The sequence below is a fragment of the Gigantopelta aegis genome, chromosome 9, assembly GCF_016097555.1.
Source record: "Gigantopelta aegis isolate Gae_Host chromosome 9, Gae_host_genome, whole genome shotgun sequence".
NCBI lineage: Eukaryota > Metazoa > Mollusca > Gastropoda > Neomphalida > Peltospiridae > Gigantopelta > Gigantopelta aegis.
In genome coordinates this window covers 56,704,632-56,848,810 of record NC_054707.1, presented here as the reverse complement: position 1 = coordinate 56,848,810, position 144,179 = coordinate 56,704,632, and the positions used below count along the sequence as shown (strand labels likewise).

At 37.1% G+C, this 144,179-nt stretch overlaps 4 protein-coding genes across 5 annotated transcripts in view; 3 read left to right on the top strand and 1 right to left on the bottom strand.

The window, feature by feature from the left end:
* The first annotated feature begins 3,668 nt into the window (after positions 1-3,668).
* Positions 3,669-24,414, top strand: LOC121380611 (SAP domain-containing ribonucleoprotein-like). Its single transcript, XM_041509510.1, has 10 exons — positions 3,669-3,719; positions 8,876-9,002; positions 11,901-11,956; positions 13,325-13,407; positions 16,250-16,307; positions 17,618-17,688; positions 19,065-19,137; positions 20,487-20,558; positions 21,135-21,224; positions 23,468-24,414. Exons 1-10 carry the CDS (start codon positions 3,675-3,677, stop codon positions 23,510-23,512), a joined length of 720 nt encoding a protein of 239 aa, XP_041365444.1. The 5' UTR covers positions 3,669-3,674; the 3' UTR covers positions 23,513-24,414.
* A 15,863-nt stretch (positions 24,415-40,277) lies between these two features.
* On the top strand, positions 40,278-93,307 carry LOC121381658 (NACHT and WD repeat domain-containing protein 2-like). The gene is made up of 9 exons (XM_041510997.1): positions 40,278-40,422; positions 51,897-52,066; positions 71,736-71,852; positions 74,474-74,677; positions 75,269-75,413; positions 76,544-77,100; positions 78,318-79,501; positions 81,830-84,349; positions 90,727-93,307. Exons 1-9 carry the CDS (start codon positions 40,278-40,280, stop codon positions 90,749-90,751), a joined length of 5,067 nt encoding a protein of 1,688 aa, XP_041366931.1. The 3' UTR covers positions 90,752-93,307.
* A 2,494-nt stretch (positions 93,308-95,801) lies between these two features.
* Positions 95,802-115,085, bottom strand: LOC121381657 (phospholipase B1, membrane-associated-like). Its single transcript, XM_041510996.1, has 13 exons — positions 115,025-115,085; positions 113,679-113,800; positions 110,894-110,993; positions 108,947-109,005; positions 107,400-107,467; positions 106,581-106,627; positions 105,364-105,472; positions 104,367-104,499; positions 101,932-102,089; positions 101,140-101,308; positions 99,118-99,222; positions 97,895-97,963; positions 95,802-95,884 (listed from the first exon to the last, which is right to left on the bottom strand). The coding sequence occupies exons 1-13, from the start codon at positions 115,083-115,085 to the stop codon at positions 95,843-95,845; spliced, it is 1,242 nt and encodes a 413-aa protein (XP_041366930.1). The 3' UTR covers positions 95,802-95,842.
* A 24,048-nt stretch (positions 115,086-139,133) lies between these two features.
* LOC121381165 (sorting nexin lst-4-like) overlaps positions 139,134-144,179 on the top strand; it is an 82,989-nt gene continuing 77,943 nt past the window's right edge. For both annotated transcript variants that reach the window (XM_041510340.1, XM_041510339.1), the window contains exon 1: positions 139,134-139,149. In XM_041510340.1, the coding sequence (XP_041366274.1) occupies positions 139,135-139,149 (15 nt within the window). In that variant the 5' untranslated portion in view covers position 139,134. The remainder of the gene's footprint in view (positions 139,150-144,179) is intronic.

Sequence of the window (144,179 nt, the reverse complement as noted above, 5' to 3'; positions counted from 1 at the left end):
AACACTTATTTTTTTTTTATTTTTTTTTATTTATTTTTTTTTTTAAATTTAGGCCTAACTGCAGACCCTCAATATAACTCGTGTGTTTCCGCTATCAACGGAAATCGTCGACGGTCTACGTTGTGTCTAGATGCAACATTACATGTCTTATCGTCATTTTTAGTGCATTTTATTACCGGACACTTGAAAATGCTCCGCCTACTGAGTGTTAATATAGTGAATGCTTAATTCTTCTTACGTGACGCACGTCAGCAATTGTAGCTAACAGAAAAAAAAAAGTGGTACGTTACATCAAAGCAAAGTTGGCTTCTTTTTTTTTAAGCTGTTGTCTCCAGAATGTTTTAAATATTTAAGCATTTCTAGAACATATTGTCCAATTCTGTTTCACAGCTATCATATATAAGTCTCTGTGAGTTACTAAGCAAACACTAACCATGAATGAATAGAGGGCAAAGACGAGAAACTAGTATTCTACTTGCCTTATCTATATATGGCAAAATATGCTCAATAGAAATATTTCCCCCGATATTATTCCAATTGGCAGCTAGACAATGTTCTAGTGTTCACAGGTTGTAAGAGTTTATACATCTCAGTCATTCTCCATGTCATATGTAGAAATGTATGCGTGTGTTATTCCGGCCCAAATTATAAACATTTACGTGTTTTTGGCACTTTCCAACTTAGTATAGATTGCCCTCTAAACTAGGCTAGCCCAAAACAATCAATTTTGTTTAATTTTATGGCAAGTTTGTACGGCAGTAAGGATTACCTTTGACACAACATCCACCTTTTAACATCTTTGATATATTGCACCTTTTGTTGATGTGCTGGCCATGTGTGTCTATCAAAACCTTGGATAACTCGAACAACATATAGAGAAATTCAAAACTACTTGAAAATAATAAATAAATAAAAGTTTGTTTGTTTGTGGACTTGTGTATGTGTGTGTGTATGTGTGTGTGTGTATGTGTGTGTATTTGTGTGTGTGTGTGTGTGTATGTGTGTGTGTGTGTGTGTTTGTGTGTGTGTGTGTGTGTTTGTATGTGTGTGTGTGTGTTTGTGTGTGTGTGTGTTTGTATGTGTGTGTATGTGTGTGTGTGTGTGTTTGTATGTGTGTGTGTGTTTGTATGTGTGTGTGTGTGTGTGTGTGTGTGTGTGTGTGTGAGTGTGTGGTTGTGTGTGTCTCATTTTATTTCAACCTATTTTCGTGCTTATATACAATTAAGTTTCAAATACGCTGTCCTGGGCACACACCCTCAGCTATCTTGACTGTCTATTCAGGACAGAGAGATAGTGGTTAGTGAGAGTGATTTGAGAGATAGTGGTTAGTGAGAAGTAGTAATCTTACACCTGCATTGCGTCGTTAAAACTCGCTGTAGGTGGGAGCCGGTAACGGACGGCGAACCCAGTACCTACCAGCCTTATGTCCGATGGCTTAATCACGACACCACAGAGGCAGGTATATATTGTATTACATTAGATGGAAATCGTTGACATTATCTTGGACATTCACTTTCCTCGGAGACAATACAGCTGAATCTGACAATATTTTTTATTATCCTGATTGCCACTTTGTAATATCATATCATTAGGCCTAAGGAGTTTGTATTATTAGATTCAATTCACAGTGTAAATGTATGGGTGGACTATTGTGTCTGCTGATAACCACTTTTATATCTTAAATATAAGCCATTTCTGAGTCCTGATGACGTTATGTTACTTCATATTCTTTGGTATCATATTTATATCTACTTGGAAATATAAATAAATAAATAATTAAATAAAGTCTGTTTGTTTGTTTGTTTGTTTGTAGACTTAAAATGTGTTTCAAGTTTCAGTCTTTGTATGTGTGTGTGTGTGTGGGGGGGGGGGGGGTCTCAAATAACTAGTCTGCGTATCATTGAGTATAAGCAGACACATTGGCAGTCCTATTCATAATTTGAGTACATTGCGTACATGCAGTGGCGGATCCATAAAATCCATTCAGGAGGGCCCCAATGACATGTAAGCGTTCTCGAATGGATACCTATGATTCTCCAACGTAAAAATTTTTATAAGAAAATATAACTGTCGCAAAATTGGGGTGGGGGTGGAGGCATGGGACTCCCCCTTAGTTCCTCCACTGACATGCATGTAGTTATGCCCATAAAATAATTGTTTTCATTTGATTTAATATATTTGGCCTAGTGCACCGAGTACGGCAGTATTTGCCACTATATTTCATTGTCAAAATGGGGGTTGTGTGTGGGAGGAGAAGAAAAAAGATAATAAAATCCATGACATATTTAAATTAGTGTTGCATAGAGGACGTAGTCTAGATGTATTTGACCGTCTTGCAGTTTTGATATGTAAAACGTTGTCCTCTGGCGTTCACCCAATTAATCATACCTCTTCTTTTTTTTTAATATCACACCACCTTTTCTCCCCCATAGAACGACTCCCAGACAGGGTAGATGGTCATCAAGTGCGAGTTTTCAATACACTGCTAGTATTGGTCTTTTTACATTTGTGACTTTCTATAATTATATCCCCTGCGTGTGCTGTAACCTCACCGTGGTGCAGGGGTGTAACATTCTCTTTGAGAATGGCCAATACAGCACAAAATTGAAGTTTTGAGTAAAATTCAGTATCCATAAAATTCTGTGATATTTGTGTTTTTGCACAGTTCTTTACACTATTTTTGTTTAAGTCTTGAATTTTTATATCGATGTTGATCATCACTTTATTTATTTGCATTACCATAGTTTGACACCCAATAGCCGATGTATTTTTCGTGCTGGGGTGTCGTTAAACATTCATTCATTCATTCATTCATTCATTCATTCATTCTATAATTATATAACCAATAACTACCCAATCCAAATGTGTTCAGAGTTTTATTAATGAAAGTCAACCATTTGAATTTTGGGGTTAAAGTTGTTAGCACCTACGAGACAGGCTGGCAACTACCCCCCCCCCCCCCCCCCCCGTCCAGTGCTGGAGCAAAACCTAAAAATAGGGCAGAAAATATGCTTACCCGAGACCTTTTTACCATGTATTTCGTCATTCTACACTTAAAATTACTTGTATTCCATGTACAAATGCGTAGTGATTCGTTTGCAACCTATATAGTTGTTTGGTAGTAATGCAAATATGAATAAATGTTGTAATCAAGATTTGGGCATTTTCGTTTAATTGGGGCAAAATATAATATAGTTGATACTGTACCTGACGTTCCTGCTATCAATGCATTCCAAAAACTTAGCATTCTAAGGGTGGATACCAAATTCGCCATAAGTCATGTGAAAATATGGGCGCATGGTTCGACCATAGGGTTTCAAAGTGAACAATTCAAAAATGTCCTACAAGTGTATGTAACACATCTGCCCACATAATAAACCCACCCATCGGTGGATGTAGCACGTGAAAATGTTTATCTCAAGTTTAGATATCCTGCTTCATTAATTTCAAACTCCGTAAGAAGAAGACATAATTTAAATATTGCACGTGCATTATAGAACGTTTTTTCTTTTGTTTCCAAAGCACCTTTTCTTTTCTTTTTACCCCAAGCCAAACTGAAATTATTGATTTTTTTTTTAAAAACCCTTCTTTTTTGTTTCTTTTACACCGTGACAAGCGTAATAAAGAGCGCACCGCACTCGTGAAATAGGAAATTACAAAACGAAATCTTCAAAATGGATGACACATCACTGAATTCGGAAAGTGTAGCTAAACTAAAAGTAATTTTGTTGTTATAATAATGTTATTAATGTTTAATTCACGGTACATATATGGTTAATATATGTAGCGATAAATTAATGTCCATTATATGTTAGTGGCATCAGACGATTTGTGTAATAACAAACTGTGACTCGGAAACCGGCATGTATGATGTATCATAATCATTGACAGTCACATTGTTACGATTCTGTGATCTGGGATTGGGAAAACTTACGAAAAGTGTAGCCCGAATAATCTTGCCCCTTGCAATGGTTACTGTAGTTTTAGGTATAGAGTTAGGGTTAGTCATTAGAGCCTTTGATATAGAGGGGTACGGGTCGAACTCTTTCCCCCATAATGTCCACCATGTCCATGCTACGGGCCGTGGCCCATATTTTCGAAGCTATCTTAGCCTACGAAATTGTAAAATCATTGTAAGCTATGACGTCACTATGGCGTGTGTTGTAGTGACGTCACAACCTACGATGGTTTTACGATTTCGTAACGCTAAGATGGCTTCGAAAATATGGGCCCTGGAGAGTAGCTGAAGAATGTAAGTTTACATTAGACTATGACATGCATTTAATCTCTTCACAACACAAAAATGACATGAATATTAACATGTGTTGATTGATTTTGACAATAAAGTCAACATGGTCAAACATTATTTCATCAAATCGATTGTACATTACAATGCTTGTGTGCCTGGAGAGTAGCTGAAGAATGTAAGTTTACATTAGACTATGACATGCATTTAATCTCTTCACAACAGAAAATGACATGAATATTAACATGTGTTGATTGATTTTGACAATAAAGTCAACATGGTCAAACATTATTTCATCAAATCGATTGTACATTACAATGCTTGTGTGCAAAAACCATATCCCATTAACAGGCTGGTTCATGGTTACTCTAAGAAATATAGTTTATAGGAGATGACTGAAAATAGGTTAGCTCCCTTGAAAAGCGAACTCTTTGGCTTATTAGTATATTACTGCGCAAGCGTAGTGCCAAATTCTACTTCCAATGTCTATTGTTAGGCATAACCCGTGCAGGGCTCGAAATGCAGTGTTACACTGTTAGTACATGCACCGGTGCATGCTGATTTTTGCGTGTGCATGTAACTTTTAAAACTGGGTGCACGCGGTGCATGCTAATATTTTTCAAGTACTGTGTATTGCGTAAAAAAGTTGATAACTTGCTTAATACAAAACACAAATATTCGTATGTTTTTGTAATAGGCCTGTTATAGATTCTGTAAGGCGTTTACGTTGGGTGAAATTTTCAAATTTGATCAAGAATCTGTAATAAACGCAGTTGTATAACGTTCCGGTACTGTTAATAAATAAATATCTAGGTATTGCCGAATAATTCCGAATAGCTTCGTATAAAAAAAAAACACGAAGTTGCCTTATTTTTAGTGCATGCAGAATTTTAATAGTGCATGTAGATTTTTTTTTTCATTTCTAGCCCTGCCGTGTCGTTAACATGCCACATTGAACATTTAATGATTTAGCTTTAGTGCGCACCATGTATTTCGGTCGTATAAATTTTCTGAACATAATATATGCAAAAATGCCAGAATTATTCTGAATGCAAAAAAATCACGTGTGCACCGTCAAATGTGAAAAAATCCCCCAACAACTTTCGAATTCTACAAAAAACTTCAGGGCCTACCCATTTCACTCAATGTTGCTCAATTAGTGGATGATAAAAAAAAATCCCCAAATTTGTTTGAAATTGTCTATAAAACTAAAAGTCATCAATTAATCGAAATACAACCAAACTAATGCATATTTGTCGGTGTTTTGATATCGGCTATTGTGAATAGTTATTATTTCACTCATAGCTACATGTATGTGACGGCCGATATCAAAACACTGTTAGTTCGATAATAATTCCTTATTAGTTGACGACTAGAGCTTTTACTTGTTTTATTGACACATTTCAATTTTTTTTTTTTTTTTTTTTTTTTTATCATCCGCTAATCTAGCAACTGATTTTTCGGCATCCCATGTTACAAAACTGCTACCAAACTTGATTTCAGAACAAAAGTATAACATTTGAAACATGAGTACGCTACATATTTAAAGTTTGTTTTGTTTAATAGTACCTCTAGAGCACATTGATTTAATAATCATCGACTATTGGATGTCAAACATTTGGTAATTTTTATATAAATCTTAGAGGAAACGTGCTACATTTTTTACATTAGCAGCAAGGGATCTTTTATATGCACCATCCCACAGACAGGATAGCACATACTACAGCCTTTGATATACCAGTCGTGTTGCACTGGCTGGGACTAGAAATAGCCCAATTGGCTCACCGACAGGGATCAAAGCTAGACCGACTGTGCAATAGGGGAGTGCTTTACCCGCCCTGTACGTTACATGCATATGTTTGTGTGTCAGGCGTGAGGGATTTATGCAAGCAGTGGGGGATGGGTTACACTGTGGCATATGAAGTATTGCGTGTGTGTGGGGATCATACTATTTTTAGAACAAAAATTTACTACATGTATACACAAATAGAGTACGAGACACATTTTCAACTATCCTGCGCCTTATATAATCCTCAAAGAAATTATTTACTTCAAACATCATGTAAAATATTTGCAGATCAGTTACAATTACTGGCCCGTATGAATGATTTCTGGATTACGGGGGCATAATCTCTTGTGGGATCACAGCCTGTTGTGGGGGCGGGGCACAAGCCATATTTTTATCTTTATTTATATAGAGTAAAAAAGAGAAAAACCCCCATACATTTTCATCCTATGGAGGGGGCACATCCCCTCCCCCAAGTCCCTACAGTGAATTACATAATACATCAACTCTTCATTCCTCTGGATTGACCCACCTATATTGTAGCTCTCACTATTTATAGATAATTGTTTTATAATAAGGGTAAGTGAGAATGTTCTAAAATGAATAAGTAAATATATATATTCATATAAAATAGGAATAACTTCATTTTAGTGTACTGTTACAAAAATCCCACAAAAGTAGTATATTATATTTGTATGTTTATTATTATTTGTGTTAATTTTACAGACTTTATTCATATGATTATACATAAAATGATCTCCAACAAATGACATGTAATGCCTAAATGAAATATGGTCGTCTACTTATTTATAGTCCTTCCCACGGAGAATGCCTGTTTTCATAGGGCCTACTATGTAATTCAGTACAAGTTATTTATTTCTTAGCAGATTGTTTTCTAAATTGTTCACACAAATAGTTGGGTTTTTTTTGTTATTTCCAAAACAGTTTTTCTTTTCTTCTTAGGTCAAACCAAACTGAAAGTTATTTACCAAAAACATTTTTGTAAGAAGATGGGATGGACTAGGGTTGCGGCTAAGGGCTTATATATATATTTTGATGAACCATTTCAAGTACACTATTATTTTACAGCGAAATCAGCACTTTATGAACACATTTTCAATCAGAAAATTAAAACATAATTCTAATATTTATTTGATTATATTTTGCACTAGACTATCATGCTGGTGTGGTCAGGGTTAGGCTTATGTGCATGTGTTTATTTTATTGTTTTGAATAGTGTAGTGATGGTCCACGGAAGTAGAATTCACGCAGAAGAGTTCCATTCAACCTATTTTCGGTCATCTCCTATAGTCTGTGAATGTAGCTCGCCGTTCTGTGTAGCTTGAGTGTCCCCTAGCCCTGCCTTGTTTATATATTGGGTTGGAGCTAGCTCTGGGTTAACAGAAAATTTCGCCAGTTATTTTCTAATAAATTATCATTTATTTCATGAAATTATTTCGCCAAATTAAAATTAAATTCACCAAGTGAGTACCAGAGCTAGCCCTACTATGTAATAGATACGCTAAAGTGGACAACCAAATGGTTGCCAGTTACTGTGTCTAAAATTAAAATTATTTTCCTAAATCTGATGCCACAGACCTTTAGTTTGATTATTTTTGAGTCAAATCATGACATTAAACTTACATTGTTAACCAGTACCAACGCTACACGAACACACCCGAAACCCCTATGCGAAACAAAACCGAAATGTACTTTCTTGTGATGACATTTATTATGAAATTGTGTGAACACATGACATGATCAACATGCGTACATGTAGCAATATCATTCATATGGTCACACTGGCCTTGGTGGCGTAGTGGTTAGGCCATCGGTCTACAGGCTGGTAGGTACTGGGTTTGGATCCCAGTCGAGGCATGGGATTTTTAATCCAGATACCGACTCCAAACCCTGAGTGAGTGCTCCGCAAGGCTCAATGGGTAGGTGTAAACCACTTGTACTGACCAGTGATCCATAACTGGTTCAACAAAGGCCATGGTTTGTGCTATCCTGCATGTGGGAAGCGCGAATAAAAGATCCTGTGCTGCTAATCGGAAAGAGTAGCCCATGTAGTGGCGACAGTGGGTTTCCTCTTAAAATCTGTGTGGTCCTTAACCATGTGTTTGACGCCATATAACCATAAATAAAATGTGTTGAGTGTGTCGTTAAATAAAACATTTCTTTCTTTTTTCATATATTCACATGGCGAACTCGATTTGACTCCAGAATAATCAAACTAAAGGTCTGTGTCATCAGATTAAATAGGAAATCTTTTAAAACTTTATATACAGTAGCTGGCAACCATTTGGATCTATTGCATATGTTATGATGTAGAGTCATCTCTAGCCCTGACATATGAACAAGACAGAGCTAGAGGACACTCAAGCTAGATTCCGTGCTTCTGCAAATCACAAATTTTGAGTCAGAAGCTTAAGATTATGAGACTGAATCCCCAAATATTTATACTAAATCATGTTTATGATTGTGGTGTAATTCTAAGGGAAAAAAAAGTCCTGTATGATTATAATATAAACATGCAGATGAATATATATTTTTATTTTCTTTATTGTATTACCAGAACCAGTAGTATTTGATTAATAACAAAATGTGATTTCAACCAAGTGTATAATTCAGAATGTGTCTGAATGAAGGTGCAACATGAATCATTACAAAATATATTGATAAATGTTTAGTTTGCCTAATATCAAACATCTCCCGTTTTATCTTGGAAGTGCGTTCAGAGTTACTTCTTCAATTTTTTAATTCTAGAATTAGTGTCTGCAGCTTAGTGACAGTGTTTCTTATCTGGATTTAATTGATATTAAATTTGTATTGGCTATCAGGTTACTGATCTGAAGAAAGCTCTGAAGGAAAGGGGACTGCATGTAGCGGGAACGAAGCCTCAACTTGTAGAACGTCTACAGCAGTTCCTCACTGGATCAGGGGCAGCACCAGGCACACTAGGTGCAGGTAACTGTTGGCAAAATCATACGTTCTTCTATATAGTATATACATACGCTCTTATTAGTCCTCTACCGGTCCAACCAGTGGAAACTATAGCTTTCATCTCTGTTCTCCTGACTGTCTGTTTTAAATGTCTGTTTTAAATTTTGTGTACAGCATTACCATCTATTGTTCCACAGCAAGTTTTACTTACAATGTTTCATAGCAAATTACCCATTTGTGACAGAGTTATGGCCCTTTAACTTAGGATATACTAAAACGAAATTCTGTACATTTTGTTTGTTTTGCAATGTCTGCTATTGACCTTAAATTTTGTGTATAGCTTTACCATCTGCTGATACAGATCAAGTTTGACTTTTCGTGGTGAATTACACTTTGTGACAGAGTTATGGCCCTTGAATATAGGAGATCTATGATAATTTATTTTCTGGACTTTTTTTTTTTTGTAATACCTCAAAATATTGTGCTGAAATTTTGTGTATAGCTTTGCAGAGTTCCTTGAAAGTCTTAGAATTTGAATTTTTTTTTTTTAGGTCATTGAAAGTTTTTGAATTGTAATAAAAGTCTTGAAAAGTCGTTAAATTCCCACAAATCAGAGCCAAAGCAATGATGATATTTTTTTACAGCTGCATGCATTTGATATTTTCCAGTTACAAAGTTTAATCTGTCATGATGCATGGACAGCAACGTAAATGAACTTTTTTAGTATTTTTATCGCATTCTATTGTCTTTGACCGCTGTGTAAAAGTCATTGAAAGTCTTTGAATTTGCTTGGTCTTTCAACCTATGACCCCTGCTTTATCACGTACTGTTACAGATCAAGTTTGACTTTCATGGCCATTTACTTATTTTTCACAGTTACGGCCCTTGAACTTAGGAGATAAGAAATGTTTTTGAGCCAGGTAGGGAACATATATATTGCAGGAATGCGGCCACGCTGGGCAATTAAAAAAATTGGACTTTTTGCCCGGCACTAATATTTTGTCAGAAAAATAACCCTAAACTTAGTTATTTAAATAATATGCAAAAATTTCTATGAATATTTTACTAAACATTTGTTTCTCTTCTTTAGCCTTTTTATTGACGCACGGTCACAATTACACTATTACTATTAGCATTACAACTGTATTAATATAATTTTAACTGCAGACAGAAAATCAGTCTAGCAAGCTTAGTACAGTCGAAAAACAAAAAAGCTCGCTAGACTGTTTTTTTGCGCTACATGATAAACCAAACGGCCACTTCAGGAACCAGTCCAATAGTTTGCCAACGTTAGCACACATATCTCGGCACCGAAGACATTCGTAATCATTCGGCCATTCTCGTCAGCGGTGGAAAAACACTCCAACGGAGAATAGCGACTGATATGTCTTATGCTTCATCTGTCTTATTTATTCATTGGCTACTATAGAATATATCATCCAATCAAACGCTAAATACATTTTCTCTTTGCGACATGACTAATACTACTAGCAGACGACACAGTGAAAAATATCAACCATGTCTTTACTAAAATACTTCTAGAAAAGTGGCAAATAAAATTATAATAGTGAATGTGAAAAGATAGCTGAGCCTACAAGGTCTATTGTCGGCAATGAAACTACGTCATCCGTTTTGAGGGAAAGTGTCCAATATACCTGTATCGATATGTCACCGGTTAGTGTTACGGGAACTGTCAAAGATGTTGATAAATGGAAAAATACATTCGATGGAAATGCAGATGACTATGCAATTAGTCACATAAAAACACTAATCCAGAGATCTTGTGGTTATGAAGAGGCAAATGCAGTTCAGGAGTGGGGTGATTTTAAACAATACATAGTGACCACATGCATTCAAAAACTGCTTCAGATGTTCATGATCTAGTTGCCAACAAAGGCTTAAAACTTGTCTATCCAATTATGGCATTTCTTGCAGAGATTTACATGGTTCTACCACCACATACAGCAGACTGTGAAAGAGATTTCTCCCAAATGAAACTGATAAAAACAATTCTTCGCAACAGAATGACAGAAACGACTTTAGACTCAATTATGAGAATTGTAATTGAGGGTCCTAAATTGGAAGATTTTCCATTTGGTCAGAAAAGAAAAACAGACACCTTAAAGTTTAATACACTTTATTCAACTGTTAACTGATTGGCACCAAGTAGTAAGTTATTGCCTTTCAGCCTTTGTAAATACCAACACAGTACTTTCTGCTTTTTCTGGGATGTTATATCTTTTCATTTAGCAGCTCATATATTTGCTAAATAATCTAAACCTGAGATATAAATATAAATTAGAAAAGCTAATTAAAAATAACCCAAAAGACGGACAAGAGCATCTGCAATGTAAAAAAAACGTCAATGGGGTGCATGCATTTAGCCCTCCTAAATTTATTGGACGGACCTTCGAATTTTGCCAGGCACCTAAATTTTTCTAGGCACATCCCTGTATTGCTTTAGGAGTACTCTCATTATTCTTGTTTAAACTACATGTACTGTACATATGATACTTACAGCGCTGTGTACATCTCTTGTTTTCAGTTTCTGACAAGCTACATCTCCTCAGACCTACAAGATGTGATAGTATCATACCTGTACATTTAATTTGAAATAACCAGTACTGAACGTTGTACTTTTCTTGATACATACATGGATAAATATTTTGTTCTGTGCAATCCCACTTTTATATATACACTTCATGGACATTTCTCAAGATAATTTATTTTTGTCTGCCAGTCATTATTTTCAGTGTTTGTTTTATTACTAATTTATCAATATTATAAATGTACAGTATATATATTATGTATGTGAATATTTAGTTGAATAATGAAGGATGTTTAAGCTGTTTCTAGTGGTAATGATTTAGATTTTTAGTACAAACAGTTATTAATAGTTATATTTGATTTTTCTTCGTACAGATTTGTCCATTACAGAGGACATTAATTTGGACGACACTCTGGATGCAAGTCTTGAGGTAACTTGTTCAACCAAAGCTTCTGGATTATGGTAGCCACACTACCATAGCTAGTGATATTCAATGTTGGGCTAGTAAATAACTAATATTGCCATGCCTGACAGCTAGTGAAAAAAGTCAAATGTTGCAGTAAAGTCTTATTTTGTAAATATGAATATCCTGACCCCAAGTCAATCCCCAATGTTAGTGTTTTAAGCTCTATCTCCCTCTTTAGGTGACATATCTGATTATTACTATTATTTAGTAATATTGTATTAACTTAAAGTAAAGTAGTGCTAGTGAATTTTTAATCGTGGCTGTCAATTTATAAAATCACTGATCCCATTGCTAGTGGATTTTATAAAAATTCTAGAAGCCAGCATTGTAACTTTTTGTTTTATTAGTCCACTACCGATCCAACTGTAGGGGACTATAGGTTTCGTCTGTGTCCTCCTTTCTGTCTGTCTGTCTATCTGTCTGTCCCATCCACATATAGTTTTCCAAACTTTCTTTTTCACAATGCCTCAATATATTAAGCTGAAATAGTTTGTGTATAGCTTTATCATATACTGTTACAGATTAAGTTTGACTTTCATGGCAATTTACCTACTTTTAATATTTATGGCTAAATCAAGTTCACTTTCATGGGAATTTATTCAAGAGCCATAACTGTCACAAAAATGGAATTTATCCATTTGTGAAAAAGTTATGGCCCTTGAACTTAGGTGCCAAATAGAGGACATGTATTGCTTTAGTACCAGTTGTGGTTAAGCCATCGGATATAAGGCTGGTAGGTACAAGGTTTGCAGCCCGGTACCGGCTCCCACCCAGTTTTAACGACTCGGTAGGTGTAAGGCCACTACACCCTCTTCTCTCTCACTAACAATTAAAAACTAACCCACTGTCCTGGACAGACAGTCCACATAGGTGAGGTATGCACCCAGGACAGCGTGCTTAAACCTTATTTGGATATAAGCGCGAAAATAAGTTGAAATGAAATTAAATTGCTTTAGCAGTATCCATTGAATGCTTGTTTTGTTAGCTTGCTTTTGTCAACTGAGCTTTTCAACCTTCTATCTGGTTTTCAGTTTACATGTAGTCTATGTCAGAAAAACTGTGTTTGTTCATAGAAGCTTTTCAACATTCTTGCAAGCTTTTAGCCAGTTTACATCAGAAAAACTGTATTTGTTTAACAGTACTCTCACTGTCATGCTCTGTAGCATTTTGTTTCAATTTGTTGTTGTGCAGTAGTTGCTGAAAATTGTCATACTGCCTACCAATTAAAAGATGTTTCAACTTTCGATATTTTTTCAGTGTATCGGTTGCAAATTTATGTACATGTATGCAGGATCCTTTCTATTTATTGTTTATTTATTTTATTTTTTTCAGGATGATCTTATAAAAGATGACAAGAAACCTGCTATTCAAGAATCTGCTGAACCTCCTATTAAAAAAATTTGCTTTAGTGAAAGGTAATCACCGTCAGATTAAACTTTAAAGGCGCAGTACTTATCAAAGCTGCATAATTCTTGAAAGTATTGTTAATTTTTCTTTTGAAATTAAAAGGTTATATCTCAATTTACATGCTCATAAAACATTATAACCAAATGATTTTATTTCATTAAAGAAAAGCTCAATAATATTTTATTATCACAGTTGAATTTTAATTATGTCTCCACATTAACAAAGCCTTGTGTGTGGTTTTGATGGATATGTCATGTATATTCTGTATACTTTCCATTTTTAGCCTAGTGTAGTTACAGAAGCCACAGTTTATGCTATTCTTGTATTTTTTAGTTAATTATGGAATAGTTATGTGTGGGATTGATTAATTTGTACATGTTGCTTGTCACAAATACATATAAAAACAGAAGTATATCACTTGCAACTATACTACCCACAAAATATTAATCAAATTAATGTGGGGGGGGTTGGGGGGGGGGGGTTGCTGTAGCTTTTTTTGTTATAAATTATCTTTCCAACCATATATGTAGACTTATTTTATCAATAACACATCTATAAGTACATTAAATTGAACAAGAACATAGTTAATTTGGCCCAAACACAGCCATCCAAGACACCTGTGTCACACAATGCACATGCAGATGTTTTATATATCACATGATGGTACAATCTGTCACTGGTCCATACCCGTACACTGGGAAGCTGTTTACAGACTGTAGAGATGGTTAGGTGTCTTTTAACCATAAATAAGGTGGCTGTAGCCATAGGAGTGGTGAATCGGGGTATGACCCAACAGGACTAGCTCTGGGTCAGAAGAACATTTTGCCAAATTATCTATTAAGCTTAAAAAATTGTAGAAACCCAGTAATATTGTAACAAAATATAAATTATTACATGAAATTATTTCTCCAAATTAAAATGAAATTTGCCAATTTTTGAAATTCATGATTGACGAATATGGAGAGTGCCAGAGCTAACCCTGCCCAAAGGTGTGCATCTGCACATCGCCATGTGAACATTTCCATGATGATTATGAAGTGCAATAAGACGGGCCAGACTAGCCTGTTGAGCTAGAGGTCACACATCTCCTTGTGATAGCCATTACTTAATCACTTCGTTGTAGTACAGTGGAACCTCGTTAGTCCGGACTCCAATAGTTCGGAATCCTCACCTTACGGACGTTTTTTTTGCAAAACGAAACGACCACTCAGTAAAGTTATTCATTAATCCAGATATTCAGCTTCCGGAACCGGACGGTCATAATTCTGAACCAAATGTAAAAAGTAAAGGCAAATTGCTTTGTTTGACCGGTCGCCGCTGATTGAACATAAAAGTAATCCACCAATTAAGGCAATTAACGCTCAAGGAATCGACAGAGATAAAATGGCTGCACGGGGTTTCACACCGCAGTTTATTTAACTATTCACCTGTTTATTTAGTGTTAGTCGGATAGAGCACAAGTGTTTGTTGTTTTTTAAAATATAATTTCTTTGATCTATGACCAGACTGGCTGTTTTATTTTATGGAAAAAAGAAGAATATTTTATTTTTAAAAGTGGGTAACTATTGATCATACTCTACGGTACCCCATGACCTCGTTTTGTAACTACCCTCCTAACTTACCTGTATGATTTATTACTGAATACTGTTCATAATTGTTTTGGTGTCCAACTCAAGAGTATTGCCAGTCACCCAAAATAAAGACAAAGGAAACGTCTTTATATGTTATTGCTATCAAAACACTGGCTTGCGACTCTTTCACAAGTGGAACATTGCTCATTCAGTTTCACGCTGGTTTTGAGGAAGTTGTATTTCTGTGCTAGGGACGGAGGGATGTAACATGTTGACGTTTATATTATATCAGTAGATATAGCAGAAATGAACTATAATTTTGCCATTTAATATGTTTAAAATATAATCTGTAAACGTAGAAACTTTAAACTAATAATGATTGTACATGTATACAAGTGAGAAACAATGTGCATTCCTCAACAACGTACCCACTTCGTGGAAGTGAACTCGACCACGTGGCCTAGATTTACAACATTAACCGGTACGACAAAACACGACTAATAAAATTGAAAACTTGTTGTCGCTAGTAATCAAACATTTAGTATCAACAATGCAACATGTCTTAAACAGTATTCATTTTATTTAATCGCATTTTCTAACTTTAAGACAAGCACCTGGCAGTACACTACTGAATAGTAGACTGGCCTCACGGACATGCAAATAGCACTTATTCACACCACGAGGCGGATCAACAGAACAAAACTGGTTGAAGAATTGTTTGGTTCTAAAATTCAAAAGTGTAGTTTTTTGTTTGTTTTTGAATCAAGGGAGGTTACTCATCACATACATTTCAGTAATCCGGAAATTTTTTAATCCGGACGTTTTTTTTTTAATAACCATACTGTCCAGACTAACGAGGTTCCACTGTATATAATACACTGTTCTGCTGATGGTAAAGTGCTACATCAGAGGCCATGGTATGTGCTATCCTGTCTGTGGGAAAGTGGAGGATATGTACTTTTCTACCTATTACAAACTGTAGGTCATGGTATGTACCGTCCTTCCTCGGGGAAGGTGGTGCAGCAGAGACCATGGTATGTACTTTCTTGTCTGTGGGGAAGTGCTGCATAAAAGAGCATGGTATGTACCATCCCACTATAAAATAGTGGTACATCATATGATTAAGATTTACATTTGTGTAATAATTGGTTTAATGATTAATGTGTTATATGATTAATATTTACATTTGTGTAATACTGATAATTGGTTTTATATTTAATATTTACATTAGTATGATAATTGGTGTTGTGATCACTATGTTTGTGTTTTGTTCTAACAGTACATCCGTTGAGTCAGGTGCGAAAAAGGTGGTGATTTCAGCTGTTCCAGAATCCGAGGTAAACTTTGGTTCCTGTCACGTGGTAGTTTTATTTATTTTACTAATAAAAACTAGAACATTTTGAAATATAAGACATTATATTGATATATATATATATTGATATTTCTTTTCAAGGCGCGACATTCATTTTGTGGAAAGGGAAGCAATCTCTACTTCTAGTGTTTTAATCTTGAAGTAACTAGAAAAAAAGAAAAAAACAGTTTTAGTCTGCTTATACTGATATAAATTTTACTCTAATTTTATGTAAATTTAAACTAATTATCTTGTTTAAAAAAAAAAATTTTTTATGATATCTAATATTTACTATAATTTTATGTAAATTTAAACTAATTATCTTGTTCTTTAATTATTATTTTTATGATATCTAATTTCATAGTCATATAGGCTCCCATTTTTTGTAGGTGATGGGGGGAGGGGGCACATGCAAATTTTTGCCTGAATAAACGAAAATGCATGAATCTGGATAACTATATTTATTCAATATTAGCATTACAACCAAACAGCTACAAAAATCTATTATAGGTTGCAAACGAATCACTGTGTATTTTTACATGGATTACAATTAATATTGTTGGTAGACTACTCATTTTGCCAGAATAGCGCTATTGTTTTTTGTCAGAATTTGAGGATTTGCTGCAGTACTAGAGGAACAGTTGCACCCACCTCCCCCACACGTTTCATATGCTTATGTCTAATGTAGTATTGGTCTTCCTAATGTTGACATGGTTGTCACTAATGACTTAATTTGAACAATTGTACAATGCTTTATGATGGAAATCAAAATCTGCTTGTGCCATTGATTATCAGAAAGCATATTGTGTAGTTAGAATGGCAGTTGTCTCTTACTTCCAGCCAATTTTATGCCTTGTCTTTGACCCAATTGTTTTTAATATTGTTTGGTGTTTTAAAACAATAAATTGTGACATACAAAATGAGTTTGGGCAAAAATCCTTATTATCCTACTACAAAGATTAGGATGACCAGAAATCAATGGAATATTTCCCGGTCTGTGGGAATTTAAACTCTGCATGGACCATTTATGAGTTACGCAAAAGCAAATTCAGGTAACCCTTCTGTTTTTTTTTGCATAGCACATCATGTCAATGTAAACAATGACCTAAATTTAAAGCATGACTGTAAAATGGATTAGACATGTAAAACTAGACTTGTGCGAGTGATGCTCAAATGGAACTATAGTTGTCACAATTGTCAGAGACCTGATTTATACATGTGTATCAGTAGATTCTCTGATTGTTTGCTGGTTTAGAACAAGGAACTGAGTTTTGGTTTTGTTTGTTTCTCCCACAGAGACTGAAGAAACGTGCTGAAAGATTTGGTATGATGTCCGAGGATGCGAGGAAGAAAGCCAGGGCGGAGAGGTTATTTGTTTTTACACTATCTCATCAAGTTGTCTCTTACAAGAAAATATTTTTTTTACATCAATATGTCGACTGCTGGGATTTCAAAATGACCTAGTCACTGGCTGTTGTTTCAAATAATAGAGCAAAATAATAATTTTGTCATAATAATTTTCACAACTTGTTATGACAAAAGCTCAAAAATGGTACCTCCAATATGTATTATAAAGATCGATTGATCTCTCTGTATATATATTTCTGTATTATAAAGATCTGTGTATATTTATATATATATATATATTTCTTCACTGAGAAAAGTGAGTGGTCAGTCTAGCTTCCCTGCACACTTAGTTTTAGGAGAGTGGCAAATTGATCGCCTTGCAATAAACATTTTAATATATTTCATTTGAAACTTCATGTGACTGCTCGCCTAGCAGCATTTAAGGAGAGTGACCTTCAGCTTGCCTTGATTTTGCTCATGGCAGAGACTGAAATAGTTCATCAGTACCACTAACAACTCATATTAAAAGAAAGTATCGACTGATATACATTTTCTACTTCTCTATGAAACTTAAATGTATTTTAAAAGTTGATTTGTAGGTACATATGGAGCTGTGTTATGTTTGAGTTTACTTCATTTTATGTAGGGGCGGGACGTAGTCTAGTGGTACAGTGCTCGCTCGAGGTTCGGTCGGTCTGGGATTGATCCCCGTCGGTGGGCCCATTTGGCTATTTATCATTCCAGCCAGTGCACCACGACTGGTATATCAAAGGCCGTGGTATGTACTACCCTGTCTGTGGGATAGTGCATATAAAAGATCCCTTGCTGCTAATTGAAAAGAGTAGCCCATGAAGTGGTGACAGCGGGTTTCCTCTCTCATTATCTATGTGGTCCATAACCATATGTTTGACGCCATATAACCGTAAATAAAATGTGTTGAGTGCGTCGTTAAATAAAACAATTCTTTATTTTTTCATTTTATGTATTTGTCCACTGGTAAAATATTAGGTCATCGTTGTGGTAATCTGTCATACTATTTGGTATAGGATTAGTAAGCATTTCATTTGATAAAATATGTTTTGGAAAAACAAAACAAACAAAATTATTGTTAGGAAAACAGTAATTTGGTCATGGTTATGCAATATAATATTTTATCATATATTTTGTACACATATGAGAACCAGATATCCTTGATATGGTTGGGAATTCCAGTCTTTGACTGATGGAATAATCAGAACCAGTAGATTGTTTGGGGGAGTTACACAATTAATTAAAGTGAGAGGTCATATTAAGTATTTTTGAAAAGAGAAGATGCTCACAGTTTACCTTATTATTTTATGTAGTATATAACATTATGTGATGTATACAAACCCAGTACTTATGATTGTTATTCCAGGTTTGGAATACCAGCCACAACAACCACAACTAAAACAAGTACCACCAAGTTGTCTTCACCTCCAGAAAAGAGTGTAAGTTGTTTCAGATATGGTTCGATTACACTGTCAACAATATTAATGATCATTTTGCTTTTTAGTCCTCTACTCGTGGAACCTGAGGGGATATAGGTTTCATCTCCATTCTTCTGTCTTTCTCTCTTTCTGTCCTACATATATCAGGACTTTTTATTCACCATGCCTCAAGATATTGAAATTTTATATATAGCTTTATCATGTTACAGATCAAGTTTGACTTTCATAATGATTTACACATTTTTGATCTTGGATTAAAGGATTTTTTTTTTTTACTAGGATCGATCCCCGTAAGTGGGCCCATTGGACCATTTCTCTTTCCAGCCAGTGCACCACGAGTGGTATATCAAAGGCCGTGGTATGTACTATCCTGTTGGTGGGATGGTGCATATAAAAGATCCCTTGCTGCTAATGGAAAAATGTAGCGGGTTTCCTCTCTAAGACTGTGTCAAAATGACCATATGTTTGACACCCAATAGCCTATGATTAATAAATCAATGTGCTCTAGTGGTGTTGTTAAACAAAACAAACCTTGGACTTTTTTCACAATGCCTCAAGATATTGAGCTAAAATATTGTGTATAGCTTTATCATGTTCTGTTACAGATGATATTTGACTTATATAGAATAAACAAGGGAGTTATAGCCCTTGAACTTGGGAGATATGAAAATATGTTGCGACTGGTAGGGGACATGTATTACAATAGCAGTATTTTCATAATGCTTGTTTTATTAAGTCTTCGTGACAAGTAATCAAATTCGTATTTTCTGTTGTCCTTTGTGAATAAAACTATTCAGCTTCGTACATCTTGTATATGTATTCTGATATACATACATTGTACATGTATATATTCTACTCATTAATTAAGAGAACCTCCTGAGTTATTCCAAGAATGTTTTGGTTTTTTTTCGTATATTTATGTGCATTGCTTCATTTATCTTTGTTTGGTACCCAATAGAGTTACACAAGTTAATGACCCATACAACTTTTAACTTGTGCAGAGTTACTTCCCCTTACAATTCTCCTCTGATGCAATGAATAGAAAACTGATAGTAATTTTGTAAAGTTTAACAAATACATGATTTGCAATTTAGTAATAATCAGTTTTAAGACTATTAATTTACATGTTAAGTTGATAAAAATGTATACTATTTCAGGGAAAGATGGAAAGACCGTTAGTTTATATAAGCTATGTCTCTTGATTAATTCCAACTTAAATACAGGGACAGAAGTAAATTGTTGAAACCAAGTGGGTAGTTATCTGAATGCTTAAACCGTATAATACATTGGAGTGTTGTTTTGGTATATTTCATGAATCTTGAAAGTCTTAATTTTTATTTACTTTCCAGTCAGCAGAGATTGAGAGATTGAAGAAGCGAGCGGAACGGTTTGGCACAACAGTCGCACCAGCCCTTTCTAAGGTTGGTTTTCTTTTAGCTTTTTTCTGAAATGTTTACTATGGTCTTCTCTGTCTACTTTAACATTCTCTTAATGACTCGCAAATGTTCCTTCAGTTGGTCTAGGATAGATCACCATCAGTGGGACTATTTCTCGTTCCAGCCAGTACACCACGACTGGTATATCAATGATTGTGGTATGAGCTATCCTGTCTGTGGGATGGTGCATATAAAAGATCCCCTGCTACTAATTGGAAAACGTAGCAGGTTTTCTCTCTAAGACTATATGTCAGACTTACCAAATGTTTGTCATCTATAGCCGATAGTAAATAAATCAATGTGGTCTAGTAGTGTTGTTAAACAAAAACAAACTTTAACTCCAGACTTCTAATTTAAAGGACAAATCACTTCTCCTTTTTAATATTTAATAATAAATGTGGATTTGAGTTTGAGAATATGACGTTTTGTCTCTCAAAGAATGTGAAGAACCTGTAAAAATCATCATGTTCTTTTATGACACCAGTGACAATTGTTTTCACGTCTTGTCAAATATCAGCTCCCTGATATATGTTGTGCTTAACTTGGCCATATTTATCATAGGTTGAGGAACAAACGAAGTTAAGCAAAAGACAAGAGAGGTTTGGTGTACTAACATCTGCATCGGTGAACACCATGAAGACATCAACTGAAGTAAGTTTAACCATTTCCTCTATTAGGGGATGGGTCTATCATAGTGCTGACTCAATGAAGTAAGTTTAACCAGTTTCTCTATTGGGGGATGTGTCTATCATTGTGCTGACTCAATGAAGTAAGTTTAACCAGTTCCTCTATTAGGGATGGGTCTATCATAGTGCTGACTCAGTGAAGTAAGTTTAACCAGTTCCTCTATTAGGGATGGGTCTATCATAGTGCTGACTCAGTGAAGTAAGTTTAACCAGTTTCTCTATTGGGGGATTGGTCTATCATGCTGACTCAATGAAGTAAGTTTAACCAGTTCCTCTGTTAGGGATGTGTCTATCATAGTGCTGACTTAATGAAGTAAGTTTAACCAGTTCCTCTACTGGGGGATGGGTCTATCATCCAATGGCCAATGATTAATAAATCATTGTGCTCTAGTGGTGGTGTTAAACAAAACAACAACTTCTTCTATTATAGTGCTGACTTAATGAAGTAAGTTTAACCGGTTCCTCTATTTGGGGATTGGTTTTATCATGGGAGTAAGGGTTTAGCTGAAAAAGAATTGTAGCCAAAAAAAGAGGAAATGGTAACTTTGATGAGTTAGTCATGTTACAACAGACACATGTTGAAACGAGTTGATTGATGAGCAATTTTTGTGTGTGCATGTTTTTCAGCACAGTAATGTCATTGTAACATAATACGTTGTATTACTAGCAGCTTAAACACAAACTTTGATGATGTCAATTTTTGTTTTAGTAACCTATTTTGAAAGTGCAGATATGAAAAAGCACATTTGTTCACATGGAAACCCACATCATAGATTGCAAGTGGAATTGTGTTCATTTAAAAGTGGGCCTTAAAGCTGCATGCCCTAGTTTCAGCCCACGGAAATTAATTCTAATTTTGGTTAATCTACAAACCTGTAACACACATAGATTATGTTTTTATAAAATAGAGTGAAAAAGCAGGTTTTATATCGATAAATACCATGGGAATCCCAGTGACCCAATTACTTGAAATAATTTTGAAAGTTAGTATTCTGATGTCACCGGTAGATGTCACTCGAAGCACAGAAATGCCTATGTCATGACAAATTTCCCAGAGTGCACACAGACTTGGGGTGCGTTCCTGTCACCTCTCCTGGGCATGTTGCAACTGTTCTGTCCTGGACAGCAAAAGGAATGAGTTTGGAACAGGAAGTTACTTTACCAACATGGGTGCTTCTGTTGAGGAAGTGGCTGCTGCAGCAATCATGATACTTGAATCGGAATAAGACGACAATGATAGTCCGTCACTGACCATGTTGACTATACTACAGTGTTTGAAATAATAAATTTTATATATAAACCGCAATTAGCCTACATTTGCTATTCGGCACTGGGTACTAGTGGCTAACCTATTGTTATTAGCAATTAGATGCACCGTTTATTATTGTTAGTAGTGGTAGTGGTAGTAGTTGTTGTTGTTGTTGTTGTAGTAGTGGTAGTGGTAGTGGTAGTAGCGGTAGTAGTAGTAGTAGTACAGTCTGTAGGAACCAGAGGTGGGGAGGCACTTCCCCTCTCCAGGACGAAAATGTAAGGTTTTTTTTGTCTTACTCTATTTAAATAAAGGTAACAATATAGCTTGTGCCCCCCACCCCCACCCCCCAAGGTTGTATCCCCTCTCCAGATATCGTAAGACTTAGCAAAATTATTGGTTTTAAGGGTTTGTAATGTTTTGTATTGAGATACTTACTTGTCTGAACTTTATTGTTAATGAAAATGTTCACGAACTGTGAAGAAAAACCTCACAAATGAACGACAAGCAAACGACAACAAATCGGATGTTGATTGTGTGAACCGTGCACGAGAAAACAAACCGAACCAAAATGGTAACGGTCACGTGGTATACCAACATCTGTGACGTTGAAACGGGAAGATCCCCTCTAAAAATAGATTAGACCTTGTCTGCTCAATGTTTTTTTCTCAGACACGTGTGTGTTTTTAAGAAATACGAAAAATGCATTTTGTGGTATTACAAACACCAGGATTACCAAAAAAACACTTCAGGTGAATGGAAATGTATATTCTAAATAATAAAAGTAAGTAAAGTGCAATTTTATTTGTGAGAAAATGGGTTTAATAGCGAAAAACAACGGTGTAATGGTCAACAACTAGGGCGTGTCCCTTTAAGGAGTTGTTAACCATGCTTGTCCTTTCCAGTAGCTGAATAATAGTATTATAAAATTAATGTATGTTTTTTGTGTGTATTTTCAGGATCTAAAACAAAAACGGGCAGAACGATTTGGGATGGCTAAATGATTTGACCACTTGCTGTATCATGTGTATCATAATGTACTCCATCATGTGTATGAGTGAAGGGCATGAAAACACTGAAATGTTATATCACTGGTGTGAAGGGCATGAAAACACTGAAATGTTATAGCACTGGTGTGAAGGGCATGAAAACACTGAAATGTTTTATCACTGGTGTGAAGGGCATGAAAACATTGAAATGTGTTATCATTGGAAGTGTGTTTCTGATGTCTGAAAGGTGTATTTCATTTGAATTTGAATTTTTAGATATTCACTCTTTTACATGTGAGCAACTATCTGGTAATATGGTACATCATGGATGTTTTTTTTGGTTTTATCTCAGATATTGTGACGTGATCTTAACAAAGTCAATATATTTACCAGTGATGAAACGTACTGTGTTTTGTATTTATTCTATCTACAGAAATATTTAACATTAAGGGATTTAGGCTAGCTCTAGCACTTGCTAAATGTGCCAGTTGCAAATTTTAAACACATCTGGCGAATTTTATTTTAATTTCACGAAATAATTTCATGCAATCTATTTTTCGAAAATAATGGTAGGTTTCTGTAGATTTTGGAGTTTAATAGATAATATGGCAAAGTTTTCTACACATCCAGAGCTAGCGCTGGGACTGTCCTGAGTTTGCTGTCATTGTCACGTGTTTGTGAGCAGTAAAGTCTAGTGGTGTTATTAAACAAAACAAACGTTTAAAGTATCAGTACCGTTTAAAGTATCAGTACCGGCATCTGTATCTGTTGTTCTGGTCTTCCTAATGCTTTTAGTACACACACACACATTTATATTAAAAAACAAAATGATAAAAAGGTTGTTTGTTTTGTTTAACGACACCACTAAAGTACATTGATTAATCATCAGCTATTGGATGTCAAACATTTGATAATTCTGACATACAGTCTTAGAGAGGAAACCTACATTTTTTCATTAGTATGCACCATCCCACAGACACGATAGCAAATACCACAGCCTTTGATATACCAGTCGTGGTGTACTGGCTGGATCGAGAAATAGCATAATGGCAGATCTCCACATTGGATATGCTGACACTGATATTTTAAACAAGAAATATCTTTTAATCAGAAACAGCTTAACCATAACTGCTTGTTAGAAAACTGGTTTTAAATGAGTTAACATTGTTTTAGGCTTTGTAAACCTTTTCTCTGCAAAATTACCAACATTAATAGTCTGCTGATAAATAGAGATTATTTTATGAGCTTGTGTGTGGTACTGATTTTACGAAAAACGAGTGTTAGGATTCATGTATTGCCAGAGCAAGAGTGAGAGTAATGCATGAACCATACAAGTTTAGTAAAATCAGTACGACTGACATGTAAGTGTAATAATTTCTTTATTGTCCATATTATTATGATTATTTTTTATGAATAACAAGAACTGTGTGAAAATGTTTCAAAGGTATCTAGAAGACAACAAAATGACGTCATTTTCTGAAATGGTGTCATTTTGGTTAGCAATGTTATCTTCCTTAAATTATAGATCTTCCCTTTATTGAAAATTACATCTAATGACCAACCAATGACAAAGTGAAATACAGTTATAATGAACGTTACTTTATTAATGAAATATAAAATGTTACAAAATTTCACATACACAGAGCTACAAGTAGGGGAGCAACATTATGATGTCACTTCCTAAAATTACATCATTGGTTGATCACATGATTTAGTATTATTACACATGTGCTTCGTATGGTTTTTATTAACTCAGTTATGTTAAACCATGTGGATAATAATATGAATTGTTTAAACCAAATGCATCTTATTAATTTTTCATTCATAGATAGGAAATAATATGCTTCCAAATTTGTTTTATATTAAAAAAAAAAAAATTGATGAGTTGTGTTTGTAATGCCTTTCCATATGGTTACTCATATGGGTTATTATATTAATTATCACTGGAATCATGTTTCTGAGATTTGTAAGCTGTGTATCATTTGAACGTTAATTTTTAACTTTAGCCTTTCAGATAGGGATTACATGTATCAGATTCATCTGTCATTGCATTTGTTTCAGATTCACGAATATAGCATTTAGTTTGTTGAGAAAATCTTGTATTTATCACAAAGTATTGACAGGATGTTATCAAAGATCATAACCAGAAATTACCAGTACAGTGGAACTTTGTCAATCTGGGTACTGTTTTACGAAGCGGTCTTAGCGTTATGGTCACCTTAAGTGCATTACTAATTATGCACTAAGGTGATCTTGGTGCTAAGTTTGCTTTGTGGAACGGGGCCAGGACCCATATTTCTGAAGTAATCTTAGCACACACAATTGTAAAACCATCGTAAGCTATGACGTCACTATGGCATGTGCTGTAATGACATCACAACCAAAATAGCAATACAATTTCATAGCGCTAACACAGCTTCGAAAATATGGGTCCGGGACTGTAAGATTTATCTTAAAAGTGTCCAGATTTAAAAATTTCCATAGTGCTGAATCATACCTGAAAAATTACTTCCCTTGAATAAAAAGATATTCATTGTTTAACATGTATGAGCCAGTTGTATAGTAATTGTTAATAAATGGGGTTTTTTAATCAACAAAAATGAATGTCAATAGTCGATGCTGAGCAACTTGTTCAGTCAATAAAATTCTACCCAACGTACAGTGTAGTGTCATCAGGGGCCTTTTAGCATTGCACTGTGAGATTGCAAAGTTGCGAGAGTTTAGTGAATTAGGCCCCTGCCCTATATCCTAGGAATTATTGCCAACTGACTGTCCATTGCTCTGTTTGATAGCAAAGCCTCTTTGGGCTGTGACTGTGATAAGTGATTTGAATTGTGACATGACAATATAGCAGGCAGCACTAATTGTTCCAAGTAACTGGACCCATGATATATCCTAGGGTGAAAGAGGGATATATTTTTACAAAAGAAACTAACTGATAATGATAAGTGTGATATTTTAATGCTTGACACCATCAACCAACTTTTGCATACTTTCTTTGTCTACAGACATATCATAATAAGAGATAACTATCCTTGTACTACCTATAGAGGTAAGTATTCAGTTTAGCTTTCATGCCATAATTATAATATTCCCCCTTGACTACAATGAAAAAGTTATGTCTTTGATAACAGGATTTATGGAATAACCATAAATCACATGTTTTTGTTGGGGTTTTTTTATTGTGTGTTTGTTTTTTGTAATGAAAGAGTTCCTCAGCATGGGCTGGGTATGAAGGGATGGCAGTTGTCCCTATCCTGATCCTGATAAGCTCCACTAATTGTTTATGTAATTACTGTTTAAAATCTCCCACTTGTGATTAGTGGTTTTGTACAAGGATGTTCACCAGCTTAGAACAAATATTTGTACAGTTACTGTAAGCAAAGCATTTTGTTTTTCATAGTATACATTTGTTAAAACATTTTCAAAAATATTTACGTGGGCAATTGATACTGTAAACTACATAATATAATGAAACAAAGATGCCCCACCTCCCAATCTTGACATGAAACAAACTGAGTTAAGTTATTAATTATTTCCCTAACAGATAATAGGGAGTCAGTAAAGATATTACCATATTAATATTGAGATATTATATTGATACCATGTACATTAACATGCTAATGGGAGCTAAAAAGTAATTTCCGTGAACTAGTCTCAGGGGAGTTGTGGGGAGTGATAGCTCCCCTTAAACAGGGAGGTCTGAAAACTCATACATTTACCTGCAGTGTGAGGTTTTAGTGTATAGAAAAACGTTTCTCTTCCTGTGCTTTGATAAAAACTTCACAGTAACCCTGTATTTTTTCGACACCTTGCCAAGGTTTCTGGATTTTTGTTTTGTCTACAGTCATTTTTGCCCCTGAATACTGTTTGAATGCAATGTTTCTTTTTTTTTCTTTTTTTTAAATGGTGCATTATTTTTTTTTGGGGGGGGGGGGGGGGGGGGGGGCAATTGAACGAGGTATTTTGAATTGAGGTAATTTATAGGTTTGGGCACATGATTTAAGGGTTGTTTGCCCGTTACTGTAACTATCGCTGTTAATCTCGATCCAGTAGTCTCGCTACAACTTTTACATTGTCCAGTGTAACGGTTATCAAAAAAAAAAATAATAATAATAATTGGGGTTGCCCAGGCACCCCTGGCCACCCCCCTGCTACAAGCCTGTATTTGTGTAGTATTAGTCCTAGTTTGTAGACTAAAATGTAACATTGTCATACCAGTTTAAATGTCATTCATCCCTGATAGTTAAGAAATAATTATGTACATTGTGTATGTGTGACACATTTTCATTTTTATTCAACATACGTTTCATAAATATGTACATTTGAATACAGATGTTTGTTTGTTGTTGTTTTTTCTTTAAGGATTCATATAATAATTAACTGTAAGTCCTAAAATGCTGAATCCAGTAGTAAATTTTCTGATGTGATTTTATTAATTTAATTTTTTATTCATCAGAATGGAAGAAGTTTGTTTTGTTTAACGACACCACTGTAGCACATTGATTACTAATCATTGGCTAGTGGATGTCAAACATTTGGTAATTCTGACTCGTAGCCATCAGAGGAAACCCACTACATTGTTCCTAATGCAGCAAGGGATCTTTTATATGCACCATCCCACAGACAGAATAGCACATACCATGGCCTTTGATATACAAATCGTGGTCCAGACTTTTACTTTTTGTCTTCACATGGCTCAAGATATTGAATTCAAATTTTGTGTATAATTTTATCATGTACTGTTGCAGATCAGATTTGACTTTTATAGTGATTTACTATTTTTGACAAAGCTATGACCCTTGAACTCAGGAGATAAGAAAATTTGGTAGGCCCAGTAAGAGACATGTATTGCTTTAGAAGTACTCTCAGAATGCTTTGGGGTTTTTTGTTTGTTATAAACATACAATACATGAACATAAAATACTGGTATGTACAGTCCTGTCTGGGAAAGTACATGTAACATAATTAATTGATCCCTTACTGCAGTAGGAAAATGTAGCGGGTTTCTTCTGTTGACTACGAGTCAGAATTAACAAATGTTTGACATCTAGTAGTCGATGATTAATTAATCAATCTGCTTTAGTGGTGTCGTTAAACAACCCCCCCCCCCCATCTTTGTTTTAACTCTTGCTGCTTATCAAAAGGAGTAGCCTGTGAATACATGGTTCTGTGTGTCAATCTTTCGTTTTTTCTCTCCTCGCACTGCCTCCTCTACCTCCCTTCTCTTTCCGTCTGTCTCTCTCTCTCTCTGTCTCTCTCTCTCTCTCTCTCTCTGTCTGTCTGCCTCTCTCTCTCTTTCTCTCCCAACCAATTGTCGAAATAACAATATAATGGGGGGGGGGGGGTTGGTATGAGACTATAAATAAATAATGTCATTCATTACTTCACGGATACAACTTAATTGTTTGTTTTTTTACAGCAGTCGTTTTGTTTTCACCTTTCTTGGTACCAGCTGAGACCAGGCAGTCTGAGATAAGAGTGTCTGCATTGTTGTGTGTCACCAGGAGTGACGCACTGAGTCTATCTAGTTGTTAATTGTTAAATACCAATTCTCCAGTCTGTAAGAGTCCCGGCACTACCTCATCCCACCGTACAGCATCCCCTACTGCCCCTGCAGCTTGCTGAATCCCCCATCACATTTTAACCCATTGGCAGTTTATCGGATGTGCGACCAGAACAGCGTGCTTATATATAACAAAATGTTATGTATATTACTCCTATGTCGTTGTGCAACGGCCCGAGTGTAAATAAAGTCTTGTCTTGTAACTTTGTTGGATGTTTACGCACAAAAATTAGTGCTGATCCACAAGTAATCATATAGCGGGAGGCAGTGCCGGATTTATAAGTGGGGGGGGGGGGGGGGGGGGGGGGGGGGGAGGGCAATTGTCCCACAGACTAAGAACTTCCTTCATAAAACAAAGTGTAATAATTATAAAATTAGATACATTTTTTTATTTGTCATATAATTTAATTTCTATGTTGAGGGGTCTCCGAACCTGAAGTGCCCCGGGCCCCCAAGGTCTAAATCCTGCCCTGGCCGGTAGGGGATGGTCACAAATATCATTTTATATCTGATAGGTGTGCTTCAATGAATATATTTTTAACAAAGTGTATTTTCTACTAGGCAAATATTAAAATTCATCCCTCGGGTTCCGCCCACCCTATCCATATGATCAGTTCTGGAACCGCCCTAAATTAGAGCAGTGACAACCGTTACACGCCCACTGCTAATCGTTTTCGTGAGACAAACGATTTCACTTCGCATGTTTTCTTTGTAGGCGCAAATGTGCTTGTAAAAGAAATTGCGTGTAGTGCATGTTTAATAAACGCAATTGAAAATAATGTATTATGCAACAGCACAAATGAATTTCGAGCTGAATCAACCCGCTTTAATGGGTCCTTGTCGTAATCCAAGGAAATAACGCCCGAGCTGGCACGACTGTTTAAGAAGTTAAGTGTTGGTCTTAATACGAAACCGTAAATTGATTCCCTGTCTCATCGGAACTTTACGGTGCGTGGCTTTATTTCCCTTTTCTCTCTATCACGTATTATTAATTTGATAATTAGAACAATTGTGCATTTTTCGTTCAACGTGACATGGCGGTTGGTGATATGTGTCATATGATAGAAAATCAATCGCTGGAAATTAAGATTCGATCTCGAAGTGTTTTTATTTGGCATGTGTCACACGGAATGCACTTGTGGGGGTTTTGTCCGCTTTAGGAAACCGTTTTGTCAGTAACACGATTTTGTCGGTCCGTTCTGTACAAAATTGGCTTTTATTGACAGGTAATTGAATGTCTGTTTTTAATTATTTACGTTTGCTTGATTACCTGGTCTTTCTGAAAGGTGAACTTATTATATATATATTTATTACATACCCATTAAATCTTACTATATAAATACAGCCCTGAATACAAAAATGAAATACACTTTTCCGTATTCAACTCGACTGCCGGAAATATACCGTATTCAACGCTACTATTTATAGCACATGGTTACCGGGAATGCCCTTCGCGATATGTAAACAAAGTTTGTGCTTGGTTTGTTTAAAATGCTATTTTGTGGAAAATTTGAACTGAAAACAGACGAAAACGGTGACAAATATTTACAATTTAATGAGCGCGATACCAAAACTTGAGACGGGAACACTACTAACCAACGAGCTTTTAATTTACGAAAGTTAAGGTCGACGACAGTCACTTTTTGGACCCTTGTTTTGGCTTCGTACACAATTCTTATTCTTATTCAATAAATAAAACATCTCCAACCGTAATTTTGTGATATGATATATTTGACAAAAAGTACCTTTTATTTATTTCATCTTTCAAAACTTCAAATTAATATTTTGTCCAGAATTATGAAAAAAAGAAAAAAGTACTGACCTGTAAACAGCGTTGTCTGCTTGTTATAGGAATTTGACGGGGGTCAAGGTTAGTAGACTAGTTTTTATTTTAATGTGGCGCAGCATTGTAATAATACAGCTAATTTTGAATTTAAATGACGTCAGTATTCCAATGACGTCACTTTGCATCTCCTTACAATAACCATAAACTGGGTACAGGACGTTTCCTTTTTGGAAAAATTCCAATGTAAAATTGCTATTGAATTTATTTTTTAACATTACTAATGCACCTGGGTGTGTTTGAACAAAATCTTGTGATTAAAAAATTGTACGTTTTACGAAATATGGATTTTTAGATATGCTATATTTATTGTGTACGAAGCCAAAACAAGGGTGCGAAAAGTGACTGTCGTCGAATTTAGCAACAATGCCGTCGCATGCACCGTCTCCTCACGTAGAAAACTTGAATGAACTGTCAACCGGATTATTCAGTGGAGCGATGATTTATGGAGGCACATTTAATATAAACTTAAACTTTTAAAAAACGAATAATTCCATGAACATCAATAAAAGAAAACACACCGATGACGACTAATACACTGAGTGAACAATTCTTGACATTTTTCTTCGTTGATAAAACTTACAGGCTGAAGGTTTTTTGTATTACGAGCAAATTAAATATTATATTGTTCGTGAATTTTAGCTATTACATTATCTTTAAAAGGCATTTCAAACAATATCATTAAAATTATAGGTAACTTTTCACTTGTTCTTTCTTATTTCTGTTTTAATATATTGTTTAAATAGAACTATATTCCTATGTGTAATAATTGGTGGTTCTTCGGTCCGCGTTGTAACACAGTTGACCTAGTTGTGTAAATTTAGAAATCCCCGTCATTAGCTAACAGTGTTACAATTTTTGAATTATTATTTGGAATTTTTTTTTCCAATTTCGGGTATGTAATAAAAACAAAACTACATATATGTGTTTTTCTGATTTATGTATTCCACGAGTGTATTTCCTGCGGCATCGGGCTTTCCTGCATATATATATGTATGTATGTATGTATATATATTCTGAAAAAAGCCGTGGTATATGCTATCCTGTGTATGGTGGTGCATATAAAAGACCCATTGCTACTAATGGGTAAAATGTAGCGGGTTGTCTCTCAAAGACTATTTATCAAAATTACCAAATGTTTGACATTCAATGATCGATAATTAATAAATCAATGTGATCTTGTGGTATATTTAAACAAAACGAACCAACTTTCTAAAATAAAAGGTCTGTTCTGCAGGCTTTTAAAATGTTTCCGACGAATAAAGTCTTTCTTTAAGTATTGAACTTATTCAGGGGTCGACATACTGCAGTCCCGACCGGGTTTTTCTGGTCAGTATCACCTCGAACGGGCATTTATTTGACATACATATTCACATATTAGTTTGAGTCAGTCCGGTTTGGTTAGACACGTTTTGATTCGAGCTGGCAGAATGTATAGGTAGCACTAAACCAAATAACATCCTGTTGTGTCAAAGTTCGAGGTGCACCTTACTTTTGATAGAGTAGTCAATACCGCAAGTTCCGCCATTAGTGATAAATGTGACAGTGCTTGTTGTGATAAAATGTTGGTTCACCTGGCCAGTAAATTCCTGTACTTTAATTGAAACTAGTGTCAATGTCCCAGCTACTATTCTGCTTGAAGCATGTGTTGAAAATAGCATGACACTTTTTATGCGGAACTAGGGTAGTCATAGACGCTACCAGCTATCTCTGAAATGAGCAGCTTAATCCCCAATTAAAAAAACCCCGTTTAAACGTGAGGGGTGGTATATAATATTTATATCCATGGTGTATATGTTGATTGATACGCTGTATGTAGGAGGTTTAGCCACATATGTTACTGTTGTCGCCTATGGGATTTGCTTTGGTGGTATACATCCTGTAGCTTGCCGGACCTAATATATGGCAGGAATTTCAGCCAGTTTCGACCCCTCTTATTATATGCAAAGTTTGACTAGCGTAACCTTTTCGCTTGCTAATTAGACCGACAACTTTTCAGTGACCCCTCGTACTTCAGCTTTAATAACTGGATTTTGACGTTTTTATGACAAACATGAATTTACAGAACAATTTGCTATTCCATGGATACCGAACAATATCGGCACGTGGTATATTGATTAACTAGAAGTGTTCGTTAAAGTATTGGCGAATGTCAGATTGATAGCGTAAAATACTAACTTAAAACTGAAAATTAAATACCACGTAACAGTGTATGTCTAATAACTGAATAACTATCACTACACTACTAATAATAGCACATCGTTTAGTAGTTTAGTGATATTACAGATACGTGTCCGGGGGATGGGGGTTGGGGTGGAGTTTCGGGAATTTTCTTCTCTTTTTTTTTAGCTCCGCTATATCGTTCGTCAGCATAGGTTGTCTATACCGATTTGTCCGGCGTCCGTCTGCCCATCAACTTTTCCTTTGAAGTGGATTTTCTTCAGTTTTGATTGAATTGTTCTGAAACTTGGTATAATGATCATGAATGGCTATCTTCTCGTAGAGTTTTGGTCGCACACTTTTGAAACTTGGTACTATGACATAACATAAATAGTGCTATATTTCATATAAAAAAATTCCTTTATGGGAATGTATACCACTAAGAAACTAAGACTGTGTAGCACTTCAAGCTGATGTACAAAGACATTTAGACAACTGTATTCCCAAATGGTAGAAATCAGGATGTAAACAGGATCAAATGATCCGTATTTATCCGTCGTCATCCGTCGTCATCCGTCGTGCGTAAACTTCAAATTTTCGTCTTTTTCTCCAAAATTAGTTGATCAATTCCGGCAACATTTTGTGAAAAGCTTACCTGGTACATGGAAAAACAAGGTCTGATGAAGGAAATGTTTTATTTAACGACGCACTCAACACATTTTATTTACGGTTATATGTCGTAAGACATATGGTTAAGGACCACACAGATATGGAGAGAGGAAACCTGCTGTCACCACTTCATGGTCTACTCTTTTCGATTAGCAGCAAGGGATCTTTTATATGCATCATCCCACAGACAGGATAGTACATACCACCCCAGCACAAATAATACATCGGCTATTGGGTGTCATACAATGGTAAAAATAAAAGGTTAGGTTAAAAACAGTGTATAGAGCTGTGTAGTGGTACATGAAATTTGAAATGTTAAGTCAAAGACAGTGTAAAGAGCTGTACAAAATAATACATATCACATTTGTTATAAAGGTAGAATTCATGTTACAAATCAAATATTACACAAAAGTAAATATAAATTTGGAATAAAATCCAGTTTCTTTTAAAAACTTTAGTACAAGTTCAGGGTGGAATCTAAAGGATTCCACCACATCCCTTGCTTCGAATATATCGTTTCTAGTCTGGATCAGATGATTACACTCCACCAAAATATGGTGCACCGTCAGTGTACACTGACAATGCTCACACTGAGGTGGAGGATCCTTCTTGAGAATAAATGAATGGGTAATGTAAGTATGTCCGATGCGAGCACGACACAAAACTATTTCATCCCTACTGCACCGCCTATAGGAGGACTGCCACTCTCTCGGGACTGGCTTAACAGAATGAAGCTTGTTCGCAACCGCACCGTTCCAATCATCTTGCCAAGTAGAAAAGATATAATTATTTATGTGATGTTTGAGATCACTATAGGGAATACCAGCATTGGCACGTGGCAAAGTCAAAGCAGACTTGGCAGCACAATTTGCCCTTTCATTGCCTCTAATGCCAACATGGCTGGGTACCCAACAAAACACAATATTCTTATTGTTAATAGATAAAAAGACACACTTTCGTATCAGCATCCCAATTAAGGGATGTTCCAGCTTCATATATTGTAAAGACTGGAGACACGAAAGTGAGTCGGTATAGATTATAAATTTAGAGGAGCTAGAGTTTTTGATTTTCTCTAGGGCTTTAATAATTGCCCAAGTTTCGGCACTAAATATAGATGCCAAATCAGGCAATCTCATAGAGAAAAAATGAATGAATGTTCAACGACACCCCAGCACGAAAAATACATCGGCTATTGGGTATCAAACTATGGTAATGCAAATAAATAAAGTGATGATCAACATCAATATAAAAATTCAAAGACTTAAACAAAAACAGTGTAAAGAACTGTGCAAAAACACAAATATCACAGAATTTTACGGATACTGAATTTTACTCAAAACTTAAATTTTGTGCTGTATTGGCCATTCTCAAAGAGAATGTTACACCCCTGCACCACGGTGAGGTTACAGCACACGCAGGGGCTATTTAGAGAAATGTATTTCTTTGACTTATTCTCCAAAACTACTTGTCAATTCCAACTTTTGTTGAAAGCTTCCATGTCACACGGAGAAAGAAATTTGTGAATTTAGTCATTCTGCCACCTCCTCCAGTGGGGGTGGGTGGGGGTGGTAGTGGTGGGGGGGGGGGGTTAAACCAATTTAAAAACATCTTCTCTACTTTCAGAAATAGTCTTCATATATGTAAAGGGAAATACATGTATATATTTTATCTAATTTGTGGTTGTCATTAATGTCGAGTCAAAGTTTGTCCCCAGGGAGGTAGCGAAGTTTAATATAGTTATAATATATAACAATTATATACCACTTATATAATTTATTCAAATATACATCTTCATTAAATGACAAGTCTGCACTTTTAGAAGTAATTTTGTTAATTTGATGATTCTACCCCCACCTTCTCGGAGTCTGAGGGGCAGTTAAAATACGAAAATTAAGCCAATTAAAAAAAAGAGCATTTTAAACTATTTGACCATTTCCAGTCATATTTTGTTGGAAGCTTCCAGACAACTCTTCTCATATGATACAAATCATTATGTAAACAAACTCGTCATCCGTTTTCGTCCGTCATGCGTAAGCCTATCAGATTTTCGACTTCTTCAAAATTATTTGACCAATTCCAACACAGTTTTGTAAAAAGCTTCCGTAGTAAATGGAGAAACAAATTTGTGAATGTGTTCATTCTATCACCCTCTACAGTGGCCTGATGGGCGGAACCCAAAGTGTGTGGGGGGGGGGGGGGGGGGGGGGGGAATCTATACTTCCAAAAATTATATAATGAAGTCTTTATATAATATGTAAGGACAATAGATGGTTTATCAAATTTATGAATATCCCGGAGGTTGGGGTGGGATGTGAAGACTAGCGTTTATTTACCATATTTTCAACAAAGTAGCATCGGACATAACGTCCGTATATGCTCTAATAGTAGCCTTCTCAGATTCGTGTTCGGATCATACTTAGACTAGATACTTATAGGTTTTTCAAAACTTTGATGTCCAGAAGCATGTAAATGTATTTTCCGGGGGAGCATGGCCCGACCCCCAGTGTTCCCGTTGCACAATTTCTTTCGTCTGAGAAGAGTCCCCTTTTTTTTTTCATTCGAGTACCCTTTTGTCATTGGTCCCCTCCATTTAGACTATTTCCTGGATCCGCCCTTGTATAGACACAATAGAAATATAGATTTATAATGCCTGCGTAAAGCAGTTGTATTACATGTAGCAAAGTTGCATCAGATATGACACGGTTATACATGTTGTAAAATGTCCTACAGCTAATTAATGACTGTAACGTGTGTTATCGCCACACAGAGACTGACAGCCACAAACAGGAACACTGTGTCGGCGCTGTCCAGCCTCACGTAGCTCTCTCACTGGAGCACCAGTTCACGCTATTGGTGTGCCAAAGAAATTTTATTGTAGGTAAAAGGAAAGGAAAGGAATGCTTATTTAATGGGTTTTTAGTTGTTTGTTCAATAAAAATGCTGTATATCATATGATTATTGCAATACTTCAACTGGTCCACTGAAGGCAATCGATCATACGCCTCAACACATCTTAGGCCCATGCTCTTTCCCTGTGTGGGTAAAACGAAAGGAATATTTAATAACACAACACATTGTTTAAAGGGACACACCCTAGTTACGTTTATTTGTTAACCATTACGGCGTTGTTTTTCGCTATTAAACCCCATTTTTCAAAAATAAAATTGCACTTTACTTACATTTTATTATTTAGAATACACATTTCCATTCACCTGAAGTGCTTTTTGGTAATCCTGATGTTTGTAAAACCACGAAATACATTTTTTGCATTTTTTCACAAGACGTGTTGTCGAGAAAAAACCGTTCAGCAAGCGAGGTCCAATCTATTTTTAGATGGAATATTTCCATTTCAATGTCACAGATGTTGGTATATCACGTGACCGTTATCATTTTGGTTCGGTTTGTTTTCTCGTGCACGGTTCGCGCAATCAACATCCGATTTGTTGTTGTTCATTTGTGAGATTTTTCTTCACAGTTCGTGAACATTTTCAGTAACAATAAAGTTCAGACAAGTACGTGTACGTTACAAACCCTTAAAACCAATAATTGTGCTAAGTCTTACGATATCTGGAGAGGGGATACAACCAGGACAGAACAGTTGGAACATGTCCAGGAGAGGTGAAACGAACGCACCCCAGGTCTGTGAAATTTGTCGTGACGTAGGCATTGTTGTGCTTCGAGCGACATCTACCGGTGACATCAGAATACTAACTTTCAAAATTATTTCAAGCAATTGAGACATGGGGATTCCCATGGTATTTATCGATATAAAACCTGCTTTTTCACTCCATTTGATAAAAACGTGATCTAAGTGTGTTACAGGTTTGTAGATTAACCAAATTAGAATTTATTTTCGCTGGATGGAACTAGGGTGTGCGGCTTTAATCAGCAGTTATACAATGTCAGAAGTATGTGATACGCTACCTAGAGTCAAATTGCGAGCGTTCAGCACAGCACAGAAATAGAAAGGTTTCCCTCTACTAATAAGAGAAACAGACATACAGACAGACAGACAAAACAAAAGAGGCAGTGGGGAAGGGAGCACACAGACATACAGATAGATTCACCTTCCCAACAGAAAGGGAGAGAGAGAGACAGAGACAGAGCATGAGAGTGAGGCAAGTAGATAATTTTCTCTACTAAGAGAGAGAGAGAGAGAGAGAGAGAGAGAGAGAGAGAGAGAGAGAGAGAGAGAGAGAGAGAGAGAGAGAGAGAGAGAAAGAGTGAGAGATAGAGAGAGGGGTGGGGGAGAAAGAGAGGGGCAGAAACGGAAAGGTTTCTCTCTACTAAATTAAATGTATATATAAATACATATGGAAATTTTTTTTTTTTTTAATAAACTACTTAATTTAACATTTGAGAAGAAACCAGAATTACAGCACAATATAACAAGACGTGCAAACAATTTCTTACTTAAAGATCAATGGCATTCGCCGGGCACAGACAATGGTTATCATGAACGTAAAAGAAGGAAAATGGAGAAAAATTATCAGCGCTGTAAAGGGTCATTTCATGTTGTTGGTAATAGCTCATTTGGCCAATTACAGCCCATTCACTGGCCTGTTAGTAAAGCGGCTGTGCTGTATTATGATTGGTTATTGATCTGTTAACTGTTCGCCTCTACCTGGTTACTTCGATACCCGTGTTCACTTGACGGGTCGACCACAATCAAACCCAACAACACTCGTTTAGATCGTGGGTCGCTTTATTTACATCGATGGAATATTAATTTTAGTTGTTGGATTTTTTTTCTGTGTGGTTTCGGTTTTTTTTCTCTTATTTATTATTATCATTATTAATGAACATTTTACAAATAATCAAATATTTCAAATAATCTAAATCACTTCGAAAATAATAAGTATATAATTATATTATAGTCTAGCCGAATCAAGAAAAAAGTAGGAAACGGAAAAAACTGCTTGAAATGACTAAACGTTATCGCAGCCGTCACAGGAAGATAATAAATTAAACACAATCTTTATTTTAAATTAATGTGTAACATACTATAATAATAATTAATATGAAACAGTAAAACCAGAAATAATATTAATTTTAATTTTGGTATATTGGAAATCGTGTCTCTTAATAAAGTTAAATGGCTGTAACAGTTTTCATTTGATGTTGAGATTTCATTTAATGTTGGTAATCATACTCTAAAGTATTTACCATCTAACATATCAAGTAGTGTTTGTCATTATTAACGGTATTCTAAAACTCAACGTCATATTAATTATCATCAAATTGTTGTCTATATATACAAATGTCACCATTAGCATTGTCTTTGGTACACCCCTTTTGTAGCGCGATTGGTCTCTTTCTGTAGCCAACTTTGTCTTGGGCTGGTAATCACACGCACTTGATTTGAGATATAACGGGACTTGCAGGTATTGTGTCTGGCCTGGCCGATCAGACGGCCACACAATCAGTGAATAACCGCGCGATAAGAGGGTTAGTAAGGTAACGTGGTTAAATACTCGAGGCTCCAGTCCATTAAACGTTTTCTCCGAGGACCAATTCTTGTCTTAGCCGTGTTTTGTTGGATCACGTGACTTTACTAAGGTGACGTTAATATCAGAATTAACTTGTTTTTAATTGCACAGGTTATAGGATTGCGCGGTTCATGGCCCATGCGTATTTTGATTAGAGGGGGAGATGTTGTAACTCGGTCTGTGTTTGGGTAACTTTTCATTACGACATGCAGTCAAGTGATGCTACCTGTTATGCCTGTCTAATGAATGGAAGCAGACCAAATATCCTTGGACGAAGAAACAACATACTGGTAAAGGACACCATCTTCTTGAAGAGACAGACAATTGACTCGGATTTAAAAGAATTCTATATGGATGCAGAACATTAATTTGGACAATGAAGTAACCTTAAGCAAAAACTATGTTCTATGTGGATACTGAGGCAACCTGCACAAACAGAGAAATAGTTTATTTGGACACTGGATCAATCTATAAGGATACAAAAATTTATTTACTGAGATATTGAAACTGTTACAAGAACAAAACCCTCAGTTAATATGGACATTGAAAATATACTAAAATAAAGGAATATTCATTTGGATAACGAAACAATTCCTTAGGACAATTGAACAAATCTATTTGGAAAAAGGATAGTGGAATTGAACATTGAAACAATCTTCTGAGACACAGGGACAGTTTACTTCAACGGAGACGCAATGAACCAAACTGAAACGATCTACATTAACAACGAGCGAGTCTACTCCAGTATAGAGGCAATCGTCTAAACGAGTTCTTTACTAGAACCAAATCAGACGACCTTGTTGGGACACAGTCCGCGAAATCCTCTATTCCATCTAGCAAGTGTTAAAGAACATACTACAAGTTTCAATGTCTAAGTAAATACTGTTCTACTTAAAATGTTCTGAGTACTTCGTGTCCGTGAATGTTAAAATTTTGGCCGACATGATGCGAAAAAAAGGATGCAATAAGGATGGGTCTAAGTACTAAGACTTTGCTTCTGACAATGTGAATTCATTGTTGTAAAAACTTAGTCGAAGGTAAATATCAAGCACGATGGAAGGAGTGGATCCGAATGCGGTAGCGGAGTTGCACCCAGATGAACTGGAGAAGAAACAGAGAGTTCTGTTCGGAAGACTAGATAACTTACCCGCTCTTAGTTCGAAAATTGTGAGGATATTTATAAGCTCGACTTTCACAGGTAAGTGACAAATGTAGTAAAGTATTTTTTATTTTTTTATATTTTATAATTTATTCTTAGCATAATAGGTTGATGATAATTTCCATAATTTCCGAATTTAAAGAATAATTAGAGTTTTTTCTCATGCCACACACATATCACATGGCGCCCCACTTTTAAAATTGTTTGGATCCGGCCCTGACAATAACAGTTTCAGTTAAGATATCAGGTTTCCCTTTTTCAATCAAGTAGGCACATTTCCATCGAAGGTGTAAATTTCATAATAACTCGACAAACAAAGCAGACAATGATCGACTGGTCTAGAATTGTTCCATCAGCAGTATCTCTGTTTGAAGGGGCTGTATCAAAGTTTCATAATGTCGGTTTCCAGCCCAAAGTGTTTACTGATTCTCGTTTTGAAATGTACTGGTTATACCTTCACCTATATACCCATGAAAAATTACAGCCAAGTGATGTCAGTTAATAGTAGAAAACGAACAATGCTACTGATATGATAAATGTGTTTGGGGATAACCGATATATTGAACCTGTTATGTAGCGTTAAAATGTACATTATCATTGAATTGTTTAGATTGGTTTTTTTCAGGTATGTTTTTAAAAACCCTCGACATGTATGTGCATTAATTACGTGATGTTGGAATACACACAGACATGGGGGTGGGAGGGCGTGTGTGTTGGACTTATCCTACTTAATTTAAAGCAACGGCTTAATGTCATACAGAAATATAGGGTATCAATAATGACTTTATGTACACCTTTTCAAAACTGAGATTGGCAAATTAATTAGAGTATATTGTTTATGAGTTACACATTGTATTATTTACAGTAATTATTATAAACTAGTCACCTTTGATGTCCAAAGCAAAACGTTAAAATGTGTTTTGTTTAACGACACCACTAGAGCATATTGATTTATTAATTATTGGCTATTGGATGTCAAAAATTTGGTAATTTTGACATAGTCTTAGAGAGGAAACCCGTTTCATTTTTTTTATTAGTAGCGAGGGATCTTTTATATGCACTATCAAGGCCTTTGATATACCAGTCGTGATGCACTGGCTGGAACGAGAAATAGCCCAATGGGCCCACCGACGGAGATCGATTCTAGACCGACTGCGCATCAAGCAAGCGCTTTACCACTGGGCAAAAACACCCCTTGTTGGTGTTCGGCAGGGCAAGTGACCAAGTAACCATGTGGCACAAAATACTCGTGATTGAGATGACGTCAAACAAATATCCTCTAAAGTCATAGACCCTAGTTTCAACCCCTTAAAACAGACACTAACTTTGGTTAATCTACAAACCTGTAACACATTTTGATAAAGTTACAACAGTCTGTGACGTTAAAACGGGGAAATATCCTCTAAAAGTAGACTACAGCTCATCTCCATAACCGTTACTCGGAACTTACGCCTCAAAAAGATGTGCTTTAAAAAATGCATTCCGTATTATTAGAAACACCAAGATAACGCTTCGGATATACAAAAATTAATAATCTAAACAACAAAATCTAAGTAATATTTGACAGTTATAAAAAAACTGCTCTAATAGTGAAAAATACGTCGTAGTAAAACCTAGGGTCTCTCACTTTAACTTTCTTGTTGTGTTATGTTTCTAAAGTATGTGTCTCGTTCTAAAATTATCATATGGGGGAGATCATGTATATATTCACTGACAACGACTTACACAATTAAAATTAAATCAGTTATTTTATTTATATTAAAATAATTTCTAAACCAAGTACTAGACCTACACTTAAAATAATGATTCGGTTGTTCAAGTTACTTAGCAATAATTATGTTTTCTTCGTTACTTAACAATAATTCAGTTAACAACAATTAAGTTGTTTATGTCACTTAACAATACATCAGTTGTTTGTGTAATGACTTTACAATAATCCGTTTATTTAAGTTATATCCGTTATTTAACAATAATTCACTTGTTTGTGTAACTTAAACAACAATACAGTTGTTTTTGTTACTTAACAATAATTCAGTTGTTTGTTATTTAACAATAAGTAGTTTCTCTCAACAATAATTCGGTTGTTTGGGTTGTTTCTGTTCTTTATTAATAATTCGGTTGTTTCTGTTACAGTTACTTAACAATAATCCACGTGTTTCTGGTAATTAACAATAATTAGGTTATCTACGTTACTTAACACTAATTAATATAGTTGTTTTTGTTACTGAACAATAATTCGACTGTTGTCTCATTTTTCCATTTAAATAATTCTAAAATATTTCCTACTAATTTTTCTAGATTTTAACATTATTTCGCATTACAGTTAAAAACCATTCATTATTTCTCAGCCCATTTCAAATTCTTCATCATATCTGGTTGAACAAGACGAATGAACGTTTTCTTGGATAACATTACAATACAAACGCCAGCTTATATTATCAGATTGTGAAGAATAGACAGAATAAATAGTGATTGTTCTGAAAGACCATATCTTAAGCATTTTTCCTATGACGATATCTTTATTATCTTTTCAAGACTCATTAATTACATGAAATACAATTATTCCTCCAACACAATACGAAACGGTATTCAACTTTAAAATACGCCCGGACGTGGGACAACCGTTTCCATAATACACCCATACGCTTTTTTTTTGTAGTGGTGTATCAATACATAGTTCATATATACGTGTATTCAACACAGAACAATCAAATAACGTAAAGATTTAATGAAATTATTTGTGAAATAATACGACACACGCCATTTCACACACAACCTGCGTTAACACAACAGGCGGCTGATAAATGACGTGTCGGGCTGGTTATTACAAGGTTGAACCAAATATTTGAACTGGGTTAACGAAGATAAAGAATCCCGCTGTGCTTCACAAACGCAATGTACTCGGCCTGGGTTTTTCAAAAGTGGTATTCGATTGTGGGGCCAAGGGATTTGAATGTTTGACGTGTGCAACACGTATTGAAGATTTAGGAGTGGCTATACATGCCTTCTTGAAATGTGAACGATTTGCCACAGTGAAGTAGTCCAGGCGTGATGATACACAGTGTCAAGAATAATAACTAAACAATTTGTATTACAGTGTTAAGAATAATAACTAAAACAGTCTGCAATACAGTGTCAAGAATAATAACTAAACAATTTGTAATACGGTGTTAAGAATAATAACTAAACAGTTTGTAATACAGTGTCAAGAATAATAACTAAACAATTTGTAATACAGTGTTAAGAATAACAACTAAAACAGTCTGCAATACAGTGTCAAGAATAATAACTAAACAATTTGTAATACGGTGTTAAGAATAATAACTAAACAGTTTGTAATACAGTGTCAAGAATAATAACTAAACAATTTGTATTACAGTGTTAAGAATAACAACTAAAACAGTCTGCAATACAGTGTCAAGAATAATAACTAAACAATTTGTAATACGGTGTTAAGAATAATAACTAAACAGTTTGTAATACAGTGTCAAGAATAATAACTAAACAATTTGTATTACAGTGTTAAGAATAACAACTAAAACAGTCTGCAATACAGTGTCAAGAATACTAACTAAACAATTTGTAATACGGTGTTAAGAATAATAACTAAACAGTTTGTAATACAGTGTCAATAATAATAACTAAACAATTTGTAATACAGTGTTAAGAATAACAACTAAAACAGTCTGCAATACAGTGTCAAGAATAATAACTAAACAGTTTGTAATACAGTGTCAAGAATAATAACTAAACAGTTTGTAATACAGTGTTAAGAATAATAACTAAAGAGTTTGTAATACAGTGTTAAGAATAATAACTAAAGAGTAATACAGTGTCAAGAATAATAACTAAACAGTCTGTAATACAGTGTTAAGAATAATAACTAAACAGTCTGTAATACAGTGTCAAGAATAATAACTAAACAGTCTGTAATGCAGTGTCAAGAACAATAACTAAACAGGCTGTAATGCAGTGTCAAGAACAATAACTAAACAGTCTGTAATGCAGTGTCAAGAACAATAACTAAACTGTCTGTAATGCAGTGTCAAGAACAATAACTAAACAGTCTGTAATGCAGTGTCCAGAACAATAACTAAACAGTCTGTAATACAGTGTCCAGAACAATAACTAAACAGTCTGTAATACAGTGTCAAGAATAATAACTAAAACAGTCTGTAATACAGTGTCAAGAACAATAACAAAACAGTTTGTAATACGTTGTCAAGAATAATAATAAACAGTTTGTAATACAGTGTCAAAAATAATAACTAAACAGTTTGTAATATTATCAACAATAATTACAAAACAGTTTGTACTACAGTATCCAAAATAACAGCAAAACACTTTGTAATAAAATGTAAAAAATAATAATTAAACAGTGATTAATACAATATCAAGAATAATAACAAAACAAATTTTAATAAAGTGTCATAAATAATTAAAAAAACATTTTGTAATACAGTGTCAAGAATAATAACTAATCATTTTGTAATACAATGTCAAGACTAATAACTAAACAGGTTGTATTATTTTCAAGAATAATAACTAAGTATGTTGTAATACATATCAATAACAATAATTAAACAATTTGTAATACAGTATCGATAATGATGATGATGATGATGATGATGATGATAATAATAATAATGATAAATACATTTTGACTAGATCATTTTACAATACGTAATACATTTTAACAAGATGGTTTAGAATTACATATATATTTTGACTAGATTGTTTTTCAACAATCAATACATTTTAACAAGGTGGTTTTACAATATTCAATGAATTTGGGCAAGGCAGTTATACAGTAATGACACATTTGACAAGATGGTTTTACAATAATCAATATTTTGTTAAGATAGTTTATGATAATTAATACATTTTCGCACTGATGGTTTACAATAATCAGTCCTTTTTACTATATGATTTTTAGAATAAATATACTAGTATATATTTTGACAATCGATATATTTTGTCAAAATTGTTTTACAATAATCAACGTATTTTAACAACATGTTTTTACAATAATCAACATATACTGACAAGATTGTTTTACAACAATCAATTCATTTTGATAAAACGGTTTACGATAATTAATACATTTTGACAAGATGCTTTACAATAATCAATACTTTTTGACTGTTTGATTTTAGAATGATAAAATATGTTCTGACAATCAATACATTTTGATAAAATAGTTTTACATTAATTAACATATTTTGACAAGATGATTTTACGATAATCACACATTCTGACAAAATTGCTTTACAATAATCAATACATATTAACAAGATGATTATACAAAACATTTTAGATAAAGTAGTGAAATTATGAAATAATATAAATAGTTCCACATGCTTTCCATACGGTTATTCAGTGACAATGACTTGCAAGTCTACAAAGGGCAGTCGGTGCATTCGTTAAACTTATTGTGTGCGGAAATTTAAAACGGATTTTCCGTATTTACAGTTATATATTATGTACATAAGGTGAGACATTAATAAAACATCTATCTGTTGGACTGACTTAATGCTGTCTTTAACATAACACCAACACAATGTTTATACATTAAACAAACATTAAATAGACGTCTACGAGTGCCGGATCACGGTGAGTATATTTAACCAGTACTGAACTTCTTGACTTTGTATTGAAGTCGTTAAGTATCGGGTACTAAGTGTGGTATACACTCCGTGTTGATGGTGTCATTAGTGGCGATCGTTTCAAGCGCTAGCCGAGTCTCCGACACTATACATCAACGTGTCTACTGCTCGCCTACTGAACACAGCACGTCACAGGTTTGATGGATGACAGCAAATGCTGGTGTCGAGGGATGAGGCTTAGTGTTGGTGTCTTACACAACGCGACAAGAAACCAATAAACCTTTAAAAAGCTGGTGCAAAATTACTTGTAATCAATTGTGGACGAGGGTCGAGTGGCAGTTATTATTATTATTATTATTATTATTATAGAGCAAAGGATAGTAATCTGCAAACACTTAAACAGACACAAACACGCACTCAGGCACACACATACACGCGTGCACACATACATACACGCACGCACGAAACGACTCACAAATACAGAACACAAGACATTCATACACTATGAATCTGCATGTATGTGTTTCTGTATGTTTATGTGTAAGTGTGCTTGCGTCGGTGCATATCTATATTCTATTTGTTTGAGTATTACACATCAATACACAACTACATTATATCTGTTTCATTATTACATATCAGTACACAATCATATTATATCTGTTTCATTATTACACATCAGTAAACAACCATATTATATCTGTTTAATTATTACATATCAGTACACAACCATATTATATCTGTATCATTATTACACATCAATACACAACCATATTATATCTGTATCATTATTACATATCAGTACATAACCATATTATATCTGTTTCATTATTACACATCAATACACAACCATATTATATCTGTATCATTATTTACATATCAGTACACAACCATATTATATCTGTATAGTTATTACACATCAATACACAACCATATTATATCTGTATCATTATTACATATCAGTACACAACCATATTATATCTGTTTCATTATTACACATCGATACACAACCATATTATATCTGTATCATTATTACACATCAATACACAACCATATTATATCTGTATCATTATTACATATCAGTACACAACTACATTATATCTGTTTCATTATTACACATCAATACACAACCATATTATATTTGTATCATTATTATACATCAATACACAACCATATTATATCTGTATCATTATTACATATCAGTACACAACTACATTGTATATGTGTTATTGTTACACATCAATACACAATCATAATGTATCTGTTTCAGTATTACATATCAATACACAACAACACTGTATCTGTTTCGGTATTACACATCAATACACAACCATAATGTATCTGTTTGAGTATTACACACTAATGCACGACTATGATGTATCTGTTTCAATATTGCACATTAATACACAACTACACTGTATCTGATTCAGTATTTTATACATCAATACACAACTATAATATATTTGTTTCAGTACTGTACTTCAATATACAACTACATTGTATCTGTTTCAGTATTACACATCAATACACAATTACACTGTATCTGTGTCAGTATTACACATAAATACACAACTACACTGTATCTGTTTCATTGTTACACATCAATACACAACTACATTGTATCTGTTTCATTGTTACACATCAATACACAACCATAATGTATCTGTTTTAGTATTACACACCAATACATAACTATAATGTGTCTGTTTTAGTATTATAATACACAACTACATTGTATCCGTTTTAAAAACTGCACAATACATATCTGCATTGTACTTGTAGTCGTACCACACATCAATACACCACTACATTGTACCTGTTTAGTACATTTGTAGATGAGCAGTTTCTCCGGGGTTTAGGTGAGGCTCGAACTGAGTAGCTAAATATGCAGTGGACATTTCTTATTTCACCTACTAAAGGCAGCGTCACACGAATGACGTGACTTGAAATTGAAATATACACTGTTTCACTTCAGGTAACGATCTCTACCATAAACCGTTTTGCAAACATTTAGTTAGCGTTAGATAAAAGACAAACGTTTATTATTTCCTTTAAAAAAAATTGAATGACTAATGGGTACGAAGCCATAATACAAAAATATTCATGTTTGTGGACTGTCGATTTATAGGTAAAGTAAAGTATAGTTTGTTTTATTTAACGACGCTACTATAGCACATTGATTTTTTTTTTATCTTATCATGGGCCATTGGACGTCAAAGTCGATTTATAGGTCTACACATGATTGGCTGCTCTATGGTGAGGACTCGGACCCCAAAGCCACTTCTTAAACATAAAGCGACAGTGACGTCCATTTTTTTTGGGGGGGGGGAGAGGAGAGAGGATATGTACAAAAAAAGAAAAAGAAAAAAAAGAAAAGAAAGGAACATGACATTCGTGTTTGTTAGATACCAGTTATCTTAGTCGTTGTTTGTTTCTAAACGTTCCCAACTAATTTTTGCTCGTTAGATAAGTTTCAAACAACACATGTAGTTGCGTGCTAGCTGGTTGAATAAAGTACTGTTATAGTGCTATTAAATGGAAATATTTTCCGACAATGTTCTGTTGGCCCAATTTGTGAATAATCTGCCGTGCGTCATCGCCTTTAAAAACAATATAAATAAAACTAGTCATTGCGACCTCTGAAGTGTGATAAACCCGTTGGTGATCCTTGTAACTTGTAATAACTACACAACAGCACAGCAACTGTCAGGTTATGATACATGCTGCTCAGACTGTTGAACTGATTTGCCCCGCAGATCAATAAACTCACAAATTTGCCAATATTCGTAAATTCCTCCCACAGCCAAGAGCACTCTAAGGCTCGGCTTGGAATCACCGGCGCACCATAGCGACCACGGCGGTGACTTCAGCGCAGTTCAAGGCGGGATCGATAAAATTGTTGATTCATGTGTAAAGAACCGCTGACTTTCGCTCGGTAACTACCTGCTTATTAACACATTTATCAGACCTAAATATGAATTTTATAAGCTTAAAATATTTCTGACCTGACATATGGTAATGTGGGGATCGTTTCAAAGATAACGAAAGCAGCACGGTCCTCGTTATACATCTATACATGTATAATATTCTGTAAAACAATTTAAACTACGATTCTTTTGTATATATGTCCAATATGGTTATTTCGAGAAAGAAAAGAAACCAGCTCAGAATCAGAATTAAGTGAAGATTATTTTACTTGGGACATCAATTTGATAATAATTGGTCATTCGTTTATTATCCTATCTCTCTCTATATATTCAGTGACACTATATTTAATGGCTCACGAGCGCATTTTAATAAACGGTTTTGAGAACGTATTGTAATTGCGACTCGTGGTCTAGAGGTTGAGTGAATACTCTTGGAGCTGCTGATCCTGAGGATAGCAGAGATCATGAAATATGATATACCAGTCGTGGAGCACTGTTGAAAACCCATATAGGTCTTTCCATTCTGGACATCAATTCTACTATTCAACTGGTAGAGTAATTGACTGACTGAATGAATACATGATGAATGAATGCATGGATGGGGGATGAATGAATGAATGAATGCATGCATGCATGCATGCATGCATGCATGCATGCATGGATGCTGAAAGGTTAGATGAATGAATGAATAAATGAATGAATGAATTAATTAATGTTAACTGCAGGCTCCTATCGATGATTCATTGGTTAAGCTAGTGTATTTTGTAAAAGGCCGTAGGATCAAGACGTAGTGTCCTCTAGTCCTACCTTCTATATATGGGGGCGGGATGTAGCCCAGTGGTAAAGTGCACACTTGATGCGCGGTCGGTTTGGTATCGATCCCCGTCGATGGGCCCATTGGGCTATTTCTCGTCCCAGCCAGTGCACCACGACTGGTAGATAAAAGGCCGTGGTATGTGCTATCCTGTCTGTGGGATGGTGCATATAAAAGATCCCTTGCTACTAATGGAAAATGGTGCGGGTTTCGCCTCTAAGACTATATGTCAAAAATATCAAATGATTGACACCCAATAGCCGATGATTAATAAATCAATGAGAGGACATATTAACAGCGTACGGCTAGAGGAAACCCGAGTCAACGGGCGTAGGATTGATCTACTATGGATTCTCTCTGTGGCGAAGAAGTTTGTATTGTTTAACGACACCACTAAAGCACATTGATTTATTAATCGTCGGCTATTGGATGACAAACATATGGTCATTTTGACACAGACATAGAGAGAAAACACGCTACATTTTTTTCCATTATTAGCAAGGGATCTATTATATGCACCATCCCACAGATAGGATAGCACATACCACGGCCTTTAATATACCAGGCGTGATGCACTGACTGGATCTCTGTAGAGAAGTACATATAAAGAAACTCCGTGTTGCTACTTGGTAACAGCAGCAGGTTTCTTCTCTTACTACTTGGACAAAATATACATTTACCATTTGTTAAGACATCTAATAACAGTGGTTTCAAATGTGCCTGAGTGTCACCAAACAACCTTTCCTTTCCACGATCTTTGACACAACCTCTTTACCATATCAGTTGAGGTGAACGAAAATCAGTTCTCGATTTATCACGGAACTGACGATCACAGCTGTTTATTTACCCTCAAACAGAGCCGACCTTTGACACAGATTTAAAAAGGAGATGGTCTTAACGCTTGTACAGATTAAAATGACCCAGTAAAACACCAACACACACAAATCATTTAACAGGTATTGCCGCAAATATTAACAATACGTCGCTTTTTTAAACTGTAAAACGTACGAACCCAATTGCAATGTTCTATGAAATATAATATATTTTCCGCTACCGGTATCCATCTTTAAAACGTCGGACGATTTTTATGAAGAACTAAATATACAACTAAAATAAAAATAAAATGTCATCCGAAGCATCGCTATTTTTAACTCCATATGCTATGAAACCACGTTCGAGCCCATCCAAAGATAAAGCAAATTGTAAACCCCACAATACCTGATAGATAGATCTCCAATTGGGATGTCAGGATGGACTGAAAATTTATATAGCATTATTATTAGACATATGTGTTGTTTTAGATAGTTAGTCAGAATGTTTGGATTATGTACCTTTTAACTCAATACCAATAAAAGATAAAATGTTCAGTCGAGATGTTGGAAGTCGGAAGGAATTTGCCGTTTTTAACTGTAATTATTCAAGTTTTTGGTCAGACAAATGCTCTGTTTTCTGTGAAACATGTTCATTTCTGTAGTGCGTGTACAAGAACCACTTCTACTACCCTACAAGAGTAGTCTACGTGGCGGCTGCAGGTTTCTTCTCCAAGTCTTTAGATCAATCCACCCGTCGTTAATGCCTCTGGTCTATACACGATTATCTAGAAATCATATGAACGGTCCACGGGAATAACCTATGATGGCCAAACAGATAGTTAGTATTACAACGGTCGTGTATGTCAAAGTCGCAATGACACACTGAATTTAAAACCTATAATTATGGTCGGCTTTCTTATGTTTAAATATTGTACGATTGCAGAGTTGTAAACATGAAAATTAAAAAATAATAAAAATGTGACATCACATGTTATTTCCGTATTCCCTCCATATGCCACGTCTTAATATGAATAGATAACATTATATTCACTTTATTGTTCTGTGATAGTGAGACTCATGGTAATATGAATAGATAACATTATATTCACTTTATTGTTCTGTGATAGTGAGACTCATGGTAATATGAATAGATAACATTATATTCACTTTATTGTTCTGTGATAGTGAGACTCATGGTATTATGAATAGATAACACTATATTCACTTTATTGTTCTGTGATAGTGAGACTCATGGTAATATGAATAGATAACATTATATTCACTTTATTGTTCTGTGATAGTGTAATATGAATAGATAACATTATATTCACTTTATTGTTCTGTGATAGTGTAATATGAATAGATAACATTATATTTACTTTATTGTTCTGTGATAGTGAGACTCATGGCAAGTTCTGGGTTCTAACTCTTTTTTCAGATACGACATTGGAACGGAACAGTCTTATGGAAAATGTTTACCCGAAAGTTAAAGAATACTGTCGTGAGAAACACGGTTTGGAATTCCAGGTACGTTTTAGCTCTATTTATCACATACTTTTATTGTTATTGTTGTAACTGTTAAACCAATGTCTAATTCACATTTGAACAAATTCTTGTATCTGCTGACATCATCATTTCATTCAATTAAAAAATATATTTTGTGTTTATATCCAATTAAGGTTTAAGCACGCTGAGCTGGACACATACTTCAGCTATCAGGGCCGTCTGACTAGGATTGTCAGACTCAGTTGACTGCGGGTGTATTAGACTGCGATAGTTGGTCAAAGCTACTTTGTTAACAGCTAGTCAGAGAGACGTTGGTGTGGTGGTCTTCCACTTCTATACTGAGCATGACACCTGGATGCGACCCCCCCCCCCCTATTCCAACCTGTACACCGGCCTCGGTGGCGTCGTGGCAGGCCATCGGTCTACAGGCTGGTAGGTACTGGGTTCGGATCCCAGTCGAGGCATGGAATTTTTAACCTAGATACCGACTCCAAACCCTGAGTGAGTGCTCCGCAAGGCTCAATGGGTAGGTGTAAAACACTTGCACCGACCAGTGACCCATAACTGGTTCAACAAAGGCCATGGTTTGTGCTATCCTGCCTAATCGGAAGAGTAGCCCATGTAGTGGCGACAGCGGGTTTCCTCTCAAAATCTGTGTGGTCCTTAACCGTATGTCTGACGCCATATAACCGTAAATAAAATGTGTTGAGTGCGTCGTTAAATAAAACATTTCTTTCTTTCCAACCTGTACATCGCGATTGAGATATTAAAGGCTAATTTAAAAATATATATGGCTTTCGCTAAGATTACGAGTAAAAATATTATCAAATTCTTGACATCCAGTAGCCGATTATTATTAAATGAATGTACACTACTGATGTTAAACAAAACAAACTTCGACGTTCTGGATGCGACCATAGGACCTACCAGTCTTAGGACCGATGGATTAATTAATATACGGCATTCGAGCCGATAGCGAGCGCTCTACGACTGGACTACATCTCATCTCGCTCCAGTGTTTTGCTAGATGATAAGGTGTTCAGAGAAACACGGTGAACTAGATGAACTTAACAAAAGAGGTCAGGTGTGTGGCACACATACACATTTATCACACTGTCTAAACACATGAAGCCACATCCCAAACAACAGGCTGTACGGTGGTGGAGGACTGGAATCCGGTTACACCCATATTGGGAGTCCACTTCTATACATAATAATAGAAAATAGTAAGAAGACAAACATTAAAATAAATATCACAGAAAACAAAAGAAAACAACAACACCAAACCAAATAAAGAAGGAACAAGTACATATATAGACATACGCCTACGAGCCAGGGGGGGGGGGGGGGGGGGGGGTGGGACTGCCACCCTAGTGCTGGAACAAAACCTCAAGTTCGGGAAAAAATTATACAGATATTCGGGCAAAATGTGCTAATCTGAGACCTTTTTACCATGTATTTTCATCATTTTACCCTCAAAATTAGTTGTCATCTATGTAAAAATGCTTCGTTTGCAACCCCATAGCTGTTTGGTAGTAATGCTAATATGAATAAATGTTGTTATGCAGAATCGTACATTTTCGTTGAATTCGGCCAAAAAGCGGTATTTCAACTTTTAAACACCCTTATAGTAATTTCAGTCTAGAATTAAAAAAAACAATGCTTCCTCATATGACAAAATTGTAATAATAACCTCTAATTTTGCGGCGACTATAGACTGACAAAAATAAAACAAAAATTACAGAAACAACGAAACAAACAATCAACCTGTTTAGATCATTGTCGGGCTTCGACACTATTTCTAGCCCCCAATTCAAATTAGCCCCCTCCCCCAACTTTTAAGGTGAGTCCTACGGGCCTGCTATTAAGACTGTTAGCTATTTAGATCACTGTCGGGTTTCGACAAAATTTCTACCACACCCCATTTCAAATTAGCCACACACCCTCGTTAAGACAGTTAGCTTTATTATCTAAACAAGTCTGTATTACATTACATGATTCTGGACAATAACCGAGCTGCCTCTTAAGACAGGTGGTTCTCCAAACAGAGGTGGATGTCTGATAGATGTAAAATACCATAATGAACATGGCTTTGTTCAGCCATTGGCCTCAAATCAGCTATATTAATGTCTTATTTTTATGGTCTGTGTCACCATCAATACCCACATGGTACTTGGGGAGGCAGGCTGCGGTTTCCCACAGTGAGAAGCCTCCAGTTTGCATTGCATGACCGCCAGGACAAAGTGCAGCTGATTACACGGCGACAGGAAGTGGGCTCTTTTGACAAGTAAAACAAAAAAAATCCTTTATAAACCAGGGCAGGAAACTAATTTCTTTTTCTCGGTATTTCTCGCTATCGCGTGATGTTAAAAGTGCCTAGCAACAACGCCGTGGGGTTTGCGATAACCAAGTGTTTTCTAGACGCATTGTTTCTCCTTGAATAAAACGTTTTATAATATTAGGTTGTCTGGCTTTGATTTAGTAAATGTCAAATGACCTAATAGCTATAATATTGTTTTTATAACAGTACACTCACGAATAAAATAAAATAAATATAGACCTAATAGTAAATGCAGTGACGGGTTTAGCTATTTTAAAACTTGGAATCAATATGCTAAAATTAATCTGTCCCACGATGTCATACTAGTATTAGCTTTGATTTAGCAATGTCAAGTGACCTAATAACCATTATATTTGTTTAATAATAGTACACGCAGTAACACAAAATAACAAACTCAGACTTTATCATAGCGAACATAACGGATTTAGCTATTTTGAAACTTGCAATAAATATTCTGAAATTAATCGGTTCCACGATGTCATACAAGACAAAATAAAAACATTACTGGCATGAGATCTTTGAAAAACTTGTATATGCTATAAAAGAAACTGTAAATTAAATTTGTCTTAATTATATATATATATATATATATATATATATATATATATATATATATATATATATATATATATATATATATACATGTATGTGTGTGTGTGTGTGTGTGTGTGTGTGTGTGTGTGTGTGTGTGTGTGTGTGTGTGTGTGTGTGCATGTAAAATGAAAATGACTAATGCTCTAGCTTAAATTTAATAATGAAACTTTAAGACGAATTTATTAGAAACCAAACATTTACTTTCGAACATAAAACAATAGTTTGCTGACTTTTGTTGATGTTGTTTTAGTTCACTAACCAGTAGCATCTAACCATTAGCCCATGTCCAAGTCAGAAAAAAGGTCAGATAGCTGAAGTTAGTTTCCAGCAAAATCAAGTTAAACAGAAATGAATGAATCTGAATGACAAAACCGTTATCCATGATCAAAACCGTATCTCTGCATAGTCGAATGGGCATTTGGCAAACTATATGTTTGATTCCATGAATCTCTATCGAGTGCCTCGTCTATAAGACAGCCACTCCCGAGAAGATCCTTTACTGGACAATTCACCCTTCCTGCACCGCTCATTGAGGACTGCCACTCACATAATAGGTACTAAATCAAACCTAGCACAGGACAGAGTTCATGGGGGAAAATATAGCTTTGATGACATGCACTCATGAATCACTGTCGAAACAATGATGATATCAGGTGTTTGCCAAAGATGAGCATAACTTCTGCTGCAGGTGTTATGACCAACACTACCTTTAAAATCTAGTGTACCTTGGTTCTTTACCAATAACACAGAAAATGTACACAAGCGCTCGTTTTTATAACTGATCTTCATTGTATATTTAATATATATTAATGGTTTGTGTTTTGTAAATTGGATATTTAATGCAATTATATTAATGGTTTCTATTTTGTTAAGTGAATACTTTTCTTCTTATGAATTTCCTTGATCGAAACTGAGATAATGATGATGGCTTTGAAGTTTATAGCCAGGTCGAAAGACTTTTCGAATAACGTTTTGTCACTGTAACTATTTAACTGCGCACTAACTTCTTTGACTTGTTCTGTCAAATTCATTCATTTTTTTTTTACACTGGCTTGTTTAATGACCCAACGTTTACGACTCTGCCATTACGTTTGATTGAAAGAACTTCAAGGTGGCATGACTGACTGTTTATATTTCTCTGCGCCAGTTGCTTATCTTAGCCATAAATGGTCATTAACTTCTACAGAGTCTGTTGTGGAATAATAGGCTGAATAAAAAGCGGGAAATTAGAGTCCTTTTGAAATCTGTTCTCACCGGAAGTGCTGCCATCAATCATGGCCGACTGTAGTGCGACACCTTCCTCTGATTATAATTAAAAGAAATTGAACATAGATTTGCAATTTTTAGACCCTCTTTGTTGTTTGTAATAAGGAATCGGTGTTCTAGTGCGTCTATTCTTTTATTGTGACAGGATTAGCAGAAACTTTCGAGAAAAAACTCACTGACGTGTAAAGTTAAAATTTCAATTCTATTTAACAGAATTATAAAATATTTTCATTTATGGTCATAAAATTGATCATGGTTGTCAATGGTTAAAATACAAAATGATTTGATAAAAGGGCGTATTTATGTCGTGAATGAAATGTTTAAATATATCAAGTATTACAGCATTTGGTGACTTTATTTAAAAAAAACCCATGTTTTGGCAATATAAATATAAACTGAATCATATGATATCTCGATACAGCACAACGAACACATCGCGTCCATGTACCCATCACATATTACTTTACTTTACTTTTTACTTTATTTTACTTTACGTTACTTTACTTTATGTTACTTTACTTTACTTTACTTCACACTTTACTTTACTTTACTTTACTTTACTTTACACTCTACTTTTCTTTAAACTTTACTTTACTTTACACTTTACGTTACTTTACTTTATGTTACTTTACTTTACTTTACTTCACACTTTACTTTACTTTACTTTACTTTACTTTACACTCTACTTTTCTTTAAACTTTACTTTACTTTACACTTTACTTTACTTTACTTTACTTTACACTTTACTTTACACTTTACTTTACTTTACTTTACTTCACACTTTACTTTACTTTACTTTACTTTACACTCTACTTTTCTTTAAACTTTACTTTACTTTACACTTTACTTTACTTTACACTTTACTTTACTTTACACTTTACTTTACACTTTACTTTACTTTACACTTTACTTTACACTTTACTTTACTTTACTTTACTTTACATTTTACTTTACACTTTACTTTACTTTACTTTACACTTTACTTTACACTTTACTTTACTTTACACTTTACTTTACACTTTACTTTACTTTACTTTACACTTTACTTTACTTTACTTTACACTTTACTTTACTTTACTTTACACTTTACTTTACACTTTACTTTACTTTACACTTTACTTTACACTTTACTTTACTTTACACTTTACTTTACTTTACTTTACACTTTACTTTACTTTACACTTTACTTTACTTTACACTTTACTTTACACTTTTCTTTACTTTACACTTTACTTTACTTTACACTTTACTTTACACTTTACTTTACTTTACACTTTACTTTACTTTACACTTTACTTTACACTTTACTTTACTTTACACTTTACTTTACACTTTACTTTACTTTACACTTTACTTTACTTTACACTTTACTTTACACTTTACTTTACTTTACTTTACACTTTACTTTACTTTACACTTTACTTTACACTTTACTTTACTTTACTTTACACTTTACTTTACTTTACACTTTACTTTACACTTTACTTTACTTTACACTTTACTTTACACTTTACTTTACTTTACACTTTACTTTACTTTACATTTTACTTTACACTTTACTTTACTTTACACTTTACTTTACTTTACACTTTACTTTACACTTTACTTTACACTTTACTTTACTTTACACTTTACTTTACTTTACACTTTACTTTTCTTCTACTCTTACTTTTACTTTTACTTTTTACTTTGCTTTGCATCGCTTCTCTTCACTTCACTTCTTTTCACTTCACTTCTCTTCACTTCACTTCTCTTCTCTTCACGTCACTTCATTTTACTTCAACTAGTTTAACTTTACTTTACTTTAATTTAACTTTAAATTTACTTCATTTTTGTTTGCTGTAACCTTATATCACTTTACTTCATTTTACTTTACTTCACGCGACTTTATTTCACCTGATTTTATTTGACTTAATTTTTTTCAATGTAATATTTCTTCATTTCACTTCATTTTGCTTCTCGTCTCTTCACTTTGTTGTACATGTAATTTGAAAACTCATTATCGTCTACCTAACATGCTGCGGTGTAGTTAAACACCCATTCCTTGTGTTACCTCAAGTGAACACATCGTGGTATTTCAGTAGTAATTGACGTATGCATGCGATGTAACAAAGAATCACTAATATGAATATGAGTGGAATTGTAACTGACGCTTACATCTCAGACACAACACAGTGTTTCGGGATACTTAAATCATAGTTTAGAATTAATTACTCGTGTCAGACACACCCTACCTGTGCCAGGTTATAACACACACTATGTAACAAAGATCAAACAATAGCCGCAACCCGCCGCCAACAAACAAAAATAGTACGTATGTTATTGTAACATTTGCAGAGCCAGCCTTAGTGAGGATGAGTGCATGGCGGCTGCTCCATCCAACCCTCAGTAAATACTAAACTGAGACCTTTTTAGTTTGAATTTGCTCCTTTTTGTCAACCTGGATCAGAAACTATAATGCCCTAATTCCTGATCTAACAAACGGGTTACATCAATAAGCTATACTAGTACACTGGAGTTGGATATTTACGTATTTCGTTAGTGTTCAAGAAAATAATAAATGTTTCAAAGACACCGTTTGATTAGATATAAAAGTTTGTTTCGTTTAACGACACCGCTAGAGCACATTGATTTATTAATTATCGGTTATTGGATGTAAAACATTTGGTAATTTTAACAAATAGTCTTAGAGAGGAAACACGGTACATTTCCCCATTAGTAGCAAGGGATCTTTTATATGTACCATGCCACAGACAGGATAGTATCTACCACGGAGTTTCATATAGCAGTCGTGGTGCACAGAGTGGAACGAGAAATAGCCCATTGGTCCCACCGACGAGAATCGATCCCAAACCGACAACGCACGAAGTGAGCGCTTTACCACTGGCATCGTCCTGTCCCTTGATTAGATATATGCGTGTTCAAAGTTGTCATTAAGTGTTCCATTCTTCTATACCATACACGTGCGAGTTTGACAGACGGCACTTTTTAAAACTAATATTTTGAAACATATTTTGTGTATTTTATTGTACACTTCATTAATATGCATTGGCATAGCCAGAAAAGGGGGGGGGGGGGGGGGTCATGGGGTCACGCCCCCCAATCACGCCTTCTTTTCCCCAACATCTTTTATATGTTCCTGTCGCCCCCTAACACAATTCACTGACTGTATGGGTGCCTCCTTTCCCACCAAAACAAAATAAAACAAACAACAACAAACAAACAAAACACAACAAAACAAAAACAAAAACAAAAACAAAAACAAAAATAAAACAAAACACACACACCCCAAAAAACAAAAACAAAAACACAAAAAAACCCAAACACCCTCCCCCCCAAAAACCCCAACAAAAAACAAAAAACAAAACAAACACATCCTGGATATGCCAATGCGTATGACCGGCCTCGGTTTACTGGTTACGTCACCGGACTTAAGGCTAGTAGGTACTGGGTTCGCATCTTAGTACTGGCTCTCACCCATAGCGAGTTTAACTACTCAATAGGTAGGTGCACTACACCGACTTCTCTCTTACTAAGCACTAACAACTAATGCTTAAACCGTAAGTGGATATAAACACAAAAATAAATATAAACAAACAATGCTTACACGCCAAACCCCCTACTCGGTCCTGATAAACAAACAATTAAACAATCAAACACTTACCTCTCCACTCGATATTTGCAGCATATATTGCAAGTGAATAGCACAATAGATAGGTGTCGTCATTAGGTAGTAGTAGTTGTACACATTTAAAATAAATTAACATGCTGATAAACGTTAAAACGCGTTTCTGTTAAATAATAATATTATTCAGAAGAATATACGTAGTATCGCTAACAAGCATATTAAAATATCAAAGCATTGTTGACGTCACGTCCAATAAACGTTTACATGGTAACGTCTTCGGTAATAGGCGTAACTTAACGGAAAATGGCGAAATGCCATTGAAACGCGAACCTCCTCCCACACCCCACACCCCAACCCCTGGGTTCGCGCCTGATAAAGAGTAAAGGTAGCGCAGAACTATGCACAGTGATAATCCATTGGCAGTCACCGGCAGGCCTGATGATGCAAAAAATATAAATTATATAAAAATAACAGCCAGTTCTTTGTCCAATTAAAATGTAACATCACGTCTTAACCAGTCGGTTATCATTATTGGTGGTCCGAGTACTCTGCCGTTGTTTTGTTTAACGACTCCACTAGAGCACATTGATTTAAAAAAAAAATATATATATTCCTTTTGATAAGCAGCAAGAGTTTAAAAAGAGGGTTTGTTTTTTGTTTAATGACACCACTAAAACACATTCATTAATTAATCATCTGCTATTGGATGTCAAACAGACAGAGAGAGAGAGAGAGAGAGAGAGAGAGAGAGAGAGAGAGAGAGAGAGAGAGAGAGAGAGAGAGAGAGAGAGAGAGAGAGAGAGAGAGAGAGAGAGAGAGAATCCATTCATCACGATCAACAAATGTTCCTAATTGCGAGATTTAATGTGACTCGATGTGGTGCTGATAACTGAGCAAGAATTAAAGTGATTTGTATGTTGAAATGCTACTTTCACTAGCTGAAGTTTGCCTGTAACATTTTGGCACGTCTTTTAACCAGACGCCAGTGTAACATTCCCACAGATCGTGATGTTATTAACGGGGTGTTTTTATTTGCCTTGTTATAGGTCCGAGCACTTACTTCTTGGCCTAAGATTTCCTGTTTTTTGGAAAGGATATTATCGTTATAAAAGTAATAATAGCCAAGCAACACAGTGACTAAAAATCAAAATCTAGTTTTCTTTCCGTACACCTGGACGTGTCATGTGCACTGACATGTATCCAAAATGAGTCGTACAACATAGCTGTGTGTGTGCGTGTGTGTGCGTATGCGCGCGCACGCGTGTGTGTGTCTTTTAAAAGATAAACGCCAATTTCTCGAAAAATAGCCTCAGAGAATAACTGATAATGAAAGAAAGACATGTTTTATTTAACGACGCACTCATCATATTTTATTTACGGTTATATGGCGTCAGACATATGGTTAAGGACCACACATATATTGAGAGAGGAAACCCGCTGTCGCCACTTCATGGGCTACTCTTTCCAATTAGCAGCAAGGGATCTTTTATATGCACCATCCCACAGACAGGGTAGTACATACCACGGCCTTTGATTTACCAGTCGTGTGCACTGGCTGGAACGAGAAATAGCCCAATGGGCCCACCGACGGGGATCGATCCCATACCGACCGCGCATCGAGCGAACGCTGTACCACTGGGCTACGTCCCGCCCCTAACCGATAATGTTACTGACTAGGACGTCTAATGGAAAATTATGACAGAGAAGGCAATAAACTTTGTTCCCAAAACAAAACGTTTAATTTGGACTGACGACTGGTTGCATTAAGAACGGTAACCATAATGGCTGTACATGGATCATAGGTCTAATCATTACAGTTTGTAATAGTACTAAAGTAAAAAAAAAAAAAAAAATCGGAAATTTACAGTGCAAAAGCGTCGGAAATTAACACCCATAATAACATAAAATGTTTTCATAAAAAGCAAATTAGCTTCATATTTCTTACAACACTCAAAAGAAATCGACGCAGTCTTTGTGAGGTGACCTAATATACTAAAAGGCAAAAGTTATTGTGACAGACAAAAGACAAAGATAATTGATGATAAGTTTTTACTGCCGTGTATGAAACGTTATAACATGGAAAGAGAAATGTCCGAAGGTATGGGAACGAGCAATAGTCCATGAAAAGGGCGCACCTGCCATATGCAAATGAGCTACATCACTAGAGAGGGCCCAGAGCGAAATTCACACAGTCAGTAGAGAGTGTGTCCACCTTGAGCACTGATACAGGCCAGGTACCGTCGTCTCATTGAGGCCACTAAACGCCGGAGAAAGTTCCTGGAAATGCCTTTTTCGCAGATGCATGGTTAGGATCCATGTGTCTTGGCGAGGGGTTGTCACGGGTGGTTGGCCGCTACGGGGACGGTCCCTGACCTGGTTGTTTTGATAATACCGTTGCCATAAGTGCCATATGGTGTTTCTGTGGACGTTGAATTGACGTGCGACGTGACGCTGCGAGGTCCCAGATTCAAGCATCCCTATGACTCGCCATCTGTCATTTTCACTGAGGCGTGGCTTGACGAAATTGCATCAAACAGTTCACTAATGGTGTTTTTCTAACTTTTGGACTTCTGAAGGCTTCACAGGGTGGCAATGATTTGTGACTGAATGTCTGGCCTCTTATGGTGAACACTGAACATTCTATGTTTCTTGCACAAAGCATGCACTCGCTGTAACAACTGCTTGGTTGCATTTCTTGGAGCTGTTTCATGCACATTTTCTCTGGTTTACATCCATAACTTAATTCACAAATGTTTTACTCCAAACAATCCATGTCACAATAACTTTTGCCTTTAAGTATATATAGGTAAAATATACCGGAAATACCATTCTCATATAAACCCATAAGCCAATAAGGAATGTATCGTATTGACCCTCTATGACGTGTATGACGCGGGCCGTTTGTAATGTATACGTGTATTATGATCAGCTGATTAATAATGTCATTTATGTAATAAATAGTCAGCTTTGTCCTATGTCACTTTTGAGATGCTCCTGTAACTGGTTGGACAAGATAAGTTTGATTGTTTGTTAAATAAACGCAAATAAACTGCTTGGATTTTTTTTTATCCACATTTGCTATCTATGTGTATGTGTAAAAAAAAAAATCACCTCATGGGGGTCAAGTGGGGTGCTACTTAATCTTGGTAACACTCCGGGAGTCGAACCCTGAAGAAGGATTAGTCATTTGTTTATTTGGTGACTACTTGTCGAGATTGTTTTACAGTAACACCCAACAGCTGATGTAGTTTCTGAAGACTCGCAGGAACGATATCTGGAGAGGGGATGGTTGGGAGTGGCGCAAGACAGATTTATATCTTTATTTATATAGAGTAAAAGACAGACACGTATATTTTCCTCTTCCTCGTGTTGGGGGAGGGGCGGGGGGGGGGGGGGGGGGGGGGGGGGGGGGCGCACAGGTCCGCCGCCCTCGGTTCTTACGGGCCTGTCTTGTGCTGGGTTGTCGTTCATTCATTCCATTCATTCGTTCATTGAAGCGTGTGTATTTATGTCTTTATTCACAACAGCGCTTCGAATGAATGATTATTCTGACATAATCCGACGTGAGGTAAGTTAGTATTAACGGTTAGAAAATCTCTATGTGGGTGTACGACCGTTATGAACCTTCGTAAACAATTAAATCATGAAATACACTCGTTAAAAACACAGTAGCTGACATTAACGCTGATCAAAGTGTGACGCGACGTAGTTATTTTTTTTCCTTTTTGTTTGTTTGTTTTTGTTACTTTTGTGGAGTTGTTTTCCTTTCTTTTGGATTGGACATGAGGGAGGGGGAGGGTTTTTGGGTTTTTTTTAGCTCTCTTTTTTTTTCAGTTTTTAACATTATGGCAATCTGTATTCTAATTTTTATAAATAAATATGACTTTTTAACAAAATTTTATATTTTGCTTAGCCTTTAAGTGATAAACTGTAAAGGAGAACTTTCATATACTTACCATTTGTGACACCCAAAAGCCGATGTGTATTTTTGTGCTGGGATGTCGTTAAACGCTCGTTCATTCATTCTATAAAGGACAACAGATTAAAATACATTGGTCTAACAATTTACAGTTAGGGACAATATATTTAATTGGTATATAAAAAACAAAGTTCAGGTAGGTTTAGCTTCCTACGATGTGCGTTTTGTTACCACCTGCGTGGCTAAACTTTAACTCATAACTCATAATTATTTCAGCATGCCCATCAGTTGTGTGTATGTTCAGGTAATAGCGAACAAACAAAGGAAATAGAGTGATGAATAATTCAACGACTACTAACTTCATTTGCATCACTCAATCATTTAATAACGGGTGTCTCGTACCCTGAAACCCGATCGTCCTCGCCTGACTCTCCCCATTAATCTCGGCGTCGATGTTACATACGATTTTATCAGATAAAATATCAAACCACTTTTTTTTTTCGTTTCTGTGGGATTATTTCGTTAATACGGAACATGCAAAATGAGAAGGCCAGAGAAACGAAAATCCAAAGTGCACGGATATGCGAAGAGAAAGCCATACCATTACGGTTTCACCTCGCTCGTCTTAATTAAATCTCTGTACGTGACATTGGGATCGGCATATGAAAGCATCGCGGTTTTAATTAAAAACACATATAAAAACATATACTAAACACGTGCATGATACATGAGATAAGCCTATTATAGTCCTGTTCATTTGGTTAGACCCTAAGGTTTTTGTAAATGTTACGTTTAATTCCTATTCAGTACTTGTTTTCTTTACATACGCGTGAAAACAAACCCATACTTCGACATATTTCATATACAATTCGTCATCTAAGTTGACTTATTTCCATTTTACAAAAATCTATATATGTTTTGAATGCTGGTTCTTTGTCCTATAATTAACTACGGCTATTTGCATAACAAAAGCATCACTCTATAGTGTGTTTCAAACTAATGTTCTTTTCCACCTTTTTAGCGGAATATATTGTAGTATGACCTATATTTAAGAAACAATTTGGAAACATAAGTCAATAAACAATTCAGGCGCGGATTTAGGCGACGCGACCCCCTCTATATATATTACAGAATACATAAAACATGAAAACGTATCCCATTCACCTGTTCAAAAGCAACAACGGATTTTGGGCCCCTACTGTTAAAAAACTTCTGGGTCCGCGCCTGCTATTTCATTTATGTAGTGTATTGATACACAAATAAATAAGTTTGGGTGCTATTGGGGATAAAACACTGTAAAGTAACTATAAGATAGGTTGATACATTATGACTGTCAGGTTGTATGTCCATGAATAATATATAATATTTATTATTATGCACGGGCTAGTGTTCAGCCGAAGGCCACGTTCCCTTTTAGTGAGGGGTGTTGGGGTCAGGTCTTAATCTCGTGATGTTCATTGTGACATATTGTACACATACGTGGCTAGAAAACTGTATACCCGTGATTGGTGGAGGCATGGCCCTCTGCCCAACCCCACACCCACCTCTGGCTTCGTATGTAGTTGTGTTAGGTTTATTTGAAACACGTTTTATTGCATATAATATACAAAAGGATTGGGCACAAGTTATCCAACTTATGAGGCCCTCTCCTAATTACAAATATTATGACGTTATAGGCGACTACTATTACTACAAATATTTGAAACAAAGTAAATACACCAAACACTAAACAAGACAAATTAGCAGTGCAGATATAGTGAAACCGGAAGAAAGACTACAATAAATATTCAGAACAAAGTTAATACATAGAATATCAAGCAAAATAGATTTGTAGTGTGAATAAAGTACTAAAGAAAAGAAAAATGAGTAAACTAAAGTAGGTTATCTTTCTAATCAGACGGCGCGGCTTTGACGTGGGATAGTCGATAAGTTCCGCACATTTTGATATACTTTTGTCGAGCCATAATTTATTTATCTAATCATTTATTAAACCATATTTTATTTATTGAATCTTTCTGTTTGTTTAATGTATTTTTGAACATAATGAAATATTTGCTTGTTTGTATCGTCACTTAATGTGGTTCTATCGTTTAGTACTAACTGGAGGTTTACTGGTACAAATGTACTAAAAGAGTCTAATAGATATATAAAGTTTACACTGAAAGAAGTAATGGAAGCTGCTCTCGTAATGATACCCACATTTGCAGATGGATCTGTAACTAGTCCACAGCGATATAAATCAGCATTTAAGACACTACAAGCGTGCCGTAATCTTGTATGTAAGATATTTTCCATTCGATTTCCACATAAGTGGAACGAAGGCACCTTGTAACCTTCAGGTGCAACTGCTTTTTTAAAAATTGAAATTTTCTCACAGTTTCTAATTTCTAATGGCAAGGTGTTCCACTGATCAATAGTCGAATTGAAAAAGGATAGTTTTAATATATTAGCTCTGGCAAACGGAATAGATAAATCGTTTTGGTTTCTTAGTCTATAATGAATACGTTCTTCTACCCTAGGCGAAATGCAGTTTGTTAAAAAGTCAGGAGCCATACCATTAAGTATTTTAAACATAGTACATAATTTTTTCGCCTTTCGACGTTCAGAAAGGGTAACTAAAGCAGTTTCTAAGTATAGAGCATTTCGTGATGCAAACAAAGGTAAACTTGCAGTTTTAAGTTGAACTTTTTCCAGATGTTCCTCGTCTAAAACAGAGCATCCGTCCCAAACTTCAGATGCATATTCAAGTACTGGACGTATAAACGTTGCATATATTTGCATCAATTTTAATTTTGTCGATCTAGAGAATACTTGTATTTCTTCAACACAGAAACCATAGATGAAGCCGATTTACATATGTTTTGAATATGATTTTTCCATTTTCCATTGTTTGCAAACGTTAAACCTAGATATTTATGTGTTTGCGTTACATCAATAGGCGTGTTACCAAAATATAAATTAATTGGAAGAGGATCATTCGTATTTTTTGAGAATACAACTACGCTGGTTTTGTTAGGATTAAACGATACAAGCCACTGAGATGACCAGTTATGGAGTTTCTGTAAATTTTCGTTAAAATTAGATTCTATAATGGCTAAGTCATTTAATGAAGATGTTAAACTAGTGTCATCGGCAAAGAGTCTAGTTACACAATTAAGCTCATCGGTAATGTCGTTGACGTAAACTAAAAATAGGAACGGACCGAGTACTGAGCCTTGGGATATTCTAGCCATCGGTGTACTGTACTGGCCTTGCTTTCTACTTGTGTTGGGTTAGGTACAGTATGTAAATATATAATTTATAAAAAAAGTCAAATAAATAATGTATTGGCAAAATTGATTCCATATACCGCGTGTACATGGAATGGTTACATGTGTTTTTCCGTTCTTTGTACATGTTTAAAGAAAAGGTTAGACAAAGTTCGTACCGTACACATTTTTTATTCCAAAACACTGATATCCTTGATTCAGTGAAACAAGCTATAATGGCCTTCACGTAGCCTCGTATCCTAATCTTTTGTTATGCAAATAGCCGTAGTTATTTATAGGAGAATTAACCTGCATCAAATCATACAGAATTTTTTTGTAAAATAGAAATAAGTCAAGTTCGTGTATTTTAGATGATGAATTGTATATCAAACCTGTCGGAGTTTGGGTTTGTTTTCACGCAAATGTAAAGACAACAAGGATTGAATAGGAATTAAACGTAACATTTGCAAAAAAAAACTTAGGGTCTAAACAATTGAACAGGACTATAGTATATTTCAATTCATTGTTGTTTTTTCTTTCGTTTTTTTTTTTAACTATTTTTTTCTTACAAATTCTATTTTAGTTTTGGTGAAGATATAGGTTTACTATTGGTAATATGACTCTGCCTCGATCACATCCTCGCTTACATTCGCTCTGTTTTTAGAACATTAGAATGATTTAACTTGCAAGTAACTCTGTTCCAAGTGTCGCCATTTAAAAATAAGTCTAAAATATGTGAAACAGAAAGTCACATGAATTGCACTCTAGGTCATGTAGAACTTCAGGACATCAGAATGGTTAATTTCACCGTCAACTTTTCAGAATTCTCTTACTCATATTGATAGAACGTCTTTAAAATATAACTTTACATTGTATTATTGAATTCAATACAGATTGAAGAAGTCTACTTAACTAACAAACAAAAACAAACACAAGCAAACAAGCAAACCCCCCCCCCCCCCCAAAAAAAAAAAAAAAAAAAAAAAAAAAAAAAAAAAAAAAAAAAAAAAAAAAAAAAAAATAATAATAATAACACAAAAACATTAAAAAAATATATAACACGTCACGAAACTGGTGTCAAAATATTGTTTAGGGTAGGCTTACCATGATCAACTAATGTACCGAATCCGATTCAAAGGTCACCATTTGCCCAATTTTGGGTCTAATTTGAAAGATCGAGTATATCAACATAACTAACGTTAACATGTTTTCTGTTGATGTACTAATTAAGATACACTAGCGGAGCGGGGGGTGGGGGGGGGGGTGGGGGGAAGAGGGCATATATCCTCCACATCCCCACTGTGTAGCAGCAGCGATGGTTTATATATATATATATATATATATATATATATATATATATATATATATATATATATATATATATATATATATACATTGCCTGTATATATATATATATATATATATATATATATATATATATATATATATATATATATATATATATATACAGTGAAACCCCTCAAAACAGGACCCTCAGTAAACCGGAATTCCATCAAAACCGGACGTTTTACACGGTCCCGTGATTTGCGTGTCTTTTAACACTAAAATGTACCCGTCTAAACCGGAAACCCCTCTAAACTGCACCGAACGAAATTATCCGGTCCCATTGTGTTCCTTTAATGCAAATTTTACCTCAGAAAACCGGACGGTCACACCGACGTCAATCATTACTGCAGTACTTGTACTTTGAATACCCACTCAGCCGATAACGTGATTGCGTACGCAGAACTAATGTGCGCATGATCCAGTGTCACTGTTGTGCAGTTGACAAAACCCAAAATAAGGGATTAATTCAGCTATGATGTTTAAATAACTGAAGGAAACACATGTACTCTCTTTATTCTGAGCTCGATTGTTACAAAGTTAGATTAACTTACGAATTTGATTGAGCTCCTTTTCATAGCCTACATGTACGTCTCACGATTACCACAATGAACGGCAAAGCAACTAGGAATTTAATTAATTTTTCCAATTGTTTGAACCCTTTTTTGTTGTTGTTGTTTTATAGAGAACATCAACCAACAAACGGTTTACCTCAATACTGAAAGCTCTGTAAACCGGATACACCTCAAAACCGGACATTTGTCTTGTTCCATGGCTGTCTGGTTTTCAGGGGTTTCATATAAATACATACATAAACATATGTTACAGGAAATGTGTAAAACCAGGCAATCTGTAAATTGCCTGATTCACTCAGCCAATCTGTAGATTGCCTAAATATTTCAGGTAATCTACACATTGCCTGACTTTTCAAGGTAATTTCTAAACACATTGTATATTAATTAAACATTTTTCAATACATATTTCATTTAAACTATATATCATTTTAACAAAAGCATATCAATTTAATTAAACAATTTAATTTTATAAACAACGGAAATTAATTTATATCAATACGTAATGGTGCAAGAGTTAAGACAAGGGAAGTAACCGTCATTGCATCTCTTGCCAGTAAATTTCGTACTTTTGTAATTGTCTTAAAAACTTCTTGTTTTTACTAAAACTAATATTGGAAACGAAAGAAATTAAAATTTTACATATAATAATTCTTATCTGAACCGCGACGAAACGTTTTCAGTTAAAATTTACTTCTATTTAATTTATTACATTTTTATGCCTTTCCTAGTGACTACAAGAAATATATTGTATTTCTCACAAACTATGATTTCCCCACAGTGTACTACAATTTATTTCCATATTTAAGATGGTTATAATAAGCTGTAATATCCACACGAGTAATAATGACACGTAAATCGTCCAGGAGTTAACACCGGATGTCCACAGCGTGTTTGCATTGTTACTTCTACTGGAGTGTCCTTTTCGGTAGTTTAACCATGTGCCTGTTTGCGTTCAAGATGCATCGAACTTTTGATAGAGAAGTTAACACTACAAGTCCTGTGATTGGTAATAAATAGGAGTGTGAAAGAAAGAAATGTTTTATTTAACGACGCACTCAACATATTTTATTTACGGTTATATGGCGTCAGACATATGGTTAAGGACCACATAGATTTTGAGAGGAAACCTGCTGTCACCGCTTCATGGGCTACTCTTTCCGATTAGCAGCAAAGGATCTTTTATTTGCGCTTCCCACAGGCAGGATAGCACAAACTATGGCCTTTGTTGAACTAGTTATGGATCACTGGTCGGTGCAAGTGGTTTACACCTACTCATTGAGCCTTGCGAAGCACTCACTCAGGGTTTGGAGTCGGTATCTGGATTAAAAATCCCATGCCTCGACTGGGATCCGAACCCAGTACCTACCCGCCTGTTGGCCGATGGCCTAACCACGACGCCACCGAGGCCGGTAAATGGGAGTGTGTTGGTTGTCAAAAAAAAACCGTTTCATCTGGCCAAAAATTGTATTCAATTTTATTGCATCTAGTACCACTGTGTCAGTTAGCCTTGTGCTTGAAATATGTGAGGGGTTCTGGTAAAATAAAAGGTACTCAAATTGTGTGCGGAACTAGAGTAGTCATAGATGCTACCCGTTATCTCTAAAATGAGCAGCTTCACCCCGAATGTTTTCTGATTCACTTTAAGAGTGATCGGTGGTAGTATTTATATATGACCGGCCTCGGTGGCGTCGTGGCAGGCCTTCGGTCTACAGGCTGGTAGGTACTGGGTTCGGATCCCAGTCGAGGCATGGGATTTTTAATCCAAATACCGACTCCAAACCCTGAGTGAGTACTCCGCAAGGCTCAATGGGTAGGTGTAAACCACTTGCACCGACCAGTGATCCATAACTGGTTCAACAAAGGCCATGGTTTGTGCTATCCTGCCTGTGGGAAGCGCAAATAAAAGATCCCTTGCTGCTAATCGGAAGAGTAGCCCATGTAGTGGCGACAGCGGGTTTCCTCTCAAAATCTGTGTGGTCCTTAACAATATGTCTGACGCCATATAACAGTAAATAAAATGTGTTGAGTGCGTCGTTAAATAAAATATTTCTTTCTTTCTTTCTTTTTATTTATATATGTGGTGGTTATGTCGATTGATACGCTTTAGGTAGGAGTTTTGGTGTGTAAGTGTTTTAAATGGTACACGTTATTGAACCGGTTTTTAAGTGGTTTAAATGATACACGTTATTGGACCGGTGTAAGTGTTTTAAATGGTATACGTTATTGGATTGGTGTAAGTGTTTTAAATGGTATACGTTATTGGACTGGTGTAAGTGTTTTAAATGGTACACGTTATTGGACTGGTGTAAGTGTTTTAAATGGTACACGTTATTGGACTGGTGTAAGTGTTTTAAATGGTATACGTTATTGGACTGGTGTAAGTGTTTTAAATGGTACACGTTATTGGACTGGTGTAAGTGGTTTAAATGGTACACGCTATTGGACCGGTGTGTACGTGTTTTAAATGGTACACGTTATTGAACCGTGTGTAAGTGTTTTAAATGGTACACGTTATTGGACTGGTGTAAGTGGTTTAAATGGTACACGCTATTGGACCGGTGTGTAAGTGTTTTAAATGGTACACGTTATTGGACTGGTGTAAGTGTTTTAAATGGTACACGATATTGGACCGGTGTGTAAGTGTTTTAAATGGTACACGCTATTGGACCGGTGTGTAAGTGTTTTAAATGGTACACGCTATTGGACCGGTGTGTAAGTGTTTTAAATGGTACACGTTATTGGACCGGTGTGTAAGTGTTGTTGTTTTTGTTTCAGGTGGTTGACATGCGCTGGGGAATCCGGGACGAGGCGACCGACGATCACATGACCACTCACCTCTGTATGCAGGAAATAGACAACTGTCAACGCCTGTCCATGGGTCCCAGTTTTATAGTGAGTACAGACACACCAACAGACAGACAGGCGCAAAAGCACAAAGTTAAATATATTTACATAACAACCAGACATACAGAAGACAAATATAAAGACACAAGTATAGAGACATAAAGAGAGAGAGAGAGAGAGAGAGAGAGAGAGAGAGAGAGAGAGAGAGAGAGAGAGAGAGAGAGAGAGAGAGAGAGAGAGAGAGAGAGAGAGAGAGAGAGAGAGAGAGAGAGAGAGAGAGAGATGTCTCTATAATTTAAAGCGCTCGAAAGGCTTGTATTTAATTATAAAAAAATTGTGTTTCGCCTTTATAATAAGTTACAGTGAGCCTTCTTGGTTGAGGGCGATTATATTTTTACATTTTCTTATTAATGTATTAATAACCTAGAGAGAAAAACCTCGTGTCACCACATGGTCTACCCATACTCGGATTGCTCGTTTGTGTTTATTACCATTTTATGTATAATTAACAAGGCATCGAAAAGGCTGAAAATTCCTTCACGGTATCATGTTTTTAAACTTTTATCCAAACTGGTAAATGCTGAAACAAAATAAGTTTAGAATAGTTTGAAAACATTTAAACATAATTTACAAGAACGTTATCTGTACATCCTATAAATTTATGTCATAGATAATCAAACTCATCTGTCAAACTTGTGTACTAGTCTATAAAAATAATTAATTAATAACAGAAATATAGTATTCGCGTCGTTAACTAAGAGTTGTTCGGTATCACATTGTATTCGAAATACGTTCATATATTTATATGCACAAACTTTTAATACAAATAAGAAGAATGAATTAAAAGTTGCTAGTGTTTCTTGTATATAATCCGCATGCTTCATAATTTTATTTTTATAGACTTTCTAATCTGCTTGGCCACATGTCGTTGATTGTAGTTTGTACGTCTTTGATGTTTGTGATAGTGAAAAAGACATTAATATTTTCCATTTTACAAAAAATTTCAAACCCTAAATTGGCTTCAAATGCTTAAGTATTAACTCATTCCCTGGACAGATAACCCAGATAGCTGATAGATGCGTACCAAGATCGGCGGGTTTGAACCTAAACTGGATGAAAATACGAAAATCAAATAATAATGAAACCGTACACGTATCCGACACACTACCAGAAAATGCTGCCAATAGTGGGGGTTTTTTCGTTCATGTTAATAGACAACATGACAACATAACAGCATTACATCACAGGTACCATAAGACTGCGAGATGCACCTACTTTTGTGTAATAATCTCATTGGTCGTTTAATCCGTAGTAATCAGTTATGTCAGGGGTCAGGTCAGGTGTCAGGTCGGGTCAAATGTCATAGTTATAACATGTACAGTGGTCGCATACATTGCAGATTCTGATAGCTCGTTCATATTACAGAGGGTACGCGACGAACGTCTATTAATTTCAGACCTCGACGTTTACTGGGAGCTGTGAATCTCGCTCCCCGTCACTCCCCTTAGAACACTTCAAGAAGAGTTAATTTATATTGCATTAATATAGTAATATCTTAAATGGCTCCCCATAATATAAATTAGGAGAACAATTGATAACTCCCTTCAGTTTTGTTTCACGTCTCAGAATAACAAGAAAAGAAAATAACATGTAAATAAACTGGACACGTAGGTCCAGGTAGGACTACAATTCTTAAGGAATGAAGGTCCGATAGCACTACGATAGTTTTTAGGGACTTGCATTCCTTTTACATCAATACGAAAACAGCCTAAATACTTCCTCCGAGTTGGTCCCGTACACAGCCTTAACCCCGGCTGTATAATCAATTTGCTATTGGTACCATTTACTACTAAATTAATGGTGACAAGCGATATTTTATATACAAGCTGTAAAACATTCAATGTTACGACTTAAGTTTCAAGCCCCCCCCCCCCCCCCCCAAATATAATAATAATAATAATAATAATAATAATAATAATATCCAGTACAATATATCACCTAATACATCACCCACTTTGGTATGCCCCACTGGAACCGGAAATAGGCTAAGCGTTCTCAAATGTATTCTAGATAATGTTATTTCCTTCGCCAGAATTTCGTAGCAGTAGCTGACTGTGTCTAGGATACTTTCAATATTGCCAGAAGTTGCAACGGGGAAAATTGCTCAGTCATAATTAGTAGAAAAAAGTGTGCATTGTCTATGACTATAGTAATGTTCACATAATAATTACGGTTAACCATTTGTTGACAAAGGTCTTGATTTACCTCCCCTGCCGAGCTAATTTGCGCCCATTACTACAAGTTGGCTAAGGTGATTAATTTTATACAAGTACCGCTTTGGACAGAATATCGATTATTTTGTCACATAAACGATTTTTCCCGCTAAAAGATTTCATTTTTATTTAACTTTTCTTCTTGGGTTGTGGAGCATTCTGTGATCACGTCATACTTTAGTCGTATACAATTTCAACGGAAGTGCTTTCATCGATCAATCATTTCACATACGATCCGATAAGATTAGAAAAACAAGCTGGGTTATGAGAATATGTTACAGACCAGCAGACTTTGTCATGGTAAATAATAACCGCAATAAAGCACACTGTAGCAAACATTACTCCCGATAAGACAATTTAGTACTCGCATAATAATTATTCCTGGCTCCATTGCAGGTATTCCTTGGCCAGAAATATGGCTACCGGCCGTTACCCACGCACATTCTCGCCAAGGAGTTCGATATTTTGCGAGAGGTGGCTAAAAACGTGGTGAGCGAGTTGGAACTGTTGGACCAGTGGTACAGGAGGGATGACAACTCGGTTCCCGCCTATTATATCTTGCAGCCAATCAGCTCCATTTTCCAACATTTCAATAACAAGGTAAGTCGGCCAGACTTGAACACTGTTCATAATTTCGAGTCCACTAGTGCCCTCTATTATGCAAAGTTTAATTAATTTGTGAACCCAGGATGTAAAGTGACCTGTTCTTTTGAAAACAGGATGAATACAATTTAATGAAGCACTATTGAGAATACAAAAATAATATCTGAGCCTTTTGTTGATCGAATTTTTTTTCTGAAAATTAAATTCATTAAGACTTTTTATAGATATTCCATGTGATTATATCATATCATTTAATAGGCTATCATGCCACATATTCAGCAATAGCGAGCGACCCTAACATTCGCGAGCTATTTGACTGGTTCGCAATGTGGCAATTTGGTTTAACATAAAGCGCATAACCAGTCTGCTGAACGTTTTTTAATTCGGTCTGGCTGAACTCGGCCCTGCATTTTAAACTGTCACTCAGTTTGGTTGCTAGCACATTTTTAATTTTATTAAAAGAAAGATGGTAAAAAAAAATAATTAATACCCACACTACCCACACAATACAATGAAATAATTTGCAACCACCCATAAAGTAACCAAAGAACTGTGCATGTTATTTATTTATTTTTATTTGTTTTAAAGAGATCACAACGTCTTCAGGAAATAGACCAAGGACTCTGGTGGGAGACTTTCGGCAAACTTCAAAAAATTATTCGCAAATCTTCGCAGGTGTTGTTCATCACCAAAAAAATAGATCGAGAGCAGATGCATAACTATTTTATGTCCGGTAATTTGAATTAAACAGTTGATATAATTCCAGGAGGTCGAGCGCTCGCGGTCGCGGTCGTTGGATTTTGGCATAAAGTTAATTGCATAAGATAAGATATGATATGATGGAAAGAAGTCAAACTGTCTTCGAGCGCTCGCCCTCCTGAACACGTGTCTTAACAGAATTTAGTCTACTATAAAGAACACATTGAATAACAAGCATTTTGGTATAAGTATAAAGGCACTTGTGATGTTCGTTCTGTAATTGCTATAAAGTGCACGTTGGTCTAGCAAATATTTTAGTAAGTTGGGATGTTTTTGACAGGAAGTAGATATACGGTTATCTGTTATGATGACTTATTACGGTGATCCTTTTTCAGTAACGTACTTTGTGTTGCATGTTGTGTAATATTGCAGTTATCAAGTATCTTGCAGCGAAATTAGCCAACATTATTAAACTCTCTCTTTCGCTCATAATAAAATAATATGTCGTAGATCAAGATGGTGGGTTTTTTTTTTTAAAGTTGCATTTAGCGCATTGGCGTAACCAGGATTTTTTTATTGGAAGACCATACATGTATATTGAAGTGGCGGGGGTGGAGGGGGTGCAACCATGCTGTGTGTGAATCGTGTTATCGGAAGACAGAAAAATATAGAAGGTGATGGGGGGAAAAAGGTGATGGGCAAAAAGATAGTTGTAACTGAAAGGGTGATGTGACCCTAATGCCCACAGCTACACCAGTTACTTAGCATATTATAGTCTTAGCAGTACAATTCCTTTCAAGGTGTATTTCAGTTAGTACATACATGTGGGAATGGAAATGCGAGTTTATTACATATCATCCCAGCGCATTATTTATTGAATGACTATAATATTAGGTGTGCACTTGGTCTGTAGAGTGAGCGACAAACGTCGTTGCTGCCTTACTACTTATTCTTATCAATAATTAGCAGTTACTGTTAGTTGGAAGGAGATCAGGTTTCTTCTCTAATTATGTAGACCAATCATCAAAATTAGAATTTTAGATATACTATATACATTATAGTATATGTTAGATAACAATATTGCTGCCATTAATGAAACTGTGCTCGGACGTCGTGAAACGAACTCTCAAATGAGTCACCAACATTAATTTGATATGTTTGCAGTGACTGAACGAGAAGTAGAACGCGGCATTCTGAAGGCAAAGAACGTCGAGGACCACTGTCTGGCGTACATCCGAGAAATCATCAACATCAACACCGCGCTCCTCAGACTCGCCGGCAAATTCGTCGACCTCGCGGCCAGGAGCGTTGACGGCGAGGCGCAGAAACTGCTGAAGACCCTGCGAGATGAGAAGCTACAGAAGGTGCTGTCCCCGCAGAACATGATCCGCTTCACCGTCGAGTGGAACGGCCTGGAGGGATTGAACAGCGAGACGCACAAGGAATACTTCGAACAATTCTGCGAGCACTTCCACAAGAACGTCATCCGCCTCGTGGACAAGGCCATGACCAAGCACGAGAGACTGGGCAGCGACCGCGTGTACACCGAGCCCCTCCAGCACCTGCACACGTGCCACAACTTCTGCTCCGTGTTCCAGGGCCGGGAGGAGGTCGTCGAGTGTATACATCAGTATGTGGTCGGGGCGTCCAAGGAACCTCTCGTTCTCTGTGGGGAATCTGGGTGCGGCAAGACCTCGCTCATGGCGAAGGCAGCTAGCCAGGTAATTGTTTTGTTCGAGATCAATAGAAAATAATGCTCAAAGACAAAAACTTACTCACTTTTGAAATAATTTAAACTACATGACTTTTGTCCATTGCTGTTTATAGTTTATGTAATGCATTCCCGAAATGCTGGTAGTCTTTTATACTAATAAACTTTGAAACAGATCCTTGATATGTACGTGTAATATACACGTAATGTACACCTGTACTGATCAGAGTATGGCGGGCGGGACGTAGCCCAGTGGTAAAACATTCACGTGGTCGGTCTAGGATCGATCCCCGTCGGTGGACCCATTAGGCTATTTCTCGTTTCAGCAAGTGCTCTACAACTGGTGTAATAAAGGCCGCTGTATGTACTATCCTGTCTGTGGGATGGTGCATATAAAAGATCCCTTGCTGCTAATCGAAAAGAGTAACCCATTAAGTGGCGACAGCGTGTTTCCTCTCTCAATATCTGTGTGGTCCTTAACCATATGTCAGACGCCATATAACCGTAGATAAAATGTGTTGAGTGCGTCGTTAAATAACACATTTCTCTTTCTTTCCATATAACTGTAAATAAAATGTGTTGAGTGCGTCGTTAAATAAAACATTTCCTTCCTTTGATCAGTGTATGAGAGTAATTAACTCCGTGGTCGTCACTCGTGCCATGACGCCAACTCATTCAAGTTGATTTCACACACTGCCAAAATCGTTTGTTATAACTCTAGGCCTAATTTACAAGTGGAATATCTAGTAGCCAGTCAGACGATCGGCTTTGGAAATTAATCTGGTAGTCTGAAATGAATTTCATGTCAATGGATTTTGAAATGAAACGGTTATATTGATTGATGTACATCATAGACGTTTGACTGCAAAGTAACAAGAACAAGAAGGAAATGGTTTATTTAACGACGCACTCATCACATTTTATTTACGATTATATGGCGTCAGACATATGGTTAAGGATCACGCATATATTGAGGGAGGAAACCCGCTGTCGCCACTCCATGGGCTACTCTTTTCGATTAGCAGCAAGGAATATTTTATATCCACCATCCCATAGACAGAATAGCACATACCATGGCCTTTGATGTACCAGTCGTGGTACACTGGCTGGAGCGATAAATTAACAAAACAGATGCCTACGCAAACTGGAATAAATTATCATAATGTCATATAATAGCATAATTATAATTTAACAATTATTTGTATCTTATATCTTGTATTGTTCTAGGTCATCGACTGGCTTCCAGCGAAATCTAACCCGGTACTGATCATCAGATTCCTAGGCACAACGCCGGGTAGCTCGTCCATTATTCCCCTTCTGTCAAGTCTTTGTCACCAGGTGGCGTATATATTCGAACAGCCCGCAGAGGAAGTTCCTGACGATTTGGCGCAACTGGCCCAGCACTTCAAGAGACTGTTAGTGCTGGCCACCGCTGAGAAACCAGTAGTCGTGTTCCTGGACTCCCTGGACCAGCTTTCTGGAACCTATGGTGCACACACCCTCACGTGGCTGCCTGTCATTCTCCCCGACCACGTCAGACTGATAGTGTCCACACTCCCCAACTACTACAACATCCTTGATACGCTAAAGACTCTGGTCGAGGCGAAGGAAAACTTCGTCCCCGTCCTACCTTTAGGCCAGAATCTCAGCAGCACAATCATCAAGTCTTGGCTCAAGAACGCCAACAGGAACGTCACCGATGAACAGTGGGTGGTGGTTAATGAGGCCATCTCTCTGTGCAACCTGCCTCTGTTTGTGAAGCTGGTGTTTGACGAGATCTGCAGATGGAAGTCGTACACCAGTCTCAAACAGACGACCCTGGCTCCGTCTATCCACGATTGCATCATCAAAATGTACGAAAGGATCGAGCTGCAGCACGGAAAGATGCTGGTGTCCCACGCCCTCGGCTACATCACGGCATCAAAGAGCGGTCTTTCTGAAGCGGAGCTAGAGGACCTACTCTCTCTGGACGACAAGATTCTCAACGACGTGTACCAGTACCACCTCCCCCCAGTGCGCCGCATCCCTCCACTCCTCTGGACAAGGATACGAGGAGACCTTCCCGAGTATCTCAGCGAGCGAGAAGCCGACGGCGTCAACGTCATATTCTGGTATCATCGGCAGTTCATCGACGCTGCCAAAGAGAGATACTTCAAGAACTTGAACTTTGTCAGCGAAATCCACTCAAATATTGCAGAGTATTTTCTGGGCACATGGGGTGGAGGGACGCCAAAGCCGTTTGAGTACTCGGAGCTTCAGAGACAAAGGTTTTTTCTGGACGAGACGAAGAGTGAAGCCGACAGAAAGGTTCCCCTGCAGCCAGTGGTCTTCTACAATGAACAAGGGGAGGTTATTAGGTACAATCTTCGCAAGCTTGGAGAGCTTCCGTACCACCTGGTTAGATCTCATAGGTAAGTAGTCTTCACGGCTTATTACGTGAACCTGACAAACATTGTTTAGACGTTATCATAATAAAATGTATGCAAATTATTTTGAGATTTCTTATAGTACACATAACAAGTTTAATAACATACAGCATGTAACATGTCACATGTTTGTTTTACAAACGCATTTCGTTCATCATGTAAGTCTGATGTAACAAAATGGTAAAATATGTAAGCAAAAACAAACCAAAACCCACCCCCAAAAACATTAATCCCCAACAAAAAGCACACCAAAAAACCCCTAAAGAAAACAGAAACAAACAAACATAACAGTAAAAAAAAGCTTTAGTTTAAAAAAATATCACATTAGTATTAAATATGTCTTATAAACTACTTTTTTGATAATTTATTTTGTGTTACTTTTCAAGTGACATTTTTATTATAAAATATATACAAGTTATTTTTTTTTTTTGTACAATGGACATAATATTTAAAAGTAAATTTCATATTTGTTGATTTTTTACAAAGCAACCTATTTTATTAATTCCTTCCTTCTTTCATCCATTCGTTCATCATTCATTCATTAAACCATTCAATCATTCACTCATTATTTTTATGGAACTGAACACAGCCTGAACTGTAGTCGCGTTTTTATGATTTATTGCTTGAGTTGTACGAAGTGTAGAATGCAATTTGTAACAATTTAGCACCCGTCTTAACAATCACAAACACATTTTGTTAACAAAACCCTACCAACACAACATAAATATATAAATAAACAAACAAATACCCCCCCCAATTTTTTTTTACCCATAACCCCCCCAAAAATACTCCCCCCCCCCCCCAAAAAAAAAAAAACCCACAAAAAAACAAAAACAAACCCAAAACAACAACAACAATAACACAAAAACCCAACAACAAACAAACAAAAAACCCAACAACCCCAAAACAAACAAACAAAAAAGAACAAACAATTAAAGAATAACAACAACAACTAAAAACAAAGAAACAACAGTCCATAGCTCCCCCTCATTTTAACAAGACACATTGCCAGTCATGATAAAAGTAAACCAAATAGAATAACTCTGGACACGTCGATTAAACACTGTGTTAGGCCTACCTCACGGGGTCTTAATGAATGAACGTTTAACGACATCCCAGCACAAAAATACACACCGACTATTGGGTGTCAAACAAAGGTAAGTCAATGAGTAGGACTGCGACTCAACCAGTAATGAACTTATCTTTTGATATAATTCATCTTTGACTTTCAGCTTATTTTTTAAAAATGTTTCACCCTTTTTCATTTTCTGTGTTCTTCTGATGACAGCAGTAATACTCTGACGAAACGTCAACAAATATTTGTGTTTCAAAGATATTTTATTTCATCATACATGTGTATAGAGGATAATAAACGAGTTACCAGTTATTATCAACTTTATGTCCCGAGTGAACTAATTTTCACTTGTCACGAGGTTTAGCGTCCCAGCTATTTGGGGGTTTTAAAAACCTTTATTTTCGATATAGCCTACATCGGCTACATGTCCATGTATATAGAAACGACGTAAAGTACTTTACTGTTCTGCGTATTGCTATTTTGTAAAAACTAAAGATCTATTAATGAATTGCATTAAACATTGTGTGTGCTTTGCCAAATCGTGATGACATCATACTTAGTACCGACAAGGTGATTGGTTTGTTGGCGTCAAATCGTCCAATAGTAGTGTACGTTAAACCAATGCGTGATATGATTATTTTTTCCCCGTTGAGTGCCTGCTGGGGGTAATAAATACATTCTTTGACACCCAGTATCATCGATTTGGTTTATACTAGAATAGCGATCCCCGTCGGTGGACCCATTGGACTATTTCTCGTTCAAGCCAGTGCTCCACAACTGGTGTAACAAAGGCCGTGGTGTGTACTATCCTGTCTGTGGGATGGTGCATATAAAAGATCCCTTGCTGCTAGTCGAAAATAGTAGTACATGAAGTGGCGACAGCGGGTTTCCTCTCTCAATATCTGTTTGGTCCTAAACCATATGTCTGACGCCATATAACCGTAAATAAAATATTTTGAGTGCGTCGTTAAATAAAATATTTCCTTCCTTCATACTAGAATACCTGTAATCATTTATTACGGATTTCGGTATTTTCGTCATGTCGTGTATTCTCTACGCATTATTGCTTACAATTCCAGTGTGTAATGAAGACTTTCAAAGAAATATTTCATTTACAATTTAACTACTAATAAAACGTTTTGTTACTCACAATACAGATAATTATTATTCAGTATTTATCTATATTATTTGTACACAATAAACAAACATATATACATTTTATTTTTATTTTTTCCCAGATACGACGACCTGTATGACACCGTTCTCTTCAACTACAAATGGCTGCACGCTAAGTTAAGCTCCTTACCTCTCCAGTCCGTGCTGGCGGACTTTGAGGACCTTCTGGACCACGTGTACGACAAGGACGTCAAGCTCATAGCCGATGCGATCCGCCTGTCGAGTTCCATCCTCGGTCACTACCCCCAGATGATCGGCACCCAGATCACGGGACGCCTGCTGCCGTATTACGCGCTGAACCCCAAGATTCGCAGTCTCATCGAGCAATGCGACACAGACGGCCTCCACAACTGTGCTCTGGTCCCCGCCCACCACTGTCTGCATACCCCGAGTGGTCCGCTTCAGTTCTCGCTGGAAGGGCATCCGTTTGCTCCTTTCGGGATTGCAGCGACGTCGGACGCAAGGTATTTGGTGACCGCGTCAAACAAGGTGATCATCTGGGAGCTATCTCAGGGCGTCATCTTCAGAGACATGAACCTGGGTCTGACGGGAATCATGTCTTCGTTGGCGATCTCGCCGAACGACAAGTATGCAGTCACTTTCACCAATTACAACAAGGTGGCGGTGATAAGCATCAAAACGGGAGATTTCTGGGTTATCTGTCCTGATACAAAGAACACGGTAGAGGGAACCACGGTGTCCAATACTCACATCGGAATCTGGATGGGCACAGAGTGGGCTCTGTTTACAATTGAAGGCGCCTTTGTCTCGAAATTCGCGTCAGAATTAAAGATGCCATTCGTTAATGTTGACCTGTCATTTGATGACAAGATATACACAATTGTGAAGAGTGGTGCAGAAGGCGACAGTGAAATGGCCCTAGAAGTCCAGGACAAATCTATAAGTCCTTTCGAATTCCACAGCGCAATTGCATTGACTAAAGACAAACAAACCCTATACACTTGTATTGAGATTAGCGACAATGCTGTAGCTGTGTACGACAGAGACGGAAGCACGTGGAAGTACAACAGAACTCTGGGTGAAAACGTAGATACGGTGTTTTCCCTGACAGCGTCCAGTGACAAAAACTATCTCATAGCAACGGTTGCTCTTGGCTACAAACTGTGGGACCTGAAAAACGATAAAATGAGAGAACTGAGGCTTCCTTCAAGTATAAGAAACATTCCCACGAAAAACCTATCTAGTCTTGTGGTATTTACAAAAGGCAATCAGTTCGTTGTTGCTGGTGTACGCAAAAACCTGTACGTGTGGGACGTGAAACAGGGTAATATCGTTAAAACACTTGATGCTCATTTCGGACGAATCATCGCTCTTGTGTCCGTGCATGTAGGCTGCAATGTTGTCATCAGTTCCTCCATGGATAAGACGATCAAGGTGTGGAACTTTGACAAGATCTTAGAGGACGTCCACCCCATAGATCACCTGGAGAGGCCGATCGAAACTGTCGAGTTGGCCCTGGAACCGGGTATCTGTGTTACCTCATCCAGGAATACGGTCGTGGTGTGGAGTCTCGAAACGGGTCGAATCGTCAAAGCGTTTCCCAGCAATTCACGAAGCGCAATAATCACACATGCCGTCGTGACGTCAAACGGCGAGTACATAGTTTCTGCAGAATCGGGAAGCATCGTCTTCTGGAATATGGAGAAAGAAAAGGCAATCAAGGTAATTCAGTGTGGAGACATTCAGTGGTTGACTTTGAACGAAGGATGCACAAGGGTAATCACGTCGGCAAAGGCTACGTCTGGAAAGGGTATGTGTTGCAGTCACTCTGTCCCCGAAGGAGAGCAGATCTTTAAGTTTGAATACACGGTGAAAAAATACCGCAAGCCTGTTGTCACCAAGGATGGTCTGTTCCTGGCCGTTCCTGCTGTGGACAAAAGTGGTGACGTCATAGGTGTCTATCACTCGAAGACTGGGACTCACCTGTACAATCTTCAGCTGAAGTACAACAACTACATAGACTACAGCCACCTAGTGCCTATGCCGCACGACGGCAATCAGATTGCAGTGATCGATAAGGACAAAGGCAACATCCTCGACCTGAAGAAAAAGGCTCTGCTGAGATCCACAAGACGATGGAACGGTTGCGTCACCCAGAACGGGAAGATAGGTATCTTTGCGCCAGCTTGGGGCGGACTGCAGCTGATCGAGATAAAACACGGGAAAACCGTCCGGACGCTCATTCCTAAAGTCGCAGAAGGAGTGTTCTCGGTCAAGGTCATGTTCACTAAGAACGACAAGCACGTGGTGTATTACCATTCCGGTCACCGGACAATAAGAGTGTTCAGAGTAGCAGACGGCAAAATGATCGCAAACTTTAAAGCTCACGCCGATGTGAAGTGTCTCGTGGGAGACGACATTGGCACTAGTCTAGTCATGAGTGCGGTGGACGGGAGTCTGACCGTGCTGACTCTAGCAGATCCTGGCGATGAGGCCAGTCAGGAACTGATCAAGTCTCTGCCGAGTCGACAGATGACAAAGCCGTCTGCTAGTGGGAAAACTGCCAATGGTGATCTCATCCAGGCTACCAGCTCACTTGGCACGGCATTGCAAGTAGCAAGGTTTGTAGCAAAAGCCAGAGGAGCACAGAAATCGAGAGCATGTGTGTTGTCATGAGTTTATCATAATCTTCCTCTAGCATTCCCCGAGTTTCAGGTCTGCATATTGTAACATTATTTTCAAATAGTATGTAGATTTTCCAGCATGACTTCATTGCTAAACCCTTTAGAATGCCCCACCTTCTTTCCCATACCTGCATGTGTTGTTATGAGTAGACCACCACAATTTCCTATTACAGCTGCTAATGTTGTTATGTTGTGCATAGGCAGGTAACTCGGAAGTGTCCTCTGTGCTTTGGCTGCATATTTTGCTGCGTGCTCTGCCCTTCTTTCAGTAACATTCTAGACGAATCTGTTACGCAGGTGCCAAACGAACAGACTTACCTTTACTGTACTACCGTTATTGTTTTCCTGTATAGTATATAATGTTATTCTTAGCAATTTGCCTTTAAAGTGTTTTGTGTAAATTATTCTTAGCCAATATACTAAACCGGCTTTGTAGCCATTTATGTTATTGTTAGTCAGCTTTAGTGTACATTTACCTGTGCAGTCTCTTGTGCTATTATTTTTATCTGACGTAGCATGTTTTAAATAATTTTCTTTTTTTTCTATAAAATTTCTTCTAGTATTCTTAGCTAACTAGCAGTTTGGCTTTAGAGTGTTTTGTGTTACAGTCCCAGCTGAATTAGAAACTTGACTGTACACATTCTCAGCAATTCATTTTGGTGCCAATAAGTGTCATGTGTTGTGTTTTCGTGTAGCATGTGTTTCAAGGTATTTATTTTATCCATACATATACATTATTTCATGTGAAAATATTATTGTAATCTGAATAACTGGTCGTCCTTAACATCATTTATCCATTTAAAATAGCCTGTTTGTTTCTGTAATATTGGGCATACATACACAGAGAAAGAGAGAAAGACAGACGGATATATATATATAAAAATTATATATATATATATATATATATATATATATATATATATATATATATATATATATATATATATAAACTGGATTCTGTCTTCAAATAATTTCGTACGTACGGAAAAGAAAATATTTTAGGAAATAAAATGAAATTTAACCTAGTACAAATATTAGAACTATCAGAAGCACGTTTAATATACAGCCACTAATATTTTATGCAGAAAAATTTATTGATATGTAATTACAATCGTCAAAGTCTTTGTTAGTCGATAACATCATAAAAATTGCAGCAAACTCAGGAATATCCCTTTAATACAAACCTATTGCTTTTTCAAACTTAATACAAACCTATTACCTTTTCAAACTTAATACAAACCTATTACTTTTTCAAACTTAATACAAACCTATTACTTTTTCAAACTTAATACAAACCTATTACTTTTTCAAACTTAATACAAACCTATTACTTTTTCCAGAGTCTTTGTCCCAGATTTTGCTGAGGTTTATCTCTGGGGTTTTTTAGAGCGAGGTTAATAAAGGTGTGGTAGCAGTTTTTAATTGTGTGTGTGTGTATATATATATATATATATATATACATATATATATATATATATATATATATATATATATATATATATATATATATATATATATATATATATATATATATATATTGAAAAAAAAAAAGAAACTTCCGATTTGTACATATAGTATTTGTTGTGTTAAAGAATTCATTGTGTAATGAAATTATATAGGTAGTATTAGCCTTGAGCTGTATTATCAGGATTCATGAATTTTATCGATTATTTGTGCACTGTTAATCGTCGACAACGTGAAATTCAATTTGCACGTGCATGCATGGTTCGACATGTCCCGTGTAGTATTCGGTCAATTTGTTTTACTTGTCTTACTGACATTGTTGTCAAGTGAACGAAAACGCTTCAAAATTTGTAAATTAATTAACGTTTTTTTACATTGTAGCATTTTTAGTATGCCGAAAATACCCAATAATTTACGCGAACGGGCGATTGGCATGCTTGATGCTGGCATGTCGACAGAAGACGTTGCAAGGCATGTTGGGAGTTCTAATCGAGCGATTCGAAATCTTCGCGTAAGATTTCGAACGACAGGAAGCACCAACGACTTGCCACGTGGTCAAGGCCGCTATATCATGAACACGCATTTGCGCAATCGATTCCAAACTGCCACTGCTACTTCTGCTAACACACCTGGGCTTCATAATAACCGAATCAGTGGGCAAACTGTTCGTAATCGTCTGTGGGAGAATGGTTTACATGCACGATGTCCTTACGTCGGATGCGTTTTAACGCAACGTCATCGTCTAAATCGTCTTAATTGGGCACGTGTACACACTCGTTGAATACGGCGACGCTGGAATACCGTTCTTTTTTCGGATGAATCCAGATTTTCTTTACGTGGTGATGGCAGGGTGCGCGTCTACCGTAGGAGAAATGAACGCTATGCTGACTGTAGTGTTCTTGGACGAGATCGTTTCAGGGGTGGGGGTTCCGTCATGGTCTGGGCAGCCACTGCCCATGGTTATCGTTCACCACTAGTCGTCATTGATGGCAAGTTAAATGCTCAACGTTACCGCGATGACATTCTCGCTCAACACGTCATTCCTCTGTTCCATAACAACGCCAACATCTCGATTTTTCAGCATGATAATGCCACCTCTCATACAGCTAGAGACACTGTAAATTTTCTTAGGACAAATAACATTGATTTCATTGATGACTGGCCCGCTAAAAGTCCTGATCTCAACCCCATCGAGCATGTCTGGGATAGTCTGGACAGACGATTGAGGCGTCGTCCCAACCCACCCGCTAACGTCAACGAAGTTCGTCAAGCGCTCATTCAGGAATGGAACAATATTCCACGGGCAGAAATCAACACTTTAGTCAATTCTATGCGCCTGCGATGCACTGCAGTGGTCAATTCAAGAGGTGGTCATACCCGTTATTAAGTGGGTGTGTTTTTTTAACCCCTACCACACTTGGTCAAAATTTCTCCCAGTTTCTGTTAACCTATGGCCATGATTTTTGCACCAAACGATGCATCATGGAACACTCTTTAAACGCATATACAACAATTATTTCCCCGGTTTGTTCTCATCAAGTTATGTTCAAGCAAAGTTAGCGGAAGTTTCTTATTTTGTTCAGTATATATATATATATATATATATATATACAGTCAAACCTGTCCTAGCGGTCACCTGTACTCAGCGGTCACCTGCCTTAAGCGGCCATTTTTTTCCTCCCAAACGATTTATAATGTACATGCACCTGTAATAAGCGGTCACCTGTCAGACGCGGCCAGCGGCCACCTAAATCGGATCCCAAATCGCTAAAATGCCTGTATTAAGCGGCCACAGTAAAGTTTTACTATTATATAAAAGGGATATTTTAACAACAGCGATAAGGTGCAGCAAATAACCGATCTTCACACATTCAGGAATACTATTACTAGTACCCATTCAGTCCCGACATCTCTACTGTGTATCAATTAAGAAAGTATGCCTCTGCAATGCTACGCTTGACATTTGTAAATTCACTTACTATGACAATACACCGCATGAAGTAGGAATTAAATAATTAAATGGAAAAAGAAAACAAACTTGTTGAGAACGGTTAATTTAATACATTCCATTTGCATTATTTCTGAAGTAGACGACATGTCAAATGTTTATTTATACACATCCGTTGATTAGCAGTATAGACGATAAAACGAGAAACAACAATAACTGTTTTAAAGACTATATATGTGGCAACCTGTACTCAGCGGCCACCTGTCTTAAGCGGCCACTTTTATGTACTTGCGTGACCGCTTAAGACAGGTTTGACTGTGTATATATATATATATATATATATATATATATATATATAGAGAGAGAGAGAGAGAGAGAGAGAGAGAGAGAGAGAGAGAGAGAGAGAGAGAGAGAGAGAGAGAGAGAGTAATGAATGAATGCATGTTTAACGACACCCCAGCACGAAATCGGCTATTGGGTGTCAAACTATGGTAGACAGACAGACAGAGACAAAGACGGAGACAGAGACAGACAATGACACTCATACATACACATAGGCATACACATTTGATATGTGGGCATATTTTCAATACATGCAACGTTTGAGGAAGTAGTCCCTCCAATTGTAGTGCATGTCTTATGTCCGGAACTTAAGACGGACAAAAAACGAAGCATAAGAAAAGAAAACATGCTGATGTTAATCAGATTATAAAAGCGGGCGGGCGGGGGGGGGGGGGGGGGGGGGGATAAGAGATGACTAACAGTTAACAGGCTTTTTTATTATTAAAGTACAGCATTACCTTAGTGTTAATATGTTCTCAGTATGATCTTTATATACAGATTAAGCCATGGTGCCCGTTCTTAAATAAATGTCTCACAGTTGCAGATGTTGAATAAAATGTATTCCTATATCGTATTTCAAATTTATTCTGCAAAATATTTTGAATGGATGTGTTAGCCAATCTCTCCCCCACCCCTACAGCATTTTTATTATTACTTATACCAAACATGACAATATTTGTGTCACTGTGGATATGAGTTCCTGTTTTAGATGAAACCCAGTCTTCTATATATTTGCATAAGTTAACCTGAATGCATTCACAGTATAACTGCTGTAGAGTTTCTGGTTAAGGTTTTTGCTTATTTCATTTGATTAATGAAATCCATGAAATGAAAACTTGAAATCTGAATTAGCATTATGATTACTATTACTACATACATCAAAACGTAGCCCATTATATACGAACAATTACAAAGTGAATCACAACACTTGAAAACTTGTCACTGACTGCATTGCTACCTCACTGCATTATTACATCCGGCAGTTATGATCTTTTTAAAGCAAAAGTCTTACTTTGAAAGGAAACTTGAACCAACATTCTGAGAGTACTGCTAAAGCTATACATGTCCCCTACCGGCCGAACAACTTTTCATATATCCTACATTCAAGGGCCATAACTCTGTGAAAAATGAGTAAATCCCTATGAAAGTTAAACAATACGTGATAAAGCACAAAATTCCATCTCGATATCTTGAGGCATTGCAAAAACCAAAAAGTCCTGAAAACATATTTTCATATCTCCTAAGTTCGAGGACCATAACTCTGTGAAAATGGGTAAATTGTCATGCAAGTCAAACTTGATATATCACAGAACATGATAAAGCTCTACACAAAATTCATCTCAATATCTTGAGGCATTGCGAAATAAAATTTTCAAAACTCGTTCAAGGGTATAACTGTCAAAAATGGGTAAATCACTATGATAAGAACGAAATAAAGAAATGTTTTTATTTAACGATGCACTCAACACATTTTATTTACGGTTATATGACGTCAGACATATGGTTAAGGATCACACAGATATTGAGAGAAGAAACCCGCTGTCGCCACTTCATGGGCTACTCGTTTTGATTAGCAGTAAGCGACCTTTTATATACACCATCCCACAGACAGGGTAGTACATACCAGTCGTGGCTGGAACGAGAAAATTAATAGCACAATGGGCCCAACGACGGGGATCGATCCTAGACCGACTGCGCATCGAGCGAGCGCTGTACCACTGGGCTACTCCCCGCCCCTAATCACTACGGAAGTCACTTGATCTCTAACAGTACATGATAAAAAAAAAATCAGGAAAACTATGTGGGACAGACGGATGGACAAACGGACGGACAGACAGAAGGACGAATATGAAACCTATAGTCCCTTCTGGTTGGACCGGTAGGGGACTAGTAAATGCTGTAGATTTTCTCAAAACATAAATACAGAATGTACAGAAGCAGGTGAAACTTGGTGCTTTTCACTTCTCCTTTGGGCCTAGTGGGGTTTTCACTATGGGTTGGAACAAGTACTGGAATGGAATAAAATATCCACCATTGCCTCACGTTAAACACGAACCCAATAACTACATTCCGATTAATGATGTCAAGTATCTGATAATGTCAGATATTAATCCATGTTGTAAATCTTCATGGTTTTGAGACGACACATATGCATGTAGATACATACATACATACATACATACATAAATACATAGGCCCAGTATAATATTTATATCGATAACGTTTTAATGTTTGTGCGTTTTTAAATACAGATAATATATAAATTTATTACTTAATTTTTTGTCTGTATATTTTATTATCTGAAATTGTTTTTGTTTGTCAAATGTTTATTTCTTAAGATGTTTATGTATTTACAAAGAATGCATATAGTAAAATATATTACTGTTATAAAGCGTTGGTTTGATTTTATTTTAGGATATCTAATATTGATATTAATGTATTTATTAAAATTTAAAACCACAAAGTGTCAATTGGCAGGAATAAAACCCAGATAATCTTGTATTTCTACAGAAAAATACGAATGCAGTGGTTAATTAGTTTGTAACTTTTATTTTGAAAGGTTTGGGAAGAAGCTTGCCAACTAAAAGGTGCACGGGAATTGTTCAATCAGTGAGCGTGTTACACCACACAGTGCAGCGAAACAAATGATAAAACGTGGATATCCATTCGTCATGCTGAACCACGTATAATGACCGATTATTGGAACATTACTTTAACAAGAGTTTTCAAAATCTGGGTGTTGGATTCAACAGTAGATAACTCTAACACAGTTCATAGCACGATACAAATGCCATATTTGAGTGTATTTACTGGATGTTGAAAGTTTAATGTTTCAAATCATTTATAGAATATTGTCAAATGCTATTACATTTTCATACTTTATTTGTTGTTAGTTAACCTCTGTGAGGAGCATATAATGCAAAACATGCAATGTTTGAGACCCAGAACTGTTAAAGGTAAACCAATCTGAGAAGACTGCCTTGGGGTCCTTTTTATTATTTTTTTGTATGTGTCTGTGATGCGTTTAGTTGATGCGAACTTCCCCTGACGTCAAGGAATGTTTTTTTAATTGGGTTTGGCAGTTAGTGTTGCATGAATGCGAGAGGGCGAAAACCAGTCAAGTAGTAAGCGGGTACTAGCACTCGTGTCAAAATGTATAACTGAATTCAGACAAGTCGACATTCATTTGAAGTCTGGATTCAAAGCACGTCGAGTTTAGATGCTAATGCAACACTTGGTGTTATTATGGTGTTTTAATTGTTTTATTTATGTAACGACGCACAACACGTTTTAATGACGGTTATATGGCTGGTGTTTTGAAGACTAACTTTGAACGAGAGATCCGGACTAAAGTTGTAAAGGCGCGGGCTCTAAAAATGTTGTATTACAAGGAATAGGCGTAAGTGTATTTGTCCAATAGCCATTTCGGACTATTGGTTTTCCTTAGATGCAGACATCAGTGATCAAGAAACAAATCATAATACTTCGATGAGAGTTACCCGTTGCTTGTCGTTGATCCGTGTGGTTTCTTTACAACAGCATTCATTTGAATCGACCGTGACGTCACGGTCCAACTTTGAAATGTGTAGATTATTATTATAAAGTTTTTTTTCAATATGACCACAAACTTGAATTAGGCCAATGGTTTGCATTTATAGATGTCTGTCAGTATCCTAGTGTCAAAATTATACTCAATGAAAAAAGAAGATATACACATTAGAAAAAGAAATGTTTTACATGTACCTATTCGACCGTGAACATCTCTCGGCGTACATGCCCCGTTACGCCACATATTACACGTGCAATGCTATTGGTAACATCATGGGCTCACGGGCTGGGCAGATGCATGATATTCACATGCTGGGAAGGTTTTCCCGCGCACATTGGTCTAGTTTTTGACGGTTAAAAAACCCACAAATAATATCCATAACATTTCTGTTGACCATGCCATGCTTGACCATCAAATGACCGCGAGAGAGCAGTTGGAATATTTCAAACAGGCATCAATATCGGTGATGATGCGAGACATTTTGTTGTGTACACGGAATTGTCAATCGATTAAATGTCACCGAATCCACCAATGACCGTCTTTGAAGTGGCAGATCGGGAATTACGTCAGTTGTGAAAGCTTCAATTTATTCGAACCACCCCCACCTCCTGACATAGATTTCACCTGCCTATCATTGTTGGCCATAGATTGCAAATCACTATCCAAACTGCAAGAGACTGACTCAGAGCATACGACATATGGGCACGAAGGTTTTTATTCCATATCTTGCACAACATCCGCATATGATATTTTAACACAATAAGCACGTTGCTCGAGTCTCTACTGACTTTCTGAATCAAAAGCACGTGGACGTTGGTTTTGATCAGTAGTGCCATTAAACTTCTATGCTTTAGAATACCTATGAGATGCAAAATCTTTAATCGCAGAACATTCGGATGTTGCAGCAGGACCTTGTAGAGAAGGGACACAACTTTATAGCGTCCATGAGACGACGTTATCAAGTCTGCGATTTCTGTTTTTGGGTTAAGTGCTGTTGATGATCAATGTGTGGTAAACAAACACCTGCAAAGTAATATTTAACTACACAAACCTCCTTCTTAAGGATTCGTTTATCTTTTCCATAATTTCATCGATGGGAGTTTGTCAGGATGATGAAATAAGCGAGAGTATTTACATGTATATTTTTTTTCTTGTTGAGTATAGTTTTAACTTTTAAATTGGTCCTAAATTATAATAAAGCTATATTATAAAACAAATACATTTCACTATTCAATTGTCGATTTTCTGGGGTGTTTTTTTCGAGAATTTAGTCTAAATATTGTATCATTTTAAACATAATTGGTATCCTTTATAATTTTTAAATAACGGTATAATTTATGATATTGAAGGAGTCCAGAGTTTTCGAAACGTTTTCTAATAGACAATCAAGGGATCCTTTCCTGATATGACGGATCATGGTGTTGGATGAAACACGATTTTCATACATTTTATAAAACCTTCGTTTTAAGACACCAGTGCAAGGCCGATATAAAGTTTAAAGTTTGTTTTGTGTAATAACACCACTATAGCACACTGATTTAGCAATCAAGGGCTACTGGATGTCAAACATTTGGTAATTTTGACATGTAGTCACAGAGAGGAAATCCGCTACATTTTTCCATTAGTAGCAAGGGATCTTTCATATGCACCATCCCACAGACAGGATAGCACATACCACGGCCTTTAAAAAAAAACCCAGTCATATGTGCACTGGCTGGAACCAGAAATAGCCCAATGGGTCCACTGACGAAGGCCGATATAACGAATCACTTACATTTGATGCAATTCTTACACTGTCTGTTTTGTTTCAGTTATTTATTTTCACACATGCATAATAAGAGGTATTGTATAAGAGTTGTCAAAGATTGTTAAATGTCGAGTAATATTGTATTGAGAAATACGTGTTGATTGCTTTCTGTTAACTGTTTTGTTATTTACACTATTTCTAAAATGTGGATTTTAATATTCTGAATCACAATGCAAACCATATACAAAAGAAACAATGTTGTGGTGTTTACTAAGGAGTGAATGTTTCATAGACAAAGTCACTGGATGTTTAATATAGTTATGGTAATAGTGTGCTTATTAATCATACAGACTTACGTATGCATATATATAGTTGTATCATTGGCTGTTGGCTGTTTATTATAACTGTGGCAATAGTGTGTTTATTAATATCATTGGCTGTTGGCTGTTTATTATAACTATGGTAACAGTGTTTTTATTAATAATACAGAATTAAGTACATGTACACGTGTATTATTTGACTATTGTGTCTTTATTAAAACTATGGCAATAGTGTGTTTAATAATATTATAAAATTACGTATGGACATGTATACTTCAATCGACTGCTATTAGAAATCTAATATAACTAGGTCAGTAGTGTGTTTATTTACAATATACAATTACTTAATTTATATGTACATGTATATTTGTATCACTGGCTATTGGGTGTTTAATGTAATACTAGCAATATAGGTTGTATACCAATAATACTGAATTACGTATATATGTACTTGATATCTGTTTTTGTCAAATATATGAATTGTAAGACAAAAATGTTCCTGTTCATAGGTCATGTAATCTGTGGCTTAAAACACATGTGGTAACAGAGCAGAACAGTTATTCAGTGTGTAGATGTAACATAATAAATAGAATAGTGCTTGTTTGTTTGTATAGTAGTTTCAATAAATATATTCATAATCATATGCTTGAAATTTCGTTTCATTTTAAGCATCTATATGCAACTATCGTGTAGTCTTCTAACTGACTAATCCAACGCAGATAAACTATCTGATGACAAAGAAGCATCTCGTGTAAGTATGCATCATCATCATCACCATCATCATCATCATCGTCGTCGCCTTCGTCGTCTTCATCATCATCATTATCACAGCATTAGCATTATCGTCGTCGTTATTATTATCATCACATCATTAGCATTATCGTCGTCATCATTATTATCGTCATCATCACATCATCGTCGTCGTCATCATCATCACATCATCGTCATCATCACTGTGATCATCACATCATTTTGTTTTTAGTAGTAGTAGTAGTAGTAGAATAGTAGTAGTAGTAGTAGTAGTAGTAGCAGTAGTAGTAGTAGCAGTAGTAGTAATAGTAGTAGCAGTAGCAGTAGCAGTAGCAGTAGCAGCAGCAGCAGCAGCAGTAGTAGTAGTGGTGGTGGTGGTAGTGGTGGTGGTAGTAGTAGTAGTAGTAGTAGTAGTAGTAGTAGTAGTAGTAGTAGTAGTAGTAGTAGTAGTAGTAGTAGTAGTAGTAGTAGTAGTGGTGGTAGTAGTAGTAGTAGTACTAGTAATAGTAGAGGTAGTAGTTGTTGTCAAAGAATCCATGCGACCACAACACTTATCCCCAGCCATGGGTTGGTATTAAAAATAGGTGGCTAACCTGACCCACACAATACATAATATACAATTTCTCACAAAATACATAATATACAATCACCCACAAAATACATAATATACAGAATCACCCACAAAATACATAATGTACAATCACCCACAAAATACATAATATACAGAATCACCAACAAAATACATATTATACAATCTCCCACAAAATACATAATATACAATCTGCCACAAAATACATAAAGTACAATCTGCCACAAAATACATAAAGTACAATCTGCCACAAAATACATAATATACATAATCACCCACAAAATACACCTGTAGGGATTATTGTACACACGTCTACACCTGTAAGGATTCTTGTACACACATCTACACCTGCAGTGATTCACCACAGGCGAGGCGAAGGCGGGGGGGGGGGGGGGGGGGGGGGGGGGGGGGGGGGGGGGGGTCAGTGGGATTCATTGCAAACCTCCCCCTCCCCTGGATGAAATCATCGCATTCGAGCAAACACGATGGAGATGAATGTTCGGCCAAAATGAGCTGGCCTACAAAAAATGGGAGCTCATACGCCTATTGTCACTACGATCTCTCACTGTCTGTATCTAACCCGCAGTAGATATATAGGCATATATTAATATAAATTTAGCGGACCCACCAGTCCTCCACATACAAACCCCGTCTTATGGTACACAAGAATAAGAAAACCTTTATCTGTTAGGCTTTATTGTTACATTTATACATGGTCACTTAATTATTACTGGTCGTAAAGAATTCATGATCGTGTCCAAACTGAAAAATAAAACAGAGAAATCATTATAGATACTAAATAGCTGTGAACTGCTGGACGTTCATATTTGCTTGGGTATGGGCTGGCCGGGGAATACAGCGTCCTCTTCTATGCCAATCACATACATATAATAAGCCCACTTATAAAATAATATATTGTAATAGTGTCTTTAAACACAACAAAATTTACTGAAAATGTTTTATAAAATGATAGAAAATCTGGTTTAAAAGTAAAATGTTCAAGAATGCTAAAAAAATGCATACCCTCGGAAGCCTCTAGCTGTTATCCGACCCCTTCCCCCAACCCCATCACGTTTAAAAATCTCTTCAGTGGCTCTGATACATAGTCAAGTTATCTTTGCACACGCACACTCACATATTACGTAGTCGTTCATAGTACAGTATCTGAGCAAGTTAAATATTCCATAGTATACGAAGGGGCATAACTCGAGTGTCCTCTTCTAAAGTGTTAGGCTACTGACACATGACAAGCTGCTATATATAGCTACATTTTGTATATTTTAATAAATCTGACATATTTTACAAGTTATAGTGGGGAACGGAAGTACAATAAAAATGTGTTTATATATATCTGACCAACAAGAAAACATGGAACATTCTGCCCGAAGCGTGAATGACGTATGTACGTGTACTTCCGTGCCCTACCGATTGCCTTGGGTGTATTATGATGACTGTTCAATTCAATTCTGGTAAAAATAACGTTAGCAACGGAGTTGTAAGTATGCGAGATGTGTGTTATGCTATTTTAAATCTTGTGCCAAATACCGTTTCAGCAGATCATCAATTAGTTTGTAAAAACAATAAATAAATAAATAAATAAATTAATTAATTAATTAAAAAATAAACTAGAAATCCGAATTCTGTGCCACAGGAAATATTGTTTTATGTATACATGTAAGATAAATATGAATTGACGCAGTTTCTGCGGTGCTCCGAAGACATCGGAGGAATATACTACCAACCAACCTATAAACCGATGGCTGGTGATGTACTTTCTTTTGTTATTAGTATCGAGGGCACGGAATATAAGACACCTTAAAGTCGCAGAGCCTAGTTTGACCCGTGAAAATGGACGCTAAGTTTGGTTAATCTACAAACCTGTAACACAATTAACTGTCTAAAGTTACAACAGATCTAGAGTGAAACAAGAGTCAGTGATGTTGAAACGGGAAAATACCTTTTAAAAGTAAACTTTTAGAGTTCGTCTCCATTACTTCTCAGAAGTACGCGCGTTTTTAAAAGGAAGGAAAGGAGGGAAATGTTTTATTAAACGATGCACTCAACACATTTTATTTACAGTTATATGGCGTCAGACATATGGTTAAGGACCACAAATATATTGAGAGAGGAAACCCGCTGTCGCTACTTCATGGGCTACTCTTTTCGATTAGCAGCAAGAGATCTTTTATATGCACCATCCCATAGACAGGATAGCACATACCACGGCCTTGGGTGTACCAGTCGTGGTGCACTGGCTGGAGCGAGAAATAGCCCAATGGGCTCACTGACGGGGATCGATCCCAAACCGACCGCGCATCAAGCGAGCGCTTCACCACTGGGCTACGTTTCGCCCATATGCGTTTTTAAAAATATGAAAAATGTATTTCGTATTATTAGAAACACCAGGATGACCAGAATCACTTTAGGTGTACGGATATGGATAATCTAAACAATAAAATCTAAATAATTTCTGATTTCAATTATTAAAAACTGCTCTAATAGTGATAAATATTCCGTAGTCTAGGGTTTGTAACTTTAAATAACAACAAACGTGACGTATAAAGAAAATAAACACAAGTATAGTGGAAGTATGTCAAATTATCGACTGAGTGTTGGCGGGGTGGCGTGGAGGTGCGAATAAATCCCCTTTTGTAAATAATGAATACTGTTATGGAACGAAACTTACAAATTACATCTCCTAGTAATAACAAGTTGCTATACATTTATATTTGCTCTAAAATATAACATGAACATATTTGTAAAAATACTTACAAATGATGATGGACAATGGAACGGTTGATTCAAGTGCCATTCGTTTTGTTTGTGTCCAACAGTTTCCAGCTGAAACAAATGGTATTGAATATTATTATACATGTATCTTTAATGCTTCAACGCATTCAGTTGGTAGGCCTTATTGCGCAATAATACATAGGGCTTAGACAATGTATTTAATGTAATTTATTTTGTTTATCTAAATCAATACAAAATTTGAAATTGTATATCTGTAGAAGATGGAATTCACGAAATGTAAATCCACTATGCCTCGCCCTCAGAGATGTGTATGGCGAGAGAGAGAGAGAGAGAGAGAGAGAGAGAGAGAGAGAGAGAGAGAGAGAGAGAGAGAGAGAGAGAGAGAGACAGACAGACAGAGAGACAGACAGACAGACAGACAGACGGAGTCCGATGAAGAGTAAGATAGGGAGGGGGAGGAAGGGGGCAGTGAAAGAGAGAGAGACAGAGAGAGAGAGAGACAGACAGACAGACGGAGTCCGATGAAGAGTAAGATAGGGGGGAAGGAAGGGGGCAGTGAAAGAGAGAGAGAGAGAGAGAGAGAGAGAGACAGAGACAGAGACAGAGAGAGAGACAGACAAACAGACAGACAGACGGAGTCCGATGAAGAGTAAGATAGGGGGAAGGAAGGGGGCAGTGAAAGAGAGAGAGAGAGAGAGAGAGAGAGAGAGAGAGAGAGAGAGAGAGAGACAGACAGACAGACAGACAGACAGACAGACGGAGTCCGATGAAGAGTAAGATAGGGGGAAGGAAGGGGGCAGTGAGAGAGAGAGAGAGAGAGAGAGAGAGAGAGAGAGAGAGAGAGAGACAGAGAGAGAGAGACAGACAGCCAGACAGCCAGACAGACGGAGTCCGATGAAGAGTAAGATAGGGGGAAGGAAGGGGGCAGTGAAAGAGAGAGAGAGAGAGAGAGAGAGAGAGAGAGAGAGAGAGAGAGAGAGAGAGATTGAGAGAGAGAGAGACAGACAGACAGACAGACAGACAGACAGAGACAGACAGACAGACGGAGTCCGATGAAGAGTAAGATAGGGGGGAAGGAAGGGGGCAGTGAGAGAGAGAGAGAGAGAGAGAGAGAGAGAGAGAGAGAGAGAGAGAGAGAGAGACACACACACACACACACAGACAGACAGACAGACAGAGACAGATGCAGAGGAAGCGAGAGAGGTAGAAGGGAGGGAGAGAGGTGGAAGAACAGTTTTATTTACCATGTTGTTCCACAGAGAGAGAGCGGCAGCTCCATGTCCTTTACCAGAGAAATGGAAACAGTCGGGCGAAAAGTAGGTCATGTCGATGTCTCCCGATCCACCTTCCTACAACACAAAACCCAAACACTGTCAGGACCATGATTCTTACTTTCGACCCGTCGAGATTCTAACACTACTGAGAACTTTTCTCTCTCTGTCTCTGATAATCGAAATGCTAACCAAATAAACAACTTTAATTGTGAATATCAGGTCGTCGATATGAAACGGAAAAGGTTTCTTTAAAGATATTAAACTGAAATAAAAAGGTCATCATAACAACTTGACCTCTTCTATAAAACTGCTACCAGCTCCATACTGCTGGTAGTCTATAGTCTGCCCCATCCTCCTACAAATAGTTTTTTGGGGTAAATAATTTCAGTTTGGTTTGACGTAAGAAGAGAAGTAAAAATGTTTTGGGAATAACAAAAACCACACAAAAACCTCACCAAAAAACCCCACACACCCCCAACCCAACTATTTCTGTGTGCAATTTAAAAAACAATCAGTTCATAAATAAATGATAGTATGATGAAAAAGCGTTCTCTGTGGGACGAACTATAGGACATGTTTCATGTTCTAGCCTAAACTTGGGGGCGGGATGTAGCTCAGTGGTAAAGCACACGCTTGATGCTCGGTCGGTCTAGGATCGATCTACATCGGTGGGCCCATTGGACTATTTCTCGTTCCAGCCAGTGCACCACGACTGGTATACCAAAGACCGTGGTATGTGCTATCCTGTCTACGGGATGGTGCATATAAAAGATCCCTTGCTACTAATGAAAAAAATGTAGCGGGTTTCCTAAAAAATTACCATATGTTTGAAATCCAATAGCCGATGATTAATAAATCAATGTGCTCTAGTGGTGTCTTTAAACAAAACAAACTTCTTTTTTTAGCCTAAACTTTGCTCATCAATTATGAAGTAATATGCCCATCACTCATTGCGGCACGGCGACTACTAGCTCGAGTACTTTGCCGTTCGAGAGTTAGACGGACATTTGTACGGTCATGGTCGCTCTATGCAGAATACTCGGGCAAGGAGACTACCAATCTGATTAAAATTAGCTCTTCTGGTCTACCAGTAGATCTAACAGCATTGCGTGGACTCCCATGTCCAGATGACATTTCATCTATAAATAACACACCGGCTTCGGTGGCGTCATGATTAGGCCATCGGTCTACAGGCTGGTAGGTACTGGATTCGGATCCCAGTCGAGGCATGGGATTTTTAATCCAGATACAGACTCCAAACCCTGAGTGAGTGATCCATAACTGGTTCAACAAAAGCCATGGTTTCTGCTATCCTGCCTGTGGGAAGCGCAAATAAAAGATCCCTCGCTGCCTGTCGTAAAAGAGTAGCCTATGTGGAGACAACGGGTTTCCTCTAAAAAACAGTGTCAGAATGACCATATGTTTGACGTCCAATAGCCGATGATAAGATAAAAAATCAATGTCCTCTAGTGGCGTCATTAAATAAAACAAACTTTACTTTTATTATAAATAACAATTTAAATATCGACCAATTACACTTCGCCTTTTATAGCGTTATTCGGGAGCATACAAATTCTAAACCTATCGGGCGAGACTATTTCTGCAATAGGCGAACTTATTGGTCTATTTCAACATTTAAAAAAGGGGGAAAAGTGCAGTAATAAACTCTGGATTGTATACTAGTATAAACAGATTTTATGGCTATACCATCACGGTGGGTTTTTTTCGTCTTGAAACGAATTTGATATAAAATTTTATATTGAAATTAGTTTCCTGCATACTTCGTAATTCACCCGAATCATTTCGTATACCCTCGGCATAATCCCGAATGTTTTAAAATTCTTTTCAAATCACTGGCATGATTTTGCAAGAAAGGTTTTGATTGGTCGAATGAAAGGTCAACTGGACATGAGTTCCAACGGGGTGCTGTTAGATCCACAGGTAATTAACCAGTGTAGCTAATTTTAATTAGATTGGGCGACTACCTACCACTGGCGGCGGCTCTGTGTTCCGGAAGAAAGGCTGCACGACAACGGTGAAGTCGTCCCTGGTGTCGTAACGTCCCGAGCCGACGATTCGGTCGATTTCGGCCTGGTACTCCCGAGACAGCTGCTTCAACCAACCGGCGTTGGCCTTGTCGTTCCCGCAGTCGCACACCAGACTACGAAACCAAACACAAAACCAGTGTACTGGAAACCCGAAACTGAATTATTATAGTTATATTTATACTATGTATTTATTGACACATTTAATGATATACACGATCTATTATATACCGTCTTTCTGGTAACTAGTCAATGGAAGCTTTTTTGAACGGAGGGGAAATATTAAAGCAAATGAAAAAACCTACTATGTTTGCTACTTTGATCTTCGCGTTAAATGAAGTTTCCAGGCGCTAAAGATGTTATACAAAATATTAATTTTACAAAATATTAATAATAGTACATGGAATGCATGTAAATCTATTGGATAATTAATTAATTGTTTGATAAATAACTGAATATGCTTTTTGTCCTATAACTCTTAGTTAACGTCGCACTATGAAAAATGTTAAAGACCACAAAGATAACGAATAGAAACTCGCTGCCGATTAGGAGTAACGACTCTTTTTATTATATGTACCATACCACAGACAGGATAGCAATGGCTGTCCACGAGAAATAGCCCAAATGGTCCCACCGACGGGGATTGATTCTGGATACTAACTAGACCGACCGCACACCAGGTTAGCGCTTTAGGACTGGGTTACGTTCCGGTCCGCACTTAGAACTAAGTGATACTTACGCATGGACAAATGAACAGAAGAAGCCGGTACTGAGGGCAGCCACGGGGGCGATGTCGAAGATCTGAGCAACGTTGACAAACGCCTTGGGAACCTCCCTGTGCAGAATGTCTAGGGCGCTCTGGATATTGCCACCATACGAGGCGGCGCTGAACTTAACCTGGAATTACACGTACATTCTTAATATACGACCTGGAATTACATGTACATTCTTAATATACGACCTGGAATTACACGCACATTCTTAATATACGACCTGGAATTACACACACATTCTTAATATACAACCTGGAATTACACGCACATTCATAATATACGACCTGGAATTACACGTGCATTCTTAATATACGACCTGGAATTATATGTGCATTCTTAATATACGACCAGGAATTACATGTGCATTCTTAATATACGACCAGGAATTACATGTGCATTCTTAATATACGACCTGGAATTACATGCACATTCTTAATATACGACTTGGAATTGCATGTGCATTCTTAATATACGACCTGGAATTACATGCACATTCTTATTATACGACCAGGAATTACATGCGCATTCTTATTATACGACCTGGAATTACATGTACATTCTTAATATACGACCTGGAATTACATGTACATTCTTAATATACGACTTGGAATTACACTTACATTCTTAATATACGACCTGGAATTGCATGCACATTCTTAATATACGACTTGGAATTACATGTGCATTCTTATTATACGACCTGGAATTGCATGTACATTCTTAATACACGACCTGGAATTACATGCACATTCTTAATATACGACCTGGAATTACACGTACATTCTTAATATATGACTTGGAATTACATGTACATTCTTAATATATGACTTGGAATTACATGTACATTCTTAATATATGACTTGGAATTACACGTACATTCTTAATATACGACTTGGAATTACACGTACATTCTTAATATATGACCTGGAATTACATGTACATTCTTAATATATGACTTGGAATTACATGTACATTCTTAATATACGACCCGGAATTACACGTACATTCTTAATATACGACTTGGAATTACACGTACATTCGTAATATACGACCTGGAATTACATATACATTCTTAATACACGACCTGGAGTTACATGTACATGTACATTCTTAATATATGACCTGGAATTACACATACGTTCTTGATATACGACCTGGAATTACATATACATTCTTAATATACGACCTGGAATTACATATACATTCTTAATATACGACCTGAAATTACATATATATTCTTAATATACGACCTGGAATTACACGTGCATTCTTAATATACAACTTGGAATTACATGTGCATTCTTATTATATGACCTGGAATTACATGCACATTCTTAATATACGACCTGGAATTAAATACATTCTTAATATACAACCTGCACGTAAACTTTTAATATACGACCTGGAATTACATGTATATTCTTAATTTACGACCTTTGAATTACAAGTACACTATCAACATAGAACCTGCAATTAAACTGCGTGCACTTTCTCAATATACAACCTGCTTGTTGTTTTAGATACTAATGCTATATAGAGTGGCCGTCTGAGTTACACTGATAAATGAGGTTTTACATAAGAATTGGGGGTTTTTCTCTCGTTTCCTAGTAGTGTCACTTGTATTAATTTATTTAAGAAGTTAATGATGCTAGTGACAAACTTTCTTTTCACATTTGGTTTTTGCACGTCTGACTGTTGAATACATTGCCAATTCTGTGGGTTAAGAAAAGCTAGGTAACGAAAGAAAAACACTTGCTGATCAAAAAAAGAAATGTTTTATTTAACGACGCAGTCAACACATTTTATTTACGGTTATATGGCGTCAAACATATGGTTAAGGACCACACAAATATTGAGAGAGGAAACCCGTTGTTGCCACTTCATGGGCTACTCTTTTCGATTAGCAGCAAGGGATCTTTTATATGCACCATCCCACAGACAGGGTAGTACATACCACGGCCTTTGAAAAACCAGTCGTGGTGCACTGGCTGGAACGAGAAATAGCCAAATGGGGCCACCGACGGGTGCTGATCAAAGGTGTAAACCCGTAACGTTGGTCTATTCCGACAACGTGTAGTAGTAAATAGTTTGTTACAACAAAACAGACTCCCAAAAGTATGTGCTACTAAAACAAACAAGAAAGAAATTTGTACTTAGGCTGATGTAAATGAGGTGTCCGTTTATCGTCATTATTCATTATTCTGCACATATGATAGGTACATTTATGTCAGTCATATGACTAGCTAATATTGACCTTAAATTAATCTAAATTCTAAATTATAAATAAGATCCGTTTTGCTGCAAAATTCAAGAAAAAGATATATCAAATACTTTGACATAGCAATCAAACATATATAACAGTACCCCAATAGACCAATTGTACACGCCTGAAATGCCGTACCTTGTCGTGGCAGGCGTCACACATGTCGTTACCGCCCACGAACAGCGTGATCACTTTCCAGTCGTTGTGGTAGTCGATGTTTACGTCGCTTTTCAGCTTGTCCACCAGCATTCTTGCCTGGCCTGGCATGTCACTGAAATAAAATATACAAAACACTCAACTTTAGCTGGGTTTAATTCCTACGGAATTCCTAGTTAAGTAAACTACGTGAAAACAGAAATATCTTTTTTCACATTCGTATTACTAGTGGTTATGGAGACAAGGATTGGTTTGTTGAGGTGGACATCAAAAGAAGTTGATATATATAGGAGCTGCCACAGCGAGAAGAAATGAGGAATTAGGAATTTTACCGTGTGATTGGCAGTCAATTCCATAGTATTGGCATTTTATTCTTAATTACCCGGTACATCTCTGTCTTTTATACAGACATAACTACTCAAGTAGTGAATTGAATTTGGTACCAATGCAATGTGTTGCCGTATTTCGTTCCATCAGTATATATCTACATCTGGTCGGCAACGGCAACCATTTGCGATGGTCTGCAACCATGTATCTCATGTTACAGATTTTATGGGAACAAAGGCTTTACAGAACATTCGTTTTAAGTTCGGTTCTCCTGTAATCACTAACACCCCACGGAGGGTCAGAGATAGCCAAAGAAAATTGCAGTGCAACGACAATTTTTACGGGGAAAACAGTCGCAATCTGAGACGCCCTAGCCCATTTTACTGGAACTGAGCTTTAGAACGAAAGTCAGTGGACGCTAGTGCCCTTTCTACTCCGTTGAGAGACTTTGACACCCCTTGATACCCAACCCACCTCCTTTGATACTCAACTTACCTCCTTTGATACGCACGCTATCCCCATTCGATAAAAATCTTACTGTGAAATGTCCCCAGGCTCGGTGATGTTGAGACTTTGACGCTCACCCCAACCCCTTGATATCCAGCACACCTCCTTTGATACCCACGCCACTCCTATCCTATAAAGAGCTTACTGTGAAGTGTCTCCGGGGTCGGCGAAGTTGAAGCGAGAGTCAGCGGAATTTCTCGCCCCAGTGTTCAGAGAATAACCGAACAGGCCGTTTCCAAATTTCTTAAGTATGTCTGGAAAAAATACACAGTAAATAATTACACACATTTAGAGCAGTTCCAGAAATCATTGGGGCCCATTGGGCTATTTCTCGCTCCAGCCAGTGCCCCACAACTGGTGTAACAAAGACCGTGTTATGTACTATCCTGTCTGTGGGATGTCGCATATAAAAGATCCCTTGCTTAGCACATTGCGTGGCGACAGCGGGTTTTCTCTCTCATCATATATGTGTGGTTCTTCATCATATGTCCGACGCCATATAACAGTAATTAAAATGTGATGAGTGCGCCATTAAATAAAACATTTCTTCCTTCCTTCAGTTCGAGAAACGATCACCTGGATGGTGCATCCTTACGCCAAATGATTGTAATGTATTTTATAGGTTGTATTTGTACCCTCCAATCCAACATCCCCGGCCCCGCTCCCTCCTTATGATGGTTTGTGCAGTAACACTGAACAATGCGGGGCGGGACGTACATGTAGCCCACTGGCCGGTTTGGGATCGATCCCCTTCGGTAGGCCCATTTGGGCTATTTCTCGTTCCAGCCAGTGCATCACAAGTGGTATATCAAAAGCCGTGGTATGTGTTACCCTGTCTGTGGGATGGTACATATGAAAGATCCCTTGTTACTAATGGAAAATATAGCGGGTTTTCTCTAAATTACCAAATGTTTGACATCCAGTAGCCGATGATTAATAAAATAAATGTGCTCTAGTGGTGTCGTTAAAGACAAAAAAAAAAACTTTAACTTTGTAATAGGGTGAAGTGCAGCTCAGTAGTAGGGCACCCGAGCGGTGACTCGTCAGAAAGATTGCCCTCCATGGACTCGGTTTGTGAGTCGTCCTAAAACAGTGCTCCACGACTTGTATATCAAATACCACGGTACGTACTGTCCTGCCCATCGGAGAGTGTATAAAAGATCCCTTGCTGCTTTTGGGCACGAGTAGCATGTGTTGAAATAATGTTGTTAGACACGAACTATCCGTACGTAATATAACATGTTATGTTTAGTGTTGAGAGGTAAGTAAACAAATATTTCCTTTCCACCAGTGTATACATTTTAAATATATGTCACAATTGTATACATTTCTTTCTACTGAACAAATATTTTATGACCTTACTTGGAAAAGTCAAGATTCCACTGTCCAGAGTACCGTCACCTCCGATGCTGTGTGAAATCAAACGGAACAAAATATAAATAAATGATCAAAAATTACGCAAAACGTTATGACCTCAAACAATACTGTACATGTAACTTGTAATGTAATGTCATCTTTACTGAAATGTAATGTTTCATAATTTCCCAGCAATCAGTTGTTATTAAATGGCTTCATTATTTTACTATTTCTAAAAAAAATTATAGTTTTGAAACACAACTGGTCAATTACTGTTAAAATGTTAGTGTGAAAAAAATTATATGCCACAGAACATATATTGTACGTACAGAAATATCAGGTTGACTGGTATATTCGTTCACAAACGGCCTGTTGTCTTGTTCATGAACTAAATCCTTGAAGAATTTGTAAAATTTACTTTTTATGTAAACCAAATGTAACCATATGGACGGCTACTCTCTCTCTCTCTCTCTCTCTCTCTCTCTCTCTCTCTCTCTCTCTCTGTCTCCTCTCTCTCTCTCTCTCTCTCTCTCTCTCTCTCTCTCTCTCTCTCTCTCTCTCTCTCTCTCACTCTTTTTTCTCTCTCACTCTTTGTCGCCTCTCTTTCTGTCTCTCTGTCTCTCTGTCTCTGTCTGTCTGTGTCTGTCTGTCTGTCTGTCTGTCTGTCTGTCTGTCTCTCTCTCTCTCTCTCTCTCTCTCTCTCTCTCTCTCTCTCTCTCTCTCTCTCTCTCTCTCTCTCTCTCTCTCTCTCTCTCTCTCTCTCTCTCTCTCTCTCTCTCTCTCTCTTCAGTCATTATGGAGAACTGTGCATACTTAAAGTCTCACCTCCACGAGAGTCCACGGTATTCAACTAAATCTCCAATAATATTGTCCGCATCAATGCCGTTTCCCGCCTGTACAAAGATAGAAAACATTGAACATATCGCCCGTAAACAAAACAAAATTTATGTGATAAGACAAAAAAAATAAAATAATAATAATAATAAAAAAATATTTTTTTTTTATAAAAAGCAACAAAAAAAAACTCGAAACATTGCCCGTAGAAATATGTATACATGTAGCGAACTAGGAACATTGAAACACATCACCCATTCTCGCCTGTACAAACATGTATTTGCTCATATAGAAGCATTTTAATGCTAGACTCAGACTACCAAATGCCAGCACAAAGTTAGCTAACTTTCTGCTGTCACGACTTCTACGACTGTCTAGTTGCTAGTCTGAGCGCTCTTACAATTCGATTCTCGTCGTTTACGTCTCTAAAGACCAATTAATTGTTAATCTGAGCGCACCAATCGTAAGTCGGCAATTGGGGAAATTACAACGTAACCGTCAAGTTGGCCAACTTCGTCGTGCCAGATGACAGTATGACTCTAGCATAACACACCGCCTGTTTCCCGCTAGTAGAATAATAGTTTCTGGCACTAGTCTTTTTGTTGATGGTTTTTCTCGGTCTTGATGGAGTCTCAAGAAAATAAATCATTGAAGGGAGCTTTAGAGAGCTTTAGAGAGCTCTAAGGATTGATTTTCTGGAGACGTGTGTTAGAAAAACTATCTACAAAATGACGAGTATAAAATAGTTTTGTTTCAATCAGTTTTATAATTTTAGTATAATTATTAGAATATTCACTTATTTCTTTTACGTTCATGGGGATATGAACAAACAAAAATCAATAGCAAAGTGTGTGAATCGGCGAATTCGTTCACACATATGTGCTACTCCAATCGAATAGCAGGAATTTGTCTTTCGTATGGACTATAATCCGTCCCATCCTTCTACAAACTTTTTTTTTTTTTTAATAATATCAGTTTGGTATGACGTAAGAAGAAATAACAAACAAATACTGTTTGTGTGTGCAAGTTACACAACAATCTGGTCAGAAATAAATAACTTGTAGTAAATTCCATAATATCAAAAAAGACGTTCCCTGTGGGACGGACTGTTGGTCCACTGAGGGTGATCAATCGTACGATAATTCGCACCGCTAGTGATCAATCGTTCAACTATTTGATATCCACTGACGGTTCAAACATGTCTGTCTTGGGTACTTGCCTTCGAATTTCCCGCCACAGATGTGTCACAGACAGGACCTCTAGCGCACATAAGCGTACGAGACAGAGATCAGGGGGATCAACTTCCTCTCCCCCCCCCCCCCCCCCCCCCCCCACGTTTCACCATGTGTAATTCCCTCTTTCTACTCGCAATACTAATTGTAATCAATGTAAAAATGCGTAGTTATTCGTTTGGAACCCCGTTTTGCATGTAGATATGAATACAGTTGTCCAGATTCGGGTATTTTCGTTTAATTTGGACAAAAATCAGCTTGCTCCCGGTCCACAATTTATAAGATATTAAATCAGTGTATACGTACAGTCAGCGAATCACCCATAGCTGCGACGACCTTGACGTCTCCGGGGTGAAGGCCATGTACTGCAAGTGCAAAATGTAAAGTAAATAAAAAGCAAAGGAAACCAAAACGGTTATATCCGAAATGTTAACTTGTTGAAAAGAAAAAAAAGTAAAGTTTGTTTTATTTAACGACGCCACTAGAGCACATTGATTTTTTATCTTATCATCGGCTATTGGACGTCAAACATATGGTCATTCTGACACTGGTTTTTTTTTAGAGGAAACCCGCTGTCACCACATAGGCTGCTCTTTTACGACAGGCAGCAAGGGATCTTTTATTTGCCCTTCCCACAGACAGGATAGCACAAACTATGGCTTTTGTTGGACCAGTTATGGATCACTGGTCAGTGCAAGTGGTTTACACCTACCCACTGAGCCTTGCGGAGCACTCACTCAGGGTTTGGAGTCGGTATCTGGATTAAAAATCCCATGCCTAGACTGGGATCCGAACCCAGTACCTACCAGCCTGTAGACCGATGGCCTAACCACGACGCCACCGAGGCCGGTATTTGGTGAAAAGAATGCAGCGACAGATATCAAAGAAAAGAAATATTTCTATAACGACAACTCAGCAAATTTAAATTGCAGGTATTTGATGCATATCGACATTTGGTAAAGAAAGGAAAGAGTGAGAGACAATGAGAAAGTGAGACTGACAGACTGACAGACAGACAGACTGACAGAGACAGACAAAAAATACGAATCCGTCGTGAATGAACGACCCCACGACCCACACCACCTGAGCAGACAGCTCTACCATATGTTGCAGCAGCAGCACTGAAATGATTGGGGCGAGGGGGGGGGGGGGGGGGGGGGGGGGGGGAGGCGTAGCCCAGTGGTACAGCGCTCGCTTGATGCGCGGTCGGTTTGGAATCGATCCCCGTCAGTGGGCCCATTGCGCTATTTCTCGCTCCAGCCAGTGCACCACGACTGGTACATCAAAGACCGTGGTATGTGCTATCCTGTCTATGGGATGGTGCATATAAAAGATCCCTTGCTGCTAATCGAAAAGAGTAGCCCATGAAGTGGCGACAGCGGGTTTCTTCTCTCAATATCTGTGTGGTCCTTCTTAACCATATGTCTGACGTCATATAACCGTAAATAAAAATGTGTTGAGTGCGTCGTTAAATAAAGCATTTCTTTCTTTCTTTCGGAATGATTTGTTTATGTTAGAACTTTGAAAATTAATTTCTTTCTGTGAATTGCTTTGTCATAAAGGTTGCTCATTACAATAATTTTATCAGAGCTACATTAGCAAATTAAAGTTCAGTCAGAGAACATTTCGCTAACGTTCGCAAACTATTTGATTGGTTTCCGACATGGCCATTTGGTTTAATGTCTAGCAGACGTCTTTCTGCTCGGTCTGGCCGAACACCAGAACTTATGAGAGTGATGGCTATATCTCATTCCAGCCAGTGCAACATAACTGGTATATCAAAGGCCGTGGTATGTGTTATTCTGCCTGTGGGATTGTCCATATAAAAAAATCACTTGCTACTAAATGAAAACTGTAGTAGGTTTCCTCTCTAAAACTATATAGTAATTGAAATAACCGAATGTTTGACATCCAATAGACGATGGTTATTAAATCAATGTGCTCTAGTGGTGTCATTAAACAAAACAAACTTTTAACATCAGATGATCTATATGACAAATACAAAATAAGAATTCATACATTACGTTAGCATTAATCTACTGAGTCCATGATCGGTTGATCGACCAATGGATTGCTCTGTCGTTCGTTCAACCAGTCGGTCAGTTGATCAGTTGGTCATTCCGGCAAGTGATTAGTGAGAGAGTTGTCAGACAAATAAACAAAACAAAATCTATAAATTAATTATGTTAATACGTGTACAGGTAGTTTGTGGTCGGGGACCGTTAGTTATGTTATTCGGGAAGGTTCACTTACCGGAAACGGCCGGTCGCCCGTTCCAGGGATTTGATGTGTGACACTGGAAATTAGGGATGTTGTATCGGTGTGGCGCCCTCTTCTGGTCACTCCGGTTAGACTGAGCAAATTAAAAACAAAACATTAAAACGTAATTCATACAGATACCTTTTATAGATAGCTCTTGTGTGAAGAACAGAAAATAATGTGTGCCAAGAATAACATCAATACCACCATTATCATAAGATGAAACATTATTATAATGATGCCACGCGTGTGCGCGGGGGGGGGGGGGGGGGGGGGGGTGTCAGGTGTCGAAACCACTCCTTGCACAAGCATATTTTCTCCTTTTTTAAAAATATATTTTTCCGGGGGGGGGGGGGGGGGGGGGGGCAGGGAGCATAACTCGACCCCTCTATAAACTTCGCTGACCACAGTCTAGACCCCCTCCTGTTAAAATCCATGTACACGCGCCTACGATGTATACACAATATGAACATATTATTACTTTTCCTATATTTCTAAGATGGAATTATGGTTCTTTGCATTTCTATGTTGGTGTGTATGTATGTCACAGTGTACGTATATGTGTATGTACGTGTGTATGTTTACATACATGCATGTATGTATGTATGTATGTATGCATGTATACATACATACTACATGCGCGGATCCACGGGGGGTGTCAAGACAATTTGTTTTCACTTATTTTAATGAAAGAGTGAGTAAATGAACGAATGTTTAACGACACACCAACACGAAAATATATTGGCTAGTTGGTGTCATACTATGGTAAAAGGATTACAAAAGGATTATCCACATCAGTTTAAAAATTCATTAATCTAGTTAAAACACGGTGTAAAGAGCTGTGAAAAATACAAATATCACAGATATCAATAAATTAACATTTATGATAAAAACCGGTATCTCTAATTTTAAAACGAGTTCTGGTTGTTCATCTGTTCATCTGTTTGAAACTATCAAAGAACAATTTGCTAAATCAAGAAAACCTAAGATGACAGACTTACCATACTACAGCTGCCATGTCGTCAGATGGTCATGGACTTCAATGTTTGTTTCGTAGAGATGTTCCTAACGCAGTTTATACACCATGCAACAGCCATAAGTTGAATTTAGTAATTGTGTTAGCATCGGAATTGCCCCAGATCGGAAAATGCATCACAGAAGTAAATGAGACCTATCTCTTCTTCAGTGCGTCTCACAAACGACGACATTTCTTAGAGCGTGTACTTGATTTAGCCACTACACGAGAATGGAAACTGCAGGAACCTCGCAAGCATATGGGACAGCATAAACTAAAAGGACTTTGTAAAACGAGATGGGTAGCACGCTTGGAATCCATCGGTAATTTCCTTGATCTGTCCACGTCAATACAGATGACTTGCGACATCATTGTCAATACCCACATGTGTGCAGACGGTGACGAAATATCAAGATTAATCGATGAGAAATTGAACTGGGACAGCGACACAAAGCTCGTGTCCAGGGTATCGTGGCAAGTTTTGGCAACTTTGAAATTATTGTGTATATAGTTGCGTTGAAAAATGTCCTGCAGCCGTTGCGTGAAATCACAATAAGACGACAAAAACGTGATATCATTATCATGGCAGCAAACGCCGCACTGGTGGATGTAAACAAAAATGGCATAGCAGCCCTCCGAACTGATATTGCTGCCAGGAGTTCGCTGAAAAACTTGACACCCGAGAGATTATCTCCTGAGCGAGGGGAAAAAACCGTATATCGTTTAATATATCCGGCACAATCCCCAGTCGAATACTACAAGATTTCAGTGGCCATTCCATTTATTGATGACGTCAAGACACAACTTTGTGAGCGCTTTGCCTCTGAATCCACCACTGTAATATCTGGCATGATGAATCTCATTGCATCCATCATTACTAAATCAGATATCGCCGACCTTCCTGCAATTGTAGAGAAGTTACAGACATACTGTGATGATTTACCCGGCTTCAAGAGTCTCCGTACAGAACTGGAAATATGGCGGGGAAGATGGGTCAATGTGGAGGATCCACCCAGTTCCCTACTCATGGCTTTGAATGCGTGTATCAGAGACATGTACCCAAATCTATACACACTCCTCCAGATAGCCTGTGTCATTCCTGTGACCAGCTGTGCGGCTGAAAGATCTTTTTTCCGCTGTGCGCCGACACAATACTGTACTTCGCTTTACAATGGGCGAGAAGCGCCTCACATTGCTTGTTCTCATGGACATGTCTTATGACAGTCACATCAATGTTGACGATATGGTCCGAAAATTCATCCTGAAACAACCACAATGTTTGTTTTGTCCTTTTGTACCAAAAATTATATGCTCAACAAACTTGACTCATTTTCATATATAGCTCAATCAGAACAACAAAACAGTTACCACCACCAAACATCTTCCTAGCGACACCATGCCAATCATGGCAATTGGACTATATGCTGGTCATTCCTTGTTTGGAGGATGCATATGTTGGACAAGTTGGAGGTTAAAATGGGTTAGTTTGACAGTCACTAGACAGAGCATTTTTGTCCTTCAGATAGCAGAAAAGTGCCGCAAATGTAATATAGTAAAATATTTTTAATGGGGGAGGATGCCCTCCCCCACAACCCCGCTTGACACTTAAATATTTTTCATTTAATTAGTTGCAAAACAATTCTGGATACGCGCCTGATCATACATACATATACATATTATACATATATATGTGTGTGTGTGTATGCGTGTGTGCGTGTGTACGTGTGTGTGAGAAAGTGTGTAAGTATGTATTAAAAACCTCACCTCCTCCACTACTACTGTGTAGTTTTTAAGATGTTCTTGCCATATTTTCAACAGAGTCGGGCTGTTAGGGAGCGTCTTGGTGAAGAACTCCACATAACGCTGATAGGATGGCGACGAAACAGCTGTAATCAGTAGGTGAAAGAACTGCTACACCATTCCATATGTTTTTAAAATGGTTTCCTTAAGTAAGAGTTTTATTATTTAGAACCACAGCACACCACCCCTTCCCAGGCATATTGCTTGGGGTTATAGATAATATTATGGGGGTGGGTTTTTTGCGGTAATTAAAAAATAAAATTCAAAGTTCACCTATATAGTATAAAATATGTAATTAAAACGTGAACAAAGTAAAGCAGTTTTATTTACGTTACAATAGTGTACACACACACACGCATACACACACACACACACACACACACACACACACACACACATATATATATATATATATATATATATATATATATATATATATATATATATATATATATATATATACACGAAAGAGTAAGAGTTAAAAATGTCGATTTTGCAAGGACTATTTTTTTTGTATCAACGTTGTTTTCCCAGTTATCATTTTCGGAAACCCGCAGATTCTGCTCTCTGCACCCATTTTCAGACAATCGAGTTTGATGTTTTCATTATACATTGAGTAAATAAACGGTAGTTTTTCCTTACCAACGACAGGTTTATAACTACTGAACTTTTACCAAATTTGGCATAGAACCATATCAAACATTGAAGTCTTAAATTTTAAATATTAGTAACTTTTGAAAATAGGTTATTGGTGCGATAATTGATGCAGGGTAGGTTGATTAACATGCATTATAAATATATTTATTCAAGTTTTCAAAGCAAATCAGTACTTGCAAGTTCAATGCTCAAAGACTTACTTTTTGCAAAGAAAACCCTGAAAACACTCAGATATACATACCCCCACTGACTAGTCTTGCTTATAGCACAGTAAGAATTATTTCTTACGAACAGGTGCAATTTGATAAATGTGCATAGATAAAAAAACATTTAAATGTGAAATTTGACAATGGATTTAATTGATGCATCATTTGTCAGTATAAGTAACAGGAGATTTTCAGTACAAAATGAAATGCAAAAAAAAAATTCTTTTGCAATTGTTTGAGGTCAAACCGTACATTGAATGGACTGTAACTTTATTGAATGGACTGTAACTTTATTGAATGGAGCTTACATTTAAAGAACATTGCTGTAGTACCAAATTGCTAAAAACAAATTAAAAAATAATTATAATAAAAAAAGGTTTCAGTATATTCTTAACACGCGAATGTTATTAATCTGTTTTTATGTACAGAAGGCTGTTACCGACTTACGTTTTTCCGGGACCGCTGCTACACAAGCCACACCCAGTAAGAACACAACTATGGAGTTCATCTTAACGCCACGACAGCTCCGACAACAGCGCTACTGAAAGAATGACGACCACGGCCACCCACTTTCATTGTTACTTACCACTCCCGTTTACTGACGTACACAAAATATAACAAGGTTTGGAGATAAGCATTGTTAATAGGAAATATGAAAATGGGCCATAGAATATCTTATATAAAAGGTGTATATGATTGTTCAATAATACTATAATAGTAAAAATTTAATTTCCGTGCAAGTGAAATTTTATTAAAAAAAAAAAAAAAAAAAAAAAAAAAAAAAAAAGGACTAGTAACAGCAAACAATAAATGAAATCAAAATCTTTATCCATAGAAGGAAATGTTTTATTTAACGACGCACTCAACATATTTTATTTACGGTTATGTGGCATCGGACATATGGTTATGGACCACTGATATTGAGAGAGGAAACCCGCAGTCGCCACTTCATGAGCTACTCTTTTTCGATTAGCATCAAGGGATCTTTTATAATATATGCACTATCCCACAGACAGGAAAACACATGCCACGGCCTTTAATATACCAGTCGTGGTGCATTGGCCGGAGCAAGAAATAGCCCAATGGTGTCGTCCCATTGGTCGAAATGCCAACTGGTCGAAAAATACGTACTCGTCTGTTATATAACCGCTACCTGATTACTTGTGTATGTAATGAACATGGCCTCTTCATGTTTATACAAGTTTTGATTCTAGACGGACAATGGTTTATTCACCAATGTACATAACATTCTGAAAGAAACTGCTGCTTAAGTGGACATTTGTACTTGTATGTGTACTTGAAAGAATGAATATTTTAAAATGTTGAAAAATGTTTTGCTTTTTGTTAAATAAACATTTTTAGATGGAGACCTTTGTAAATCAATTACAGACATTCTTTACATTTAATACATGGATTATTTTGATAGTTGTCATATTTGCATATATTATGCATTAAGCGATATCTATACCATCTATACAATAATAATCGGTTTCCAAATAATCTGGAACAGTTCATTATAATGACTGAGGTAACAACATGCATGTCAGTAAGACCATTGAACCATATCTATTGTTGTTTTAGCAGTTCGACCAATTGGGAATTCGATCAAATGGAAGTAAGCCAGCCCAATGGGCCCCACCGACGGGGATCGATCCCAAACCGATCGCGTATCAAGCGAACGCTTTACCACTGGGCCACATCCCGCCCCCTCATCCATAGCGCCAGAAAGTTAAAGGTATTACTAGCATTCTGTACCACATTCATTGTATATATTATACATACAGTACAACGCTTGTACTGAATTAAATGTGGCCTACAAAACCATGTCTTCTTGATTGTAAATTAAACATTAAAGCCGCACACCCTAGTTCCATCCCGCGAAAATACATTACAATTTGGTAAATCTACAAACCTGTAACACACTTAGATCACGTTTTTATCAAATGGAGTGAAAAAGCAGGTTTTATATCGATAAATACCATGAGGAATCCCCATGTCCCAATTGCTTGAAATAATTTTGAAAGTTTGTATTCTGATGTCACCGGTAGATGTCGCTCGAAGCACAACAATGCCTACGTCACGACAAATTTCACAGACTTGGGTGCGTTCTTTTTACCTCTCCTGGACATGTTCCAACTGTTCTGTCCTGGTTGTATCCCCTCTCCAGATATCGTAGGACTTAGCAAAATTATTGGTTTTAAGGGTTTGTAACGTTTTGTTATTGAGATACTTACTTGTCTGAACTTTATTGTTACTGAAAATGTTCACGAACTGTGAAGAAAAATCTCACAAATGAACAACAACAAATCGGATGTTGATTGCGCGAACCGTGCATGAGAAAACAAACCGAACCAAAATGATAACGGTCACGTGGTATACCAACGTCTGTAAAATTGAAATGGAAATATCCCGTCTAAAAATAGATTAGACCTTGTCTGCTCAACGGTTTTTTCTCAAACGTGCGTCCGTTTTTCAGAAATACGAAAAATGCATTTTGTGGTATTACAAACACCAACATTACCAGGATTACCAAAAAACACTTCAGGTGAATGGAAATGTATATGTAATAATATTGACTTGTGGATATTTGTATATAATTATTGTTTTATATTAATGCATTGGTTTTATTTGTTTTCATGTAATTAATTCGTTTATTTCCATAAACGGGTAATGAATTACAACAGACTGTGTACCTTTAATTATTTTATTCTTAATGACAAGTTGATTACTATTTTCAGGTATCTTGGCTTGTTACAAATTGCACAAGCATGTATGACACCTTGCACAACTTAGTAACAATAGCACTATCACCTATGCGCCGCGCCTGTCCTATTGTTTCCAGCTTGGGTACAGTGTAAGATGATGTGGTTTTAGTGTTCTTATCTGAAATGATAGCTTATTACAGTTCACTGTTTCCTTAAATACTGGTGTACGTATGGTATTGTGGTCCACGTTATAGTTTGCTCTTCTGGAGTTAATACTTCATTTTTGGCTCAATTTATTGGAAGATATTTCTAGAGAAGATTTAAGGTTAGTTATAGTTAGGTTATTTATTGTTCGGCTACACTATAATAACATATACTTTAATGTAAATGTAATTGACTAAATCATGCTTTACAACAAGTCATTATTATATATTTCTGTATAACGTTATAAACTGTAGAGTGTAATATTAATTCTTATTAATTCAGTAATTTGATTAATCTATATCTAAATATGTGATAAACATAATTTAGTATGAAGGCAGTGTGTATGTTTGTGGTGATGAACACTTTAGAGATTGTTGTATTGTATTATATATTTTATTATGAAACATAACGTGTCTGCGTGGTTATTTATTATTGTAATTCTTTTATGCAGATACGTCAATCCTTTTAAGTGTGACCAGTTCCATTTGCCCTGGTGTCACATACTTGGTATGTAATATATTTGTATATGTATTTTTATAATATAATTCTTATTTCAGGACATGTATGTATTTCACATGATTGATAATATCTTGTGTATTTGTGATAATGTTTATATGTTAAATCATTATTTGGACATGTGAGTGATAATGTATATTATTTATGTATGTATTATAACTATGTCTGTTGTAATCATAAGACATATTTTGTATTATGCATTAATTACTTGTATATGTTATGGCATGTTAAATACTATAATTTAAATGATGGAATATTATATATTGTGTATCCTGAGATTTATATATGTATAATGAATGTATTGTTATATTGTATTTTAATTATATTGTTACAGGGTGATATAAAAATGGAAACTTGTCAGCCATTAAAGTGCCTTTAACCCAAAACAATGCAGTTGTCATTTGTTCCAAAACGATGATGCTACTACATGCTTCTAAATAATAAACGGTAAGTAAAGTGCAATTTTATTTGTGAAAAAAATGGGTTTAATAGCGAAAAACAACGCCGTAATGGTTAACAACTAGCCGTAACTAGGGTGTGTCCCTTTAAATATGCATATGATAATCAAATGTTTTTGTTGTTTGTTTAGGTTTTTGTTGTTGTTTTTTGTTGTTGTTGTTTTGTTGTTGTTTTTGTGTGTTTTTTTATGTAATAACGAACAGATTGGCAATTCTTGTGCTAGGCTCAGACTACCAACTACCAGCACAAAGTTGCTCAACTTTCTGCTCTGACAACTTCTAGGACTTAATCTGAGCAGATTGAGGGAAATTACAACGCAGCTGTCGTGCTGGCCAAATTCATCGTGACAGCTGACAGTCTGACACTAGCATTATATATGTATATGGAAGGAATGTCTTGAATGATATTGCAAATGAAGAAATTGTATATTGTTATTAATTAATCATTAAACAGACGTTTCGTTTTAATTTATAGAGCATAAATTAACAGTGGTATATTCCTTTTCTTTAATCTAAATATGCACTGGCAGGCCCGTAGAATGGTTGACATTATTGGTTGGGAGGGGGGGGGGGGGGGGTGTCAATTGAACTAACGCCGAAGGCGGAGTTTTTGGGGGTCCGGGGGCATGATTCCAAGGTTATCTGCCCGTTACTGTAACTATCGACGTTAATCTCGATCCGTTAGTCTCGGTCAAAATTATTGGGGGGAGGGGGGCCTTGCTACGGGCCTGACTGGAATATAAATTTGTTAACACACTCTAAATAATATCACGTGGAGCTCTTTGCTTTATGGCGAATATCACAACTGATATGTAGGAACTAGGTAGCGAGGCTACAATCCCCCATTTGAGGGTCATAGCTTTTGTTGTTTACGGTCGTGCTATATATAGTCCATCAGGTCAGGGGGTCAACCGGTACCGGAGAGCTGACCAAGGTATTTTGGTATCGTTAGAAAGGTATACATACCTGGAGTTCATTTTTGTCTGATAGCAAGCTGGAAGTAGTAATTTAAGTCTTGTATGCTACTGTGACCCCCCCCCCCCACCCACCCCACCCCCCTGCAAAATAACGACAAACACCAATTCGTACTAAATACACCCCCTTCCCACCCAAAATTCCTTCCTGCTGATTCAGTGATATAAAATGAACTGTGTATTGTAATTAAGATTTGTGTGCATTAATATATTAAGGGGACATACATAAAGTATGCCCAGGGGTGAGGGAGGTGGGGTGGGGGTGGTTTTTGGATATGATGTGCAAAGACATTACAGGTGAGACAAGTTTGCTTACAAAGTACCCACCTAAAAATAAACTAATATGTTGTAAAGTAAGGTCTGGTGTGCTTCCCCGGGATTCTGAGGTGTAAGGATACAGATGAAGGGTCCACTGGAAGAACCTACGATGTTACGGTCACAGTAACCCAAAGCAATGAAATGAAATATATAATTATGGTAGGTCATTAACTGTTGTTGGGTATAAATATTTCACCATTTCATTACTAGAGTTGTAAACTTTAAAAATCAATTATCTTAAAATACGAAAAGAGTGACATCGTATGTTATTCCCATGGATCCTTCAAACTTTAATATATATTTGAAGCATTCTTGCATTTGGCATGGAAAGGTTTCATGCCATGGATGCTAGAACATCATTAAAATCACACTGCCACAAGTAGAGCAGGTCTAAAAGTCATTAGAGACCTTCATCACCATGATGAACTAACACCAGATGTCTTCAGAAATACCATAGCTAATCAACAGCTGAATCATCTTCTCTGTTACTTCTCAAAGTATATGCATTTTCTGAGAACGGCCCATGGGGCACTCTCCACCTTCTGGGTTAGCTACATGGACATACTAGGAGACATTGTACTGGGACTGATACGAGCATCGCGAGAAGGTGATTGGAACCTACACATGGCTTCAGTACGTTCACTCATCCCATGATGCTTTCCTATGACAGATTGATCTATGCACGTTATTTATGTACATATTATACAGTGATGTCTCAGCTACCAAGAAATTATCTCGATGTTCACAAAGGTTTTTATCGAAGATGCATTCTCTGTCCAGATAGGACCGTATAATCCATGTGGGAAAATACCAGTTTATCAGACGTGAAGAAACTGTCACTAAGGGCACCAAAACACCATGCTGAACCTGCCGTTTTAGTTTGAAATAGTGCCAGTAAGTCGGTACTACCTAACTGCTGAATATTAGAGTGAATATGTTAGAATGTTCCGTGATATGCTGGGCTTGAGCAAGAGTGATCTTCATTAGGCAGAAATGAGCAATCGGTGTATAAAGAAAGATGAGCACTCAGTTGCATCAATAATGGGTGTCATAGATGATTTTGAGTCTTTTTCAAGAACCAGTTGATTTACAAAATATCTCTAATACTACTCTTAACTCCAAAGGACATTGCTGATGGCATATCTAGGGCTCAAATACTAGGAGAATTGCTATATGAAACATTCAAGGTACAGCGTCTTGACAGTGATCCTCCAACTGTAACATTCCATGACCCTCTTCCCAAATGCTATGTTAAAAACATTCACCCATACCAATAAAGGAACAAAGATCAAAACAAATGGTCAAACAATGATGTTCAAATCAACAACAAACTTGTTTAGTACTGTCACGGGGATTCTATAATTCCCGTAACTGAATAAAACACGATTATCAAAATATCTCTCCTAACTGTATATCTATTAGATCTCTCTGTAACAGGCGGTTAAACCCTAGTATGGCTCGTCTAGGTATGATCAGAGATACGATCTTATATAAAGTATATATTATTATAGCACGTTTAGCTCACTAGAAACACAACAAAACACAATACACTTTGGAATCTGTATTAACCTACGCTGACAAATGTACAGCCGTAGTAGTTAATTTATAACAACAATAATAACAACCCAGAACTGATCACTTAATTAGTTAATCTCTAGGTGTCTAGTTACACAATATGCGAATCACTTCACCGTTACACCACACCCACACGTGTGATAATTGAGAAACGCTTCCAGGAGAAGTTAATTAATAAAGGAATTACAACACTATTCCTAACTGGTTTATTTTTAGTTAACCCTTACTACTCGTTCAGTAACGTGTGATAATTTAGGAACGCTTCCAGGGGAACTTAATTAATAAAGGAATTACAGCTCTATTCCTAACGGGATAATTTTTAATTAACCCTAACTACTCATTCAGTAACCTTGTAACACAGAATTAATACTGGTACCTATCACAATAAAGACAATAACCTACAGTTTACCTAGGTCGTCTAGGATGACTGGCTAAGCTTTATATTACCAAATACTCGTATAATGTTAAAACAAAAAGTCTACGATTTACTTCGTCAGATGACCGAAGACACTGTCTAAAGAATATTGGTATAATACAGTATTAAAATATTTAAAGTCACATCAATTACATCAAGGTTATACACAGAGCAGAAATAAAATATTTACCAAAGTCCAAACGGACAACGTTCCCTGGGAGCCGTCCTTTTTGCTTCTCCTCGATATCTCTAAAAACTAGCTATTTATTATAAAATCAGAATTGGCCTGGGGGTACAAGGCGGTACCTCCCCCTATCATCTGATATTTCCAACGCGACCAAGCGGTATTATTTCTCTCTGATCGTCAGACTTACTGACGCCATCGTCGCCAAATCACGGTTGTAAAAACCGCACTCGCAGAGGTATTACGTAACTACTCGCCACATGGCCTCCACAGCTGGACTAAGTGCATATTGGAATGCCCGATCGCGCGAAGTATTACGTAACAAGTTGCCCACCTGGGCTACGTGCAATGAACTGCACACGGCCCTCTAACACAATAAAAATCGCCACAGGCGAAACAAATTTAAGAGCATGTCCCGTCACAAGTACCATTGATCCTATTGGCACAGACACGAGATATTGACATGAGAGAAGTTCTCGAATATCCTTTTGGCCCTGTTCCCTGGTATCTAGCTACTGCTGATGGGATGTTACGAAAGACCAGCAAATCTGTTCTGGCGAAGACCCTGCAGCACTGGCAGAAACAATTCCAAGACACTCAGCTTGCATAGTTGATGGAATGTCACGTGTGAATAAAATAAAAGGAGAACACAAAACCTTTGTTTAACTGTCCTCATCCATCTTGTTCATAGCACTCCATGAAGCATCAGCTGCAAATAGTGAACGCACTGACATCGTGATATGGTGTATACCGGGATACTTCTGTCAATGGTTTGGACAGGCAAATGCGAGGTCACAGAAGCTGGCTGTGTGGGTGTTCCTGAACTGCAGTCAAGTCAAGAAGAAGCAGACACCAGAATTCTATTCCATGTATCTCATGCAGCAGCAGAAGGCTTTCAGGCAGTTGTAACAGTCTGAGATGACACCGACGTCTTGGTGCTCTGTCTCGCTTTCAAAACAGACATAACATTCACCCTCTATATAAAATGCAGAACAACAGCTAGAGTTAGGTATACTGACATTGACAACATAGCGATGGTACTAGGGAGTTCTGTTTGAAAAGTACTCTTAGGCATGCTGTGACGGAACATGCTCTTAATTTTGTTTTCGCCTGTGGCGATATTAATTGTTTTAGAGGGCCGTGTGCAGTTCCAATATGCACTTAAGCCCAGGTGGGCACTTTGTTACGTAATACTTCTGCGTGACGGTCGTCGAGCTCTTTCTAATACACACCCAGACCAGGTGCGGAGGCCATGTGGCCAGTAGTTACGTAATACCTCCGCGAGTGCGGGTTTTACCACCGTGATTTTGGCGACTAGGCGTCATCAAGTCTGGCTATCTAAGAAAAATATGCCAGCTTGGTCGCTGTGGAAATATCACTTGATAGGGGGAGGACCGCGTTGTACCCCCAGGCGATATTCGGTTTATATGATAAATAGCTAGGGTTTTAGAGATATCAGGGAGAAACAAAAGGAAGGCTCCAGGGGATCGTTGTCCGTCCGGACTGGTAAATATCTTATTTCTGCTCTGTTGTATAACCTTGATGTGATTGATGTGACTTTAAATATTTTAATACTGTATTATACCAATATTATTTAGACAGTGCTGCCGGTAATCTGACGCAGTAAACTGTAGGCTCACTGTTCTAATATATATAAAGCTTAACCAGTCATCTTAGAGGACCTAGGTAAACTGTAGGTTATTGTCTTTAATGTGATAGGTACCAGTATTAATTCTGTATTACAAGGTTACTGAATGAGTAGTTAAGGGTTAATTAAAAATTAACCAGTTAGGAATAGAGTTGTAATTCCTTTATTAATTAAGTTCCCCTGGAAGCGTTTCTCAATTATCACACGTGTGGGTGTTGTGTCACGGTGAAGTGATTAGAATATTGTGTAAACTAGACACCTAGAGATTAACTAATTAAGTGATCAGTTCTGGGTTGTTATTATTTGTTGTTGTTAATTAACTACTGCGGCAGTACATTTGTCAGCGTAGGTTAATACAGATTCCAAAGTGTATTGTGTTTTTGTTGTGTTTTCTAGTGAACTAAACGTGCTATAATATTACATACTTTATATAAGATCGTATCTCTGATCATACCTAGACGAGCCACGCGGGTATAACTGCCCGTTACAGAGAGATCTAATAGATATACAGTTAGGAGAGATATTTGGATAATCGTGTGTTTCATTCAGTTACGGGTATTATAGGATCCCCGTGACAGGAGTGAAAATTGGGGCGCTCGTCCCGGATCTGAAACGGGACATGCATATTTAAAAAAGTATTGTTTGTAAATGGGGGCTTTATAAATTATTTTTACAAATAACCAGAAGTAGCAACGTTGTTCACTAGAAAATTAATTAATAATAAGTGCGTCATATCTAAACATGGATAAGAAATTGCTGGATAGGCCTACGCTCAGTGTAGTGGAGATTAAGCGAGCACGTAAGGCCGAATTAGTTGAAATCGCGGGTGAGCGAGAAATTGATTTAACATCAGCTAAAACCTTAGGTGATATAAAGACAATTATTATACAGGAAAATTTTGGTGATAGGCCTGTTATGGAAGACAGTGAGATTGTTCCAGAGATAGAGATAAATGAGTTAAGTGTGGAACAACAATTAGCTTTTAAAAAACTTGAGTACGAAAGAGAAAAACGTGCATTATAGAGAGAGAGAGAGAGAGAGAGAGAGAGAGAGAGAGAGAGAGAGAGAGAGAGAGAGAGAGAGAGAGAGAGAGAGAGAGAGAGAGAGAGAGAGTTTTGTTGGGTAATGATTTGACTAGTCAATGTTGTCAGCCGCTATGTGACCAATTGTTAATAGAAGACAGCCCTTTACCCATAGAAGAGTGTGAGGTTGATGAGACTAGATATCCTGCGTGTGTAATGACTAGGGCTATGGCCAGAAGGGTAACACGAGACCCAGAGGATATTTGTGATTTGTCTGATACGTGTGTGAGCCATGAAATTGGAGTGGGTGAGGTTATCAGTAAAATGGTAGATAAGTCAACTGAGGAATTAAATGTGGTGGAACCTGTTGATCACCCGCAGAGGGGAATTGAACCAGTTGTGTATGATAGAGGGGACTTACCTTGTAATAGACAAGAGTTAATCCTAGAGCAGGGGGCTGATCCAAGTTTGTTGGCAGGTCGCACTACATTGTTAACTGAGGGTGAGATAGAGGATCAGATGTCAGGGTATTATATGGACAAGGGAGTATTAATGAATAAGAGTGTGGAAAAGGTTGTGCCTGATAGTGAGGAATGTGTGACAAGATGTAGAATTGTGGTGCCCTCTAAGTACCGTCCGTCATTGTTATTGTTAGCACATGAGGACGTGTTTGCTGGCCACTTAGGGCGGAATAAAACTCATAGTAAACTTGCCTCAGAGTTTTATTGGAAGGGAATGTTTGCAGATGTCAGTAAGCATTGTATGTCATGTCATGTGTGTCAGGTTGTGGGCAAACCAAATCAGCTAATTCCTCCCTATCCCCTGCAGAAGGTTCCCATAGTTGGGGAAGCCTTTTCAAAAGTGTTGATAGATGTCGTGGGACCATTACCGAAAACGCGTTCAGGCAACCAATTCTTGTTAACAAGTATGTGCTTAACTACGCGTTTTCCAGAGGCGATTCCCTTAAGGAAGGTTACTGCGTCTGTTGTAGCTAGTGCGCTGCTTAAGTACTTCACGTAAACGGGTTTACCAGGTGAAATTCAAAGCGACCGGGGTACGAACTTTATGAGCAAGTTAATCCAGCAAATACTGTCTGTTAGATATACGCCAGATTCGTTCTGCTGCATTCCACCCTGAGAGCCATGGCGCAATAGAACGTTTCCACCAGAGCATGAAAAGTATGCTCCGCTGCCATTGTTTCGACAATGATACTGACTGGGACCAGTCAATTCCTTTCGTGTTGTTCGCAGCACGGGATGCTAAGGAAGAATCCTTAGGATTCACCCCATTTGAGTTGGTCTATGGGCATTCAGCCCGAGGCCCTCTCAAATTGGTAAAAGATAGTTGGCTAGACAAGGATAATACCGAAAACCTGCTGATTTATGTAGGGAGAGTTAGAGATAGGTTGTGGCAGGCGACCGAACTGGCTAGGAAGCATCTGAGCTATGCTCAGAGCAAAATAAAATCAGTGTTTGATAGGAAGGCTAAGAGTCGGGAATTTAAACTAGGGGATAAAGTGCTGCTGTACCTTCCCATTAAACGGGGTTCATTACAGAACCGGTATTTCGGTCCCTATGTTGTGCACAAACGGGTTAATGAGACAGGGTATGTGATAAACACTCCTGATAGGGTTAGGAAAAGTAGGTATTGTCACATCAATTTGCTAAAAAAAAAAATTGACAGACTGCCGATAGTTCCAGTGTCGCCTGTCCAAACTGAGAGTCACTCAACTTCCTGTGATGACGTCAAGACTGCAGAGACCAAGTTAACCAACAGCCAGATTCTAGCAGACTTGAGTTCTTAACTACAGCACCTTGACAGCCCCCAGCGAGCAAAGTTGACTACGTTCATACAAGACAATGTTTCCATTTGTCAGGACTTTCCAACGGTTACTAATACCTTAATCCAGGATGTGCGCTTGGAACCCAACGCTACACTGATTCGACAGCATGCCTATCGGATAAATCCTGTAAAACGTGCGGCACTAAAAAAGGAGATAGATTACATGTTGGAACATGACATTCTGGAACCATCAAACAGTCAGTGGGCATCACCTGTTATTCTGATTCAAAAGGGAGATAACAGTTTCCGGGTGTGTGCTGACCTACGTCGCGTGAATCAACTCATCAAGGCAGATGCCTACCCTCTACCCCGCCTTGACGATTGCATCGACCGAGTTGGACACGCTCAATACATCACCAAATTGGACCTACTGAAGGTTTTTTTATGCCATTCCGTTAACAGAGGAAGCTAAGGACATTCTGGCGATCATCACACCTGACGGCCTCTTCCAATTCCGAGTGATGCCGTTTGGTTTGAAGACTGCCCCTGCTGCCTTTCAAAGGATGATGAACCAGGTGTTATCAGACTTAGAAAACGTCAGTGTGTATCTGGACGATGTGGTGTTAGCCACCGACACTTGGGATGAACATTTAACCGGGTTACAACAAATATTCAGTCGCCTACAGAAAGCTAACTTGACTGTGAACCTGGGCAAATGTGAATTCGTGAAGGCTTCAGTGACCTACTTAGGTCATACTGTCGGACATGGTTGCGTCGCTCCTCTGCAGGCCAAGAAACTAAGCATCAGCCAGTATCCTGCACCGACCAACCGTCGTGAAGTTCGCCGGTTCCTTGGTATGGCCGGTTATTATCGTCGTTTCTGTGCTAAATTTGCGACGGTAGCTGCCCCCATCACATCGCTGCTAAAGAAGGAAACGAAGGTCCAGTGGTCAACCATCTTAAGCAGATGCTCTCCTCGTCTCCCGTGATGGCAGCACTAGACTACCGAATGCCGTTCAAGCTAGCTGTGGATGCCAGTGACGTGGGAGTTGGAGCTGTGCTGTTCCAGGAAGACGAAAATGGACTGGACCATCCTGTAAGTTTCTTCTCCAAAAAGTTTGACAAACACCAGGTGAACAATTCCACTATAAAGAAGGAAGCTTTGGCCATTGTACAAGCTCTGAAGCATTTTCAGATCTACTTGAAATCGGCAGTGCATCAAGTGGTTGTCTTTACGGACCATAATCCGCTTACTTTCATTCACAGAATGAAAGCCACCAACCAGAGAGTTTTGAGATGAAGTCTTCTTCTGCAGGAATTCCCAATTACCATTGAACATATCAAGGGCACATCCAATGTAATCGCTGATGCCCTGTCCCGAAGTTGAACGTTATGATAATGTGTTGACATTCTTGATTTCTGTTTTGTTTTTATATATTTTATTGGTATACCAGGGACTCAGAGACTCAGTGTGATTACTGGTAGTCACCTTATTACTATGTGTTATAAATGCCCGGATGCGTCGGTTAACGCACCCTTTGTTTTAATGTAGTATACTTCCCTATTCCTAGAGTAGAGGAAATATCCTTTTTGAGGTGGGGGTGTGTGACGGAACATGCTCTTAATTTTGTTTTCGCCTGTGGCGATATTAATTGTTTTAGAGGACCGTGTGCAGTTCCAATATGCACTTAAGCCCAGGTGGGCACTTTGTTACGTAATACCTCTGCGCGACGGTCGTCGAGCTCTTTCTAATACACACCCAGACCAGGTGCGGAGGCCATGTGGCCAGTAGTTACGTAATACCTCCGCGAGTGCGGGTTATACGACCGTGATTTTGGCGACTAGGCGTCAGCAAGTCTAGCCATCTAAGAAAAATATTCCGGCTTGGTCGCTGTGGAAATATCACTTGATAGGGGACCGCGTTGTACCCCCAGGTGATATTCGGTTTATATGATAAATAGCAAGGGTTTTAGAGATATCAGGGAGAAACAAAAGGAAGGCTCCAGGGGATCGTTGTCCGTCCGGACTGGTAAATATCTTATTTCTGCTCTGTTGTATAACCTTGATGTGATTGATGTGACTTTAAATATTTTAATACTGTATTATACCAATATTATTTAGACAGTGCTGCCGGTAATCTGACGCAGTAAACTGTAGGCTCACTGTTCTAATATATATAAAGCTTAACCAGTCATCTTAGAGGACCTAGGTAAACTGTAGGTTATTGTCTTTAATGTGATAGGTACCAGTATTAATTCTGTATTACAAGGTTACTGAATGAGTAGTTAAGGGTTAATTAAAAATTAACCAGTTAGGAATAGAGTTGTAATTCCTTTATTAATTAAGTTCCCCTGGAAGCGTTTCTCAATTATCACACGTGTGGGTGTTGTGTCACGGTGAAGTGATTAGAATATTGTGTAAACTAGACACCTAGAGATTAACTAATTAAGTGATCAGTTCTGGGTTGTTATTATTTGTTGTTGTTAATTAACTACTGCGGCAGTACATTTGTCAGCGTAGGTTAATACAGATTCCAAAGTGTATTGTGTTTTTGTTGTGTTTTCTAGTGAACTAAACGTGCTATAATATTACATACTTTATATAAGATCGTATCTCTGATCATACCTAGACGAGCCACGCGGGTATAACTGCCCGTTACAGAGAGATCTAATAGATATACAGTTAGGAGAGATATTTTGATAATCGTGCGTTTCATTCAGTTACGGGTATTATAGGATCCCCGTGACACATGCGCACATTCACAGGCTGTGACAGTGTCAGTACATTTGCTGGGCGTGGGAAGACCAATGCTCTGAAGCTTCTTATGACAGATCCTTTAATCCAGTCTTCATTCCAGCAATTGGGTGTAGAATGGAACTTGAAAGCTGGTATGTTCTATAAAATGGAAGCCTTTACATGTCATTTAGGTCTCACTACACAGTTCACTTTCGAATGAGAGTTTATTCATCAATACAGTTCCTAATTGTGACACATGTTTTGGTTCACATATTCAGTCTAGGAATTGGGAAAGAATTAAAATAATATGTATGTTGAATGGTGAGCCTTCTGGCTGTATTTTGCCCATGTTATTTTGTAATATTGTGCATAGACGTTTTGGGACATGAGTATATCGCGCAAGAGACAGCCAGAGTGAACCGGTTAATGAACCACCTGTTCGGACAGGTAGTACAGCCAGATGCGGTCACAATAGCAAAAAACTGAAACAGAAATGTTCTCAGTTTTGGAGTGAAAATAAATTCTTATATAATGTATGTTCGCAATGGTGTATGTTGTTAGTGCCAACGAGAACCCGTTCTATTGGCAATCTTCATTTGAAGTTGGGCAATTTAACATGGGTTTCAATGGCAGATGACATCTGTGTCGTGAGACCGTATACAACAACAACATCCGACAACAAATTTCAATACCTGGTATTATTGGCGAAGATGTGGCAGATTGATCCTCACCAACTTCCAACATGTCATGATGCTTTGCGAACACATACCATGCAAGCTAATTATAAAGAAGCTGTCTTGAGGAGGAGTTTAAAAGCCAGCGCCAACGTTTCAACACCACATGGCAAAGGATGCAGAGTCGGTGCAACTGGGAATAAACAGCTTTTGGAAATTAATTGGGTCATTGAGTAACCACTCCCGAGACTTTGCTTACTATTATGGCCTGTAAATGTTCGAGATCTTGTCTTCTGTCTAACTGCACATGCCGATCAAATGACTTGAAATGTTCTGCAAAATACGAAACGCAAACGGCATGAATATTTACTAAATGTAGGTTAAGTTCTAGTATTTAATTAATATAGCATGTCAAACCGTTTTCTATAACCAAAGCCATATCACTGCACAAGGGAGAGTCAGAAGGTATTTTGGTAAAACTGCTTTTAGCCATCTCGTCTATAGCACAACTGCCACGTCTTAGGGTATCCGTTTACGGGATGTTATAAATATACACCTTGTGCTTACTGTAGGATAACCATCACACACACACACACACACACACACACACACACACACACACACACACACACACACACACACACAAACACAAATCGAGCAGCTATATTTAAAGAATATTCAATTAGCAGATTGTTTTCGTTATTTTGATAGGGGTGTTCAACATGGCGTACAACACTTAAGCTACTATATTCAGCTTGCTATCAAGCAGAAATGAACTTCTGGGTGTATGTATACCTTTCCATTGATGCCAAAAAACCTTGGTCCGCTCTTTGGTACCAGCTGTCTAAACTTTCCATCTGACCTGATATCATATAACACTGGAATGTAAAATATTACTATTTTGTTCTCGAGAAACCAAATAATCGCATCTGATCTGGGATGTTTTTGTTTTTTAATTAATCAATACTAAACAATTTTTTAAATGTACGTGTGTTTTTATTTATTGATTATTTATTTTTTGTTATTCTTTTACATTCATGATTGCTTCCTCTTCCCACAGCTATTAAGCCTCACTTTGAATAGAACCGGTTCTGGGATTCGAACCCAGTTCCCACCAGGCCTATTTCCAATGGATTAACCACTCAAAACCGAAGCCGGTTTTACACTTCCAAACACAAATTTATAGAATAAACGTGAGATGACATTGAAACGTTTCATCGTGGCTGAGATAAAATATCTAATTTTAGTTTCTCTTGTCACAAACATCTGGCGATTGTTCCAGAAATCTATTACAATATTTTATTCACCGCAAATTAGCTGCTGAGAAGTGACACCTGGTCCAAGTAGTTGTAGTTTTACAACCAGCCGGCAGGTCGGTATGTTGATTTGGTGGGCAGGCCCATAGCCAGTGGGGGGTCGGGTGGGGGGGGGGGGGGATCGGTCGACGGGAGCGTTTGGAGTCTTTTGTCATGTTCCTTTTATTGCAACCAGGTGCGAAATATAGTTCATTAGTAGTATTCATAATTAGCATGGAGGCGTAGATATATTTAACTTTAGCCTTATCCTAGAAGCTCGAAGTCAACAAACACACACACACACACACACATACACGCACGCACACACACACACATACACGCACAGACACAGACACAGACACACACACATACACACCCATATACACACACACATACAAACACATACACACTCACACACACACATACACACACACATACACACTCACACACACACATACACACTCACTCACACACACATACACACTCACACACACTCACACAAACACACACACATACACACTCACACACACACACACACACACACACAGTCACACACACACACACATTCACACAAACACATACACACACACTCATAAGCTCTCACACACACACACACAGACACACACACAGACACACACACATAGACACACACATACACACACACAGACACACACCCAGACACACACACACACAAACACACACACTCACACAAACATACACTCACACAGACACACACACATACACACACTCACACATACATACACATACACACACACATACATACACACAGACACACACACTCACACAGACACACACACATACTCTCTCACACACACACACTCACACACACACACTTACACACACACACACACACACTCACACTCAAACACACACACTCATTCACTCACACACACACACACACTCTGTTACACACACTCACACACACACACTCACACACACACACACACAACACATACACACACACAGACACACACACACACAAACACACACTCACACAAACACACACTCATACAGACACACACACATACACACACTCACACATACATACACACAGACACGCATATACACATACACACACAGACACACACACACACACACAGACACACACACTCACTCACACAGACACACACACATACTCTCTCACACACACACTCACACACACACACACTCTCACACTCAAACACACACACACACACACACACTCTCTTACACACACACACACACTCTCACACACACACACTCACACACGCATACACACATACACACACAGACACACATACACACACATACACACACACAGACATACACACAGACACACAGACACACACACACTTACCCCCCCCCCCCCACACACACACTTACCCACATACACACACACTTAACTCCCCCCACACACACACGCACACATACACACACATACACACACACAGACACACAGACACGCACACAGACACACACGCACAGACACACACACACACAGACACACACACAGACACACACACACAGACAGACACACACAGACACACACGCATACACACATACACACAGACACACACACACAGACATACACACAGACACACACACACAGACACACACACACTTACCCCCCCCCACACACACACACTTACCCACATACACACACACTTAACTCCCCCCCACACACACGCACACATACACACACATACACACACACAGACACACAGACACGCACACAGACACACACGCACAGACACACACACACAGACACACACACACAGACACACACACATACACAGACAGACACACACACAGACACACACGCATACACACATACACACAGACACACACACAGACACACACACATACACACACACACAGACACACACACATACACAGACAGACACACACAGACACACACGCATACACACATACACACAGACACACACACAGACACACACACATACACACACACTTACACCCCCCCCCCCACACACACACACACATACACACACACAGACAGATACATACACACACAGACACACACACAGACACACACACAGACACACACACACACACATACACACACATACACAGACAGACACACACACACACACAGACAGACACACACACACACACACAGAGACACACACACACACACACACACACACACACACTTGAAAAATATAGATATTATACACTCAACAAAAAAAGAAAGAAAAGTATATACATTATCAAAATATATTTTTACATATTGTTGTATATTGATCAACACTCTGATCAACACTCTAAACACATCTGAACGCATACCCAACGCTATAGCATATATTGCACATGTAATGATGTAGTCTATACTAAAATTGGAATACTGTTTATGACGACACGATCAAGGCAAATACAATATTTCTACATTTTGGGAATGTTTCGTGCGCGTGTGAGCCCAGTTTTTAATTTCACTGCTCCCACAGGTCCAACACGGTTTATAAACAAATAACGTTCATAGCATTCCTTTTAACCACGTTACGCATGACCTCAAACAACCACGAGAGAGCAGCTGGAATGCTTCTAGCAGACGTCAGTGGTTAGTGATAGAAAGGATGGTGTAGTCTTCTTACGCCTACTCATTGAGTCGTTTAAACTCGTTCTGGGTGGGAGCCGGTACCGGGCTGCGAACCCAGTACCTACCAGCCTTAACCACTATACCGCCGAGGCCGGTGTCGATCGGCTTCGCAGAAACTGTCTGAATCACAACCCACTGAAACCGGTTTCAGTTACTGCCAATTTTGGAGTAAACGTTTGTTTTGTTTAACCGTAACGCCTCCACTAGAGCGCACTGATTAACTTATTTAGAATATCGTTTTAAATATATTATATGGACCAACTGATTAACAAAATGCAGAATACCCAACTGGATTTTTAAGCCTAAAATATAGATATTTTTTTATATAATAATTCATTACTTCCAAATTAATTAAGTACTGTTTAAAAATATTGTTATTATTATTTTTTTTTTTTTTTTTTTTTTTTTTTTTTTTTTTTTTTTTAAATAGTTTATTGCCCCAGAAATATGTTATGATAGTGTCAGGGTTGGGGCCCTGATTTCACTACCTTACAAAGTACATAGCAAACAATATACTAATATACTCTTCAAAAGAAGAAACGCAAAACCACATTGTCGTAACATTTGGAGAATTGATTTAATTATTGAATGGTGAGTCCGATAATTACCAAATGTTGCAGGATTGTTCACAATTCACTCTAGTCCATTGTGAGTAAGTGATAGGACACACCACCAAGGTCAAGGTCATCTGGAGTCAATACCGGGTGTGGCCTCCGCGTGTGTTGACAACTGCCTGGCACCGCCTGCCCATTGAAGCAAACAGAGTACGGATGACGTCCCGGGGGATGGTGGCCCACTCGGCCTGCAAGGCTGCTGCCAGCTCGGGCAGGGTCTGGGGCTGTGGTTGTCGCTGTCGGAGGCGTCGGTCCAACTCGTCCCATAGATGCTCAATTGGGTTCAAATCCGGTGATATCGATGGCCAAGGAAGGACATTAATGTTGTTGTTCTGTAGGAAAGCCGTTGTGAGACGTGCTGTGTGAGGCCTGGCGTTGTCATGTTGGAACATTGCGTTGGCGTTGGCCATAACTGGAACGATGTGTGGCCGGAGGATCTGGTCAATGTAGCCCTGTGCATTCAGGTTGCCCTGCACGTGGACCAGGTCAGTTCTGCCAGTGTGTGAGATGGCTGCCCACACCATGACACTACCCCCGCCGAATCTGTCCACTTCCTGCACGCAGTTTGCCGCATAACGTTCACCACGACGCCTATACACGCGACATCTTCCATCATGACGTCGGAGCAGAAATCGGGACTCGTCACTGAACCACACCTGTCTCCATCGCAGTTGAGGCCATTGTCGATGAATCTGGCACCACTGCAGTCGGACACCTCGAACTGGACGTCTGGCACAAATTCCTACCTCACGTAGGCGGTTCCGTACGGTCTGGTCGGATATCCTGCGCAAACCTGGTATTGCTGCGGCTGTGGAGGTGGCAGTAGTCAATCGTTCCCGAAGGTGGCGTACCCGGATGTAGCGGTCCTGCCCGGGGGTAGTGACCCGTGGTCGACCGGATCTAGGGAGGTCACGTGTTGATCCATGTTGCTGGTAACGGTCCCACAGTCTGGAGATGGTGCTTGGGGACACATGGAATGCCCTGGCAACGGCCGTTCTGGATTCGCCTGCGTCTAGTCGGCCGATGGCATTCTTTCTCTGCGGTTCACTGAGACGTGGCATGTCCTGGATTGTCAACTGTCGGCCAGATACAGAGGCCAGGCAAGCGAACACCCTGCACTTTTATACTGTCGGTGTTCATGTTGCACGTGCAGACGACGCACGTGCAGTGGTGACATGGTTTGCACGTGGCTACGTTTTTGCGAATATTCACATTTTGAAACTTTATTTTACAGTAGCTGCGTTTTATCGAATGTAACCGTGGGAATGTGTTTGGGACATGCAATGACCTTATATTCACAAAGCATGAACCGGTAGGAAACATAAAATCGGAGTTATAACCCATTTGTACCCTTTTGCGTTTCTTTTTTTGAAGAGTATATATAAAAAAAGGAGTAGTAACAAAAGTGGAAATAAAAAGAAGATTGAAAAGAGAAAACTTAAAATGAAGTTATTGATATACTTCGAAACTGGCGTCATACTTAAAAGTATACACATAACAAAAGTATCAAGTGTCTCAGTTGTGGCCTTCTAGAACTTTTAACCATGGTCCCCAATTGTCGTCCAATTCTGTATGTAAAACGTTTTTATAATATATGTATTTATTTTAGGTAAATATATTTTATGTAATTAACATTTTAGGAATTTCTTCAGTTGGTTCAACTGTTATTAAAGTAAATGCTCAAATAAATAAATAAATATAATATAATAATAATAATATTTTTCTATTTGTAACTTATCTTTAATAAAATTGTTGATACCAGTTTCATTTAGTGTACTCTTTTGTAATTTTGATTTGTATATGTAATATCTTACGTCAACAATTAACCAGTTTACAAATATATGTTAACTATTTATAATTCCAAATAAAACTGTGTTCCTATTCGACTGGGTATAATCGCCTTTTTGTAATAACCATTTTTCTATAATACTCCAGAGTTCAACGACTTTAGGACAGTCATAAAATAGATGCTGCAGTGTTTCTGGTTCATGTGAACAAAAGTTACACATATTAGAATCAATCAGTTTTATTTTATGTAAAAAGGTATTTGTTGGTATAATTCTATGTAAAATCTGTTATTGAAACCACAACAGCGTTGGGTCTTTTAAAAAGCAAAATGGTAAATATTTCGCCCATAATGAAGAGGTAAAATCACACCCTTCCGCTGAATATTTCTTTTGTGATGTAGGAACTATAGATGATTTATTTAGTAGTTTGTAAAAGATTTTACTTCCCAATTGGTCTTTTAGAAAGAATTTAATTTTCGATAGAAATATTGGATTTTTGCCTAAATTGAATGTTTGGTTATTTGTATGTATTATATCCCGCATAAATGATTTGACAGCCGTTAATAACGAGGTAAAATAAATAAATAAATAAACAAAGAAACAAAGAAACAAACGAACGAACGAACGAACAAATAAATAAATAATTAAATATACATACATATATATAGAGGATACTACCCGAGTGTCTTGTGATATCATAATTTATACTTTTATCAACGAGTGCTGATAAATTATGATATCACAAGACACGTGGGGGGTATTCTTTTAATCTTCCATTGTCATATTTTTTTTTCATTTGCGACAGTTACAAACAACGTCAGTAATGTGGGTTGAATGTCAGCGAAAAACCCAAAACATTCGTGCGAATTTTCAGTTGTCAGTGACAATACTCGCCGTTTCGTGAAGCAGTTTCTTCTGAACAACGATTAGCAATAACTTTGAGGTATTGTATGCATTTATTAATTTCATAAACAGTAAAAATAGACAAGAACTTAAAATGTCCTATCCCCTTTTGTAAAAGAAAGAAAGAGCTGTTTTATTTAACGCAATGGGTCTTTCATATGCACCATCCCATAGACAGGATAGTAAATATCACGGCCTTTGTTACACCAGTTGTGGAGTTGTAGTTGCAGCTGATTTTATCATAAAGCACTGGATTTTCTTGGATGGCTATTATCAGTTCTTCCTTTTTATTTTCTTTGGTTGACGGTGCCATTTTTTAAAACCACGTGCTTCTTGACCGGGAACAGGAAATAACGTTGCAGGCGAATTGTAAACGAGTACGAAAAAAAAATAGGATTGATTCTATTTTTTAAATTCGCTCCTGAGATATCGCAACTTATAGTGCCAGCGATATCTCCTACAATTCTTTAATGGATGATAAATAAATATATATAAATAATATCATTATCATTATCTTAAAGGGACATTCTCGATTTTGCTGCATTGTAAGATGTATCCGACTGATAAAATATTTCTACAGTTAAACTTACATATTAAATACATTTTATTGTTTAGAATATCAGTGTCTGTATATTCAATGTGTCTCTGGTCGTCTTAATATTTGTAAGAAGTCCAAACTGGATTTCAAATAATTTCGTACGTACGTACGTACGAAAAAAATCATTTTTAGGAAATAAAATGAAATTTAACCTAGTACTAATATTAGAACGATCAGAAACACTTTTAATATACAACCACTAATATTTTATGCAGAAAAATATATTTGATATGCAATTACAATTGTTAAAAAGTTTTTGTTAGTCGATAACATCTTAAAAATGGCAGCAAACTCGGGAATGTCCCTTTAATATAAAAAAAATAAAAAATTCTCCAGGGGTGCAGTCTATGTGTATTTCCCTGGATCCACCTGGCATCCACGCCCTCTGCCCTTAATAAAGCTGGTCTGACCCACGGCACTAACTAGCGACCGCCGGTAGTAGGGGTGCATAGTAGGTGATTACAAGTGCCTCTTAACAATGCCAGAAGTAACTACTGAACACTTCCCGAAGTGTTCAGAGGTCAGACTAAGCCCACAGCTAAAAGCTTATGGGGAATGGCAGGTATGTGGCACATATAGCCACAAGAGACAAGCACCTGTCGTGGTTGGAGTGACAAGGACTGGGATGTGGAGGTGGACAGCGAAAGAAGTTAAAAAATAGGAGAAGTCGCCAGAGCGGGAAGAAATAAGATGGAATTCAAAAAGGAGAGAAAGGAAAGTGGACACTGGGATAAAATAATAATAATAATAATAATAATAGTAATAATAATAATAATAATAAATAAATAAATAAAAATATATAAAATTTCAAAAAAGATTACCAATGCAATATACATAAAAATAAATAATACAGTACCTGTAACAAAAATCTGTTGTCGAACTTCAATTTCGATTGATCATGAATTGGAATTGATGCATGTTTGATCATGAATTGGAATTGATGCATGTTTGATCATGAATTGGAATTGATGCATGTTTGATCATGAATTGGAACTGATACATGTTTGATCATGAATTGGAATTGATGCATGTTTGATCATGAATTGGAATCATTTCACGTTTAGAATAGCATTCCCAAGAAATGTAAAGAACAGTTCGAGGTAGCACAGTGGAAAAGCGCTCGCCTGATGCGCGGTGGGTTTAGGATCGATCCTCGTTGGTGGGTCCATTGGGCTATTTCTCGTTCCAGCTAGTGCACCACGACTGATATATCAAAGACCGTCTTATGTGCTATCCTGTCTGTGGGATGGTGCAATAATTTAAGTAATGTAGCGGGTTTCCTCTCTAAGACCATACGTCAAAATTACCAAATGTTTGACATCCAGTAGCCTATAATTAATAAATCAATGTATTCTAGTGATGTCGTTAAACAAAACAAACTTTAACTGAGATATACCGATATGTCCGAGTAGGGCAACTATTCCTACGGGCTCTTATTCCGTTTACACCGGGTGGGTTTTTTTTCCCTCACACCATTTTAGAGTTACTTCCTCTTGGTTTATATACCAAACGTCATCTGACCTGCCAAAAACATGGCTGAAATACAGGTGAGTTGTGTTTGTTTTTGAATTAGCTTGTATAGTCTTTCCTGGTGACATAGTGTGAAATACCATATGATTCTATTAGAAAAGTATAACCGGGAAATGTTCGAATATTAGAAAGATATGTTATCTATAACTATGGCAAAGAAATCCATGTTTTTATTGTTGATCGGTTGCAGGTTTTTTGACAAGTGTCAACTCTCCACCCACTTTCTAAGTTTGTTTTTGTTATGCAATATAGTTTAAGATTATGCAATAACTAGTTGGCGGTTTATATGATTCTGACAGTGTTGTAGACATAATAGTTTGTTATATCTGCTTATTAAGTAGGTGATCCAGTATATATTTTTTAATTTGTCAACATCACTGACAGAAGTTTGACAGGCTCATAAATCTCTACAATTTCGTATTAAATTTGCAGACTTCATGAGTATATTTTCATTATTTAACCATTTGAGAAATAACTTGGTGTTTTTGTCCAAGGGATATTGAATTTACAATACAATGTAGTGCTACAAACCCTAACATAAACCGTAACCTGATTCTAACAAATATTTCACAGATGTGTTTAGGGACTTTGGGGGTGGGGTGCGGGGTGGGGTAAAGAACTTGCCACCAGTTGGAATAGTTAATTAAAATTAATTTTATTACCATCTCATGTCATTGTTTTATATACTTTGGCTACGCTCACTAATTCTCATACACTAATTTATGTACATCACAAACAAATATTCTTTATTTTAACACTGAGAAGTGAGCTGCAATTTCACACGCTAATTTTACAAACTGGAAAATATTAAAACAAACATAATTAAACAATATTATATATTTTAATAAATATGAAGGCAAGTTTGTTAAAACTGGTTGTGTTAGTATAATTTAGTAAGATGAAACTATTATTGTACTTCAGTTGTGACTGGTGTTGTATAATAATTAAGTGCACGAAGCCGGCCCTGATAAGAAACAATGGAAATAACAAGATGGATTAGGAATTGTGTTTAATTAATGACATATTGTTGTATATACCTTAATTATGATAAATCAGTGTGTAAATTGCATGATGTACTAACTGCTACTGTTAATAGGAAATGACTACTATATATGTATCCTGGACTGAATGAGTACTATATATACATTTAGTCAGTCTAAAAGTGAGGGTGTGACAATTAAGAAGAATGTGGTTAATTGTTTAAGATGACACAGACTGTTTCTGACATCATTCATAATGGTGCTATGATGTGCAAAATCCCAAAATGAGAATTTGGTGAAAATCTTTCCAGGATTTTATCGCATATCAGATAATGGACATCATTCCGCACCATTCCCCAAAGCCTGTTGTTTTTTATTCTCATTTCCCATTCTGAAAGTAAATAATTTTTATTATTATTATTATATAAAGATATATTTTTAAAATGATACATAAAACTTGACAAACACCCCTTTCCTCACCAAATGACACATTTCATAATGCAAAATAGATATACAGTCAGATCTTGTTACAGCGATTGTTGTTACTGTGACATTTACACTATCTGATCACAAATTGTCGGGAACAAATGTACATCAATGTTATTCTGTTCATTACACTGGAATTCACACCTTCTGACACCGACAGAGCAAATTATGAAAAACTTGCATCCAATGTCTGAAAACACCTCTTAAATTTACAACGACATTACATTTAATCACAGATGCCATAGGATGTTAGCAGTACCCACAGCCACTTGGCATCCTAGATCTTGTTGCGAGTCGACAGTGTCAATTTTTATGACATTTTGTAAAGAGGTAACAGTCGTAGATGTCTTTAACCATGGAATGATTAGATTGACTATGAATGCGCCTTCGTTACTAATAATATATATTTAACAATGTTTTTTTTTTTAAACATACTTATATGTACGGTAGTACTGTACTACATGTATGTATTCATTGTTTTTAATATTTGCAATGCATTAATTATTTAAATTAATTAAACTATTAATCATTATTTTTTCTTACGTCATTTTGGCAAAGGACATAACTTCATTCAAATTCATTTGCTTTAACGGCAATTTGGGGCGGGACATAGCCCAGTGGTAAAGTACTCTGTGATCGATGCCAATCGGTGGGCCAATTGAGCTATTTCTTCTTCCAGCCAGTGTACCTTGACTGGTATATCAGATGCTGTGGTATGTGCTATCCTGTCTGTGGAATGGTGCATATAAAAGAGCCCTTGCTCCTAATGGAAAAATGTAGCGGGTTTCTTCTCTAAGACTATATGTCAAAATTACAAAATGTTTGACACCCAATAGCTGATGATTAATAAATCAATGTCCTCTAGTGGTGTTGTTAAACAAAACAAACATTTTAACGGCAATTTCGATATAATGACAAAGTGACCCAGGTACGAACGTGGTCATTGTAATGAGGTCTGACTGTATATGTATATACATACACACATATATATATATATGTGTGTATATATTAATTTGAATAAATTCAAGTATCAGGACATTATAGATCTCACTAATTTGGGCACAGCATATATCTTTTTTATTGTTCTGAGCATAATGAGATCTTTATAAGGAGTATGTTAATCTAATTAATTGAGGATAGTTATTTTAGGCATAATTATTTTGGGCACACCCTTTACTTTGATGCAATCTAAAGCCCTGATATATATATATATGGTATTAATATCTTAAAAAGACATTTTATAAATAAAACTGAAAATTCCATCATGGTTTGGTAAAATGGCACTAAAAAAAGTCAAATTCCCAAAGCCATGAGTGTCGTGTCAAATTTAACAAATAAAACCCTGTATTTTATTTTTAATTTGCCAAAAAAAACTAATTAGAAAATTGCTTGCCTTTTGTCTACCACTATTTGGAAAGAGTTTGACCAGTACCCCTCAATATCAAAGTCTCTAAGACTAATCCTAAGCCTAACCTTAAAACTAACTCTAACCATTGAAAGGGGGTATGGGTTGAACTCATGCCCACTATTTTTATATTTGGCTGACTAAAACTTTAATTTGGCTACAGACTTTCTGACAAATTTCCAAACGGCTAATTGACAATTTTGGGGGTCCAGCGTAAACCCTGCAGATTGTGTGTATATACTATATAGTAGCTGGTTTTTATGTTGATGGTTATTTAGTCATCTGAATTAAGCTGTCACAGTATATGCAATTGCCAGTAAGGGGCTTATTCATTAAACTTGTCATGTTGCAATCTTGCAGTGCAATGGAAAGAGTCATGTGAGGATGATGCTTTGTTGCTTAAGAAGTTAAGAGAGCTTAAAAAGGCTTTGTGAATTAGACCCCGATTTTTAAAATAAAAAATCTAACTTTTGAGAATATGAAAATTGGTGTAAACCATTTATGAGTTACGCATTGAAACAAATTCAGCTGATCCATTTTGTTTTTGCGTAACCTGTTATGACCATGTACAATTAATCAGTGCCCTCAATAGTTTAAGAAGTAGCAGGCTACAACAGTGATGATAGCAGGGGGCAAAGCGGGGGGTCTGGGGGCCCTCCCCAAGAACATTTGAAAAATCGAACCTCTGAGATGCATTCTCATGGCCTCTTTTTTACCATCAACGAAAAGTAGGTGGCAGCAAAAGCTGTTTCAGGCGGTGATTTGCCGCCGGAGACCGGGTACTTTTGAGGGCTCTGATTAATACAGTGTAAATTACAGGTATGTCCTACATGTAAATTTATGTGTTTATGTAAAACTAGACTTGTGCTAATGATGGGTGAATGAAACTATGATTCTCGCAATTTTCACAGGCCTGATGTATAATTAGTTGAACTATCTGTTAATATATATTCATTGTTGAATTATATGTTAATATCTTAAATATATACATAGTTAATTTATCTGTTAATTATTACCATATACTAAGATGAATGAGACTTATAAGTTTATTTGTCGTGAAATATGCAATATAACAAAAATTGGTGCACGGTTTTGTTTGAAAGAATTGCATGGGTGTACATAAAAGCATGCACATTCATTAAATAAGGTAATATTTTACCCATTGCTTTACTGGTAGTGTACTAACTGTTATTGAAGTAGTATCAGTACAGTTAATATAAATAATTAATATTAAATACTAGTAGATGTTTCAACTGCATAATAGTTTCAATCCAATGTGAATTTCAGATTACACAGCCTAGTGTGACCTTTAATCAACATTATCTGCTGTCAGTATAATTAACATGTGCCTGTCATTTCCCAATCTGATACACAGCAGCTGCTAGATCGATTGTTTACTTTGTGATAAACATTGATAGCTGATCAGTATCATAATCACTTCCTTGTTTTCCAGATTGTATATCTACAGTTGTACATGTATAAAGTAGGGATGGGCATTTTGAAAATATTTTAGTCCTGCAATCACAATATGCATTGTCAAGATATAATGACTAGATAAATTTCTTTATTTTCGGTCACTGACCAAAAATATATATACACCCTGTGTACATAGCTTTTTGGGGATGAACTACTTTTACATTACTTATGATCAGCAAAGGAATGTTGTATTGCTAAAAGTTACTTATTTTGGTGGTTTGTTTTGATTTTTAAAAACCTTTTTAAAGACAATTTTTATTTTAAAAATAAGAAATAAATTGTTGCGATTTAAGAACTATTTTATTTTTCATACTTTACTTACATTTATATTGTTTAGATTATCCATTTCCATACATTCGAAGTATTTTTGGTCGTCCCGGTGTTTTTAATATCACAAAATGCATTTCTCATATTTTAAAAAACGCACATGCGTCTGAGAAGTAATAGTTATGGAGTTGAGTTTTGGTCTATTTATAGAGGGTATTTCATCATTTCAAAGTCACAGACTCATGTTTTACTCAATTGTAACTTTATTCAAATGTGTTACAGGTTTGTAGACCATCTAAACTTAGTGTTAATTTTCACGGGTTGAAATTAGGGTATGTCCCTTTAAGACAGTAACCAGAAACGGCAGTTATTTTCTATGTATAGCAACATGGGTGCGCTGTATCACCATACATACATAATATATTGACAGCAG

Coding starts and splice junctions, on each gene's coding strand:
- LOC121380611 (XM_041509510.1), top strand. CDS start 3,675: ATGGATGACACATCACTGAATTCGGAAAGTGTAGCTAAACTAAAA. Junction 3,720..8,875: donor AAAGTGTAGCTAAACTAAAA/GTAATTTTGTTG, acceptor ATTGGCTATCAG/GTTACTGATCTGAAGAAAGC. Junction 21,225..23,467: donor CCATGAAGACATCAACTGAA/GTAAGTTTAACC, acceptor GTGTATTTTCAG/GATCTAAAACAAAAACGGGC.
- LOC121381658 (XM_041510997.1), top strand. CDS start 40,278: ATGGAAGGAGTGGATCCGAATGCGGTAGCGGAGTTGCACCCAGATGAA. Junction 40,423..51,896: donor TATAAGCTCGACTTTCACAG/GTAAGTGACAAA, acceptor ATAGTGTAATAT/GAATAGATAACATTATATTT. Junction 79,502..81,829: donor CACCTGGTTAGATCTCATAG/GTAAGTAGTCTT, acceptor ATTTTTTCCCAG/ATACGACGACCTGTATGACA.
- LOC121381657 (XM_041510996.1), bottom strand. CDS start 115,085: ATGAACTCCATAGTTGTGTTCTTACTGGGTGTGGCTTGTGTAGCAGCG. Junction 109,006..110,893: donor CGGGCGACCGGCCGTTTCCG/GTAAGTGAACCT, acceptor TTGCACTTGCAG/TACATGGCCTTCACCCCGGA. Junction 105,473..106,580: donor TGGAATCTTGACTTTTCCAA/GTAAGGTCATAA, acceptor TATTTTTTCCAG/ACATACTTAAGAAATTTGGA.